We start from the raw sequence: 144,179 nt of genomic DNA, 5'->3' as shown, positions 1-144,179 counted from the left end.
AGGTTGTCGAAACAGAGGAACAAAAATGGTTGGAGGGAATTATTGTTATGGCTAAAAATACAATGGTATCAAGGGCAAAGTGGAGTTCTTCAATGAAAGGCCCCCACCCCCCATAAGTAATGGATAGGATCAGATATAATTCTCTAGCTTTAGAGAGCACTGTAACTGTGAAACTGAGACATCAGCTGAAATGTAGCGAGCGCTGCTAGAGCGCACCAAGCAAAACTATATTGTTAGGGCTCCAAAAGATGCTGAGTTGGGAATATGTTATTTAAGCACTTTTTATTTTTTTTTACAGACCAACTGCTAATGTGTGAGATTTGAGGAGACCGCCATTTTGCTTTCTTAGACAAACCTGGAGCCCAGCATTAAGGGCAATTATAGATAGATTTGGCATGAGCACTTATTTGCTGTCGCTTAGCTGAACAGCTGATACACCAGTATGTCTGAAACCTTGCTATGAGCCTGGGGGGGGGCCCGTTCAGAATTTAAAGGGCAAAAGAAAATCACTATTCTAAATTCTGATTGGTGTATAACATATCAGAAAATCAATTAAATCTTCTTTTTAGCATGCATATTGCTCTGACCAATGAAAAGTTAGTCTGACACCAGGGCTGGATTGCGTGTGTATATATGCATGTGTATATGCACCAAAGCCTGAAATTATTAGAAAGGCCAGAAGGAAAATATCACTGCTGAGCTGAACTTTCCTATTGCTGAATGTAAGCACTGGGACTTGCTAATTAAGCCAGAATCAGGATAACATAACGATGTATCAAACTTTAGAAAAGTGAAACCATCCTGAAAAAACTAGAATCCGTTCCCTATGCAGTTTAATAATATAGTGTATTATACTGTATCTTAGAGGAAGATTCCTTTAAAAGTGGGTTGCCCAATTGGACCAGGAATAGCTTATTCTTTGTAATCAGATTTTCCACTATAGTACATCCAATTGTACACAATACCATCATATAGTAATTCTGTAACAGAAGCTTGTAATTACAGCCCCACAGCACCATTATGTGATACCAGTCTAGCCCACTAACATGGTATATTGCATACTGGGTCAGCAAGCAAGATTCTGTGTGTGCGCTCCAACAACAACGTTAGTGGAACTTGCCATTTCAGTGGCCCTCTTTGAACTTTACCCTATATTTGTAAATCGGCTGTACTGTATGTATGTGACCTATTGACGCGCTTTGGGCTTTCCTGCAGCCGGGAAAATACAGAGCAAATATCTTGAGGCCAGCTGGCATTCAGCATGTTTTGTTTATGCAAATATATTTGCTCCTTTAGCAAACATTTGGCCAAACCGGCCCTGGGAGAGTAAATGTCTGGCTCTGAGAGTCCCAAAGCACAGCACAATAACAGTACTAAGAACATGTATAATGTTAATATTTTACCTTGTTAATTTTTATATAAAATGCTTCAGTGCTATCAATAATAAAATATAGAGATGGCCTTATCACAAACTAGCAAAGCGGGTTTTTGTTGCTCTGCTCCCTGCGGGGCCAGAGAAGCAACAGGATATATATTTTTAACATGGAAATGTATAGTAAATGGCAGAAACACCCGTGACTGCTGCTGGGAAGTTACTGTGGTGGCAGATTCTACACGCCTCACTGCATTGTGCTTTGCACCTAAGGCATATACACACATGGCTACAGGTTCAGCCGCTTGTGGGGGTCTCCTGGAAAGAATAAAAGATAACACTGAGCTGTCAAGGTAGTGAACTTTCCAAAAGAAATGTGAGACTTTATAGCAGGAAAGTCACAGATCAAAGGCTCTTTTATGTACCCTATAAAGATGTACATGGAATTTCCTTACCCACGTGAGATTATCCCTTTAAACTGGCCCACAGATGGGGCTTCCGCAGGATGGCTAGTTGCAGTTATTTCCACTTGCCTTACATTGGGCTATAGGTACTGAGGTGTTACTCGGTTCATTTTACATAATAACATAAACCCTGATGAGCAAGGACAAGCACGGCCATAACAGATCAATGCATGTATATGAATACAATATCCCCCCCCCCCTTTCCCTTTAAGTCTGCCTGTGGTGTAAGCACTCTGGGAGGGAGCATGCAGAATCTCTATTAGCCAAGGGCAAGAATGCAAGTTTCATACATATTTCCTGCTAATGACTAACGCAGTACAATACTTTGCTGTTACAGAAAGGAAGCCACTCACACAAGCCCATCTTGGATAATACAAAAACATACACACAAACAATAGCTAAGCCACATGCTGGGTCAGATTTATTCCACCCCCATTCTTGTTACGCCACGGAGCTGGTATACCGAGTCCCCAAATCCCTCCTTGGGCCATCTGTATAAAATATATGAAGTTAATTACTAATTCCCAAAACATCTGTCTGCTACTGTGGTAGCGAACCACAATCGAGCCTAAATTCTCTCTGAGTGTGTCAGACTGATGTCTCAATTCAGTTCTATCCAAAGAGAATGGCCTGTGAGCCAACAGCTTGATAAAAGTCTGACGGCGGCCTAAATCATCTCTTCCTGTGGTGTCTGTGCCAGTTGCTCCAATAAAGGCATTTTAAAGGGGAATTCTGGCTTCCAAACAAAAATTTATTAAAGAGCCCCACACACAGAAACCGCTAAAAGTATGAAAAAAATACATTTTATATGCATATTTTTTAATTGATGTATGTTGCAAAGTTGCTTGAAACTATGTTTACTTTTCAAAAAGCTGCTGGAGTTCCCCTTTAAGGTATGAAACGTGTTGGCGGTGCTGTATATATTTCTCTGACATTGGATGTGACAATAAATGGTCATTACAGTGTGTGCACCATTATTCCCTGTGATTTTGGCATATGCTAAGGCTGAACCATTGATGCCCACCAATCATTGATCTTAAACACTGAGAGCAATAGTCACACTGACAAATTTAGGTGAGCAAATATATCTAACCTAAGTGTGTATAACATAACCATCAGATGCACATTAAATCTATAGAGCTGAATAGGTTTAGTATAGACTGTATGGAGAGTGTAATTACTGTTTGAAAGCTCCGTTGCACCTTACTCTTAGCTAGAAATTAGGTGGCACAATTAATAGCACCTTCAAAATTGTGGGGGTAGGAAAATAGATTACTTGCGTTACTCTAAAGAAACGAGACCTGGGTATTTTTAGAGACCTGGCATTCATTGACATAGTGAGATGGCAAGCTTTGCCAGCAGAGCATGTTTAAGAATAGCCAAGTACCTCATTCATTGAGAGGTGCCAAACATAGAACCAACTACAGGGAAATGTGCCTTTAGCAAGTAGGATCTGCTCAGCTATCTCAGAGGGGAGGGGCATATTGGGACAGTGAATGTACTAAGGGAGCTATTTGCACGTCTGGGATAGGGGAATACAAGAAATTAAACTTTGGAAGAATTATAAGAGAGGATCTGGTTCTAAAAGTTATGCAGAACAGTCATAAATTAAAAAGCACCTATAGGTAAGCACTAATAAGCACCTATTAGTAAGGATAATAATATGCCATAAAATGATAAAAGCTATTAGTCACATTGAAATGTGGTGATCTTATATAGTTGGCTCCTGATTCCCATACAAATGCCAGTAGTGGGTACATTTTCTCTCTCACACACATTCTCCACTTTACGCTGATGCCACACGTGGCGTTTTTATGCTGCGTATTTTCTCAGCCTAAAAACGCCGCACAAGCCACACAGCCCCTGACTATGGCGTTTTTCAGCCTAGTACTGGTGACGTAGCAAATCCCGTTTCCATGGTGCTAGTAGTGCAAAATAGTAAGAAACGCTGCGTATTTCCGCCAGGTCTGGCAGCTGCCTTTGTGTATACATAGGAATAGCTTGCAAATAACGGCGTATTTCGGCAAACGCTTGAAAAATCCGTGGTAAGGCGTTTTCTAGCGTATTTACGCATTGTGTGGTTTGCTTCGAGTCTTTTCAAGTTATTTCCATGGATGATGATATTGTGCGTTTTTCAGCCGCAGAGAGAATTAGAAAATAATCTGCGTAAAAACGCCACGTGTGGCATCAGCCTTACTGCCCTGAAACATATTTCTTTATTTTATGTGTTTGTTGCCTTTTCTGTAGAGAAAACAATCCCAGCTTTGGCAGTGTTTCATAATATATTTATTGTTTCTTTCATTTTACCAGTTTAGTTGCAGTCCTAATTCCCAGGTCCGCTCCCTGCCTCGGGAAAAAGTGATGCAATGTGCGCGGGTGTGTGATGTACATGCGCTTATGTGTGTGGGGGCGTGCTGCCCATAGGAATGGGGTGCGAGACTGGGGCCCTTATGGTGGCAGTCCCAGTGGTCCCCGAACACCCCAGTCCGACCCTGCCTATTATTAGCTAGGTAATATAAAGGTGGCATGAGGTTCCTTCACCAAAAAGCTTACCTCATGCCACCTTTGTATTATCTAGCTCTTAAGCATTGATTTGTTTCATGCAGTACATTAGCACTGCTCAAAGCAAATTAGTCCCCAACATTTGAGTCCTCAAGAACAGGACTATCCCAAGGAAAATGGGAGCATTAGGAGGTATCCAAATGTAAACTAGCTTATACAGGAATGTAAATGTTTGTGTCTACAACTGGTCAAATACAGTCCAACTGTAGCCCCTCCAGGTGAAGTCAGTACCTTATTAGACATTACATGGGGCCAAATTGACAGCCTGACCAAAGATTAGCCAGATATCCATCCATCAGATGAGGAGCCAATTGGTCTCTCCCAATAGATCAATGTAGGCTCAGAGGCCAATCACATCAGCCCAGCTTAAAAGGGTTGTTTACCATGAAATAAAATTTTAGTATGATGTAGACAGTGATATTCTGAGACAATTTGAAATAGTTTTTTATTTTTTTTATAATGTTTCAGTTATTTAGTTTTTAGTTTAGCAGCTCTCCAGTTTGGAACATCAGCAGCTATCTGGTTGCTAGGGCCTTGTTTACCTTAGCTGCCAGGCAGGAATATGAATGGGAGAGGGAATAAAAAGAAAGATAAGGAATAAAAAGTAACAATACAAATAAAATTGTAGCTTCACAGAGCAATAGTTTGTTGGCTAGCAGGGATAGATGTAGATGACAAAGGCGAATAATTAAAAAACAGATAAATAATGAAGACCAATTGCAAAGTTGGAATAGTACCATTCTCTAACATACTAAAAGTTATCTTGAAGGTGAACCAGCCTTTTACATTACAGGTGGAAAATGCATGTTTGTGCCTCCTCTTGTCTGATATTTCCGCTCCAAGGTGTGTTTTATTATGTTGTAAACCCAATGACATACCTTTACTTGTACAGTCTGAATCAGTTATTTGCTGTTCTCAAGCACACAAAACAGCAAAACAATAACTTGTTAACTGAGGGACATGCAAGCAATGAGTGGGCACAGCAAAATATGGCAGGAATGAGTTACACACAGCAAGAGCTGAAAAGCAGCACTATAAACAAATGGCACGCAGGGGGCTGTACCTTTACTTAGCACATATTTGCTATCGGAACACTACTGGCCGCTCTTGTTCTTTATACTCACAGCAGTGTGAAACTGCCTTCATTTTAACTTTCACCGAACAGAATTTAACATTTTGTGTTGCCTTGTGTCAGGACTGTATTTTGAATAATGGCTTCACTTTTCCTTCACTCTATTGGCATCGATCTCAGCTCAGTTCCATACAGACATGGCTGCCTCCTAATTCTACCTGTGTGTGGGGAAGGAGATCCTGAAGTGTCAGAGTTCCTGCTCCCTAAGGAACTGACAAGAGAACATCTTACCTACTCCATATCATCATCATCATCACCATTATTTATTTATACAGAGACAGCAAATTACACAGGGCTTTACATTAATGTTACATTATTGCACCCATTTAGGCAGGGCAGGTGAGGCCTAGAGAGAACTAGTTTATATGTGTCTCCAGTGCAGACAGTTCAGGAAGGTATACACTGTTAGCCATTTACTAATCATAAATGTAGCTTTTAGCTTTTCACTCACTCTGGCTCTGGTCAATCCACTTTAACCAAATAGCCAATAATGCATTGACATCTACATGCCCTTGATCAATAGGTGCTTTTACTGAATAACCAATTGCTGCTCTTATGCCAAAACTATCCTGAATCCTAGGCTTTTAGTAAGGCTTTGTGGTCTCAGGAGTCATTTTCATCTTGGCCTGAGCTCATTGGACATGACCCCAAAACTGACTGCCAAGAAGACCCAATTAAGACCAATTTATTTCTACATTCGGCACTGTTGTCTGCTCCCATGATAACAAGTCTCTAAAGCAGAATAAATTAAATCACAAATGGGCTGTCATGCTATGGATTTCATAAAACTGCACTGAATAGTGAATGCAATAATAAACTTGTGTTCGTACAGAGCCATGAGCACAGGGCAAGGTAGACAGTGTGGCAAAGGACTGCTTGCACACATTCCGCCGCATCTATAAACATATGGATGACATTGTCATAATCGTATCTAGGAGAGCCCCCCTATAGTATACCTCCAGTGACATTATCACAGAAGAGAAGTGTATAATAGGAACACAGGGATGCCATTACCCTGGCACTAATGTTAGTTAGGGATTTGGTGGTAACCAGAGGTGCTTACTGAAACGTGCTGGTATTCCCTTGCATTGAGAGAAGGCAGGAAAATGCTCAGGCAACTCATGAACACGATCAGCTGGCAGCTCTAGTGCACATACCTGGTGGCAATATTCCCATAAACAGAAAGATACCTGATATGTGTCATTAAGTGCTTTGCTAGTTTTTTTGCACAATGATATGGAGGAAATTGGAATTGGAGGACTCGTTAAATAATTTGTATAATACTTATCATACTTATTACATGTATTAAGTTCCCATTGTTACCAGTGATCTTTGGAGCGGAATCATATTTTTCCTTGTACATTGGTCTTGGGACTGGTATAGCCACCTGCAGCCCCTCTTGTAAGTGTCCAGGTACTGAGACTGCCACTGGGCAGCCTGAATATTTAAAAGGAATGTGCCTTTCCTCAAGGACTGGGTGATACAGTGGACGCTACTACTTTAACCTGCAATATCTTACACACAGTGACATGTAGTTGCAGAACACCTAAACAAAGGTGAAGCTATTCACACAGGCATGAAACATGCGAGAGCCCCTATATGGACTGGCATCCTACAAAAGGCTCTGTTTGTCAGTACAGCTGGATTGTATGCAACCAAAACCTGCCCCTAAGCCAGGAATTCAAAACTAAACTATTTGTTTGTCCCTTTCTGCACTGCTTGTTCCCTAAACAAATATCTTATTGCACCAATGCCTTCTGCTACATTGTACCAGGAGAAAACCAGGAGTACAGAGAACAGAAAAAGATAAAGTGCTTTTATTTACATTAACTGCTACAATTACATTAAAAAATGTTTACTTTATACTAAAAGCTTACATTATTTTTAATTTCTATATTGACATATATATGGAGATTTTTAACCCTTGGAATTGCTTTGGGTTGCGCTGGCAAGAGGGACCTAGGAAGGAAATCTTTTGTGTGAGGGATCACCTGCGTGCTTTATCATTGTAGAACTTTGAGTAGTGGAACTTTTTGTCATGGGCCTTTTCTCAGAAGGGCAGAGCCCAGATGGCAGTTAGACTGCGGCAATGGAAGGGTGGGAGCTGGAATGCATGGTGATGAGAGAGGTGCCTATTGTGTAGGTTGGAGTCAGTATAGAGATGAGTATTTGTACAATGTTGGTAGCTGGTAGAAGTGAAGCCTAAGGAGTTAAGAGGACATGTACAAGACTAATGGGTGGCCACATTGCTTTATGTTTTGACGTTTTATGCTCATTGCAATTCAATATCCAATTCAAGACAAATCGATCTGTTCCGGTGCAGGTTTTCACATACAGTGGCCTAACCTGTGGCTCTCGTTCCTGTGCCATCTCTGCATGTCCTGTTCTTCTCCTCCCTGTGCCCCAAGCACCACAAGAAACCAGCTGAACCAGAAGAACAGTTACAGCCAAGTCAGATCATCAACAAATCCACATAAAAGATTAGACTTGTTACATTTAATTCATAGTTTCTTTTATTTTCAAATACTCTCACTCGTCCCTGAATAAAAATAATACATGCATATTAACACCTTCCACAGTCCATTATATATCAGTGTATTTTGGGGAGAGATCTGATTAAACACAAAGGCAGCAACACATACTAATCTGCAGGCAGACACCTGTCTCACAGTTTGTGGGGTACAATGTCGGATACAATTGAAGTTCAAAGGGAAAATATAAAAACAATATTAATTTTCCTTTATATTAAAGTCTGACTAAATGGAACTTTCTGTGGAAATATCTTCCAGCTATCTTTGGATTCCACATCATGTAAGACACTGGAGGCATACAAATGCTCGATACACAAGGATTTAAGATTCCCTGCAGCTTCCTGAAGGTTTAAAAAAGTGGAAAAGAAGAGCATTTCTACAGAGACATGGCACTGCATAGAGCCATAAGGATACCATGCCCTAAATGTAGGCTCTATGGTTCTAAAGGAAGCCAAACCCTAATGTCTGAGTGGGTGGTGCAACCCAATGTGTGAAGCGGCCTCACCGCCAGGTCTGGATTTGTAAAATGAATCATTACTGCTGCAATGTCTTCAATTCATATGTAGCTCTGTTACTAGAAATAGCAGCACAGTCAAGTAGTTAAAGAAGTATAATGTGTGTACAATAAATATTACATATCAACGCGCTAAAACCAATGCCATTAAAATCAGGCCTTATACAAGAGACTTTTTTTTTTTTTTTACAATTTTTCACACACAACCCAACTCTCAGTGCCACATAGTGATATTTAAATATGCTGAGTGTATGGACTGCATGTTGGCGAGGCACATACCCTTTATTTCTTCCCTACAAGTGGCGCCAACATCTGTGAGAATGTACATAAGAAGCCTGGGGGCTACTGCGTGAGTACACTAGCCCCACACACTATTGGGTGGGCCTTAAGAAAGGTGAAATATATAATGCTGTATGCTGAAGGCATAGTTCATTCTAAGCAGCTTTCCAATATCCATTAAGTACAAGTTTCCAATTATTTTTAGGGTAATTAGTGAATATAACTGCAATTGAAAGCAGTATCTTTCTACGCACTGCTAGTCCTGACTACACATATGCCTGAAATGATGACGCTGTAGCAGTAAGCTTTACATTGCTTACCATGCACTGCACATGTCTGACTTGGCTTCATACGTGCAAGGCATTGTGGGAGCAGGAACCTTGGCTGGAGAAAAGCAGACTACAGAAACACTGGTTTAATTGTATGTGTAGTTAGAAACAGTAGTGCAAAGAATTGCAAAGGACAGTTGTAAAGTTTTCAATAAGAATTAGATTTATCCATATCAATGAAAATGTGTTATTACTGTGGAATGTATAAATATTGGAAATCTGCTTAGAATTATTATTTACTTTCATCATGCAGTGTTGTATTGCAGTTTACTGCCTACCGTTAAAAGCATATAGTTATAGGATCTATTATCAGAAAAGCTTTGGACCTGGGTTGCTTGTATTGTGGAGCAACATACCTTAAAGCTTCCAAAAGAAATCATTTACATTGTAAAAAACATTGTTTTGTTACCATTATGGATTGATGCAGTTTAGTTGCCATAAATACAAGGCACTGTCTTATTACAGAAAAATAGCAAATGAGCTATAAATTAAGTGGACCCTATGGGAAATAGCAGTGCCATATCTGAGAGCTTTCTCTATGATTAGTTTCTAAATAATAGATCCCATACATAGAATTGCATTAAAGTAAAAATCTTATATTTGCCTAAGAATAATCTGTGCTGTTGAATAAAGGAGTATTTAAAATGGCGGTTTGATTGTATTGAGAGTTTATGTCAAATGTTTTGTCTCCTGGTCACGCAACTGCTTCCTTCCCATCAAAAATACAGCACCTGAGACACAAAAACCTAGAAAACCTTTAAAATAGATTAATTTGTGAAACCAGTATCTCATGCATGTGTATAAAATGAAAGGGGATTTATATATATAAATGTGGAAATCCCTTGGAGAATCCCTTGAGGAGTAACAGTAAATAGCTATCATCCCTACAACAGACCCTGCACTGAAGACCAAGAACACTGTTGATAAAAAGTCAATGGGTTTCACTATTGTAAATTTCCTTAGGCGCAAAGCAAGAGGCTTATCCCTTCCCAAGCAGAGGTAGTTATGATGCAAAGAAACAGTAAGGGGTTAAACCTTGCATACCAACTGATGCACATGGGAAAGTCTTTGGAAGAACAGTGTGCCCAGTATGCGCTAACTTACTGCAATCAGCACAGTCTATCAGGAAACAGATCTATGTTGGTTTTATAGCTGTTATCTCCCATAAAAAGCCAGTAAGAAGTAATAGTTGTGCAAATAATACATGTGTTCTGTTTGCTACAGGGCAAGCCATGGAGTCTGAGGTAACAAGGCAGGAGAGACCAGGACAGGTAAGAAGATGTTTTTAGGATTTGCTTTGACTGGACTGTGGTTAAAAATGCAAGGGGGTTTAGTTCCCCCTTAAATGACTATAATATGCTGGCCTAAACCATGCTGCCAAACTATTTTAAAGCAAAGCATCCTAAACCCAGTCAAGTTCTGAGGAATAGCAGCCTTGAGCAAATATGTGACAACTCTACCACCCAAATGGCCATTAACGTGTTGCATATTCGTCATACACCCACCTTATTTCCCAGAGCACCGACTGCTATAAAAATATGAATACTACTCAAAATAGCCAATACTGCTGGCAGGAAAACCTGTGTAACATACCTGTAACATAATACCTATTATATATGCAGTGATGCTGTATTTAGCTTGTAACTCTAGATTTTGTTAGCAAGGGGCAACAAAAAACCAAAACAGCAAGGAAGCACACAGCAGGAGTCTGAATAAAGGGAGCATTATAGCATAAAGTCAAGTCTAGACCACACTTTAAACCAAAGGGGTAGGCAACAGATACCATGTTATTCCAACCCTCGTGAGACTGGAAACCCCAGCATATTCCAGCCCCACCCCACAGCTTATCTAGCAGAGAGATGCTGGGAAAAGTCATGAAACAGCAGAAACACCAGAGAACATGTATGAATGAGCTGACTGTTACACAGCAATGCCACAGTATGTGCACAGCTAACAGAAATAACCCCTATGGCACAACAGGCATCCTGACTGCCACTGGTCTCTCAGGCATCAAAGGTCCCTGCCCCCTGCCTGCAGTGCTTCTAGCAGAAGGAAAGCTGCACAGACTGTTCCTATTTATTTGAATAGGAAGTGACTGCAGGCAAGGAGGGAATAGTAAGAGCCTTGATAGCACCTGAGAGCACAAGGACTGACAGAACGTGCCATATTTCTTACATTTCACTGTGGAATTAGCCTTATAGAGGAAAAAAATATGTGACAAGAATGCCATGAGCCATCATCTTGCTTTCACCATTTGTACACCATAAAAGTTATGGTCAGGGTTCAGCGGCTGTAATCTTCTGTCACCAGCCCATCCCTAGCTCTCAATCTTCTGTCCTAAGAAGCACCTCAGGTTCTGACAAGGAGCAGTAGAGAAAATAGCCCATCTCATCAATCTCCTCTGCAGTGAGTTCTGAAAATAGGTCCACCTTTGGGTCCATGGCAGAGGACAAAGCTCCTTTCTCTAGATGGCCCACGGTTTCTCTGAGAACCTGGAGAAATCGGTCAGCCAGAACCCCATGTGACCAGTCTGACTCCTTCTCACAGGTATGGAGGAGGATGTTTGTTAGGTGAGAGGCAGTGAGATGTGAGAGTGGCAGATTGTAGCGACAGATGGCTTTTAGGATCTTTAGACATAGGCACCGACACCCTGAATCCTGTTGATCCCGCCCCATCAAAGCAGCAGTTTCAGCTCCACGTTGGCTAAGCCTCCACATATTTCCATAATGTGGCAGTCTGTGCGCCTTGGCTACTGCTGCATGCTCCTCAAGTACTACCAAAGGCAAGAAGTCTATAAAAAGCCTCCGATCTTCCTCATACTGAACCTCCAGGATTAGGCTCTCTGATGGTACCACTGGTCGAATTACATACCCCAGTATACTACCAATGGCTGGCCAGTTTATTGATCCTGCTACTACTTTCTCAAATGTAGCTATGACAGACTTGGGACAAAGGTAACCGCCTACAACACAGCGGTCCCAGTAGCTAGTACCTCTAGGGAAGTACTCCACATTCTCCCGACGAACAAGGCAGAATCCAGGTAAGTTAAGGATGGTCTGCTCCCCTGGGACACATGACCACAAATTCTTTTCCATCAAGAGCGGCACCATTAGCTGAATGTGATCAGCTCTTACCACCTGCACAAAAAAATAAAATACTTCTTTAGAATCTTTACCATAAATAAACACTAGTGATTATTTGCTTACTCCTTCCCTCTGCCAATTAAAGCTGGCCACGTGCGCAATAAAGAAATCAGCAAAGCACTGTATTGCACATGAGCTCATACAGGGTGGCGCAAGGGATGCCTGGGATACCTGAACAATATGGCAGCGTGATGCTCAGAGGAAAAGTAGTCGTTTTTTATTGCTCTACCTTACTTAAACCTTATTTAAACATTCTCAAGTAAATTACAGGCTTCTCTGAGGGGAGAATGCTGGATTTATAAAAATACTTTGGTAAGGTAAAGCAATGAAAATTATTATATTTTAATATCTAACAATTGAAAATAAAAATCTTCTTAATAAAATAAAGATTTTACTTTACCACAAGCTATTTTTAATTACTTGGCACAAATGACAACAGTGTGATTTCCCTGTGTGTTTAAGTTACACAAACCTATTTTATTGCAAGTTCACACAAAACTTGAGGTGGCCATACACGCATCGATATTATCGTATGAAACTTTCGTATGATAATCGGTGTATGTATGGTGGGAGACAAAACAACCAATATCAGTAAAAACCTTGGATATCAGTCGTCTCGTCGATCGGGCGGGACTCAAAAATTTGATGATTATCTGATGATTTAATGTTGAATCATCAGATACGGATAAGAATCCAGAACCCAGAAATTGCCCCCTTGTGTAAATGGAAAGTAGTGCAGCAAGGCAACGCCTTCCTGGCAGTGATCACCAACCAGGAGCATGAACTCTGGGAGCAAGGACCAGGTTACCAATACAAATAGATAAAGGTACACACTGAAGGCAGCAACATGCTTTCTATTCAATGTAATATGGTAAAGTATCCAAAGGTTCTGCAGCTTTTAACACATTGAGCAGGAAATTAAACTTCTCTCTTCATGCTGGAGAATAGTAACTTTATAGATCCACACACTCACATGTAATATTCCTATAGAGAACACAAAATGCATTTGGCACTGGGAAGAAAGTTTCCATGTTACCTGCAGGTCATCGTAGAGACTCCCACTGAGGTGCATATCTCGCAACTGCATATCTGGGAACTTATTGTTGATAAAATTACGCAGTTCGGCACAGATGTCAACAGCAGCTTGCTTAGCACAACTTTGCTCCGTGGGTGGGATGGCCACATGTTTTCTATAATAAGCAAAAAGTTTCTCTTGAAGGGACAGCCGCAGACGAGCCTTCTTCAGGTCCATTTGTGACTTCCTAGTTGGTGGTTTAGGACAAACAGGGTCTACAGAAAATTGAAAATGGTTAATGTTAACTGTTAATGAGAACATGTAGGGGGTTTAACCAGTTTTGACTGCCAGCTGAATTTCAAACTTCATTTGCATTTACTGCCAGAAAATGTATAAACATTTTGTGCTCTTTGACTATAGAGGCATTAATGGGTGGGCGTTTTAGTTTACCTTAGAAAACCATAGATTGTTTTTTTTTTTTTGGTATTGTGAATAAAACTTTTTAGGGCAAAAAAAAAAGTGTATGTGTGTGTATATATGTGCACACTTGAATTGTTTATGGTGAGTGAGAAAAGCCTCTCCGCCCACCCAAAGTGTGTATCGGTGTACACACTTTGCAAATGAGAACACCACCACACATATGAAAATCACGTCTACTGCTGTCCTGGGACCTGGGCATGATCATTCCTAAGTGCTACTCGTTACCTAGGGGCTTTAAAGAGGACCTGTCACCCAGACATACAAAGCTGTATAATAAAAGTCCTTTTCAAATTAAACATGAAACCCAAATTGATTTTTATATTAACACATCCATACCCATCATAAAGGCATTTAAAAATTCTAGCTGTATATCATATATTGCTTGCCCAGCCTCTATGCCTTAGGCATAGAGGCGGGCAGACAATAACTTTAGCTTTCCATTCAGCACTACCTAGATGTCACTGCACATCACACTTTTCTCCTCCCTCCTCCTCATCTAATTGTGTAGCCAGTGCATGGGCAACTGGTCCCCCATTCTGGAACATAAAGTAGATTTTGGCATGATACGAAGCTTGCCTTATTAACAGTGCCCAAACAAAAGGCCAAAGTAGCAATAGAGCGGCTCGAGAACATAAATGTGAATGTCCTACCATGGCCCAGTCACCCTGATCTCAATCAAAAGTAGAATCTATTGCACTGTTTGAAAACTGAGGTGCACAAGCCTCATGAAACTAACCTAAGACAAATCTGCCTAGAAAAATGGAACAAAGCTGCTGTTGCTGCAAAAGTTGCCTCTACAAAATATTAAATGGGGATTGAACACTTATGAACAGAAACAATTTCAGTATTACCAAATAGTGCTGGACCTGCGATTGAGAAAAAGGAACTAAATACTTTGGGTTGAATGTGGATAACTAGGACTGAACTAGTCCAAGTATATTATCTTTCAATATGATTCTCATTACATCAATCTGTAAATTCATAAGGTAATGATGTACACAAATACAAACATATCCTGAGGGAATGCACAATGTACTGAACACTAACTGAATGCAATGTACTGAACATTTTATTTTCCCTTACAAATATCTCAATTTATGCAGTAACAGTCACCTGATTCAAATGCAGAGGAATCTGTAGGGAGTGTTTGCAGACTGCGGCTTACAGAGGTCTTCATGTCACTGTTCAGAAGTCGTGTAGATGAGCCTAACCAATTAGGCTCTTCCCAACTTCGTTTACCTGACTGGCTGGTCCGGGAGGGGCTGGCAGGGGCACTGATGGCCCTATCATACATCTAAAAATGCAGAAGCACAAGACATATAAAATATTGCACTTCTATAGGCTTAACATTTACACCATGTACTATGTAGACCAGTGCTGTCCAACTGGCGGCCTGCGGGCCGCATGCGGCCCGCGACCCCCCTCTGTGTGGCCCCCCACCTGTCTGGCTGCTTTGATGGCTTACTCTTGTGTAAGCTTTAAATGGTATCAGTACTGTGATTAACTGCCCCCCTGCATGGTTCTCACCTCAGATTCAGGCTGTAATCAGGCTGTATTGTTTAAACATGTAATCCCCTGTGTTGTTCACACCTTTTAATCTCTGCATTGTTCACCCCCTGCAGTGTTCACACCTCAGGCTCAGGCTCTAATCACCCACATTGTTCCCCTGTTCACACCTCAGGAGCAGTAGAAACCCACAAATAATCCCTGCACACTACAAAAAGAACATATACTGAGGTGGTACTGCAATTAAAAAGTTTTTTAATATATAGTTATTGTGCAGACTGTAGGAGCAGTGCCAGCATTGTGTCACTGTAGGCTGCCTGTGTGTGCCATACACACAGGCATCATAGGGCAAGCAGAGTATGCCACACACAGGCAGGGTAGGGCAGGCAGAGTATGGCACACACAGGCAGAGTATGGCACACACAGGCAGGGTAGGGAAGGCAGAGTATGGCACACACAGGCAGAGTATGGCACACACAGGCCAAGTATGGCACAAACCAGCCAAGAATGGCAAACACAGTGAAAGTATGGCACACGCAGGCAGGGTAGGGCAGGCAGAGTATGGCACACACAGGCCAAGTATGGCACAAACCAGTCAAGAATGGCACACACAGTGAAAGTATGGCACACAGGCAGGGTAGGGAAGGCAGAGTATGGCACACACAGGAAGGGTAGGGAAGGCAGAGTATGGCACACACAGGCAGGGTAGGGAAGGCAGAGTATGGCACACACAGGCAGGGTAGGGAAGGCAGAGTATGGCACACACAGGCAGGGTAGGGCAGGCAGAGTATGGCACACACAGGCAGGGTAGGGAAGGCAGAGTATGGCACACACAGGCAGGGTAGGGCAGGCAGAGTATGGCAGGTTTTTGCTGTACTACAACCATTAATATGGGTATGGTCATGTGATAACATGGGTGTGGTTTCAAGTGGGTGCGGTTTCAAAAAGGGGAGTGGTCAAAACTGGCTTCCATTATCGGCCCTCCACCACGTAGGTCGGAAAAATTCCGGCCCTCAGTACAACAGAAGTTGGACAGCACTGATGTAGACCATCCATATTCAGAGACACGGAACCACATAAAACTGCCTACTTTCCAACCAGCCCCTAAGGAGGTCCACATATTGGGACTATACAATATACAGTCATTTAAAGGAAAAATTATTATTATATGGAATGGACAAACACATAAACCATGATAGGAGCTGATGGTGATGGGAGACAGCAACCTAAAGTCCACTCCTGTTTATCTCAAAGTTACATTCATTACTGACTGAAAGCTGTATAAAAAAGGAGGTTTCCCCAGAGGGCAAAGGAGCTTAATCCCAATCAGCATTCCTGTGCCCCCAACAGTGTAAATGAGAAACAGTCTTCTCTTCCTCTCTTTATAACATCAACGTCACTCACCCGTTTCACTGCCAAAGTAGCTATTCCTAGCATGGCAGCTCCTCCCACGCCAAGTACCAATCGGGCATTAGAGAGCACAAAATCTATAGCAGTACCAATCCCATTGTCATCCTTCTTGCCTTTCTTTTCTCCAGCTCCTGCCATGATTTCTGTTGGTAGAAACACATGCAGGAAACATAACTCAGAATGCATTTTGTATATAAAAATTAAACTGCAGCCTAATGTTTTAAAAGTGAAAATGAGGTGTTCTTGAAGAATTGGTGTAAAGGGTGTGGTTCAACTTAACTTTTTGTATGTTATAGAATGCCCTATCCCAATTTTGCAATTGGTTTTAATTATTTATGTATTTATTTTTTTATAGTTTTTGAATTATTTGCCTTCCTCTTCTGCCTCTTTCCAGCTTTCAAATGGGGGTCACAGACCCCGGCAGCCAAAAACTATTGCTTTGTATGGATACAATTTTATTATTGTTATTTATCTTTCTATGCAGCACTGTACTATTCATATTCCCATCTCTTGTTTAAACCACTGCCTGGTTGCTATGGTAAATAAGACCCTAGTAACCAGATACCTGCTAAAATACCAAACTGAGAGCTTCTGAACAAAAAGCTAAATAACTTGTGAATTTTTCACTATGGTTTCTACATTCTTCTGTAATAAAAAAAAGTAAGTGGTATTAGGGGTCAGAAATTGACCTCTACAGCTGTCCTTCCTTATTCAAACTGTTTCTTGAGTGCACTCTGGGAGATAAAGCATTGGAGCAGCCTTTTAGGCTAATGCCACAGGAGGCGTAGGGCTGAAATTTTCGGCAAGCGGAAAAACGCTTGCCGAAAATTTCAGCCCTACGCCTCGTGTGGCATTAGCCTTACTGGGTATCCTTATGTGTTCCAGGAGATCAGGAAAATGAATAATTCCAGTTGACTAGTTCTAAATATTCTATTTCCTTATTCAGGGTGAATATCACTGTAGTTCCCCATTGCAGGACCACCCCCCCCACCCCCCAATTGAACCTCATATGGGAGAATCGATATGCCTGAAATAGGTAAGTGTCCGGTTTCGGTAGCAGCTGGGACAAGGAAGTTTCCTGAATTTCCTGTTCCTTCTAAATGATGTATGTGAATGCAGCTCATTTTGCTCTAGATTGTTCTATCAGCATGTACTTGCTCAATAACTAAGGCTAGTGCAACACCATGCCGAAAATCAGCCCCTAAAGTTTGGAATCTGCTTGGTGTGGCCATAGCCTACAGAATCCGGTGTGGACTCTATACTCCTGACAGTCTTAAAATATTATATATTAGCCTAAGCTAAATTATAGTTGCTGTGCCATTCATTGTTTTATCTCATATATAACATTATATAACTCTATACATCATTCACAATAATGATCTCTATAATGAGCTCCAGGATGCCAACCCTATATAATGAATATTAGAGGGGGAATTAAACAGGGTAACATTACAGTAGATATTAAATGCTTAGAGAACATGCCCAAAGATGTGACTACGGGCAGTCAACAGAGACAAATTAGCACATGTATGGAAAAGCCTTCTTTCTGTTGTTCCTTCTCATGTGTTGCCTCAGAGATTCACTATACAAGCCACTGCCTTATAATTATGTACCGCTCATAACTATATCTGTTCTGGGACATCCCCTAGCTTTAAGTAATGTATTCCATCTGCAGCCCCTCTCTCTTCCCTTCAAAAATCAGTACCAATTCACTGCACAGAAAAGAGCATGTGCTGTGTAGGGTCACACATGAACGAGCTTCCACTGTGTTAATTGCCCAAGACAACTGACACAATATGGACTTAGCCTTAATCCTTTCCGTGCTGAGGTTTGTAAAGAACAGCAAGATCGCATTCTGAATCAACTGAAATGGTTGTGTTTCTGTTTTACTAAAAGACTTTTTTAATGTTGTTTTTTTAATAAACATGAAGACAGCCATTTAATTATGCAACCAAAAACAAATTGCCATTATGGGAATACTAATCATTATTTTTAGCATAAACAAAACCTTTTTACAGTTACAGATAATTTGTTTTTTTTTAGCTTGCCCACTTATAGTTTCTACTTCTGAATATCTATTAGAATTGGCCAGTCCTACATAGGTTTTTGTATGTTTTGTTAGATATTAAAAGTTGTCCAGGAACAGGCCATTTCTACCTGCAAAGTGAAGTGCAGACTGACAAGAGATCAACTGTGTGTGATGTTAGACCAGTCCACCAAGCTTGGTCCTAAGGAAGAACTGTCCTTTCTCCAGCTGCTTCTCCTTGTCCTCCAGCCGTGTCAGATTCTGATGTTTCCTGAACTCCCGTCGCACACACGAAGTATAGAAATCACGGTCTGTAAACTGCAGCTGGCGCCCTTGGCGCAGAAGTGTGCGATAAAGGAGCAGAACTGCTTCACGGGACCAGCCTGCCATGGCAGGTGGGGGGAAAAAAGAGCTGGCCCGGCAAGTCTAAGCAGAGAATGTACATATATAATTATTTAGATATACTGGAAATGAATCTTGCAATACTTTAACATTTAGGCATTTTAGGCTAAGACTAGGGGCACACAGGTGACTATATACACAGTGTGGCCCACTCTCCTGTAGCACTCACTAAATAAATGTCTCAGTCAAGGCAAGCAATAGAACAGCTCTCGCTCACATATATAAATGAAATTAAATACAAAGCCCTTAGAGCTTATAACAATCTTCAAAAAGAGAATAAAGCAGCCCCTAGTCTCATAAACAATGTACTATTCATTAGAATGATAATAAAACCTACCATATTAGGCTAATGTCTAATTTATAGAAAAGACAACTAAAGCAGCTGGGTTGAGGCTTCATTGCACAATTCCATATTAAGATAAACAACAGGCTTAGGGATTGGAAAAAAAAATGTCCTCTTTTCAAAGCAGAGATCACTTACATGTATAAAGAAAATAAAGCAGAAAAGAACTTTTATGCACAAGGCTGAATATACGATCTCACGCCTAGAAAAAACAAAGCAATAAACCCTACTCACACTTACATTGTGCATAAAATGTTTTGCCACCTCTATTATATTGGCATTCTAAGAGCAGAGGTGATCAGGTCATCTATTATTTCCACTTATTATTCATGTGTGTATAATAAATGACCAGTGAATTACAGAATGGACAGAATACAGGTATAACAGCTACAGCACATGTATACACATACGCTAACAGATTTATGGAACCAGACGGATTTTAGCGTAAGTAAAGCTTAAAGGAAAACTAAACCCTGAGTAATAATTAGGCCCCCCTCCACAGACCATCTGCCCTAAACATAGCAGTTTGCTGTACCTCCTTGCCAGGAGAATGTACAGCTGAGAGAAGAGGACCTGAAGCAGCACAAGATGGTGTTTGCCAAGCCCTTTGCCCTACTCTGCTTTTCAGAACAAGGTACAGAAAACAGCCATGCCATGTTTAGGGGGGTCTGCAGTCATGTGGTTTCTGATGGAGGAACAGCAGGCTCTGGAGTGGGGCTCAGTTATTAAGCAGGCTTTACTTCTCCTTTTAAGTGCAGTTTATCTAATAATGATAGAATATGTAACTTTTAGCAATTTTTCAATATGCACTCATTACACATTGTCAGTGAAGTAAAGAAGAAATTACAGTACACCCCCCCAGATTAGAATTGCTTTCTAGTACCCCAGACAATGCTTTCTTTTGCTGACAACTGCACCAGCCCAGGGTACCTTTCAGCGAGCACCACGTGTGATGAACTTCTTCCTTCAATGCCTCTGGGCTGGCACATTGGCAGCAGAGTGAATAAGTTGGCTTGTTGCTTAAAATGTGGCTTTTTCCCCACACATGTGCTGCAATGGAAGAGAGTAAGAAGCACAAAATGATTGCTCCAAAAAAAAAGTACCCCGGGCTGGTGCAGGTTTCAGCACCAACAGCATTGCATTGGCCTGGATTATCAGGTAAGTGATTATAGTCACTGGGGGTGGGGGGTTAAAATTCAACACCTACCAGTGTTTTTCCTTTAAAGGGATACTGTGACATTTTTATGGTGTACTTTTTAGTTCTAAATTACACTGTTTACATAGCAAATAATTTACTCTGCCATTTAAAATGTTATTCTTGAACCAACAAATGTATTTTTTTAGCTGTAATATTGGTGTGTAGGTGCCATCTCAGTACATTGTGCCTGAGTCTGAGCTTTCAGAAGGAGCCAGCGCTACACATTAGAACTGCTTTCAGGTAACCTATTGTTTCTCCTACTCCCATGTAACTGGAGGAGTCCCAAGCCGGACTTGGATTTCTTACTATTGAGTGCTATTCTGATACCTACTGGGAGCTGCTATCTTGCTCCCTTCTTAAGCTGGCCATACACGCACCGATAATATTGTACAAAACCTCGTTTCATACGATATTCGGTGCGTGTATGGCATGCCGGCGAGTTGACCGATATCGCAGGAAGCTGCTGATATCGGACGACTCCCTGATCGGCCAGGTTAGAAAATTTTGATTGGGCGCCATAGAAGGCGCCTGACCAAAATCTGCCGTCAGGGCTGAATCGGCAGAAGGAGGTAGAAATCCTATTGTTTCTACCTCCTTATCTGCTGTTCCAGCCCTGAACGGTGTGTGGCGGATCTGACGATGTTTAGTGTTACCGATGGTTGCATGAAACATTGTCAGATCGCCACGTGTGTGGCCATTTTCATTGTTCTGCTGATCGGCTGCTGGGGGGGTGATATCACTCCAACTTGCAGCTCAGCAGTAAAGTGTGACTGAAGTTTATCAGAGCACAAATCACATGGTTGTGGCACGCTGGGAAATGAAGAATACGGCTAGCCCCGTGTGAATTGTTTAATTAAATACAAAACATGTTTTCCTATGACAGTATTCCTTAATAGAAACCCACAACTTTCAAACCCAATTCCATATACAACATTAGAGTCACTGCCAATAGTCAGACTGGAAAGTTGCTTAGCATCCCTTTACATGAAGCCTTTGGGAGGAGTTCCCTATGAGGCGTGGGCTGCCATAAAACACAGCGAATAACTGTTAGTTCCATACAGAAAAACCCGCATTGCGCTCCTAATGGGAACTTGCCACACGAAGCTTGGAATTGGTAAAAACAGCAAAGTACCGAAGTGAAATGGGCACAACATGGGAAGCGCAGTGCTCAAATAGTAGCTCTATAAATCACTTCATAAAGAGAGCAGCACAAACACACGTTTAACCACTCGGGAACCCCACTCACAAATCCCCCCAACGCGCAATCCTTCGCCGCCCTAATACTACAGCTTACTCTCAACTCCTCTCAGGGTCGCCGGCAACATGGAGGAGGTTCCGCCGCCAGGGAAATACCACTTCCGGTTAGAGCGTACCATAGAGGCGAGGGAGCAGGCAGGATGGGTACTTACAGCAGGAACGATACACTCGCAGTGCTTCCAAATTCCACACTGCAAACTTCATATTCGAATGGCAGTTTGGTTATATGTGGGGAATGCGATGTAGCTAGGAAACGGAAGGGTTACATTATATTCCCGTTTTCTGAGTTATTACTTCATTCATATAGGTCCGGACGTAAATGAATGACGTTTTAAAAAGGAGATTGAAAGGAATTGTGTGGGGATCTACACCCCAACATTGTTCAGTTCGTAATGAAAGAAGGTGTCATTTTAAGGAGCTTCCAGTAAACTCTGAATCTTAAAATGGACTAGCAAAAGTCAGTCACTTGTGCTTCGTATCTGCTAGTCAGCAGGCACCTGCTACATTGGCTCAGGAGTCAGAAGGGCAGAGAATGTGGTCAGACATATACTGGTTTCAGCAGCAGGGCAGGTACACTTACAAATATTGAACATATTTTATTCTTGTATATTAAAAAAAGTTGGCTATAAATGATATTTATTTGACTATACTGGTATAGGACCCGTTATCCAGAATGCTCGGGACCAAGGGTATTCCGTATAAGGGGTCTTTCTGTAATTTGGATCTCCATACCTTAAGTCTGCTAAAAAATCAATAAAACAGTAATTAAACCCAATAGGATTGTTTTGCATCAATTAAGGATTATTTATATCTTAGTTGGGATCAATTACAAGGTACTGTTTTATTATTACAGAGAAAAAGGAAATCAGTTTTAAAATTCTGAATTATTTGCTTATAATGGAGTCTATGGGAGACAGGCTTTCCGTAATTTGGAGCTTTCTGGATAACAGGTTTCCGGATAAGGGATCCCATACCTGTACAAAAACCCTAATAAGAGGCACATACAGAGATGTATATCAGATTATAGTTCTGGTCACAGATAATGCTAAGGGCCTGGTTTTGTATTGATAGTTACAAGTCTTGACATTCACTGTATGGTGATGCCTGGACAAGGAACTGCAGCGCCACATCAGTATAAATGTGTGGGCAGGAACCTTAGGTTATTTGTGTGTATACATTGCTTCTGTCATTGCCTATAACTGTACCAGCGAGGGCCGCCATTAGTAACCATGTCACTATACTACTACATTAGCAAGACCCCCATCCCAAGAGAGCTTCAGTTATGGGCCTGCAGGTCACCTGGGCCCCCTTGGTATTGGGCCCTGCCAACAAGTAGAATGGTGAACTGAAGTTGTAAAAAAACCCACACACACACAGTCAGGTCGGGTGAACCAATAAGGTTGTTTTGCCTCCAAAAAGGATTGATTATTTTTTAGTTGGGATCAAGTACAAGGTACTGTTTTATTATTACAGAGAAAAGGGAATCATTTAACCATTAAATAAACCCAATAGGGCTGTTCTGCCCCCAATAAGGGGTAATTATATCTTAGTTGGGATGAAGTACAAGGTACTGTTTTATTATTACAGAGAAAAGGGAATCATTTAACCATTAAATAAACCCAATAGGGCTGTTCTGCCCCCAATAAGGGGTAATTATATCTTAGTTGGGATCAAGTACAGGTACTGTTTTATTATCACAGAGAAAAAGGAAATCGTTTTTTAAAAATTAGAATTATTTGCTTATAATGGAGTTTATGAGAGATGGCCTTTCCGTAATTCAGAACGTTCTGGTTAACGGGTTTCCGGATAACGGATCCCATACCTGTACTGGGCTCACTGAATGCCCTATTCAATTATCCAGCAAGCTAAACACCCTTGCATAATAACTTCCATACCCAGTGGTGATGAAGAAAGTGTTTACTTACACAAATGGTGTGAAAACTAAATACAAATACATACAGAAAATAATAGTCAACATTTGAAAAAATGACAGCAGTATTATGAATATGGCTAGCTACTATAAGCTACATCTAACTAGCATCATACACTCAGTAATAGCATGACCATTTCCCAATCGCTTTTTTAACAAGGGTAAATAGAGGATCACTTACAGGGAATGAGGTTCAATGTTGATAAGTGCAAAGTTATGCACTTTGGTAGAAATAATATAAACGCAAACTATCTACTGAATGGTAGTGTGTTGGGGGTATCCTTAATGGAGAAGGATCTAGGGGTTTTTGTTGATAACAAGTTGTCTAATGCCAGGCAGTGTCATTCTGTGGCTACTAAAGCAAATAAAGTGCTGTCTTGTATAAAAAAGGGCATTGACTCAAGGGATGAGAACATAATTTTGCCCCTTTATAGGTCCCTGGTAAGGCCTCACCCTGAGTATGCAGTGCAGTTTTGGGCTCCAGTCCTTAAGAAGGATATTAATGAGCTGGAGAGAGTGCAGAGACTGCAACTAAACTGGTTAAGGGGATGGAAGATTTAAACTATGAGGTGAGACTGTCGAGGTTGGGGTTGTTTTCTCTGGAAAAGAGGCGCTTGCGAGGGGACATGATTACTCTGTACAAGTACATTAGAGGGGATTATAGGCAGATGGGGGATGTTCTTTTTTCCCATAAAAACAATCAGCGCACCAGAGGTCACCCCTTTAGATTAGAGGAAAGGAGTTTCCATTTGAAGCAGCGTAGGTGGTTTTTCACGGTGAGGGCAGTGAGGTTATGGAATGCCCTTCCTAGTGATGTGGTAATGGCAGATTCTGTTAATGCCTTTAAGAGGGGCCTGGATGAGTTCTTGATCAATCAGAATATCCAAGGCTATTGTGATACTAATATCTACAGTTAGTACTAGTGGTTGTATTTATAGTTTATGTATGTGAGTGTATAGATTGGTAGGTGTGGGTTAGGTGTGCTGGGTTTACTTGGATGGGTTGAACTTGATGGACACAGGTCTTTTTTCAACCCTATGTAACTATGAATGCTTTCAATGAGCTAATGTAGGAAATCTCAAGCCTTAAAGGAGACGTATCATATAAAAATTAAGAATGTACCAGTGAATTATACTCCTCTAAATATAGAAGGATTGTGCTTAAAAAAGTTGTGTTTCGGACTGATTTATTGAGAAATTCCACCAAAACCCCACTAGTCCCGCCCATCTGTTCCACTTCCTGCTGGCTGAATTCTCTGGATGTGCAGGGGAGCCGGCGGCTCTCAGTACACTGCACTGTAGGATAGGAACCAATCAGCAGCTAGGCTGACCTGATAGGGAACTGAAGCCCGTCTTTGCTTGTGTGACTGCAGGGCTGTGATTGGCTCTCCTACTGTGCTTCCAGTAGGGACTGTTAGGACACGCCCACCCTTCATTTGAAACAGGGACAGAACTGATAGGATCTATAGGGAGCTCCAATAAAGGGGTCATTTTTACAGACTGTATTCAATTTTAGACCAATGTACCAGCACCATATATTATTCATAATTGCCAACAAAATCAGGGTTTTTTCAATGTTTCCAATATCTCTCCTTTAACTGTTAATACTGGCTTTGCTCTCCTTCCTGTTTTACTGACTTTCTGTCTCATGCAACAGCTGGGCTAATAACAACAGGTTGGGAACAAATAGATTGACAAACTGGTAAATTAGAAGTGTCAGGGCCAGAACACTCCTGATGTGCACTCATGAACACTGACACTTGTCAATACAAGAGAGGCCTGTAGTTCATAGTTACATAGTTGTTTTGGTTGAAAAAACACCAAAGTCCATCATGTTCAACCCCTCCAATGAACCCCAGTGTGCATATACACACACTCATACCAACCTATCTATATACTTACATATATAAACTCTATATACAAATAGCTTTTAGTATCACAATAGCCTTGGATATTATGTTTAAAAAATCTTCCAAGCCATTTTAAAGGAGACATATAGCATAACTTAAAATCCCCAAACATTTTGTAGGTGATCACAGAGCTAAGCTTGTTTAGTAGCCTGGAATGAACACTATCCACTCCTGGACCTTTATTTACCTTTGTATGTGTTGGTCTTAAATTTCCTCCTGAGTCACCCATCGGTACTTATATTCAGGGGCGGGCCGAGCCGACCGGGCGCCCTAGGCAACCCGGTCGGCCACCTCGCCCCTGCACCTGCATCGAGCACCCCCGCCCCCCCCCCCCCCGTGTTGTTTGACGCGCATGCGCAGTACGAGCGGGGGGGGGTTTCGGCGATGATGTGCGATGGACAGTGACGCAAAGCTTATTGCAGACTAGGGGTAGGCAGGAGAGGATCCTGCCTGGCGCCCCTCAATCGTTGCACCCTAGGCAGCTGCCTCTTCTGCCTACCCCTAGTTCCGGCCCTGCTTATATTACTAGAATTGGGTCCAGGTCGGACTGGCAATCTGTGGGTTCAGGCAAATGCCAGAGGGGCTGCTGTAAGCTGCAATAGACAGTCACTATTTATTGGGCTGGTGGGGGGCTGTTTGGGACTATGTGTACTTGAAATGCCAGGGCCTATTTTGAATTCCAGTTCAGGCCTGATTGGATCTATTAATAAGAAAGCCTTCCGTAGTCAGGCTGCATCCTGGATCCCTTCTTACCTCTCTAACCGTTCATTCACTGTCTCCTATTCTAACAACACCTCATCTCCAGTTCCTCTTAATGTGGTGGTACCCCAAGGCTCTGTACTTAATGTGGGGGTACCCCAAGGCTCTGCACTTAATGTGGGGGTACCCCAAGGCTCTGTACTTAATGTGGGGGTACCCCAAGGCTCTGTACTTAATGTGGGGGTACCCCAAGGCTCTGCACTTAATGTGGGGGTACCCCAAGGCTCTGTACTTAATGTGGGGGTACCCCAAGGCTCTGTACTTAATGTGGGGGTACCCCAAGGCTCTGTACTTAATGTGGGGGTACCCCAAGGCTCTGTACTTAATGTGGGGGTACCCCAAGGTTCTGTACTTGGGCCGTTGTTGTTCTCCCTTTACACACTGTCTTTAGGAGATCTTATCAGTTCATTTGGCTTTAAATACCATCTGTATACTGATGATATCCAAATGTTTTTGTCGACCCCTTCGTTAACAGTCGAAACTGAGACTCAAATCTCTAACTGCCTCCTGGCTATCTCTTATTGGATGAACCAATGCCACCTCAAACTGAACCTAACAAAAACTGAGCTAATGATCTTTCCGACCTAAGCCTGGTCCTACCACACCCTTCTCTATCTCTATTGAAGGCACCCTCATCAACCCTGTTGATTCAGCGCGTTGTTTGGGGGTGACCTTTGACTCCTGTCTCTCCTTCTTAACACCACTTTCAAAACCTGTCACTTTTTCTTATGCAATATTGCCAAAATTCATCCCTTTCTTTCTACTGCAACAGCTAGGATGCTCATGCATGCTCTCATCCTATCCCGACTGGACTACTGTAACCTGCTACTAACCGGCCTCCCTAACTCCCATCTTTCCCCCCTACAGTCTATATTAAACACTGCTGCCAGAATTCTCCTCCTCTCATCCAGGAGAGTTCAGGCCCATCCCCTGCTAAAGTCCTTATCGTGGCTTCCTATCAAACAAAGAATTTCTTACAAACTTCTTCTCTTAACCTTCAAAGCCCTCCATTCCTCTGCTCCTCACTACATCTCGTCCCTTGTGTCTCCTTATGTTCCCGGCCGACTCCTTCGTTCCTCGCAGAGCAATCGTTTGGTTGCACCCCCCACTACTACTGCGGTTTCCCGCCTTAAACCCTTCTGCCTGGCTGCCCCCTACATTTGGAATGCCCTCCCTGATTTCCTCCGGAGAGAATCCTCCCCCAGTCTTTTTAAAACTAAGGTTAAAGACTACCTTTTGGAGCACTCGCCCAGCACCTAATCTGGGAACTGGCACTTATATTGCAGTGTCACCCACTGTGACCTACAGCACTTATATTTGCCTATTTGTGACCTCCTTCCTCTTGTGTCCTCGACTCTTAACTTATTGCTGCTGTATTTATCTGTATTTATTATTATACTTTGTATTTATCTATTATCTTATTAACACCCTGTTTGTATTAATGTATTCTACTGTACAGCGCTGCGTACATAAGTAGCGCTTTATAAATAAAGATATACATACATACATACATACATACATACATACATACAAGACGTGGAAGAGAAAAGGGGTAAATATATCTTATATTGAAAATAGAGTTCCTCCGAGTTCACTGTTCACATTGTTCACTGTATTCATTTGTACAAGAATTTTAGAGGCATATTTATCAATGGGTGAATTATAGAGTTTATGCTGGAATTCAGAGCATTGCTGCATGCTTGGAATACCTTTCCTCAGGCCAGAAATATGGATAGAGACAATTTAAGGCCAAGTGAAGAGAATCCTGTATAAATTAGACCCCTTCCTTTTAGGAATAAATATTGCAGTAATGAATGAAAGGTGCATATTGTTAGCGAAGAAAAGTGTTGGGTCCTACATAACCCTCAAACAAGCACGCGATAACATTCAGAGTACAGCATTTCTTCTCTGGGAATGTCACAGTGACATCTAGTGGCCAACGCTGTAGAACTCAGATCCCAGAGCAGCACAGGTTGGATGGTGCTGTAAGAATACTATATCATTATTATTATTACCCTAAGGTTTCATATACAGATTGTCAAAATACATGATTTCTGGATTTAGCCAAAAACTTTCCTACAATGATTACACCTACTTGAGTTTTTAAGTTTTAAATCTCTGTAATTATGCCAAGTCAAACAGGTAAGGAGTCATTATAAGAAGATCCTGGGTGCAAGCACTAGAGCACTATGGGGCGCAATAATATCCACCAAGTGCTCACCATATCGGCCTTTGCTGCACTATTTAAGTTGTACAGTGCAGCACTGGCAGACACAAAACAGCCCTGCTATTACTGCCTGTTGTGGTTGAAACCTGCAGGCCCCCCCACACCCTTCATGAATACAGTGCTGCTGAATGCAGGTAGGGCTGTATTCAGGGGATACACAGATGTGCTACATTTTTATGTTGCAAATTGCAGTGCTGCAATATATCCCTTTGAGGGGGAGTAGTGATGTGTCAGTTTACCTGAAACCTGCGGAACCCATGGGGCAGGCTGGTTCAGGTTGGAATTTGAGTGACCATTGCATGTTTAAAGAAGAACTAACCTCCCCCAGGTACAAAAGCCCCCTTAACTGCCCTGCATCGACCCCCCCACTTCTCACATAACTTTGAAAAGTGACTCTATAGAAAAAACCAAGCTAAAAAAAGCAGAGCCGTGCCTAGGTACGCTGCTGCTCTTTTCTGCTTTTTTAGCCCCAAAGATGTAAATATTGTGTGGACCTACCAGTAGAAATGTTGGGTTTGGGTGCCAGACCCCAAACCTACAGCCAACATTGACAGTAAGGTAAAAATAAAAAGTTTATCTTTATTGAAGTTCACATGTCCATAAAATATCCTTTGTGGGAGATCCCGTGTGAGCTTTCCTATAATTTAGAGCTTTCTGGATAAGGGGTTTTCAGATAATGGATCCCATACCTGTACTATACTTATCTTTAGACATGTTTTATATTTCACTTTTTTTCCAGGGCTTTAGGGTTTGTTTAGTGTCTCACGTCTGTCTATGGCCCAAGGAAGATTACAGTCTGAACCTTGAGCCTTGAAATTTATCAGTAGTCCAGTAAACTATTATTATGTTTTAATAATGCGGGTGGGAACTGGAGCATGTGGAGGAAACCTTTGCAAACACAAGGAAAACATACAAACTCCATGCAGATAGTTCTCAGGTAAGAACGGGCCCCAAGTGTTTCATGGCAACAATGCCAGTAAATTGGAAACTATGATATTCATATATTAATTTTAATTAAGTGTTTTCTGTTTGTGCCCCCAGTGTAATGATCAGTGGGTTTGGTTGGTGATTTGACATTCTAAGCATGACCTAGAGCAGTGATCCCCAGCCAGTGGCTCACAGGCAACAGGTTGCTCCCAGCAGCCTCAAAGCAGGGGCTTATTTTTAAATACCTGGCTTGGAGGCAACTTTTGGTTGCATAAATACCAGGTATACTGACAAACAGAGCCTCCTGTAGGCTGCCAGTCCACATAAGGGCAACCAGATAGCCCATTTTTTTCTGCTTGTGTTGCTCCCTAACTCTATTTACATTTAAATGTGACTCATGGGTAAAAAAGGTTGGGGATCCCCTGACCTAGAGCAACCTTTAGGTGTAATACTGTGTATTCTACGGGTGCTGACCTTGGTCACCTTTATAAGGTGACTAAGGTCCATATAAGCCCATATAAGGTTTAATAGCGAAGAAGATTTTTATCTGGCCCTTTTTGAGTTGATACCGTCCAGAATATCAGGATGGTTAATACAAGAATATGAGATAAAATAATCTGACCATATAATAGTGATAATCTATAAGGCAAGTTAAGAGCGATTCTATTTTAGTGACTGAGGAAGTGGGTACGGGTGGAGCTCTGGTTACAATAAGCACTACATCTATTTAGGAAGTTGTCAGCTTCCGATATATATATATTTATTATATATTTATTTTCTAATTTGACAAAAGCAGAGAGGGATGCGATTAACTCTTTATGTAACGATAAACAGCTGATAGTGCGCCCCGCTGATAAGGGTGGTGCAGTGGTGTTGTTGGATTTGATATATTACAGACAGGAGTTATTGCAACAGCTTTCTGATACTAATGTATATGACAGACTACCTGGGGATCCTACTAGCAAATCTAAGCAAAGACTTGATATGGAATTGGAATTGGCTTCATCAGCCGGTTGGATTAGCCAGGATTGCTGCAATTTTCATTACTAAATTCCCTAGGTGTCCTGTCATATACACCCTTCCCAAGATTCACAAAAACTTATCGGCTCCCCCGGGTCATCCCATTATATCGGCTAGAGGCTCTTTATTTTATTTCTTTATCTATCTTTTTATTTCTTTATGTTGCTATATTTTTGGATACTTTTTTGCAGCCACAATGTGCTCAAATGAAATCATATATAGCTGATACAGCATCCTTACTGGAGATTTTGAGAGACATTGGTCCTCTTCCAGAGAATACACTTTTTGTTACTCTGGATGTCTGCAATCTATACACTATTATACCCCTAGAAGAGGGGATTGCTGCCTGTAAAAAAGCACTTATAGAGGGCTACAAAGGGGTTCCTCCAATTGAGTTTTTGTGCTCTTTATTGCGACTTGTTCTAACGTGTAATTATTTTAGGTTTGAACGCACATTTTACCTACAGAAGACTGGCACGGCGATGGACTCCAAAGTTGCCCCCTCTTACGCCAATTTATATATGAATTCCTTTGAGCTTGAATTCATTTACCTTTATTACGTGGATCAGTTGTTGTTATACTGTAGATATATCGACGATATTTTGATTTTGTGGGTCGAATCGTTTGTTGCCAGTCTTAATGCCCTTTTCACTCCTGTTAAGTTTACTTTAAATTATGCCAGTGATACAATTGATTTTTTGGATGTTAGGATTTTTCGTACACCTATGGGGGTGGGTACCACCTTATACCGTAAGGAAACGGACCGTAATACATTACTCCATGCTCACAGCTTTCATCCTCCATCCATGATCAAATCCATCCCCTATATGCAATTTCTAAGAGTGTTTAGGATTAATACCAACTTTGCAACTGCATCACAACAAGCTCTTGAGATGTGTAACCGTTTTGTTGAAAGGGGATACGCAGCTGATTTTCTTCACAGTGAATTGGAAAGGGCAATCAGGAGGACACAGGATGGCCGATGTAAAGTTTTACCTAAAAAGACACAACCTGATCGGATGGTGTTTGTCACTGACTACACGCCGGTGAGTCAAGATGTTGACAATATAATTAAAAAACATTGGCCTATTCTACAGTTAGATTGTGGCCTACCATTTGCTCATATACCTGCTCCAATATGTGCGTATCGCCGGGGCCGTTCACTCAGAGACATTTTGATGGTGACTGATTTGAAGCATGAACCACTTGGGACATGGTTGAAACCTGGTAAACCAGGATGCTTTAAATGTGGTGGGTGTATTACCTGTGGTTGTGTCACGGTCGGCACCCTAAACCAGAACAGATGCCAAGTTCCCTTGTCTCGGCTCGGCTTCACCAGTGTTGTGACCGCCTTTGGCTTCGGGAGGAGCCCTCAGCTACTCAGATGCCACCTGGACTTAACGAGGGGAACGAGGCAGGAGTTCTGGCAAGCAAAGGGGCACGACTGTAGATAAAGTCAGTTAGGCCGAAGATCACGGTACAAATAGGGTTAAACAAGGTCGTCGTCAGGCAGGCTAGGTCGGGGCGGGCAGCAATCAAGGATAGTCAGACAGGCAAGGGTCAAACCGGAATAATCGATACAGCAGGATGAGACGAAAACGTAGTCGAAGTACAAGCCGAGGTCAGATATGGAAAATCAGGATAGTCAGGAGCAAGCCGGGTCAAAAACACAGGAAGGCAACAAGCAGGATACAGGAACAAAATACACAAGGCTCAAAAGGCACCAGGAATCAAATCCTATCACGGGCAATCAGTAACTAAAGAAAGGCCCTTTAAATATTTCAAATTTGGCGCCATTGCGCGCTGACGTCATGCGCCGTGCGTCATGACGTCATTCGTCAGCGCGCCTGCGCCTTTAAACATGCGGAAGTGCGCGCGCGCGCACACTATGGAGGAGCAGGCACAGAGGCAGAACGGCGCGGCGGGCGTCCCCGCCGATGGCAGCGCGGCGGGCGTCCCCGCCGTGCCGGTAAGGCACACTTCCTTACAGGTTGTTTAATCACAGGCAACATATTTGCTCATCCCCACACTGGGAAAAAGTTCATGATCCGACATAGACTGACTTGTATTTCGGATCACGTTATCTATTGCATTATGTGCCCGTGTGGCCTATACTATATAGGCAAATGTGTTACATCTTTTCGGATACGAATGAATAACCATAGATCAGTGATTCGTGCAGCTTTGGCCTCTGGTGAATCTGATATCCCTCTTGCGAGACATTTTGTACAACAGAAACATTCGTTGCCCATGTTAAGGGCTATTTTGATTGACCATATCCCCCCTCTTTCACGTGGTGGGGATCGGTCCAAATTATTTCTACAAAGGGAGGCCCAATGGATCCGAAGATTGGACACTGTTGCCCCCCGTGGACTTAATGAAATGTTCTCGCCTTCTATGAATTTGCTTGGATTACTATGGAAGCAGCGTAACTTATCATCCTCATTTATATAGCTCGTTGATGCCAACATTGATATACCTTATATTGATTCCTCCCACTTGAGATCTTTGATACTACTGTGTTTTTATTATCCTTGATAAGGTTGATGATTTTTAATGTTTTAAACAAGTCCCTATATATTTACGTGCACATCTTCACTTTATTTAATTGACCCTGTTAGATGGTCATATATTGTAATTAGTTTCACCAGGTGACATGACACTATGCTATACTCTCACTTCTTTTGGTGGATGGCTCTAGAATTTTTTACTACCAGGCTTTGTTCACCCTTGGCTAGCCTTGATATCTATATTGACATTGTTATAAATGCTGCTAAGGATTGTGATATTATGGTGTTATATACTAATTCACACTGGTGATTTATACATTTTATATTTTAAATGAACCTGATGTTCAAATATCCACTTATGATATTTGGGTCTCTCATATTTGGGGTTATGTGATCATGTTCCTTTTTTGGTGAATATTATCACATTTAAAATTGAAACTATATAAGTTCACATTATGGTTAAATATGAAAATTGCTTGTGAGCACCGATTGGTTAATTCTTGTATTTATACACGCACCTCACTTCCTCCCCCATCCTGATGACGATCCTGTGGGGATCGAAACGCGTAGATGCGGTGATTTAATAAACAGATTTTTTCCTATATTTGGATGCCGTGAGTGCTTTCTATCAATGTGCTTTCTATTTTTCTGGTCAGCACCCGGCGAGTGTTTTTGATGTGGTGAGTGCCGATTTTTGTGTATTATATATATATACACAGTATATATATATATATATATTGCAAAAAGACAGGCACTCACGTATAAGTAGGTCCAAGGGAGCCTGGGTGCAGTCCCAAAATAATAGATGGAGTAGCTGTAGAGAGAGTCCGTACTCACAGGTCTTAAGAAAATATAGAGGTTTTATTCAAATCAACATCTAACGTTTCGGCTGCATCCACAGCCTTTCTCAAAGACAATGTGAAACAAACAATGGTGCACTGAAAAAAACGAATTTGGCGCCAAACAATGACGTCATAGGTGTGAATACATTAGCATACAGTGTGAAAAACCGCTCTCAAAACACATTGAATCAACAAAAAATGTTAAGATAATATGGATTAGGCATAGAACACAAACAAAAGGACTGTCAGGGGAAAGGAAAAGTGGGTGTGTATTAAAAAAGCCCGCATATGTATCTAGTGCTGAACTGCAACTCACACATGTCGCAAAGACATCCCCAAGTTATAAGTTTATAAATGTACAAAATCGAACTGGCCCAAGGAATAAGAAATAATGAGGGACAGTAGGGCAAATATACATCAAGGAGTTGCTGAAAATGAGTAAGTAACATGTCTGTTCTGTGCAGCATGTATTGCCTGACATGACTGACATGACTGTCAAATAATGCATTATATGGTGTGCCTTATGGGGAATCGGTACGCTTATTTGTAGTAAAGCTAGGACAAAGGGAATAGAAGAGGCAGATGGGAAGAAAAGAGAAAGATGTAAAATAGTAACTGAGGAGAGACAAAGTAGAGAGGACAGAGTGAGGTAATGAGAAAGGAAAGATGTCGGTGCAATGGTATGGCCGTGGGAGGGGACTCTGCGCTCCATACAGAGCAAAAGCAACGGCACCGATTAGTGCTATATTTTAGTGCTATATTTTCTTAAGACCTGTGAGTGCGGACTCTCTCTACAGCTACTCTATATATATATATATACACAAAGGATGGCACACCTTTACATAACATACCTCGGGTGCTCGGTAAAGGGTTCCAATAGTATAAAAAACACTACGTGGCATATAAAGGGTCATTTACAAAGTGTGGAGCACTACCCTAAAAAACATTATGTAGGAGAAATGGAATGAATACCTTTCTTAATGCCATTATTTTGGATCTGTGGTTGACAGTTAAGAGGATTTGTACTGTGACGGATTTATTACAAACTGTTTGTAGAGAACTCCATGTTAAAGGCAGACACATCAAACCACAAATATTTTAACAAGTGTTCTCTGAGGTCAGGGCCTTAGGTTTCGCCGGAAATGCACTGCTGATGAGGAATTTCTCACAATCCTGTAACCTGAGGGATCAGTTATCGGAGAAAGGATCTCATTGGGATAGTTTAGGGCAGTGCTGTGCAGCGTCTGTGGTATTGAGGGCTGGAATTTTTCAGGCCTACATGGTGGAGGGCCGATAACAGAAGCCAGTTCCACTTTATTAAACAAACTGGGCTGCACAAAGGACCTCCAGTGGCTCAATTGGTAAATGCACCAGCAGTTTAGAGAACAGTGCAGGGATTAAATCCCAGCAAGTATTGACACAGTCTCGGCTAAGTTCTTCTCGGGATTGCTAAAGTATACTTGTTTGAGGGCAATGTGGCTTCTAAGTATCCATGAAGTGCCAGTGTAGCCTTCACTTATACATTTCCTTAGATGTTATCAGCTTTGAGGGATCATTTTTTCTTTTCTCCAGTTTTCCACGCTCTGTTTGAATAAGTGGGGGGCATTGTCTCTTGGTGCTGTCATTTGTTTTCTTTTCCCTCACTGTTTCATTATGCATGGTTTGGTATGTTCACTGTTCAGTGTAGTCAAGAGAGAATGACAGGTCTCTTTCCCTTTACATGATCCAGCCAAGATTGATGTTGGTGGTGCTATTGGTCTCACTGAGTGTTAGCTAGGCAAACCCATCACAATAGGTTTTTGTCTGTTGTGGAGGAGGGACTTTTCCTGGGATGTGTATGAACTTACACATTCATAGCTAGTTTGGATAGCGCAGACAGTTAGGATAGCTCTGGCAGCACAGGTGCCATTAGGTACATAGTAAGGATCTGCAGCAGTCACCTCTGTAATCCTCAGTCAGGCATGGTTCAGTAGGCAGAAGAGCCTTTATTCCTACGTTCAGGCAATCTGAGGAGTTTGACTAATGCCAGAGGGGCTGCTGTAAGATGCTATAGTCACTATTCACTATTTATTGGGCTGACGGGGGCTGTTTAGGCCTCTGTTCACCTTGTATGCCAAGAACTACTTTGAATCCCAGTCCAGACTGAATCCCAGTCCCACTTCAGGCTACAGTACCCATCGAGAATGCTGGTGGGAATATGGCAATACAATCAACATATACACCAAGGTGTACCTTACTACGTCTTTGGTAGAGAACACCCACTCATTCAAATCTTGACTAGTCCACATTATAAAGTGGTTCCTCATAAGCAGTTTTAGCTTGCATGAGACATATTGTTCTCAGACTTTCTGATTACACTTTCCTTGTGACCTTTCATATCCCTTCTCTTGTTCTACTCCCACAAGAAAGCAGATAATAAGACAGACATAAGGGTTGATTCACAAAAGTGCGATAAGTGTTATTGCATGCTTTTTTGCGTTAAAATTGACTCTAAAAAATTTGCTAAAGTATTATCGCATGCGTTAAGTCGCATATTGCGTGCATTAAATAGCGCGCAACTGAATGCGTTAATTTTAACTAGCTAAATATCGCATTAGTCTGTGCAAAAATGAACACCTACTTGGGGCAGGCGGTAATTATAGAAAAGTACAGTTCATGAGCTTTGGCAACACAATATGGACTTTGCAGTGGGATTTATTCAAGTCTGTGTTGGCCCTAGAGTGATGCAGCCTCCAGTTTGCAGGGAAATGGGCATTTTCAGAACAGTAGTTTTCTGAAAGTAATGGCGTGCATGGCTAATATGGCGTGCGTTTTTTCGCACACGGTGACAATTTGTGCGCGCTGCGTTAATTAGTGCGCGTTGCGTCAAATACCGCACGAAAATAGTCTTTGCGACTTAAATAATGCAAACAGCATCGCGTCTAAATTAACGCAAATATACTTTTAGTGAATCATGCGTTAAGACACGAAAAATAAGATGCAATAGGGCTGATTCACTAAAGTGCGATAAAATTTATAGCACGTTTTTTTGCGTTAAATAAGATGCGACAATTAACGCGTGATTCACTACAGCATTACTGCATGCGGTAAGTCGTGCATCGCATGCGCTAATTCACGCGCGTTAATTTGATCGCAATGCGGTAATTAGCGAATGAAAAGAATGTTTGTGAAAATGATTCACAAACAGTAAGGCGTGCTAAATATCGCATTAGTCTGTGCGAAAATTAACACCTACTTCAGGCAGGCGATAAATATAGAAAAGTACAGTTAATGAGCTTTTGGCAATAAAATATGGACTTACAGTGTTATTTATTCAAGTCTGTGTCTTTTTACTCAATTTTACTAAACTCTTGGCATGTATGGATTTTCACTACTATAGCAGTAAATATTTAGTCGCCATAATATGCAGTACTGTAGCGGTAAATATTTAGTCGCACAAATATATACTAGGTATATTTTGGCGATTTTTTTGTCGTGATTTTCTAATGTTTTCCAAGTAATGATTCACAAAAGTACCTAAAGCGCTAAATGCGTTAATTAGCGCAGGAATGTGTGCCTATTTTAGCACTTGATTGGGGGGAGGTGTTGGGCAGAGCACATTTTCCCATTTTTTAAGATGGAGTATGTTGTGGGATTTTTGGCTGATTTGAAGGAGGAGGAGGAGGCACAGCAACACCCCCAGCCTTCCCGTGTAATGCAGCCACGGCTGTTCCGGGAGAGGGCCACGTTGGAGGGCTTAGGCGAGGATGAAGTGGTCAGGCGGTACAGGCTCAATAAGGCAGCAATCACCAGCCTGTATGAGCTGCTTGAGCCTGCGCTTGAACCACGGACTCGCCGAAGCCGGACTGTCCCCTGGATGGTCAAGTTATTGTGGTCCCTGCACTTTTTTGCCTCTGTCAGCTTCCAGAGGGTGGGGTTTATGGGGGGGTGTCACAGCCCACCTTTTCACGGTGCCTTGGCCAGGTCCTGGACGTCATCCGCTCGGTGTTCAGGAATTTCATCTCGTTCCCACAACATCGTAACGAGTGGCGCACCGTGAAGAGGGATTTTTATGGGGTAAGTGGCATCCCCAATGTGTTGGGTGCAATCGATTGCACCCATGTGGCGCTTAACCCCCCCCAAGACAGGGAGCACATTTTCCGTAACAGGATGGGTTACCACAATTTGTGGTGGTATGTGACGGCCGTATGAACATCTTGAGCATCGTGTCTGGGTTCCCCGGCTCCTCTCACGATGCTTACATCCTAAAGGTGGCCATACACGAGGTGATTTCGCTCGTTGTGCGATGAACGATTATATCGACAAACGATCGTATGGCGATCGAGTTCCCATACGATATGCCATCCACGGGCAACGATAATTCGGGAAAGATTTAGTCGCATCATTATCGTAAAATACGTACGATCGTACATCTACGTACGATCGAATGTCGTTGACTTCCGCTGCTGGCAATCGTGACATGCGCAGAGAACAATCGTTGAAAAACAAATGTCTGACACTCACACCAACTGGCAGATTTTATCGTTAAACGACTAAAATTTTTAAACCTGGCCGATCAATTTTGGGGACGATAATGTCGGCTCGTTTAGTGGGCCGACGATCGTTCGTACACCACCAACTATACGATAACTTAACGATAGCATCGGATCGTTCGGGAATCGGTCGTTTGTATGTAAAAAATCGGTCCGTGTATGGCCACCTTTAGACAATCCGGGCTTTACCAATCGTTTGAGACAGGACAAATGCCTCACGGGTGGCTGTTAGGTAAGTATTTGTGTCACTTATCTAGCACAACTTGCCCACATTTGCTTTGTGTGTCCCATTGTAAAACCAGTCCCTGCCTGCCATAAGCTTGTAATGCAATGTGTAAAATGCCCTCTTTTGCCACTGGGAGTCAAAGCAGCTACTTGTAGTGCCAGTATCTATCAGTCTCACACTGTCACATCTGTTGCAAAAGGGCCGTGTTTTGACACAGGGAAACTGGAAACAGCTTATTTGTTTGCAGCATCTTATTCCATCTTATTTTATTTCAAGAGATGCTGGCTACCCGTGCGGTCGGTGGCTCATAACACCTATTCACAGGCCGCGCTCACGGGGATTGAGCGGATGTTTGGGGTCCTCAAAAGCCGGTTCCGCTGCCTCGATAAGTCAGGAGGCAGCCTAATGTACAGCCCCACCAAAGTTGCCAACATCATCGGTGCGTGTGCTGTACTGCACAATCTGGCGAATCGGCACGGCTTACCAGGTTTTAATTTTTCAAGTTTTCTTGTCATATACAAATAACAATGAAGCACAGGGCCGCCACTCTCTATAAGCAGAGTACTCAGTCTGCATAGGGCACCAACTCCCAGGGGGGCACCATCCCAGCTGCTCCAAAAAAAAAACATTTTTATATATTATAACATACCCCCCAACACTGTCCCGCCGGTTTTTATAGCGCATCCCGCTGTCCCGGATAGTTCAATCAATCTATGGGGGCTATTGGGGGCACTTAATATGGGGGCATTGTCTATGGGGCAATTTTTACTTCTGTAATATTTGGGGGAGGGGGCACAAAAGTAAATTTCTGCTTAGGGCACCCATTTGGCCAGCAGCGGCCCTGATGAAGCATCATTACTGTAATGATTTTTTTTGACCCGTGTTCCTCACAACTTTACAGGTGAGGTGGCCGATGACCTTGAGGACCCCATCCATCCACCAGATCCTGTCCAACGTGCGGATGCCCAAGGGAGTCAAGTCCGGGGACAAATTGTTACAAATTACTTTGCCTGTAAGTACCTAAAATCTTTAATCCCATACACAAGAAATACCAAACTTGTCCCAAAAAAATATAGGGAACACTTCCCCAATTGTTTTTTTGTATTTTTGTACAGGTTTAAAACCTGTCTAGAACAAAAAAGAAAGCAAAAACAAAACATAGGACAAAGAAAAGATAGGTTCCACCAAACACTAATAGCACCGTGCCCAATTCATTTGCACTTCCGAAGCTGCCTTGTTGAGCCTGCAGGAGGGGGAGCTGCGCTGGTAGAGCTTGTGCGCTCTGTTGGCTTTTGGCCCTGTTGCTTGAGGGCAGCAACTTGTTCTCTTAGTAGTGCGTTTTGTTCCGCCAACAGAGCCACTTTTTGCCTTTTCAGTTCTACCTTCTCCTCCTCCAGGCTCAACATGGCAGCCTCGTGTCTTCGCATTGCCAACTCATGTGCAGCCTGGCGTGCCTGACCGTCATTGTAGGCCTGAGTGGCCACACACAAGTCGGCATGGAAGACATTTAGTTTGCGCATCAAGATTTTGTGGTGCTTTATTAGTGTTTGGTGGAACCTATCTTTTTGGGCCTGGGCTTGGAGGCCTGGGGTTGGGGCCTGGGTTGGGAGCTGCTGCTGCTGGGGAACATTGGCCGTCTCCTCATCTGAGAAGAACGCCACGTCGCTGCCACCGACGTGGGACCCTCTTTTGCTTGCCTCCCTACTTAATCTCTCTCCTTCAATTTCAGGATGGCGCCGTGGGGAGTGAAGCCCAGACGAGGAACGTCCACCTTTTGAAAAAAAGAAGAGAAAAGTTTATTTAATTTTGTAATGTTCATGATCCAAAACAAACTTCATGGACATGTTCAAACATGACCAAGTTTATTTGTACCCAGACATTTGTGGACATTGATTCCAAATGAGGCAAAAAGGTTAAATCAAGTTGAAAAGATTGACTGTCCAAAAGTCAAAGATGAACTGACTGCACCTAATATTTTAAAAAGTTTTTTTTTTGTGTCAGTATAGCTTTTATCTTAAGCTTCTCTGCAAGAGTAAATACACTTGGATTACTGTCATTACACCTACCTTGGCCAACATTCCGGTCTGTATTGAAGGTGCCGGAGACACCTCGCACTCTCTCCCGGTGTAGAAATGGCAGCAGCAGCAGCAGCTCCTCATACCGGGTGTAATGGACCCGCTTGCTAGGCCCTCCTACAGTTCCTGATCTAAAGAAAATATACAAATGGTTTTATTGTGTTGTCTCCAATAAGCAAGCCATAACAACGCAGTCACTTTTTGTTACTCATTGTTGCCCCAATCAATTTCCTTTACTTTCAAGTGTAACAATACTAAGGCTCTGACACCAAAACAATACTAAAATGCTGCAAGTTGCTGCTAAGTGGCCTCACTAACTCCCAGGGCTCTCCCTTATACTCTCTCTGTGTTAACCAATGCTTAAACAATAATCCTCCTTGATAAAGGACAGTACAGGGCATTAAGGGGTCTGTTTACTAAAGTGCGTTTAAATTGGCTAAGAGTGGCAAAGTTTCTTTGGTCGCCATAATATTCGCCAATATAGAGGTGAATATTTAATCGCCATAATATTCGCCACTATAGCGGTGACTATTACAAAGTCGCGACAAATCGCACAAATACAATACTAATTATATTTTGGCAGCTTTTTTTGTCGTGACTTTGTAATCTCGTGTCACGCGCGACTTCCGGCCATTTTGTGGCGACTTTGTAATCTCGTGACATGTGCGACTTGTGGCCTTTTTGTGTCATTGAACCTGCCATTAGCAAGAATAGTGGCAAAGTTTCTTTGGTCGCCATAATATTCGCCAATATAGAGGTGAATATTTAATCACCATAATATTCGCCACTATAGGAGTGGCTATTACAAAGTTGCGACAAATCGCACAAATACAATACTAATTATATTTTGGCAACTTTTTTTGTGGCGACTTGGTAATCTCGTGTCACGCGCGACTTTCGGCCATTTTGTGGCGACTTTGTAATCTCGTGTCACGCGCGACTTGCGGCCATTTTGTGGCGACTTTGTAATCTCGTGACATGTGCGACTTGTGGCCATTTTGTGTCATTGAGCCTGCTGTCACCACACTGAGAGCATCATGCCTGGGGTTTCAGAGCTGCTAATGGGGGAGAGGCGCTATATTATTGAATGCTTCCTGCGCTCAGGGTATGACAGGCTGACGCTGGGGCCCATAGGGGTCCATGAAAGGAAGAGGGCTATCCTGCACGACCTAATAGACGGGTTGCGCAGGGGCTTCAACCTGGATATGGACCTCCGCCTGCTCCAGCGAATTTGGTCGGACCTGAAGCGCAGGAACTTTGATGAAATAGCAGAAATTGTTGAAGGTAATTATTGTACTTTAATATGGTTTTACACAATACGTTTCTTAAAAGATTTAGCAAGTAATTTGAACTAAAACTACAAATGTAAGAAATGTATATTCTCTCTCTCTATATATACAGTGGTGTGAAAAACTATTTGCCCCCTTCCTGATTTCTTATTCTTTTGCATGTTTGTCACACAAAATGTTTCTGATCATCAAACACATTTAACTATTAGTCAAAGATAACACAAGTAAACACAAAATGCAGTTTTTAAATGAGGGTTTTTATTATTTAGGGAGAAAAAAAATCCAAACCTACATGGCCCTGTGTGAAAAAGTAATTGCCCCCTGAACCTAATAACTGGTTGGGCCACCCTTAGCAGCAATAACTGCAATCAAGCGTTTGCGATAACTTGCAACGAGTCTTTTACAGCACTCTGGAGGAATTTTGGCCCACTCATCTTTGCAGAATTGTTGTAATTCAGCTTTATTTGAGGGTTTTCTAGCATGAACCGCCTTTTTAAGGTCATGCCACAACATCTCAATAGGATTCAGGTCAGGACTTTGACTAGGCCACTCCAAAGTCTTCATTTTGTTTTTCTTCAGCCATTCAGAGGTGGATTGCTGGTGTGTTTTGGGTCATTGTCCTGCTGCAGCACCCAAGATCGCTTCAGCTTGAGTTGACGAACAGATGGCCGGACATTCTCCTTCAGGATTTTTTGGTAGACAGTGGAATTCATGGTTCCATCTATCACAGCAAGCCTTCCAGGTCCTGAAGCAGCAAAACAACCCCAGACCATCACACTACCACCACCATATTTTACTGTTGGTATGATGTTCTTTTTCTGAAATGCTGTGTTACTTTTACGCCAGATGTAACAGGACACGCACCTTCCAAAAAGTTCAACTTTTGTCTCGTCGGTCCACAAGGTATTTTCCCAAAAGTCTTGGCAATCATTGAGATGTTTTTTAGCAAAATTGAGACGAGCCATAATGTTCTTTTTGCTTAAAAGTGGTTTGCGCCTTGGAAATCTGCCATGCAGGCCGTTTTTGCCCAGTCTCTTTCTTATGGTAGAGTCGTGAACACTGACCTTAATTGAGGCAAGTGAGGCCTGCAGTTCTTTAGATGTTGTCCTGGGGTCTTTTGTGGCCTCTCGGATGAGTTGTCTCTGCGCTCTTGGGGTAATTTTGGTCGGCCGGCCACTCCTGGGAAGGTTCACCACTGTTCCATGTTTTTGCCATTTGTGGATAATGGCTCTCACTGTGGTTCGCTGGAGTCCCAAAGCTTTAGAAATGGCTTTATAACCTTTACCAGACTGATAGATCTCAATTACTTTTGTTCTCATTTGTTCCTGAATTTCTTTGGATCTTGGCATGATGTCTAGCTTTTGAGGTGCTTTTGCTCTACTTCTCTGTGTCAGGTAGCTCCTATTTAAGTGATTTCTTGATTGAAACAGGTGTGGCAGTAATCAGGCCTGGGGGTGACTACAGAAATTGATATTGAAATTGAAAATTGAAATTGATAAACCACAGTTAAGTTATTTTTTAACAAGATTTGGAGTTTTTTTTCTCCCTTAATAACGTAAACCTTCATTTTAAAACTGCATTTTGTGTTCAATTATGTTATCTTTCACTAATAGTTAACGGTTTTTGATGAGCAGAAACATTTAAGTGTGACAAACATGCAAAAGAATAAGAAATCAGGAAGGGGGCAAATAGTTTTTCACACCACTGTATATATATATATATGTGTATATATGCATGTTTTTTCAAAAATACACAATAAAGTTCACAATAAAGAGGGAATTTTAAATATGTTGTGGCATTTTAAAAAACAAATACATATACACACACATATATATATATATACACACAGGTATAGGACCCGTTATCCAGAATGCTCGGGACCAAGGGTATTCCGGATAAGGGGTCTTTCCATTATTTGGATCTCCATACCTTAAGTCTAATAAAAAAATCAATAAAACATTAATTAAACACAATACGATGGTAATAATGATTATTTACATCTTAGTTGGGATCAATTGCAAGGTGCTGTTTAATTACTACAGAGAAAAAGGAAATCAGTTTTTAAATTATGAATTACTTGATTAAAATGGAGTCTATGGGAGACGGGCTTTCCGTAATTTGGAGCTTTCTGGATAATGGGTTTCCGGATAAGGGATCCCATACCTGTGTATATATATATATATATACACACACACATTTTCAAATACATATGCATAAATGAGTTTAAAGCAGGGGGGAAGCAGCAGGGAGCGGCCCATTTGGGGAAGGGCCACAAATGCTTTAGGGGGCTCTGGCTAACAATGTCTGTGTGTCCTTTGTATTGATGTGAGGGTTCACAGGGGGAGGGGCCAGTGGGGGCATGGGAGGAGGGGGGCCCAAAAATGTTGTTGGGAGGGGCCCCGTTATTTAGGATGGTGGCCCTCTGTGTATGAATGTATATATATATATATATATGTATAATAGATTGAAATAACATCTTGCAATACTGTCTCACAGAACTCCATATCTATGTGGCGCCTCTTCTCCCTCCAGAGGCACAACCCCAGGCACACCAGGCTCCAGAGGCCCCAGCACCCGGCCAGGCCCCAGCACCACCAGAGGCCGAAGAGGCCCCCGAGGCCCCGGACAGTCCCCCCCTTGATTCCTCCCCCAGTTTCCCCCCAGGCCCTTGAGTTCTTCCCCCAGGCCCCGGACTCCCCCCAGGCCAAGCGCTGGGCACCAGGTTCTCCTGCCGACGAGGGACCATCACGCCAGTCAATGCAGGAGGACCTGGATACCATCAAGGCTGAGTTGGCCCAGCTCCAGGGGGAAATGGCCCAGCTAAGGAGGGACATGGAAGAACTCAAGGGCAGCAAGCCCTAAGTTTTTTTTTTACTTTTTATACTATTTTAAAAGATTTTATTGTTAAAGTAAAAGTTTTTAGTTTTCTACTTTTGAACTGAGTAATGTCTAATTATTTTGCCTTCATTGATACGGTATTCTATACTTTCATGTAGTTTCCCCTACACTCTTACATTTATCAGTAACAGCATCAATATGCTATATGGGTTAAATTCTTGCAAATATTCTGCCAACAATTTTATCTTGAGCCCATTTTGCTGAATAGTAAAACTTGGGTTAATTAGTACGTAGCGTATTTTCTGGTTAGTGTGATAACTGCCAATCAAATGTTTTGTTGCCAGAATAATTGCAATATTATATTTGTCCCCGTTTAATAAAGTGCCCATAAAATATTTGCCATTTATTCTGTGTCTAAAATCTCTAACTTATTTAAGCCACTTTAGCAAACGGACCCCTAAGTATTTGCCTAAATATTCTTAAATGCCCCCTATTTACTGGCCTCATTTGATGTTGTACTACTACACAGCTTTGAGGACATAAGTTGCACACATAATAATAGGCATGCCATACATACATACATACATACATACATTACCCCTAAGTAGTTGGCTAAATTTTCTTAAATGCCTCCCCCACCCCCATTTACTGGCCTAATTTGATGCTGTACTCCACAGCTTTGAGGACATAAGTTACACACATAATAATAGGCATGCCATACATACATACATACATTACCCCTAAGTAGTTGGCTAAATTTTCTTAAATGCCTCCCCCACCCCCATTTACTGGCCTAATTTGATGCTGTACTCCACAGCTTTGAGGACATAAGTTACACACATAATAATAGGCATGCCATACATACAAGTAAAGTAAGTAGGAAAGAAGGCAAAAAGGAAGGAAAGACAGTAAGCCAAAAGGAAAAGCCAGTTGAGTAGAAAAGCAGATGAGCAAGTGTTAAACAGAAAGCTGAATGTAAGATATTTACCTGTATCTGGACTCCTCTGCCAGCTTTTTCTTCAGGACCCTCTTGATGTCCTGGTACCTTTTTTTGCAGTTTTGGACATTGCGGAGACACACACCCACGCTGTTAACGTGCTCTGCAATGTCCCTCCAGGCCTTGTTTTTATGGCAGTGGGTGTCTTGCTGGCATATTTGCCAATGACCCTGTGGTATACTGGCACCAGCCCCTCCACCAGCGCCTCATTCTCAAACTTACGGAGCCTGCCCTCCCTCTTTCTTTTGGCAGATGAGGTTGGGGGAAGCTCCTCACTTTCGCTGGCTTCCTCAGGGTGGTACTCCTTGTCAGTGGCCTCAGAAAGATCAGGGCTCCCCAAGTAAAGGGGCCCCTCTGCATCACTGTCAGAGTTAGATGAAATAGTTGGAGGAAGGTGTTGACACTTCCTTTTAGCAGCCTCCATGATTTTTGAAGAAAAAAAACCTCTCTCAAGCTCTCTGTCTCTTTCAACACTTCTGTGCTCTCCCAGTTCAAATGCAGCAAATGGCGCCAGTTTTATGCTGCCGCATGCGCATAGTCGCGACAATTAGCGCACACCTGCGTTAATTAGCGTGCACGCGAAAAGTAGCACACGTGCGTTAATTAGCGCGCGAAAAGTAGCGCATGCGAAAAGTAGCGCACGTACTGTATTCGCGTCTAAAATATTGCATGCTGTATCGCGCGTAAATTAGCGCAAGTGTGCTTATAGTGAATCATGCGATAAGTCGCGAAAATTTAGATGCGATAAAATTTTTAACGCACGCTATAAATAGCGCACGTTAAAACACACTTTAGTGAATTGTCCCTAATGTATTTTTTAACGCATGCTATAAATAGTGCTCGTTTTATTGCACTTTAGTGAATCAGCCCTATAGCCTATTAGCCAAGAGAATGTGGTCTGACCTCACAAGCGTCAGGGTCAGAAGATAAAAGCTGGAATTATACAGAAATAGGCACAACAGGAACAACCACCCCCAAGTTTGCTCAATGTGAGTAAAAAGATGCAATACATATACAGGTATGGGATCCATTATCGAGAAAGCTCCGAATTACAGAAAGCCTCTCTCCCATAGACTCCATTTTAATCAAATAATTCAGATTTTTTAAATCGATTTCCTGTTTCTCTGTAATAATAAAACAGTACTGTGTAATTGATCCCAAATAAGATATAATTAATCCTTATTGGATGCAAAACAATCCTTTTGGGTTTATTAATTGATTTTTTAGTAGACTGTATAATTTTTAGTAGATTTCTGTATAATACAGAAAGACCCCTTATCCGGAATACCCTTGATCCCAAGCATTCTGGATAATGGGTCCTGTACCAGTAAATATTGCCATTTTAAATCTTTTCCCTTGAGCCAACATTTTGTGATGGGCTGGGTGCTCCCTCAAAGATCAGCTGACAGGAAATAATGCAGCTCTGTAACAAGAAGAATTGTGGGAGTTAAAGAACTTTGCCCAATAATTGGCTGATGAGAACTGACATGTATGTGTGCCCTTGGTTTGTTTGTGTGCACTGTGAATCCTATAATCCCAGGGGGCAACACTTAAGGGTATATTTATCATGCTGTTTAAAAAGTGGAGTAAAACATCACCGGTGATGTTGTTTATAGCAGCCAATCAGATGCTTTGCTTTGATTTTCTAACTGTTGAAATCTAATTGCTGATTGGTTGCCCTGGGCAATATCACTGGTAATGTTTCACTCCACTTTTTACACAGCATGATAAATATACCCCTTAAGCTGGCCATACACGTGGCGATCTGACGATGTTTCGTGCGACCATCGGTCGCACGAAACATCGTCAGATCCGCCACACACAGTCAGGGCTGAAACAGCAGATAAGGAGGTAGAAACAATAGGATTTCTACCTCCTTCTGCCGATTCATCCCTGATGGCAGATTTTGGTCAGGCGTCTTCTATGGCGCCCGATCAAAATTTTCTAACCTGGCCGATCGGCGAGTCGTCCGATATCAGCAGCTTCCTGCGATATCGGTCGACTCGCCGACATGCCATACACGCACCGAATATCGTACGAAACGAGGTTTCGTACGATAGTATCGGTGCGTGTATGGCCAGCTTTAGGGGCGTGTTTACTAAGATATCACCGGTGATGTTGTCCATAGCAACCAATCAGCAATACGATTTAAAGGAGAAGGAAAGGCTAAGTCACTTGGGGGTGCCAAAATGTTAGGCACCCCCAAGTGACTTACATGACCTACCTTGTACCCCGGGCTGGTGCCCCCGTTAGGAGAAAACAGCACCAGGGCACCTGTAGACACCGCTTCCTCCTTCCTTTGCGCGCTGCTGCCGAAATCCGTGGGCCGGCGCATGCGCAGTAGAGTGAAAAGCCGACTTTAATGTTTAAGTTTGGCTTTTCACTCTACTGCGCATGCGCGCGCAAGCGAGGAGGAAGCAGGTAGCGCCGGCAGCTGCCCCGGGCTGGTGCTGTTCTCTCCGTACGGGGGCACCAGCCCGGGGTACAAGGTAGGCGTTCTAAGTCACTTGGGGGTGCCTAACATTTTGGCACCCCCAAGTGACTTAACCTTTCCTTCTCCTTTAAACAGTCACCTACAAGTTAGAAATCAAAGCAAATACCTAATTGGTTGCTACAGGCAACATCACTGTGATAGTTATCTCCATTCTAAGTAAACATACCCCTTAGTACTTTAAATGACAATTTCCTATTTAGAATTATCCAGTGGCACATTTAGAATTATCCAATGGCACATGCAAAAAGAATATTTTCATTAAAACTTTAAAACTGGAACACAAAAAGTATGGTTGATATCACCCAGAAAGACCTCTATACACTGGCGAATATAGAACTCGGAGGACATGACTGCTACATGCCCCGTGCCAAACAAAGATATTACTACATAATATATTTACCTTTACAGTTAAACCTTTTGTGCACAGACCCCAGGCAATATTGTAAATCTTCCCTTTAGAAAAATGTAGTTCCAGTTGATCTTTTATTCACAGCTATGAACAATTTGTAAAGAATTTTACACTGACTTACCTCAAAAAAAGCTTTATCAATGGATCTTGACATCATGCTGACAGCGTTTTTCAAGGAAATGTTTGTTCTGGTTCCTACCTCAGCTTTGTTTGCAGTCATCACCAATGAATTGGGAGGTCTGAGCTAATCCCTTGCTACCCCACCCCAAAAAAGAAAAAAGACAATTGTTTGCAATGCCTTTCTGTAAGCCTCCCTTTTCAACGAAGGCGTCACCATGGTGCTTAAATAGTAACAACCCCCCCAAAGAAGGACATGAACTAACTCACCTCTAGATGGTTAACACTGTCATTCTGTTTGAAGTTGGAAGTCAACTGTAATATATAAAACATTTCAACTAACCCTATAATGATAGTGATCCGCTGCAGGAAGCCTCATTTTATAAAACAGTTTGGTATGAAGGAATAAGGTTTAAAAAATGCATTGAGGTTGGTTGATGTCTCTGTAATAGAGACCACTAGCAGCAAATTATGGAAGGCAGCCTGAGTACAGGGTGCTTAGGAAGGCATGTTCCTAACTGAGCACTGCTGAGCCCCTACTGACGCAGAGAAACCCTGGAGCTACCGCCCCCCTCCAGACCAGACAGTAGCCCCAGAGTTCCCTCAGTGCCCTGCGTCAATCAGAGCAGCGCATTTGGTGCACACATCGCATACATGCTGAAAACCTGAAATGACACCAACCGAACTTCAAAAATATTTAGTGCAATTACGTCTAATTTACAATTTTTAAATGTTTAATTTTGCAGTTTTTACATTCCTGTGTGGCTGCAACAAACACTGCATTGTGGGCAAAAAAACATGGCGATTGCATCTGAAATTGCACTTTGCTCATTGCACTTGCAGACATAAATGAGCCCTCTAGTGTCTAAATGCCCAGCGCCAGCCTGTCATGCAGCAGCCTCAATTGACCTGGCAGTGCAGCCAATCACCATCATGTTAGCATTGGCATAATAGGGGCTCACTGCCTAACTGGAGCTGTCTATATCAGATGGGGGCACACTGAGAGATTTAGACAACTATATGGCCTTGGACTAAGGGGGCACACATTTACTAAAAGTAAAAAATATATATGCTGGAATAGAAAGGGATATATAAATGCTTAATTGTTACTTTGAGTACTATGCATTTAAAAATGTTTTTTTTTACAGAGGTGCACTCCCCCTTTAAATCTTATCCATACCCTGTATGCCTGTGAGTGGCACTGGGCATTGCTGCTGACACTGCAAAAAAGTAAATATAGATTGAAGGTATGTTCTAAACACATAAAGGACAAAGTAAGATCACCTCTGGGCAGATCCGAGCCGCAGATACATGGCTGCCTCTCCTGTTACACACCAGCTTGCCTGTATCCAGTATCACTGGCATGGATAACATTACGCTCATTAAAGCCTCCCATGCTCTCCATTAATGATAAGGTCATGTGATTGTGCATAAAGAGAAGGCTATAGGGTTGAACAGTTATCAAACCCATGGCATAGAAACCATTAGCAGTTCGGCCCCCTGACTTGCCTAAATGGCTGCTGTGAAGTGGGTCCTGGGACTTAACAATAAGAACTGGGGTTGCCAGTTGGCTGGTGTCACTGGCTTGGATGTAATAACAGGGTATAAGCAGGGAGGGGCTGCTATTAATCATGAATTATTATTAACATAATAATAATTATACATTCCCTCAGATCACTTCCCTGTTCCCAATACCTCCCTATGTGCCTGGTTATGCTTTCTAATCCCTGTCAGCTTCCCTTGATCTGTCAGGCCACACCAGCCCACAGGCCCGGACTGGCAATCTGTGGATTCTGGCAAATGTCAGAGGGGCTGCTGTAAGATAGACGTATAAGAGACAAGAACACACCTATAACAAGGCACACCAGCTTGAGACCATAAAATTCACTTTTGATATCCTGGGCTGCTGTAAGATGCCACAGACAGTCACTGTTTATTGGGCTGGAGGGGGGCTGTTTGGGCCTCCTTGAAATGCCAGGGCCTATTTTGAGTCCCTGTCTGGGCCTGCCAGCCCACCCTTCTGCATTACAGCTATTTTAGTTGTGAAAAGTGGCGACCCAAATAACATCACAGTTTGGACATGACTGAATTAGATACATTTCTACCCTTACATTGCACCCCAACATTTCTGCAGTGCTTAATAAGACAAATTGTAAACATGGAGCAGCCTTAAATGGATGACTTTCTAGGGCTCATTTACATCTGCAAGTGCTGTTGTGGTTGCTGCAATTTCCCCAGGGTCAGTTGCGAAAAAAATCCTCTTTCATTAAAGGTACTCGGGTCAAATTGCGCCCCTTGCACTTCCATATACAGTACTTACAGCTTAGCTTTTTTCTACCTGAATTCGGAACCACAAGCTGCTGCACACATTGGCGCAGGGGAAACCTTAAGCTACTGCCACCTCCTGACCAGACAGTAGCTCTGGGGTTCGCTTTGTGTCCAGCATCAATAGGCGCAGCTCCCCTAAAGAATTGAGCGCAGATGTCACTCTCACACTGAAAACCAGAAATGACACCATGAGGACCTCTGCACAATTGTGCAATTAGCAATGAACTGTGCACACAGTTGCATTAATTTTGGCAAATCAGAAACAATTACAATAGGTGCATCAGCTTTTATGAAAGATGTAACCTCACTTCCTGCTATTTTTGTATGACCTCTTGCAACCCCCTAAGCTTAGACTGAATAGCAGCCCAGAATACACTGAGCACGTGCAGTGCCACTGGCACACAAAAGATGGACATTCAAATCCAAAATGGTGAGCTCCTGTGCACAACTTGGATGCTGGATCATCCCTATCATGCTGTATATAAAAGTTATATAGAAAATACAGAATTTCTAGCCATAATCTGTTTTATGATTTAATTGTCCTTTATGGTTCTTTCTTTTTAAGGTCTGTTGGAATAATGTGGGTTTTATTAGAAGCAGAAGAAACGCTGGAACCCTGGGGTAGAGTTCTGCATTTTTTCTCCTGACCTAGCTGGCAGTGTCACGGTTGGTGTTGCGGTTCCTGCATCGAAAACAGTTAACCCTTTCCTGGTATTGGATTTGAGGAAGTGGCATAAAGCGTACCAGTAGTATTATAGGTTCTGCCCAGTGCTGGACTGTACCCTGCATTCTCCATCTACAGTGTTTTGAAAGTTACTTGCATCAAAGATACCTATGGCCCTGCAGCTGTTGTTAAACTATAACTCCCACTGATTACCTTTGAGCATTAAGGGATCCTGGGTGGCCCCAGTGGTGCTGAAGGGCCCACAGTTTAATGCCCTCTCTGCCACACACACAAGAAACCAGCTCTGGCAAAGGCATTCTGCATGTTATAGCGGCGAATCCCTTCTTCTCTGGTCTTCATTCCAGGAGACAAAAGGAGAATTATCCTAATAGCAGAGAGAAAGAAATAACACACAACACACTGCTTCATTTCTTTAAAACTTTTTTCATCTTGTATTCTTTTCATTTTATTAATAATATCTCTTTCTTAAACATCCCTTTAAGGGTGAAATTAAATAGAACCATTTACAAAGAAAATGATTTGCAAGTGTTCAGAGAACTGGATGATTATCTTTACACCAAGGTAATAGAACAGGAGAGGATAAAAAGAGCTTTGTGTTAAATCACAGGTTTAATCATATCAATTTGCTTGGCTAATTACAGAAATCACAATTTCCCTTTGTTTTAACCCCTGAAGTTGCTGAAGCACTAGGTGATTTGTTGCCAGTCTTATGTCTATTATAGCATTAGACAATTAGATAGATATGGAGCTTATTATATAGACTATCTATTCTGATTACACACTTGCCTACCTCCCCTCAGTCCTGCCGTCATTTCATGTCAAGAACAATTATACAACATCTAATAAATTAAATGGTTTTGCTCCTGACTGGATTGCAAAGAGAGTGGGGAGGCACCCAGAGCCCCCTATACAAATATATATTTATTTATTTAATCTAACTTGCAGCCTCCAGATATTGATCAACTACAACTCCCAGAATATTAAGGTTAGAGTGACTGGGAACTGTAGTTCATCCTCACCCTCAGCTGCAATATGGGTTATAAATACACAAGTTATTTTACCACCACAACAGGCAGCCCTGGTTACAGAAGTGTAAGAAAATAACTGATTGCTGCAACTGCAACTGTTTCTGCTACACATGGGCTTACAGCATGCTTTAACCCTTTAAATCTCAGCCAGAGAGACCACAACCCGCACAACACTTTGCCTAGAACATAACGAATCTATGGGCTGGAACGCTGTTGATTTCATTCCAGCACTCTAGATTCTACGGCCTACAATATTTGAAGGGTTATATCTTTGGTCACACCTGTCATTTTATAAGTTACCCCCCCCCCCCCATCTCCTTCAGGGGATTCTAGAAGTTGTAGTTCAACAAGAGATGGATAGCAGAGAGATAAAAGAGAATCCCCATTGTTATGCGCTATTGCATCAGGACTTCCAGATATGAAGCTCAGGGTTATATAGAATATATATATATATATATCCTTTTAAAATTTGGGGGGTGGCTTAGATATGTTTTGCCATGAAAAGGTGCCCAGGAGATGATGTTACAGAGCTTGGTACCTGCCATACTAGCAAAGCTTCCTCCATTCAGTGTCAGTTTATAATAAGCACTTGGTAACAAGCTCCTTGCCAGCCCCCCTGCATATCTAGCTATGATTTATCATCGTGGAGCAAGGATACAATTTAAAGGTAATATATCCTCTAGGGATGCACCGAGTCCATTATTATTAGGTTTGGCCGAACCCCAAATCCTTTGTGAACAATTTGGCTGAATATTGATCTGAATCCTAATTTGCGTATGGAAATTAAGTGACAGAAGGGTTAAATAGAAGCATGCGCTTAAAATTGATATCACTTTCGTGTTCATGTAACAGAAAGTCATGTGATTTTAAGGATTTGGAATCGGTTCAGCCAGATGGTTGGATTTGGCCGAATCTGAATCCTGCTGAAAAAAGCCAAATCTTCACCAAATACCAAACCAAATTCTGGGTTCAGTGCATCCCTAATATCCTCACTGAATGGGAAACAAGCAGCAGAGATGTCAACTAGCTATCAGGGGAAACAATGACCCAGCCCTGCCAATGGCAGCACATCCTGTCCCTATAAAGCCTCATCTGCTCATTAACAGGTATGTGTAGGGGTTGCCATACTGCACGCTCTGCTCAGTTATTCATCATCCAGAGACTCCATAAAGAAGCAACTCCAGCAGCTATACCATGATAACATGCTTTAATGAATGCCTTGCACTACTAAGCAAATCTGTAAGCGCCATTAGATTAACCCCTCCCTAAACTGCGGCACCTTTTGCTCAGTAAAACACCAGCCTAGCATAGATAAAAAAAACAAAACTAAGGCAGCATACAAAGGGTTAAACTGGCTGCGCACACAGATCTCTAGCGACTAAATGAGGGTTCTATGCCCCATAAGACCACCCAAGTGGTGAAGAAATGAAATTCATGGGAATGTTCAGGCCCTGGGAAACTGATAGGCCCAGATAAAGGGCCCAGGCAAAGCTGTTGGCTGCAGTTTGCGTCTACAGACCGATAATGTCCTTGCTTAATGGGATTTCCCTCCTGACCTGATTGATATCTGAAGAGGCCCTGATCAGGTATTGACTTGCTTTTATGGATGAATATCAAGCCTCTTTAATCCCAAATCCCCCTAAGGGCAGGAAGAGGTTAATGGAAATGTAAGGGGGTCAGAATATAAAGGAGAGGAGTTTCTGACTACAAAGAATGCTCCATTTTTGTTTACTTGTAGAAAATAAAATAAGGCTTTTGTTCTCAGCTGCCCCTTCTCTCCTTTCTTCTCTGTTCCACCCTGTTTCTCTGCCAAGTCCGACTTCAGCTACATTCGCTGCAAGAGACATTCACTACTTGGGAGTCTAAGGTCTATGTTGTGGGATGCAGGGGGCGCGTTATAAGCACCTTGGTGCCTGGCACAATGAACAGAAAGGGAGATGTAAGGCTGAAAGTGCACGTGCAGAACAATAACAATAATCCTGAGAAAGAAAAGTCCAATTTCTGTTGGTTCATCAGAACCAGAGCCACTGCCAAACAAAGGGACACGTGCATGACTCCTGTGTCCTCCAGCCTTTAGCCTTCCAGGTGTATTTTTGGATCACTAAAGGGTCTGTTATTGAGCAAACATTCCTAACCGGGTCAGAAGAGAGGGGCCCAGTTTAAGCAGAAAGGATGGGGCCCGTACTTAGTGGCAAATATTTCAAAGGGTAGTTTGTAACATGTAGGAGTGCTCAGTGTGGCTTAACATGGTTGGGAGCACAAACTGCGACTGCTCTGACTTTTAGGTGATATATGCAAGGTGCCAAGGGATTCTGAGGCTGGCACTTGTGCCTTATAGGAAGGGACCCATTAGAATGCCAGCCATTATAAGCACAATAATTTCCCTAAGCTCCCATCTGCCAGATATTTTATAGTTTAAATCAGGGCTGTCAAGGGATGCAGTTAAGGTCAAGTGGCCAAATGATGGGGTGGGGAGAGTGACGAATAGCAAGGCAAGAGAACTATAATAATAATACTTTATATCTGTGTTGCCGTTCAGCAGGTGATGACAGGTAGAAGGTGCTGGGAGTTGTAGCCCAACAGCTGAAGAGCCATAAATAACCCCTTTATATAAATAACGTAAGCAGTCCTACAATTAGTTATTAGCAATGGATGCCAATAAAAGGGCACCGCTGGCATGGCAGTTGCTAGGCTTAAACCCCTGGAGCACATACCCCTAACTTATGCACACTGGGTGTCTGTAACCCCCTTAAAGGAAAGCTCTTTTATCTGGAAGCTATTGTCTGGCAGTTATTACTGGGTGGGGGAAAAGTAGCCTTTCATTGAGGATCATACGCTACAGATAAGGAAGGGAGGGCGCCATCTGTTCTTTATTGTTTCTGTTAAGAGCAGGGGATCATTTTTCTTACCAAAATATGGAATGAAAATGAAATAGTAAGTTAAAACTAACTTCTTCTTTCTGAGCTCAGCTGGGTGCCAAGGGGGCTCCTGAAATAACCAGAGGACTTAGCACAAAGTCACATTGGGAAAGAGCAATAAATTCAGCAGAAAAAACACCAAAAAACGTTAGATGGAAACCTGAATGGGCTCACAGTTGTGCAAGTGATATGTTTCTCAATGCCCAGCATACTGTTTAACCTCCCAGGGCCAGTAATAACAGTTGGTAAATAGTATATACACATTAGAGATGTTGGAACTGGTCTTAAAGGATTAGGAAACTTTAAAAAAATAATGAAAAATTCCTCAGGGTGCTTTTATAAGCACTTTTGCAGATTACATAAATTATTTCTTTCAGTTTCAGAGCTATTTAAGTTTTTATTAATTGCCAATATAATGAATTTTTTTAACAACAGCACCACCTGCTGTTCAGTACCTGTAACGGTACAGTCAAAGAGAGGTATTTTCAGAAGGAAAGCAGAGAAGTATTCTGATGTTGCTCTGCTCAGGAAAGAGATCAGAAGCCCTGTCCCATCTCCATTTTTTAATGTTTATTTATCCTTTAAACTACAACTCCAAGAACCCAACAATGATGTACATACATACTAGGGCCCTAACCATTGCCTAGTGCTCCTTTCAACAACAAGGGGGGGTCAGCCCAAGCAAGGCCATCAGTAACTTGGCCCCTCTTTTTAAATCAGGGCTGCAATGAAAAATAGAAATGTATGTCCAAGACCTGCCTGGTGTTTTAGCTCTCACACTTTGATGCTTTTGTTTGATGGAGGGGCTGCAGCCTATTGCCAAGGAGGGCCTGTTTGTATTGAGATGATCATACACGGGCTGACAAAAGCTGCTGATACAGCCGCACCAGGCCAAGCAGATAGTTTTTTTTAAATGTGTATGGGCCCAACAGCCTGACACATGACCAATATCTGTCTGCAAAACTATCACACAGGATAGAAAACCCATATTGACCATATTGGGGGTTTGATGCACTCCTCTCCTGTAAGGTCTCTCCGTGACCCTGATTTGGCCCAACACCAAGCAACACTAGAGATTTATTGCTACCAGAGGTACCACACACCTTAAGATCCCCCCAACCACAGCTCTGGGACACCTAGGGGAGCCCAACACAAAGTTCCTAAAATAATGGCCGACAGTAGGAGTTCCATCCCTGCAGGTTTCCCCTGTAACAATCAAAACGCCTGCTAAGCCATTTTACGTCTAAACTGAGAAAAACATTTTGTTAAAAAAAAAAAAAATGATTAACTGCAAGTTTAGCTTTGAGCTCATGGGAACTAATTCTGTTTTGGGAAGACGCAGGGTTCTGCTGCAGCAGGATGTTCCCATAAGAAACAATTCTAGTGTTGCCCTATTGGGGAAAGCACGAGACAGATCTGGAGCAGACTGCGTGCAGCTAGGGGGGATTTTTATGACCCTGTGGGAACGTATGACAGTGTATGAGGCGGCACAAAGTAGGCATGTATAAGGCCATTCCTTCCACACAGGAACAAATAAAGAAAGCCCAGAAGATAATGGTAATGATGTTGAGTCACATTATGCGGGGAAACATCCAAAAAGGAACACATTTAGCAATTCCACAATATTTATCATTACACAGGGAAATATTACCCAATTATCTAAGATTGTTCAGTAAATAATTTCATGAGTAAATGCTGTAACTCTGGAAAACCCCTAAACTGTTGTGCTACCATGCCTTGCACCCAGGGGTCCGGCACTGACAGCCCTGTGCTCAATCTGGTGCTGGCGTTGGGGGAAGGGGACGCAGTTGCTATTTTCACACAGAGCTGAGTTTCTTTGGGGGTGGAAGCGGAGGGGGGAGGCACAACCTTTGCCTTTCTACAGGAAACAGACACAGAATGTCTCTCTTTTTTATACAGCAAAATGGGGAAAGGGTCAGAGCGAATTCATTGAAGAGCGCGGCACAACATAGGCTCATGTAAGGGGTGTAGGAAGCAGGCCCAGACGGGCAATCTGTGGGTTCCGGCAAATGCCAGAGGGGCTGCTGTAAGATGCCATAGACAGTCACTATTTGTTGGTTCTATGGGGGGCTGTTTGGGCCTCTGTGTCCTTGAAATGCCAGGGTCTATTTTGAATCTCAATCTGGACATTTGAATGTGAACCCCCCAAGTTTAGTGCAAGGGATTTGGCACATGGAGGGGAAAAGCCAATCGGAATGGCATAACAAGGCAGGCATGCCAGGAGCCGGATTTCTCTAACAGATCTAAAGCTGGCCACACACTGATATGTCCATTTGTTTGGCAAGATTGCCAAACTAGTGTATATTCCCAATGTGCCCACCTTGACGTGGACAATATCAGGCTAATATAACTGTTTGGCCCCAACAGGATTTTTAAACCTGTCTGATCATCATCTGGAGAACTTTCAAGGTCCTAGAATTAATAAATGATTATATGCCAGTCTTTGATTCATTATGGCATCAGAGAAAGGGATATTCACTACTCAAAAAAAAAAAAACCATTTCGTAGTCACCCTCATTTTTAGTATAGAAATGCTCCAATCACATAACGGCTATGAATCTAATAAAGATAGCCTGTCATTCAGTAGAAACTGGACTCTCAAACAGCATCTCAATACAAATACCAACCCTCATAGCCCAAAATTCAGCTTGGATTAGGGTTAGGTCCCCTGGTGCTTGTATTGAAGGTTAGCAGTGCAGTAAAAGCAGTGGGCAAGTCAATGCACAGGCATATGCAGCTGTGCATGATGGGAAAAAGAAGGGGCTGGTTAGCAGCGAGTGGTGGGCCTATGTGCATTTTAGTAGATTTAATTCATGCATCATGAATTCACAGGCACGCAATAGCCATAGAGCTGCTACAGCGCTAATTTCCACATCACCCTTAATATACAGAAATTATAGTTGACAACAACCGTAGAGCTGGCTGCTCGGGCAGCATGTCATTTTCAAATGTTTCAATTGCTTTAGGGCATGCAGTAAAGATATCGCCCCCATGCAGACTACACGTCCTGCCGCTCCATACCTTGCTCCTTCCCTGCCTGCTGCTTGGATCATGTGATGGCTAACGAAGTCAGCGCTGGCTGCCTGGCAAGTCTCTACGCTCACTATTTGAAAAGGAACAAAAAAAGCAAATGGCACTCAGGACTACAAACAAGGGTAAAACCCTTTTAAAAGTTTTATTGCGGAGGTGCAACGTGACCCCTTTATCAAGCATGCTTGTATTTGGAGGGTGCCGATCCCTCTAGCAGTGTGCACCGGACTAAAGAATTTTTTGGAGTGTTAGGGTGTGCGGATAAGGTCTCTGTGGTCCACTATTTGAAAAGGGCCAACTGCAACAAGCAAACTTTGCACACTTTATTCAAATTAGCAAATGAGGGTATTTAAAATACTTTTTAGCAAGACAAATTTACGGTTTGGTGCCACCCTAGGCGAACCTTGCAGCTATGTACTCCCTTATCCCCCTGCTCCGTCTCTGGAATTCCACAGGTGGATGAACGGAAAATTTATTATATAGGCAGGAGGGCCACTCGCCAAAAGCTGCCGCTTAAGGCACAGGCCCTCGGGTGCCTATATATAAATATGCCCCCGACAAATGTTTAATCTGGCCCTATGAATAAATCAGTGTTCCTTATTACGCTTGTTGCCAGTATACTTGCATTCTCTAACTGCCATCCAACACAAACATTCACCAACCCACAGGGATGTCACATTTTCCTCTGGGACCAACCTGCAGCCCTTAAACAAACTACACCTGAGGATTCTGGGAGCTGCCATACAGAAGAGCTGCACTCGGGAGCTGCAGAAAAGCAGCTGGCACTGAGGCAACTGAGCTGGAAACACACGGTACAGTGACATGTGGATGAACCTTTATACATCCTGGGAACTGGGCATATCTGTGCCAATATCTCCAATGACAGTATATTCAGTAGTCAAGAATTTAGTGAAATAAAAATGCCCATATTGTGCCCACTGGCCATGACACCACTGAAATAGAACCTAAATACACACTTTACCCTGCAAGGAAATACATGTGTAGATTTATTCAGTCCAGGTTTGTCACCATTGGTGACAGAGACCCGATCAAAACTACAACTTTCCGTTCCCCTTACAACCAAAGGACACTAAGATCAACACCAACTGCAATAAAAGATAGGTGACCCAACCACCAGGTTAAATGAACCACCACTGTGACTTCTAAAGGGACGTCTGGGCCAAAACGAAAAAAATGAATTTTCCTTTCATAAAGCCACAATATTTAGCAACCATTGGGCTTCCATGAACAGAGCAGATATGCACAGTGACAGGCTTTCACAGTTAAAGAAACAGAAACACCAAAAAATTAAAGTTGTGTAACGCTGGAAGAAGGAGAAAAAAACACAGGTTACACAGCAGATAACAGATAGGCTTTGTTGAATACAATCACGTTTTACAGAGCTTATCTGTTACACGCTATGTAACGTGCCTTTTGGCCCTATTTCGGTTGAAATAGCTACCCCCATGGCTACATAGCACCTCTGTTTATATAAACAACATTAGGGTTTCTGTAGCAAACACACAACTTTTACCAGTGCAGGGCAAACCTACATTATACTTGAATACATTTTCATTTGATACTATTTGTGATGTTACTGTTCCTTTCAAAACATGATTAAGTTATATTTGTGATTGAGATTTGAGAATCTGGGTATTTCCTCTGGTAGCAACCTCAGTTCCCTGTCTCTCCAAATAAATTCTTGTCACTAGGGAAATTTTCACTTGGGGAATTCCAAATAATAATATTTTCTTCCCTAGATAAATACACCTGCTAATGTTTTAATTACAGGCTGATGACCATAAATCAGACCATATCCTGTTTATAAAGACTGGAATTATATGCCCCTTTATTTACACACGAACAAAACGCAAAGAAAAACAGAAGTGTGGAACTACCAGCAGGCCACTGTTAGCCATAGGCTGTTCATCCCTACCCTAACAGCTCTGTCCTTTCCTTCCTGAGGGTTCCTGTTATTTCCACCTGATACAAAGGGATTAAAATGGATGAGAGTACAGTGTAGTTGTTCCCTTTATTGCTTTTGAAGCCCTAGATAAAGGAATAAAATAGAAGTGAAATCCCGTTGCTCCATGCCCTATAATCCAGGTTTGTTTTAACTCCAGATATCCGGTCTTTGGCATATGCTTCTCCTTCTCCATTCTTAGTGTGTTGTTTTCCTTTAATGCTCTGTGTATACAACTGAGATCAACAGTAGAAGATTTACTTTTATAATAACATATGTTCTTTTGTGTCTGTGTTGCTAATTTATGACAACCTACAGAAGAATTGGAGCTAAGTGCTAATCCTTATGGCCATCTGCTTCTGTCCTTGTACAGCAAATACAAACAGTTCTGGATTTCCATGGTATTTAATGTGTTACATCACAGCAATGCAGAAGCATGGGAGGTTTGTGCTTTTTTCGGGCGAGACACAAGCACATCGCCTTGCTGGTCCAGATCTGCACTACATGCATGCCAACGTACCACAGTAAAGAGGGAACCATAGAAAAGTACCCTGGGTGGGAGCTCTGTGCTGAAATCACAGCCTTGCCATACGGATGTTTCCCAAGCCTCCCTCTTTAGAGGTGTCTGTTGGCACCCACTGTTCACCATGCTGTAGTCTAGACAACTGCCAACACACTTGGAGTAGGTTTAAGAAACAAACAAGGATAAATGAATACAGTATTGGCTTACATGGAGATGGGGAACGTAACAGAAAGAGAAAGCTGCTTTTTAACATGCATTATGGATTGTACCATCACAACTCTGACAGGGATGCCTTCATTTTCCTGTCATTTTCCATTCATGAAAGAACACGGTGTAAAGCTGACAAATCTATCAGACTTCTGTACCTGATAGAGCTGTAGATATGATCATGAAATAATGCATTTGATTTGAAACCTCTGTACCTTTTGTACTCTCCACTATTGCCAGGAGGCTGCTGTGTGTTAAAGGGACACTAAACTTAGTCAGGGTGTTTCTACGCCACACAATTAAATGATCTCTCTTTTCCTGTTTTCTGGTCATGTTTATCTACTCTGGGATGTCCCCATTACCCCCATATGTAATAAGTTTGCCCAGTCACTATAACCCATAGCAACCAATAAGATGTTTGCCTTTAAACAGGGGACCAGTAAATTCTACCTTCTGATTGGTTGCTATTGGTTACTGCTCTTGATTAAACTTAATGCCTTTTAATACATAACCCCCTAAGACTGTAGTGAATTGTTGCTATTGGTTTATGAGACCAGCAAGGGAAGAATATTCCTCAAGGTCATGAAAGAATCAATACCATCTTTACATAGGCTAAGACAAGCCCTTCAACCTGGATATAATAGAATAACCCTCTTTTCAATAGTTTCAATAGACAGATACATACAAAAATGGTTTATTGTCCCTTTAAGACAGAGAAGTGAATGGTGCAATAGAGATCTCTATCCTCCACAATGAGAAAAAGAATACTTGCTTTATTCTAGATCTCCAGAATATTTACATATTTATTCTGTAAACATTATAACATGTTCTTTAAATCTTAAATATACTGAAGCCTTAGTCCCTGGCCTTCTGTGCAGAGCTATCTCAGGTCATACCTGCTTGCTGTCTCTTTGTATGTGGTTTACACGCCGGATGTTATGCACATATTGTATTACTTTCAGTTTTGGCATTCACAGCAAGTTTGAAATTTGTATATATATATATATATATATATATATATATATATATATATATACACATATAGGAGCAGCTGGCACTCACAAAACCTACACTTAGGGGCACATTTACTAACCCACGAACGGGTCGAAATGAGTCCGAAAAAAAAGAGGCAAGCTTGAGTGCAGATTATATATATATATATATATATATATATATATATATATATATATAGTGTACAAAACACAAAGTGCATTCTCCCTTCAAATCTCCCTTCAAACCCTCGGTGTGATTCAAGACATTGGCACTAATGGGATCAAAGAAACAGAGCAGAATACCCCCTATCTGAAGCACTCGTAATGTAGTACAATTTATGATATGGATTTCCAAGCTCAGGTGACACTGCAAAAACTGGATTACATTTGGAGAACCGGCCTATAGTTCATTGTAAAAAACAAAAGCATATAAAATAACTTGTTATTCTAGCATTGTGTTGGTATAATGATCTCAATGAACAGGAACTTGTAAATGCATATTCACACATAAGCTTGCTGCATAAGCATTAATCTTACTAGGGATGTCAGACTACTGACCCTCTAGCTGTTGGAGAACTACAAATCCTAAACTGTCTCAACCAGGAAAACTAGCATGGTGGGAGTTGTAGCTCTGCAAAAGTTGGGAGTGCAGGTTGTTGCCTATCCCTGATCTATCCAAGGCCAACAATATGTTTTCTGGTTCATCTTGCAGTCCAAGGGGTAAAAGGCAAGCTGAGTGAACATGCAATGGTGCTTGAACAATACAAGTGATATCACTAACAAGCTGCTATGCTGAAATACCTCTGTTTAGTGGGTATGTAAACCCACCTTCAGTCTCCTGAGTAACCAGTGCCCACAGCCACAACCTGACAGGCAGCAACCAGTAAGGACCAAGACCCTACTAGAGAACACAGAATGACCCAGTGTAACGCTTATCCCCTTCATCTCTGGTTAGTGGCAATTTCCTTTTCCAGTGGATCAATGAGGGAACATATGAAAAACATTTTTGAGAATACTCAACAGGTGTTGATATTTAACCGTAACCAGTATTATTACCCTGTGCAACCACCTCAGCTGCTGTAGGGGTTTTTGACCAAGTAGCTGAAGCGTTGGGTATTTTCCATGATATATTTTGGAGCATACATGTGCTCATGAGGATCTGCTGGTGGGTACTCTTGTTTCGTCCCATCAAACCAACCACCTGTTTTTATGAGCCAACGTATGTAATTGAGGTCTCTTTTGTCTTCATAGTCCCCCCATCTAGGGAAATCCCCATTTTGTGCCGAGATAAGTTTATAATAGATGCCCTCTGGTGGGAAGCACCAAGAGCAATGCCACCCTGCAAAGTGCAGTGGACTTCCCACAGACCACTGCACCAAGATGTGACCAGTTTTGTTCTCATACTGTCGAAAGTTGGGCATTGTGTAGTACTCCCGCCGTCGCAAACGGATGCCATCCATTCCATATACATAACGTAACATTCCCACAGTACAGGCAGAAATTACATCCAAGGTCCCTGGCTGCTTCCAGAAGAAGCCATATAGTGACTTGCGCATGTGGAAGGCAACAGGCTCGGTCCAGCCATCATACAGTTTAAGGAACAGTAACCCCTCCCTGCTAGGGATTTCATCTGCATCATCTATAATAAATAAGTCATCGTCTCTCAGGTTGCGAAGACGCCCTACCCCATTACGGGTTAGAAATGTTCTAAGGTAGTCATCTGCTATCCATCCATCTTGTTTACCACCCTCTGGAAAATGGTTCAAATAGACATATACCACTTTGGATTTGATGTAATCAAAAGTGCCATTAAGAAGCATCTGACGGAATAAAAGTGGCCTTGCCTCTCCGTAAGCTGTAAAGTTTGACTCACACACTAGGAAAACATCGACAACCCCATTTAGTTCATGGAAACGTGCCTCAAGCAGATCAAATTCATGATTTATGTTGATAGCATTAATAACACGCCTTGGTTTTGAACGAGGTGTCAAGCGGTCCTTGGTGGGAAGGTTAGAGTGTTGAACAACTGTAGGCACACCACAACTAGGCCCATACCAGCCTGGCAGACACACGCACTCCACCCACTTTCTGCGCTGTTGTGTCTGCTGTTGCCGAGGCGCACCGGGTGCTTGCCTACGGTGGGAACTACGTTCTGGTTTCTCAGAAGGTGTGCGATCTAGGGATTTCGTTCCTTGCTTATAGCATACACCACCTGACTTGGTATGAACAAAATATTCTGTGGTATCTTCCTGAAGGACAAAATCAACAAGATGCATATCCTCTGCTCTCAAGTGCTCACCCTGGATTGAAGATGGCGGTCTGGGTGGGTTGTTGTTAAGCTGAGGTGGATGGTAGTATTCCGGAGTGCGCAGGACCTGGGTACCAACTTCAGCCCTGTCCACGAATTGGGGAATCAAAGGTCGGGACTCCCACAAAAACCCAGAGATAAAATTAGGGCTTAAAGAGACCAACTCACGGGACAGCGAGACATAGGAGAGGGCCTTTAGAAAGTGAAGTACAGAGATCACACACAGGCCAGCCATGCAAAGCAGCAGGAACATCTTGTGCCACCTCATCTTCATCCTGTCCATGAAACACAGAGAAGAAAGACATTAATATTTCAATGTACAAGCAGAAATGATAAAATACATGCAAGGGTGGCACAGTTAGCTCTTCAAGTGTTAAAGTCTACACAAACATGTCACCCTTGTTGTCTTTCTTTTGGGTTATGCGCAAGAGAAAAACCTTACTTTAGGGATGTCTATTCATCCAGCTTTCATTCACTAAAACAAGTTGCCTCAAGCTAAATTGATGGATCAAATGCCAGCATACTTAGGCTCAAGGCATCTGGGAAATGCTGCACATTTTACCAGAGAAATGCTGTGTGATTGTCAGAGGTTGCTGACCTCTTTAACAAAAACAATAATAGCAAGGCTTACATTTTCTTGTTATTCTGTGTTTTAATTGCCTATGTTCCTTCCAGTCTCTCTCTTATTGATCTTCCATTCTAATTTTCAACTGCAGTTTGGTTGCTTGGGTAATTAGGCTCTAGAACCCAGATTCCAGTCTAAATTATAACCCTGACGGCGGCAGTTTACCAATAAAGTATGTTTTATGTATTTGATTACATCAAATAATGTCTGATTATTAGCCCTATCCTGTTTGATTGAAGTTTCCACATTTCTTTTGTGTCACGTGACAGTTTTGTGCTCTTTGAAGGAACTGTTAGTTTAACTAGAAAAACAACATTTTGGGTTTTTTTGGGACAACATCAGAGACGTGCTACCCACGGAGAACCAAAAAACAATACACTGCCTGCGCTGTGTATGTCATCAAAGCGCCTGAACATTAAGCAGACCCTAGAATCACATATTTTGTACATGACACATTCAAAATGGGTAAGGTCTTTCGACTACAAAACTGCAAATCTTTTCCAAATTTGTTTTTTTACTATATTTAGCAAAAATAAATAAATCTTGCATTTTATCTTCCACATGTTCTTAGAAAGACAAAACATCGAAGAGCCCCACTTGCATTCATATCTATAACAGTCTGATACTAATACAATACCAGAAATAGAAAAAAATTAAAGAAAAAACCCAGAAATTTTTGCATGAGCATAAAACATGATAATGCTCAGGTTATATGTAAGATAACCCAAGAATACCATATATTGGTATTTGATATGCTGTTGCACCATCCTTGTGAAAGGCCCTAATAAGGACCAAAACATTGGGCTTTTTTTGTGCAATGTGCTCACAATAAAGACATTAATATGGTGTGCCGGTCTTATAATAATTTTTGTTGGCTGTGCACCCCACTACATGTGAATTTTTGAATCAGAGTACAGACACTTGTACGTATTTGTATGTATTTTTCTTTTTACACAGATATACCTGATTCCACAGATTGAATGCAAGCCATGATAGTCTGTTTGTGGTGCATGGACAATTTCCCCTTCCCCAACAGAGTGATCCAACCTCTTCCATTGTGTAGTCCCATCACTTCACAATGAAACAAGGTGAGGAAGGGGTTGTATTACACTAAGGGATGATGGGTAATAGGTTTGTCAGAGTAACATAGTTTCCTTTCAGTCTGTGGATTCAGGTATGTCTGTGTAAATAAATGATTATATATATTATATTTATATATATATATCTCTGACAGATCAGACACTGTCTATGTATATTTTATATACAAGCCCAAGTGAATGAGATCATATAAATAAAGGGGTTTATTGCAGGCAGGGGCTCACCCTGAGGGTCAGTTAGGGTGAGATTTGGGGAGTATGCTCTTTTTGCTCTGAGTACAACTGCCAGCCCAGCACGTAGATCAATTATGATAAGATCTGGGGAGAAAACACATCTTCTGTCCTAAATATGATTGAAACTATAGCCAAATGATGGATAAACCAATGTTTTCGTATTTCCAACCTTATTATGAGCAAAGGGTATGTCCTTAACCAAATGGTGGTCCTCCAAGGGGGAGTTTAAACTGAAAATGTATAACTAGCACTGTTATAGGGTATTTCATAATAACTAGGGATGCACCGAATTCAGGAATTGGTTTGGGATTTGGCCTTTTTCAGCAGGATTCAGCCAAATCCATGTGCCTAGCAGAACCAAATCAGAATCCTTAAAATCACATTAGTTTTTGTCACATAAAAGTTGAATACTTTTCGCCACGTGCAAAGCGCTGTTCCCTTTATCCCTCCCATGGCCTTATTTGCATATTCAAATTAGCATTCAGCCGAATCTTTCATGAGGAATTCAGGGCTCAGCCGAATCTTAAAATAGTGGATTCAGTGCATCCCTAATAATAACAAAAAGCACTCTGAGGCAAAACTACTTGTTTCCCTGAATTCCTGCAGTCTAAACGGTGCTGTTAAATAAAATTGCTCGTTTTGAAAGCCACAGATATATAAACAATAAAAAGTTTCCATAACATATGATGTCGCTTGTGCAGATTTGTTTTACGACTTTGAGGGAAGGTTTTTATTTAGCATTCCATCTTTCTTGCTGTGTCCTTGGCAAAGGCACGCAAGTAGAATCTATGGCACGTAAAGGAAAATGGATCCTCATACCTTCTTGAAAAACATTCCGTTTAATATCTTGTTCTACTAGGGTGACACAGGTTCTTTCAGCTCTCCTCCCTGTCACATCAAGCAAGCAATGAACTAATATTCTGCTGTGTTAGATAAAAGACACAATCCAACTGAGCTACAGGACTAGGGAATGATGAAGAGATGTCTATGGCATTGCAGTGAATTGAGTCAAAAAAGCGCTCCTTGCACTTCTATATGGTCAGCGCTGATCAGGCCTTCCTGCCTTCCATTCCCAATCAGGCACTGCTGGGTCTATAGACGCAGCTATACTACAATAGCCCTGGAGTTACCACCACGTCCTGACCAGTAGCTCCAGGGTTCCCTCTGAGTCCTGCGTCAGTCACCGCAGCACATTTGCACCTAAAGAACGGGGCACGCGTCACTTAAATGGCAAGCAATGATACCAGGCAAACTTAGAAAATATTAGATGCAATAGCCCCCCATTTGCAATAAAGTGTGTGAGTGGTTGTGGGAATTTTTCTGAATTGGACTCAATTGCAGTAGGCACAACTGCTATGTAAAGGAAAACACCCATTTGCGTCCGTAATGATGATGGAATTTTGTAAAAAAAAAACTGGGTGCACTCTGAAAAAAAAACCACAGCGATTGCCCTCAAAATTGCACTTTGCTCACAGCACTTGCAGAATAAATGAGCATAAATGAGCTTTAGAGTGTGTAGAACCGCACATACATACACAATGTGTAACATGCAATGGCCCAGATTCAATCCCATGAGATAAACTTATTCTGTAACTGAATTCCTAATTGTCCAAAAGACTCCTATCGGGTTTTCATGAGATAAACCATGAGATAATTTTTTCTCATTGCACTGATTCTGGGCCAATACAGGTATGGGACCTTTTATCCAGAATGCTTTGGACCTAAGAAATTCTGGATAAGGGATTTTTCTGTGATTTCGATCTCCATACTTTAAGGGCCAGATTTATCAAAGTCCGAATTTCGGATCATTCTAAGTACGAGTGCAAAAAATTTGGATTAAATACGAAAATTTCTGATGTGCATTAATTGCGCGAAAAATCGTATCGTTGTTGCACGGAAATATTGTGGTACGACCTGAAAGTTACAAAATTTCCGAACGATCGTAAACAGTGCAAAAAACTTTCTGACTTTGATCCTTCAGTGCATGATTTCTAAAAGTTAGAAAAAATACAAACTTTCCCCATTCTGACCAATTCACACTTTGATGAATGTGCCCCAATGTCTACTAAAAATCATTTAAACACTACCAAGGTACTGTTTTATTATTATAGAGAAAGGGGAAATCATTTGCATTATTTGCTTAGAATGGACTCTAGACTCTCTCCAGATAAGAGATCCCATGTCTGTATCTGAAAAAGAGGAAAACTTGTGCTATTATTGTCTGCAGTGTTACTTAGGTTCCTGCCCATTTTTAAGTCAGCAAAAGTAATGGACCTTTTTTACATGAGCCCAAAAGAATGAGCTGTTGTCAGTTTTCAAAGTCACAAATCTATTGGAGTTTTCAGATATTCGTGCCTTTTTTCTCACAAATGTAGAGGACAAATTGAACTCCTCAGAAGCAAGGGGCTGTCTATTTCCTGACTGAACTCCACACAGAACCGGATAATTAGCTGGCACCATTTTTTTTGTTTTGGCTGAGCACCTTCCAAGGCTAACTGGCCATACTGATCACTTCCGGTGATGCACACAGGTTATATTAAAAAAGCTAAGCACTCTGCAACTGCTGCAATCGTCATACAGGTATGGGATCCATTATCTGGAAACCAGTTATCTCTTTAATAATAAAACAGTACCATGTACGTGTTCCCAACTAAGATATAATTAATCCTTATTGGATGCAAAACAATCTTATTGGGTTTAATTAATGTTTTATTGATTTTTTTGTAGATTTAAGGTATGGAGATCCAAATTACGGAAAGACCCCTTATCCGGAATATCCTTGGTCTCGAGCATTCTGGATAACAGGTCCTATAATTGTACTTATTAATAAATGCAATGTATTGTGGGATACACTTTATATGGATAATAGAAAAGTGAGCACAATATAACCCACACCCCCTACATATTGGAGTGGTACACTCTCAGCTTTCATCAAGTTTTTGGTGCCCTCAAGATTCATTTTGGGCAGTACAAAGTACATTAATTAGTAAGCTAACACATAATACTGGGGGAGGCTGAAAGGATCTCTTGACTTACAAACTAGCATGTCATGGCAAGGACACATCATTCACACAAGCCTGGGGAGCTCATACTGGGGAAGGAAACCAGTGGAATTGCTGTTTGCCCAATTGCTTGTAACACTGCCCATTAAAGATACAGGCTCGAGGAAACTGTACCGTGCTTCATTTTAGGCTTACATAAATGTCAAGATTTGTCTTTAAGGATGAGAATTATAAAAATGCATTGTGCAGGGCTGTATCATTAAAGGGGAGGGCTGGCGTGCTGCTTACATTAGGATATTTGCAGGTAACAAGAACCCTGGAACTGATCTACAGTAAACAGAAGCATATTGTACAGGTGACTAACTTTCAAGGCCTCAGCCTTAAGGGCACTCCTTCCAATCCTCCCCTTTAAAAATGGAGCCTAAGCTAATTGCCTCGTGCTGCCTATAGAGACTTCAGCACACTCCTGTTTAAAGGAAGACATCAACAGACAATGGGGAAAGAGATAATTAACACAACCCTTACCTTGCCGACTGCTTCTGGGAGTGCAATACCCAATGGAACAGGCGCCAATATAACTAATTTACAAGAGACTCGGCCCCATGGACTTTAAGGTACTTTGCAAACTCTTGTTAAACTCCTACTAGGGACAGGGCAGAAGGTATTTTCACATATGCCTAGTCACCATAGTGCAAACATGTAACAATTACACACAAACTCTGCCAGCTTGCCTTAGCACACAAACAATAAGTAGGCAACCCTGTAACAGCGTAAATAAAAAAATGCAGAAGCACTGGGATGGCGACACATCCAATTACACACAGTGGGGGAACCTACCAGATGAGAAGCTTATTGTGGCCCATACATTGTGGCATTTCTCTCTCCCCCATGCATACACCATAAAGAGAGGCAGCATCCCACAGTAACACAAAGCCATGCGGAATCAGCTAGTCAATGAATCAGATTAATTAGACAATCCAATCTACACCAGGGCTAAAAACAGGAAACCAAGGGAAGATATCTGCAGCCTATAGCATTCTGTTGCTTAACTACAACTCCCGGCATCTTCCATCATCTACAGAATGGTTCAGGGTTGTAAAGCCAGAGTCTATATAACTTGGCGTTGGGGTGTTCAGTAAACTGAAACTGAAGTAAGTAACATTATTTGTTATGTGGTGGGTCATTATTGAGGATATAATGTTGGTGACAATCAGCCACCTCCTGTGGGAGAAAACATCCACAGGAGTTATAACAAACCAACAGTTAGTACCTTATACTAAACAACTTAAGAATATTGATGACAAAATTCTTATTGGTTGCTATTTGTTACTTCCGAGGAGTATGAGATACATACTAATTATATGCAGTTTTAGTGTAGTGTGCCAGGCCCTGTGAAATCTTCTTCCGTAAGGGAGAACAGTTGCATTGTGAAGGTAATGAAAATTGTGTAATTTACACAATATAAAGTTACGTAACTTTGGGAAAGACTGCCTAGAAAACTACGTAACTTGCCTACAAACCAATTGTAACTTGCGTAACAAGCAGAATACAATGCAGAGAAGCTTTGCAGGGACAAACTCCAATGCATGAAAAAACTTAGCCCCTACTGCCCCAATGAGCTGACTGGACTTATTAGCAAATTAATGATTTATTTTAACAATTTGAACTGCTTATTATACAGTAACATCAGCTGTTTATATTGGGATCTATTTACTGAATTATTTTAGCGTCTCCTACATGAACTTTCCAGCAGGGGAATGACTGGTTATTTGGCCCCACAGCAACATTACTGGGCCCCTACGCTTACGCAATTTATGTAACTTATACAAACACATTACTTTCAAAGAAACTTATGAACCTTATGTATAAACTCCAACTGTCCCTTCAATTAAAATACTGACTTATTAACAACTTAATTGTTTTTGCTATTTTATGAACTACTACTGACTAGTTATTCGGCCCCACAGCAATATCATTGGGCTCCTAAACTTATGCAGTTTACATAACTTGTGCAAAAACTACATTTTTAAAGAAACTTACATAGCATACATCAGCTGTTTATGTTGTACACACAAGGGGTGTGGACAAAATTTTGGTACTGCGCACTTGTGTTCATTTGGGGCACCAAATAAATAACTTCCGAATGGGAACCTGGGGCTTTCTGCATAAACAAATCTTTCCATAATTTAGATCTCCATGATTTAAATCTACTAAAAATAATTTCAATATTAAATAAACCCAATAGGATTATTTTGCCTCCAATAATAATTAATAATATCTTAGTTGGGATCAAGTACATGTGCTTTTTTTTTATTACAGAAAAAAAGTAAATTTTAAAATTTGAATTATTTAATTAATTACTTTATGGGAGACTGCCTTCCCATACCTGTATAGATACACTATAGATTGGTTTCTTTTCATTGGAACATAGCAATACTTACACCTCTGTAGTTGGTCTTTTTTCAAAACTACCAGCAAAATTATCTAGAGGTCTGACAGAGAGGGCAGACCTATGTAGAGAATCAAGAGTGTAAATAAAGATGTGCATCAGACAGTAGCTATGGCACCCCAGAGGCAAGCGGAATGTCCCCAACATGGAAGACCAGCCCTATTTCCATCTGTGCTATTCATATGCCAGTGTATTGTATCTGCTGTGAATACATGACTGAAATATGTATGACTTGCTCATTTGACATTTTGTGTTTAACACTTTTTTTAGTCTACTTTCTGTGTGTGTATGCGCCGGTGTCTGAGAATAGACTTTTATTCCCAGCTGTAGGAAGGGAGTGTCTGCGTTTCCTATAGCTCTGTTATTATCTAGCTGAACTGTTTGTATAATGACGGTCATTCTGTTGTTTGCATAGAGTCCTCATGTTCCCATGTAAAGAACTAATAGCACTGTATTCTCTTATCTGCCCTGCAATGTGCACCCCACATCCCCATATGCTACACTCCATTGCTACAAAGACGCTTCATTATATAAATGGTGTGCAACTGCCACACTGAAGTACATTACCTTTAAATGCAAGACTTTTTTAATTTTTGGTGTAACTGGCCTCTTTATCTGCCATATAATGGGATAATGCAGCTACAATAAGACAGCAGAAGAGATGTGCTTGGACAAGCATAATAAAGTAGCAACAGGACCACTGCTCTGTACTAGACCCAATTTCAACAGAATTTAACTTAGAGGTTAGTGTCTGTTACTGAACCTTTATACTGTGGGTGGCATTTATAGATCTCTAGCGCTGTGTTTGCTCAAACTGGGTTGAACTGTTGATGCTGATATTCCCCCACACACATCTGTTCCATCTCCCTGAGTCTAATTCTAGCAGCATGAAAGACACATGCAACTTCATTTTCTTTCATTCAAGTCACATCTACAATTTCCTCTCAGCACAGCTGGATCTGGTTGTTGATTTGCTGGTGATTTTGGTAGATTTCAAGAAAGTTCTTTTTTTTTCATTTGTGACTCTTGCTCCTTAATCTGAAAGCAGAACCTGTGCATGACTAAGAACTGAGCCATCCTTTACTTTAATGGGGTGGTTCACAAGTTAATTTGTAGTATGTTATAGAGTAGCCAGTTCTAAGCAACTTTTCAACGGGTTTCCATTATTTATTTGTATCAGTTTTCTATTATGCTTACTTTTCAATACTATTCAAATACAGGTATAGGACCCGTTATCCAGAATGCTCTGGACCAAGGGTATTCTGGATAAGGGGTCTTTCCGTAATTTGGATCTCCATACCTTAAGTCTACCAAAGAATCAATAAAACTGCAATTAAACCCAATAGGCTTGTTTTGCATCCAATAAGGATTATTTGTATCTTAGTTGGGATCAATTACAAGATACTGTTTTATTACTACAGAGAAAAGGGAAATCAGTTTTAAAATTCTGAATTATTTGATTAAAATGGAGTCTATGGGAGACGGGCATTCCATAATTCGGAGCTTTCTGGATAACGGGTTTCCGGATAAGGGATCCCATACCTGTACCAGTCATATACCAGTTCAAACCTCTGGCTGCTAAGGTCATTTTTAGCCTTGGTAACCAGATAAAATACCAAACTGGAACATTTGGTATCCTCATACTACAGGTATAGGACCCCTTATCCAGAATGCTAGGGACGAAGGGTATTGTGGATAAGGGGTATTTCCGTAATTTGAATCTCCATACCTTAAAGCTGGCCATACACGTGGCGATCTGACTATGAATCGGCAGGTAAGGAGGTAGAAACAATAGGATTTCTACCTCTTTCTGCCGATTCAGCGCTGAAGGGAGATTTTGGTCAGGCGCCTTCTATGGCGGCCGATCAAAATTTTCAAACTGGTCCGATTGGCGAGTCGGCCGATATCAGCAGCTTCCTGCGATATCAGTCGACTCGCCGACATACCATACACGCACCAAATATCGTACTGTTTTATTATTACAGAGAAAAAGGAAACCAGTTTTAAAATTCTAAATTATTTGATTAAAATGGAGTCTATGGGAGACGGCTTTCCGTAATTCTGAGCTTTCTGGATAATGGGTTTCCGGATAAGGGATCCCATACCTGTATATGTTAACTCAAATGTGTTACCAGTGAAATGACGAGTGGGGGGGAGCATGTTGCAATACGCAAAGGAAGCAATGCGTTAAGGTTCATGATGGTTCACACATCGCCAAGCCAGTAGAGCAGGTTCAGAAAGCCAAATTATGGGTATTCAGAAAGATACATGCTCGGCACACATCTCTTTTGCAGTTCTGGCCCCACTGAGTATCAGTTTTGAAGTGAATACTACTTTTTTGCCATGGAAATTATAAGAACATCTTAGGTTTTAATTTTTAGGGGTTTTCTTGTCATGAGGTGAGGGAAGCCCAATAGTGCTCTCTACAATTGTATTCACCCACCCTCTTCTGCAGAACATGGGAGGCAGAATGGCCTAAATCGGCAGGTGCTGCTTGAACCCAGAAAGTCTGAGGTCTTGCTCCTAGTGCAGACATTATTGTGTTTTATTCAGTTCTGGAAGCAAGAAAAATAAATCTGACTAGTTGCAATTTTAGGCAATTCCCGTGCCCCTCCATAAAGACAAACAGATGCTACTGTATGGCACAAAAGTTACAATACAGAGTTAGTCTAACAGCTGACACGGCTGCATAGTTCAGTGTTTTCATGCCAAAAACCGCCCTGTGTGTGCGCTGATGGGCCAGTGTAGAATACATTGTGTGTGTATATGTCACTGGCCTAAAGGACATGCCTTGTCTTGGGCATTTACCATACTATATATACTAGGAACACAACTGGCTTGCCACTCCTCACCTGTAATCTAGAGAATTAATGAGTCATTTTCAGTGATCTGTAAAATAACCAGCAGTAAAATGAGATCTAAAGAATTTTTGGGGTGAGGTAGAAGAATGGCAGTCATTACAGCAGTCAGTAGAAAAGGATGTGTGTAAATAGAAGGCTATTATTTGCAACCCAAGAGAAAAACAGGATGTTTGATGTATGAGATCCACCTCACTGGCAGACATGTTACATAACGTCCTACTGGGCCAAGGCCTGGCATCAATCATGTCATTTCTTACAGACAGGCCTGCCAAGGTGGCCAAATGCAATCCTAAAAGCACATTCCTAATAACAGCACAACTCCATGTGAGAACTGCACAAACCAAAGGTAAAAACCAATGACTCCTAGGACCCCACTCCAGTTGCTGAGAGGGACTATTTGTATGGCTCATGCAGTAATTCATACAGAAACTGTAAATATATATACAGTATATTTACCTCTCCTTAAGGTGAGTCTATACAATAATCTATACAGAAACTGTAAATATATATACAGTATATTTACCTCTCCTTAAGGTTAGTCTATACAGTAATCCATACAGAAACTGTAAATATATATACAGTATATTTACCTCTCCTTAAGGTTAGTCTATACAGTAATCCATACAGAAACTGTAAATATATATACAGTATATTTACCTCTCCTTAAGGTGAGTCTATACAATAATCCATACAGAAACTGTAAATATATATACAGTATATTTACCTTCCTTAAGGCGAGTCTATGCCTTCAAAATTAATACTTAACCAACAGTCAAAATCATATAAGAATCTGGAATGTACATATCAGTAAATGTTGCCCTTTTACATCTTTTCCCTTGATCCACCATTTTGTGATGGGAATTCAGCTCTAACTGTAACAGGAAGTAAGACAGAACTTTGTCCATTCATTGGCTGATGTGACCTAATGTATGTGTGCCCTTGGCTTGTGTGCACTGTGAATTGCATGATCCCTGGGGATGACCCTTAGTCCTTAATATGGTAATTATCTATTTAGGATTACTCAATGGCACATTGCATTTTTATGAAAATGGTTTATTTAGGTAAAGCAGTTTTACATTTAAAGGGGTGGCTCACCTTTAAGTAAACTTTTTGTATATTATAAAATGGCAAATTCTAAGCAGCTTTTCAATTGGTCTCCATTATTTATTTTTTATAGTTTTTAAATTATTTGCCCTCTTCTACTAACTCTTTGCAGCTTTCAAATGGCAGCCAAAAAAACTATTGCTCTGTGAGATTACAGTTTAATTGTTATCGTTACTTTTTATAACTTTATAATTTTCTATTCATATACCAGCCTCTTATTCAAAAAAAACTCCCAGCTTGGTAAAGTAATTTGGACCCTAACAACCAGATAGCTGCTGAAACAAACTGAAGAGCTGCTGAACAATAAGTGAAATAATAACACAAATAATAAAAAATGAAGACCAATTGCAAATTGTCTCAGAATATCACTCTCTACATCATACTAACCGTTAACTCAAAGGTGAACAACCCCTTTAAGCTGTTTGATGCAATATATTTTTATAGACTCCTACATTATTCAGGTGTATAGTTTTTCTTTTAGGCAATATACACAAACACTTTAGGTACACAGCTATCATTGCTACAAACCACTGTTTATTTTATAGTAAGTACAGAAAGTATTTTTTCAGTGTTGCTGTATTTATTTCTTTTCCATAAAGGGTTGCCTTTTTCAGAACGTATGTGAACTATGGTTTTCATAATTATACATACCCGAAGAGTTTCATTGTACAATCACTATCTCTCCCAGAAGCGTCCGTCCAGTTCCGTCACACTTCTCCTCCTCATAAAGTCAACATCTTATTATTCCAAACTCCCAGATCCCCGTTTGCTGCTGATTCTCGGTTTTCAATGATATTTTGGGAGGTGAGTCTAGTTAACTGTGGGCACCGAAAGCTTTGCTTTACTTGGGAGTACTAAAGAATGGCAGGGCTATCTGATGGTAAGGTGTAAAGGTCTAGCACAGTCGGGTTGGGCAAGAGGGGTGTGCACTGCAATAAGCACACATCATATCCATAAACATGGCATTGCCAAGGACAGAGACAAGGGTTGCTTTTCTGAGTAAATACATTAGCTCTACTCAAATCGTAACCTTAGGAAGGTTGTATTTGTTCAGAAGTTCCTGCGGTCAGTCAGCCAATACATATACATTCATCTGCGCAACCAGAATTACAAGGTGACTGCTCAAAAATATTTCAGATTACACGGTGGCTCACTATCTCACCAGAGTTTATTGGCATCAGGGAGAGGGCAGACCAACCACTGACCTGAATGGGCACATGTACAGGCTACAGCCACATATGGTGGATTCTGTTATAACAATTGCTGGAGGCTTGAATGTTATGCATCCCTGATTTACAACATTTTCATCCTCCTCATCTTTAGCCCCATATCGTGCAATCTTCAGTGTGTGTATGGTGGTAAAAAAAAAAAAAAAGCCTTGTCGTCTCGCCGATTGGACAGGATGGAAACATGTTAGCAGGTTCCTTTGAAGGTGCCCAAACATCTGCAAAATGTTAATGCTGAATCATCAGATGGAGGTAAAATTGTTTTTTTTTTCTACCTGCATATCTGACAATTCAGAATAACAGGACAGCTGTCTCCGATAGACTCCATTTTAAACAAATAATTAAAAATATTTTAAAAAAATGTATTCCATTTCAATTTGTAATAGAAAAATTTGTAATAGAAAAATAGTAGCTTGTACTTGATCCCAACTAAGAATCCTTTTTGGACGCAAAACAATCCTACTGTGTATTTAGTTTTTATTTAGCAATGTGGATAACCGGTACCATACCTGTAAGGGCAAGGGCCCACGCGGATTGTCAGCCTGCGGATAAGCGCAGGAAATATTGGTAGTTGCAGTACAGCAACATCTGGGGTGCCAAGGTTAAGAAACGGCTGCACAGTATTTTGGTGAAATAATGGAAGGACAGGCCATGCTGCACCTTACAGGCATTTCCATGCCCTCTCCATAGCTCCTATAAGCAATATGCTAGGTAGGAAGGGTCACATGCCATAGGTAAGAAAGCTGGAACACCTGTCTGAGCCACTTACAGGGGAATAGGTGAGGCTTTTATAATCCTTGTGCTGCTGACTACAGCTTTTAACATGCCTTGAGTAGGGATTCTGGAAATGCAACTTCAGTCTGAAGAGCTGTAAGTTCTGTATTTTACATCCACAGTTATGTTGTCATACAAGAAATGTCAATCACAAAACAAGCTCCCACAATTTTGCGGAGGGTTGTGTTAAAGCAGAAAGAAAGGTACATGCACCCTGCAACCATTGATTACCCTTCTTCATGTCTCCATCGCCATAATGATTTTTTTTAAAAGTCAGTACTGTACTCAAATCCCAGTAGGCAGAAGATATTGCAACAGTGTCACTAATGCCCGCACCATGTTAACTCATTCAGACATCATTTCTCTCTTCCTTATTGGTGTCTGTGTATGTGCCATTTTTCTGCACCTGCGAAACCGTGCTGTCACCACTGAAAGAAGACCAGAAGGGGAACAGGGTGTGTGTGCCTGCCTGCACTGAGTTCTGCTGGGGGGCAGCAGGGAGAGAAAGGACCAGAAGTCAAGGTTAACTAGATAAGTTATTCTTATAAAGGGTACTTAATGATGTCATCAGATCTAATTAGTGCTTAGTGACGTCACTTGGGTCACTCTACCCCCTACTTTGATATACAGGTATGGCACACTATGCCTACTTAAACCCCAGCTCCACTTTTCTTTTCTAATTGATGTGCCTGCCTCCTCCCAGCTCGCCCCTTACTAACCTGTGTCAGTCTCTGGCACGGAACAATGTTCTTGTAGGCTAGGGGACAGTTTACATTTAAGAACATCGTCCTGCCCCCAAGCACACCCTCCTGCTGCCCAAGCACAAAAGAATAGTGGCGCTAGGGTTATGTAGGAATAGTGACACGTTCCTGTTAAAACCTGGAAAGCGTAACTTTCTCATTTAAAATATGTAATTATTAGTTAAAATGGAGTCTTATGGGAGATGGCCTTCCCGTAATTTGGATCTTTAACAATTTACCCTGGAGTTTCCTTACCTATATAAAAGCTCTTGCTGATGTGCCTGTGTTTGGTCATGCAACTACTCAGTTACTTCATATATCTCCTTATATTACAGCAGGGGCACATTATTTCCTATACATCAAAGCTGCAGCCGCCAGATGATGGGAAATTAGGAACTATAGGTCAATAACAGCCAGAAAATGGCAAATTGGATTATGAATACTGTGTGGATGATGGGCATTTTGCCTTGATGCCACTAAGTACAGTCCAGGCAACATAATAACATAATTGAATTCCCCTTTAAACCCCTACCCCTGTGCTCCCAGCAGCATTTGGCAGATCCTAAGGCCAGGCAGTCACACCTGCAATCCATCAGCGTGGTTAAGTTTTCCATCCCTACCATTAGCCATCATTCACCTTCATTCCCATTAAGCGCAGCCCTTGTTTTCTAACAAAGGTACTTAACGCCGGTGCTGCTAAACACAAACACCGCAGGAACATTATGACACAGCCTGTAAATACAGACCGTAATTGTAATTGCACAGGCAATAATTACAGAACAGCACAGGGTGTTTTGTCTGATCTCTAGAGATGTACAAGTCACGGCAATCAGATGCTAATAGTCCTCAGTTAAAGGGACATCAACATGGAAGGAAAACAGGCAGCCTTGCTTTTCTGTGCATGTCTGCTTTAAAAATAAAACTTTTTTTCTTTGTATAGGGCACGGGGGGATCTTATCCACACTCGTGAGTCAAAGTGATTAGAGAGCATGCACAAACTGCATCCCGACTAGCCATACAATTGCGCATCAATACGATCTTTCACTAACTTGGCTGCCCAGAACATACCTTAACACTGTGCCCTTTCCCCAGCTGCCATGTGTGAATTTTCTGCCAAATTTTCTGATCCACAGAAGCTGCACTGACATTGTTTCTATTAAGATCTTTCACAACTGCTACAAAGTACGTTACTCATCTGCTAGGAATTCAGCAAGCATGGCAAAGAACATTATACACTGGGCTTGAGAGCTAAGCATCAATACAAAGGTTAAAAAACACAAAGGAAACCAGCTCTGTCAAACAGGAAAGGTTCCTTCAAAAATCCAAGGCAGTAAGGTATCATTTACGAAGCCTGGGGCAAGGTGAAAAGTACAAAATGAGAGCGAAGAGGTGCACTTCAGTCTGAATTCAGCAGTGCCTACATTAAGGGTGAAGACAATACTGAGAATTGCCTCTGCTAAAACACACATAGAGACCATTATCAGTAAATGATCAGCATTGTCTATTTTAGTAGCCGTGACAAGTAGCTGCTACTAGCTCTGTGTGTCTTAACCCTAAGGGCTGTGGCACACGGGGAGATTAGTCGCCCGCGACAAATCTCCCGTGTCTCAGGCGACTAATCTCCCCGGACTGCCATCCCACTGGCGAAAATGTAAATCGCCGGTGGGATGGCATATGCGGCGGCGCGTATTCACTGGAATCGCGCAAGTTTCCTCTCGAGGCCCTAAAAGGTGCCCCAACCAGACTGGCTGATAGCCTGTGTCCCAGGCTTGTGCAAATGCAATTTTGTAGGACTTTCACCCTGGGGCCAGAGTAAATGAGGTCAAATTTTTACTATAGTTCTAGGAAAGTGCTTCTCCTGCAGGCAACAAAGCACCTGAAAATACTGAAATCTAGAAGAATGGTGACTGGTACATGAAAAACACTTTTTACATATGAAGTTCTGGCTTAATTGACAGATATCCATTCTTTTAAATGACAACATTTTTTTGGATGATTTGTCACTTATGGGAGAGATGATCCCCTGCAGGCAACAAAAAATGTTACCCTAGTGTAAACTGGCACCACATTCACACTACTTGCCTCATACTCAATAGGCATCGATACAGGCATCCTGTACCAATCAGTATGGATGCCCAACTGTCACGTTTCTGCTTACCCTACTACATTCTCTGTTCCTCTTTATTATGTGTCCAAAGCATGCTCTGTCTCCAAATTTGTTGATTCTACCTTGAACCGATAGTACTATTTTCTATGGAAACCGTTACAACTGAGGTAGGCATAATGTCATCTCTTAACCTCTCATATAAAAATTAACATTTTATAGTAGATGTACCGTGTAAACAAAAAAGGGAATAAAACCCAACTTTCTATCTAGGGAATGTAAATGGAATGAAGCCCAACTCATAAACGGTGAGTATTTCTGTAATAAACCATCACCCCACCCACCCTCTCCATCTTCTCTGCCAAGAAACATTTGCCCCTGGCATGTCAAACTCAAATAAAAACTAAGGGCAATCAAGTGGACAGAGTTTATGATTTACACAATGCAAAAGAAATGTAGTATACAAGGATTCAATATAAACTACATTGTAAGAGTCTATTTACAAACAAATCCCTGGTGTGCTTCTACAGAATTAGATCTAGCAAATGTTAGTTCCTGCTTTATACAGGAATGGGATTAAAAATGGCTTTATCCAAGCACCCCAAAAACTTCAATGCTTTAGTAGCTAAAGTTAGCAATACACAGGCTGATTCTGGCTACTAAGTTTCCTACTCTTGAATTGTTCATCAGCCTCTTGCCTATGTATGGGGCCCAAATAGCTGCCCTCTCACATGTATACATGATTGGAGCTCAGTAAGATATCAATCAAGTCCTGTTGGGCAAAGACCATATTGGGCTATGGGGTCTGCATTGGACCCCCATATGTTTGGATTGTTAGCTCAGGGCGAAACAGTAGGATCAGCCCAGTATTTAGCCAAATCACTAAATAAGGAAATCGTCCTGTGTATGGGATGATTTAAACATGACAAATGGACCAGTTTGGACCCCAAACACATGATTTGGCTATTCTAATTACACAGCAAATAACAGACAAAAAGGGGCAGATTGGGTTGACTTGAAAACTCATTCTCAAAAGTATACAGGTATAGGACCTGTTATCCAAAATGCTCAAGACCTGATGTTTTCCTGATATAGGATCTTTCTGTCATTTGGATCTTCATGCTTTAAATCTATCTTAGTTGGGATCAAGTATAAGGTACTGTTTTATTATTACAGAGAAAAAGGAAATCATTTTAAACATTTTGAATTTATCAATTAAAATATAGTGTATAGTGAAGACTGCCTTCATGTAATTTGGAGCTTTCTGGATAACGGATTTCAGGATAAGGGATCCTATATCTGGTACTGGGCCATCTGCCAACTAACTGGTCTAACTAGGGCAAACTACTCATCCGTGTGTCCCCTACTAGCTCCCCCTTGGGCCCACTGATCAGATATCCTGAAAGTCTACCTGTGTTTTTCCATCTTAAGAGAAAATAACAAATGAAAAATAAATCCTACCTGTACCGAAGGCCAATTCTCCTTTTAATTGTGAATGGCATGTCACTGTGAGAAGGGTGAGAACAGCATATGCACAGTAACTGCGAGGCAACTGGCATCAGGTGAAGGAGGACAGGGAAGCTATTATTCTGATTTACCTTTCAACACTCTTTATAGAGTGTAGCATTATGTTTCAGTACTGCCCAAGACAGAATAAGATATAATGTCTCCTGAAGCCTTACCTGTGGTTTCCATGTTATTTTTAACAAGATAAATATTAACCTTGATTGGCCTGGGTGTTCAAGAAGGGATTTTTAAACCATATTTTCATTTCATTTTGAGCAAATCCCTATACTGACATTGTCATTCAGGTGAAAGTCCTCTAGCGTTCTGTTAAGATGGTCACACACACGCCGTAATTATTGTGCAAAGCAAGGTTTTGCACGTATGGTGGATCGACAAGGCGATAGATACTGCAAAAGTATTGGATATCGGCCGTCTCGTCGATCAGACGGGACAAAAGGTTTTCAGCATCCCGAGCAAAAGCTGTGTTTAGAGCTGAATCGTCAGGTAGAATTCCTATTGTTTCTACCTCCATATCTGACAATTCAGCCCTGAACATCAATGGAGGGTAGGAACGATGGTCGCAGGAAAGATAATAATTGTAACGTGTATGGCCAGCTTAAGTCTCTCTTTATCCGTGGTTTTGTTTACCTCATCACCCGGGGAGATTTAAGGAGAAGGAAAGTCATTTTGGCATTTTACTGCCAATAGATTTGCCACATTAGTGCCACCTAGAACAATATATTTATTCTGCAGAAACCACTACCATACCTGAGTAAACAGCTTTAGAATCTTTCCCTGTTTGCTTAAGATAGCAGCTGCCATTTTAAGTAGCTTCCTGCCTGCAGTCTAGCCCTTATAGCTGAGATCACACATTCCTAAAGGAGTAGTTCTTAGCATTCCAGTGGGAGGGGGAGAGGAGAAAACTGTGCAGACTCTGGCCACGGGAATTAAGGATGCTTCTGAGAGAAGAATTCAGACATTGGAACATCATGTTTACAAAAAAGAGACAAGAAATCCTGTGTTTCTTTTGATGCAACATTACTGTAAGTGCTTATGGCTGTATTTACATAGACCTTTCTGATTACGCTTGCTTAGTTTTTACCTTTCCTTCTCCTTTAACTCTCCATCAGGATTACATTTTGCCATGCTGTAAGGCTCAAAGTAAGGGCTGAAGAGAAAAGCAGTGTTCCACTGATGAGTTGGGGCTTTATTGGTTAGTCAGTGGTTATAGGGTTTGGCACAAGTGAGACTTTGCTGAGGTCAGTTATTTATATGAAGTAAAGTTGTCTGAACACTTGTTTAACTGTTGTTAAACCAGCTTAGAGACTTTGACTAACCCAAGTCAGGATTAGAATTCAGAATATACCCTGGCATTTCAAGTGCAAAGAGGCCCAAACAGCCCCCATCAGCCCAATAGAAAGTATCCGTCTATGGCATCTTACAGCAGCCAGCAGCACAGTAATGATCTATGGCATTTTACAGCATTTGCCACAATTCACATTGCCAGTCCGGGCCTGGACTAACCCATGGTCCCTTTCTGCAGGCTACTACCCTCAGCACTACCAGAAAAGCAGCTGCTTTGGCTTCAAAGTAAAGATGTACATTTGCAGCAAGTGCCGGAGTGCAAGTAGGAATGAAAGACCCTTGAAGGGGAAACTGTTACCAATACTAGATGTGTCTAGGCTGAGCTACTAGATCTAGTGATAGGTTAAGCTCGATATTGTGGCATAAGTATGCCTGTAGTATGTTGCATTCATTTTCCCAAGTTCTATCCACATGCAACAAACCAAATCTACCAGCAATTTTAGCATTACTGTTTCCAACCTTCATTATGCCAGTCCCAAAAGTAATGGGGAGATGTTTTCAGACATTTGACATCTACACCCACCCACCCAAGTCCTTTAATCTGAAGAGCACCCCAGCCCTTACTTATGAAAATGTTACAGATATATTAATAGTCTTTACAGTCATCCTCCTATAGTCCCAGAGATACAGCAGACAGCAAAAAAGACTTCACCCCTAAATCTTAACTGGCCTTTTCTCATGTAATGCTTTGGGGCCCCAGAGGTCAGTCCAAAATTTTGGGTACCTCTATTGAAGGGCACGTGGATTAAAACATGCTCTGGGAGTGGATAAAAAGGATTCCAGTAACATCTTTAAGCAGGGTTTGACTATAATAACTATTATGTTAAAGTTTTGCTAGCAAATAAAAAATGCCTTAAATGCATTTATATGTAATGTTTATTGAATCAGCAGATCTATCAAATGTTGAGATGGTTTTCCTGAAGTTCTACCACCATCTTAGCAGTTCATGTTAACATTCATCAACAGTTGTTTATGTTCCCCAGACAATTTCACTGTCATGTAACATTTTCACAAATCAGCCTATGTATCATTTGGTATTAACAAGTAAATCTGTTGTGGCTAAACACTCTATCCTATTGGCCAAATAACGGAAAACTCAGTTGACTGATTCTAAAGCTGGACACACGCACCAATGTAGTTTTGTGCTATTTTTGGACCGTGGGGCTCCAATTTTTCATCCCGATGATTTTCATACTAGGTTAGAAAATTTAGTTTGGATTACGATAAAATGCACATGTATTGTGTATCTGATGATATCCTTGGAGCACCTACAATGCACTTCCAGGTGTCTGCCAACTATTTCATGTTCCGAACATACTCCGATTTGTTATTTTTAGGGCTTTCGTCTGATGGAGCGAGTTAGTCAAGCTTATGTATCGCTTTGGCTTTCAGAAGTCGTACGAAGTTGCCTGCAAGAGGAAACTTCACACTTCTTCAGAAAGCCGAAGCAATATGAACATGTATGGCCACCTTATAAGGATTAGAAATGGTCACAGTATGTTATAACTACACATTGCAGACACCAATGGATAATCCAGACCATTTATTCATTATTTACAGAACACTGGAAAACATTCTACTGACTCTTGTCTCTATCAAAAAATGTTTTTTTCTAAATCTGCCTGCTAATTCAACACAATTTCTCTAAAACATAATAGTTTTATTTGAGAATGCCTGTAGTAATGGTTTCATAAGGATTTTGTTGGTGTGTGTGTGGGGGGGGGGGAGCAGACCAGGTATTTAGACAGCAGATAAAACATGGCTAAAACAAGAGTTGATAGCAAACATGCTGAAATAAGGACTTATGATTCTAAGATCAAAATTTGTTTTCATTTTTTACTTGAAATACCATGTGACACACCGAAAGATTATATGGGTCTTCTATGGGAGCAGGCTACAAAATGCAAAACTGTGAGCACCAAAAGGTACAGACCTTTGTTCTTCCCCAACGAAGATAACACTTCAACTCCAACTTGCTGCTTCTACAGGATAGCCATAAACTGGATTAAAAATGGCCCAATACAATATTTTTGCTATTTTTCTTGGGGTATGTATATTCCAGAATAAATATACTTCAATAAAAGCTAGCATTCACTTTTGCTTGGGATACGCACAAGTATACAGTAAGATCTAGGCTGGTGCAGCATTGATGATACAAATATATTTAGTCTGGACCAGAGAATAAAGGTTTATCTAGGCTGGAGCAGAGTATACTGGTATATCTAGGCTGAAGCAGATAATACAGGTATATCTAGACTGGACAGAGTATACAGGTAAATCTAGGCTGGAGCACAGAATAAAAGTATATCTAGGTTGGAGCAGCATCGAGGATACAGGAATATCTAGGCTGGAGCAGAGAATACAGGTATATATAGGCAGGAGCAGAGAATAAAAATATATTTAGGCTGGAGCAGCATTGAGGATTCAGGAATATCTAGGCTGGAGCAGAGAATACAGGTATATCTAGGCTGGAGCAGCATTGAGGATGCAGCAATATCTAGGCTGGAGCAGAGAATTCAGGTATATATAGGCAGGAGCAGAGAATAAAAATATATCTAGGCTGGAGCAGCATTGAGGGTACAGGAATATCTAGGCTGGAGCAGAGAATACAGGTATATCTAGGCTGGAGCAGTGATACTGCACTAGGCCAGTGAAGAACAACTGATAAGGGCAGTTTTCAGCACTTTATATAATCAGCAATGAACGAACAATATGAATAAACAGAACGCTGCACTCAAGGAAACGTCTTAGAGCAGCGGCAATGGAATCAATTATGAGAGATCCGTCTCTATGCACCATTAAGTTCATTCCATTCTGAAACTGGAGTGTTTATTAACAAAACTTTACTACATTTGTATTCAAAGCTTTTCTGCTACAAGCCTCTGGCTTTAATAGAGCTAATCATGCTATCTTCCAATACAACCTTTGCTCCTTTTAGTTCAAACCGCCCAAGATGCCATGATAATCTATATTAATGCTGTGTGGGAATAATTTTTTTTTTTGCATGAATCTCAAAACCACATATTGTTCGTATGGGTTTATGAAAGAAAAGCAGAGTTGCACACCACTTATGTCAGAGGATAACTATACAAAAGATACTGTACCACACTGTCCTACTAATCCTTTTATCCCACACTTGTCCTACCTGCAACTACTACTCTTCTCCAGAACGGAAAAGTCACATTCACCATTGTGAGTTCATGCCCTTTCCAGTGAAAATAAAACTACATGTAGCCTATGCATCTCCCTTTATAACATCCACTTGTTTGGTAAGGTTGCTGCATGCAAACAAGCAGCTCTTTCCTCAATATGCCCACTGTAATTTTGGCCAGATATCTGTTAGGTAGGCCTGTTGGAGGGCACCATACTAGGGCCAATAAGCTTCCAACTCGGTCTGTTGGCAGCTGTTATTGGCCTGTGTATGGCCAGCTTTATTTAAAGCTAAGCAACTACGGTACAATAAAGGTGGAAAGTCTGTGTTGCTGTATGCTGATGTGATAGTAACAGTGTATTGTTCTTACTTGTAATAAACACAGAGCAAAGGCATAAGAGAAAAGCTCCAAAAACAAAGTATAGAATGAAGCTGTGGCTCCACGCCATACCACAGGAATTCAGAGGCCAAGATATTTGTGCAAAAACAAGTTCTTATCTGGTGTACTCTGACCCTTTCACCCATGATAGTTACAATAATTGGAACTAAACTTTAGTTTTTGCAAAAATATTTGGCACATATATTGTAGAATAAAGTATTCGTCTAACAGATGTAATGAAAAATAGGAACAATAAATTGTTTTCAAGTTGGCTCATATTTGATCCTATTTTCCTCGGTGTTCTTGTTCTTTAAGAGCTATGGCACACATCATTTCAAATGAAAAGAATGGAAAAGGAAGATGTCCCTAGGACAGGTTTATTTTACTAACCTTTTTGTGAGGGCACACAGATAAATTCCGGGATGAAGCTTCATGACTTCGGAATTGATTATGCACCCAACTGTAATTACTATCACCTATCGCTGGAATAAATGGTATAATAGGGATGCACGATAAACAGCCTGGCGACCCATCTTTGTGTCCTGACTGAGAATGACGACTTCAGGAGTTCCAATACTATCCTACCACTACACCTTGTGAACTATGTACATGACGGCTTATCATGACCCAACCCCACTAGGAGGCAGATCCATAGTATTACAGCTTTCAGTTTATAACACCAATAAAAGCAAGAAATACAATAAAAGTAAGACATATGGTATGGGTCCCAGAATGTTACATGACTGTTATCTTTCCCCTGTCTCTGGGGAGTGTGGTTTCAAGCCTGAATTCTCTGATGTCATCTCTGACATCACTATAGCAGGTGAGTGGGGTGTGGCTATGGGCATGAGTTGTGGGGTGTGGCTATAGGCATGAGTTGGGATGGGGAACTGCTAATATATAATTATTTACGTCACTAGAACCAAATGTGGTGTAGTTCAGGCCCCTTCCTGTTCATATACCAGTCTTTCATTTAAACCACTGCCTAGTTACTAAGGTAATTTTAACCCTAGCAACCAGATAGCTGCTGACATTTCAAACTGGACAAAAAGTGAAATAATAAAAAATAAAAACAATTGCAAATTGTCTCAGGATATTACTCTCTACCTTTTTACCCATGAGCCACATTTAATAGTGAACTTGCAGCCTAGAGGAGGCTCAGTTTGGCAGTACACATGGTTTTTATGCAACCGCAACTTGCCCGTGAGCCTAAAAATTCAAAAAAAGCACCGGCTTTGAGGCCACTGGAAGCATCTTCCAAGAGGTTGGTAAACAGCATGTTGCTTCTGAGACGCTGGTTGGTGACCACTGCTCTACATCATACTAAATTAAGGTGACAACCCTTTTAAGACACTGAAACAAGCTATACTAATAGGAAGACTTCCAGTATGATAGAATTGCTTAATAAATGTATGCTTTTGTAACTATGGGGGGAAAACTCTGGCTTCATACAGTTGTTGCTGATAACAAGACTACTGTACCATGACCAGCCTGTAATGATGATGAGCTGGTGCACCGGAGCCTGGAGAAATTCTCCCCCCACTGATGCATGACGCCGTCTGTTGAAGCAGGTTGTGTGCATGCCGGTATGTGTGCTTCTTATGGGGGGGAGGTCAATGTACAAAGCCCTCAGCCCTTAACACATTAAACATGTTTTGTTTTATAATCTACAAAAGGTCAGCACCGTGCCCCATAAGGAAAAATCTCCGAATTACGGAAAGACCATCTTCCATATATTCCATTATAAGCAAGTAATTCACGTTTTTAAAAATGTTTTCCTTTTTCTCTATAATAATAAAACAGTACCTTGTACTTGATCCCAGCTAAGATATACTCAGTCCTTATTGGGGGCAAAGCAATCCTATTGGGTTTATTTAATGGTTAAATTATTTGTTAGTAGCCTTAAAAGGATACTGTCATGGTTTTTATGGTATAATTTTTATTTCTAAATTACAAATGTATTATTTTTAGCTGTAATATTGGTGTGTAGGCGCCATCTCAGTGCATTGTGCCTGAGTCTGAGCTTTCAGAAGGAGCCAGCGCTACACATTAGAACTGCTTTCAGGTAACCTATTGTTTCTCCTACTCCCATGTAACTGGGGGAGTCCCAAGCCAGACTTGGATTTCTTACTATTGAGTGCTATTCTGATACCTACTGGGAGCTGCTATCTTGCTCCCTTCCCATTGTTCTGCTGATCAGTAAAGTGTGACTGAAGTTTATCAAAGCATGGATCACATGGCTGTGGCACCCTGAGAAATATGGCTAGCCCCATGTGAAATTTCAAAATTAATTATAAAAAAATCTGTTTGTGTTTTTGAAAAATGGATTTCAATGCAGGTTTCTGCTGTAGAAGCATTATTAGCTGATGCGTTTTAAAAAAACCATGTTTTCCAATGGCAGTATTCCTTTAAGATATGGAGATTCAAATTACGGTAAAGCCCCAGGTCCGATACCTGTAGTTTAATTGTAATGAAATAAAGAGCCTATATTTATTACTTCTGAATTGCAAGGCTACCACCAAAATGTCATCATTTATCTTGACAATTAAAATAAAATTCTTCAGAAATCTTCATGTTCCCTAACTGGGAACATGAAGGACACAGGGTACCACCTGAAACCCTGAAAAATCAGTCCCTGGTATTTCTCAGATGCTGCCTAGAGAGCAGGTAGGCAGGCCTGCTGAGTTGCTAATGGGAAATGTCAAAAACAAAACTAAAAAAAACTGTACAAAATGAAATAAATTTCCATTTGCAGTTTTTCTCAGTTATACTCTATTTTCATAAGGCGATTATAATATAATTGGGGGGGCTTCCACAATAAATGCGTACAAATATTTAGCCATGTAAAAAAATGATTATATCAGCAAAACAGTGTTTTCTTTAACTTCCCTTTTCATGGAAACCAATGTCATCTGAATTAATTTGCCTGTGTTTGTCTGGCATGGCACGCAAATCAGTGCCTCAAGCATATTCAGATCAGGAGGGCGCTCCAATGAGCAGCGAGGCTGTTGGACTGGGCTAGCTAACCTGTGCATTTTAGAAGAAGAGCCCTGGCAAAATGTGTGAGGTGGGGCACTGGACAAAGCACAAAGTTTGGGAGGGGGCATTATTTATTCATTCAAACTGCAGCTCTCCAGCTGTTACTGGAGGATAAATGATGAATGCAAATGTCTTGTTTCTATAGGTTACTGTGTGCACTTTGGGACCCACATTAGTGTAGAGTTTTTATTATAGCATCACATAAATGTGGACTGCTGTGGAGACAGGAATTAAAGATAAAATAACTGACAGAAGAAGAGAAGAAGAAATGCAACTGCCTGCTGGTATATGTAGGAATGTACCTGTATTTCTCTGTTTATATAGCACTAATGTATATAAAGTGCTGCACATTTTAGGAGGTCCCTGTCCCGCAGAGCTTACAGGGGAAGATGTTTATGATTGTTATGTTCGTGTAAAAGACTGTGTTTTCCTGGTGAATTTATATTGTGCATAAAGTAACCCCTATTGTAAAATAAAAGGATATTAGTAATACAGGTCATGGACCTAAGAGGTGACTTCTAATATCCTTACATTTTTCAACAGGGGGTAGTTTATTATAATACGCAAGTTTAGTTAAGTCATGCAACAGAAATGACATCACTAAGCACTGATTATAACTGATGACATCACTAAGCACCCTTTATAAGGATATCATTTACAGGATATTCATGTCTTTTGTGTATTATAAAGCGGTAATGGCATTGGTGTGGGAGAATTCGGAACAGTTTAATGGCCTACTTTGAGATGGGTGATCAGACTAATCTGATCCTCTGGCCCTGAGGCCAAACAATCAGATTACAGCGATGGGGTTACAGGCCCTTGGAGGGAGGACCGCATTAATAAGCCAATGTGGTCCATTGCTCTGATTGGATTTTTAAACCTGTCTGATCGATACAGCATTCCAGCCAACCATATGTTCTATCAAACAGGTCAAATCCTAATTAGCCTGCAGCTTAGGGTCCTACTTGAAGACTTTAATATTGGAGACCCTTTAAATACATCAGCCAGGTCATTTCACACAGATAATAGGTGCTGTGGGGTAAACTCACCAATAATAGCAGGTATACATAATTTTTTGCCTACATACTGTTTAGCTTTCTATGACTTGAATTATGATAACTTGTTAATTATTAACCCAATCAGAGGACTATAGTAACTATAGTACAGCTGAACTATGGACTAATTGCTAATGCAATGTATGTTTGCTGTAGGTATCTAGTTTCACAGAGCAGCTCCAAGTCATCTTTTAAAACTAATAGCTAATAATATCCATATGCAGCCGAGCTTATTAGGTATAGAAGTGAAGTAAGGAAACCATTACAGTCTGCATCAATGCTGAGTAATTAGTAATCAGCTCTGTATCAAGAGGGGTTTATTTGCGTCTGTCTATAAAGGGTTAAAGGTGAACCCACAATCGGTGATTTCTGCTGCTTTGTCTGGAAAATGACATTTAGATGAGTAAATAAGAAAAGTCCCGCTAGTGAGTGGTGGGGGGCAGAGCCATCAAACTTCATTCATGTAATGGGCAATTATATCCCAAGCGCAAGGGCCCGATTATCATAAAATGCTGGCATAATAAACAAATAAGTCAACTGATACCTGTGCAGACTGGGGGCCATAAAACTAAAGGGGTGACATCTGGCTAGCAGGCATCATTTGGTCGGCCATGAGCTAGGGGTTAATTGTTTTTTGCAGAGATATTTTACTTATTTTTAACAACTCACGTCATTCTCGCTGTTTTAGTTTTCTATATACTGAGGGGCAGGTTTGAAATTTTCAGCTGCGGATGCACCATGTTGACACCATGGCTCCTCTTCACTTTTGTTACTTTTTACTGTGCTGCACATTTTATGTCCCCTCGCACGGTATCCATTCGGCCAGGGAGCTGACTAGTCAGATACCATAGGACATTAGCCCATCAACGGCTGCCTTTACTGCTTTAATGAGAGATGGTGGATTGCAAAATAGGAGCGGGTTGGCACCCACTAACAGATCTAACAAAGCATGGCCATACACGGGCAGATTTCAGCTGCTGATTTGGGTCCAGCAGCTTATCTGCCTGTGTAAGGCCTACCCCCTGCTTGTATTAATGTATTCTACTGTACAGCGCTGCGTACATAAGAAGTGCTTTATAAATAAATTGGCCAGATCTTGATCAGGCAGGTTCGATTTTTCCTGTCAGATCGGGGATTGCATTGGCTCGTTGATGTGTTCCTCAGTCCAAAAGCTCCCATGCCCGCAATTTCAATTCTATCAAATTAGCCCTATATCGCCCACCTTAGGTGAGCATATAGAGAGAGAATCCACTCGTTTGGCAACCTTGCTAAGCAAGTGGTTTGCAATGTATATGGCCCCTTTACAGATACAGTAAGGGTAATGTCACACTGGACAACTTCCCAATGGTAATTTAATGTCATGCAAAATTGTGACTGTGGGTAGAAACTAAATGCCAAGGAGCCAGGAGAGATCCACTAGTAAATGGCCTTGCATAACCATCAGTGTGCATCTGGAGGCCCATGACTTCTTACCTACAGACCCTCCCATTCCTAGCTTCTAAATCATCAACAGCAACTGTCCCTTGAGGCCATGAACATACTAAAGGATTAGTAACAAAAATGAATAGAATTTATTTGCCTTTAAATACTAGACATTTCTCTTTGGTACTTTGTCAAACTACATTCTGAAGTTTCTTATGCTTGCTTGCGTATCTGCTCTCTAATATCTCATCCAATTGTATGTAACATTATTTTTAGTGTAGCCTTAGGCTCATGGCAAATGCCTTATATTCCTCACGCCAGAACCTGATAGAGTAGCATGTCATTTCTATTAAAGAAATCAGGTTTTAGGACTGAAAATGATGTAATGCGATTGGGCGCCTCTACACCAGCTAAAAATCTCCAGCAGAGAAGAATGAGTCTTTGCCATGAGTCTTAAATTGAAGGTAATAATGATTTGGCCTTAGATATTACATCATAAATCTGCAGAAAAACTGCAGTATAAGTATGTGGATAAATGTACAGCTTGAAATTTTGTGAACCTTTTAAAAAGGTCTTTATTTTTATATGAATTGTAAAACATCATCTGTATTTCAAAAAAGTACTAAAAATAGATGAAGATGTATAAATGTGTTTTTTGTTTATTTTTAAAAAAAAAGATCCAATCCCTTTGCTTCGCAAGAATTCCTATATACATTAGTACAAATGGCAATTCACTCCTACTTGATATCTGTGTATGGCAAAAATAAGCGAATCATGGTCTCAGTACCTGGCATGACCCCCTTGTGCAGCAATAACTGCAACTAAACGTTTGCGGTAACTGTCGATCAATCCTGCACATCAACTTTTAGCCCATTCCTCCATACAGAACAGCGTCAGCTCTTGGATGTTGCTGGGTTTCCTCACATGAACTGCTCGCTTTAGGTCTTTCTACAACATTTTAATTGGATTAAAGTAAGGACTTTGACTTGGACATTCCAGAACATTCACTTTATTCTTCTTCAACCATTCTTTGGTAGAACGACTTGTGTGTTTAGGATCGTTGTCTCTCTGCATGAACCAGTCTCTTGAGATTCAAGTTCACGGACAGATGTCTTGACATTTTCCTTTTAGAATTCTCTGGTAGAGTTCAGAATTCATTATTCCATCAATGATGGCAAGCTGTCCAGGTCCAGATACAGACCAAAACCAGAACACACCCGCAACCATGTTTCACCGACAGGATAACATTTTTATGCTAGAATGCAGTGTTTTTCTTTCTTAAAATGTAACATTCTTAATTTAAGCTAAAAAGTTCTATTTTGGCTTTATTTATCCTCAAATCATTGATGGTGGACTCAACATCAACATTTGCCAATGTGACGCAAACCTTCAGTTGCTTAGAAGTTATGCATGGTTCCTTTGTAACCTTTTGGACACCTTGCAGTTGGAGTTACCTTTGATGGTAGACCACTTCTGGGTAGGGTTGAATTTCCTCCATTGGTACACAATCTGTTGATTGGTGGAGTCTTGTAACCTTTTCCAGCTTTATGGGCATCAACAACTCTTTCTCTGAGGTTCTCGGACACCTCCTTTGTTAGGACCATGATACCAGACCCCGATTTCACCTTCAGATTATATGATAATCCTAAGGGCTCTGGCACATGGGGGAGATTAGTCGCCCGCGATTAACTCCCTGTTCGCGGGCGACTAATCTCCCCGAGTTGCCTACCCCTGCCATCCCACCGGCAAACATGTAAGTCGCCGGCGGGATGGCAGACGCGGCGGCGCGATTTCGCGCAAATCGCCGAAAAAGACTCGCGAGATTCACTTACTTTTGCAGATATGTTATGGGATAATTTTTGTTCAATAAATACATGACCAAATATAATAATTTTTGTTTCATTTGTTTAACTAGGTTTCTAGTTTTCATCTACTTAAAGTATTTGTTTGAAAATTAGATGATGTTTTAGGTCACATAGAAAATTTGAAAGCGTTCACAAGCTTTTTCACTGTATGTGTGTAAGTGTGCTCATGTACATATGTAAGTGTGCACAAGACAGTACCCATCTTGCAAAAACTTCCTCTTCCAATTCTAAGATAAACTTTGGCATGGGGGTCTAGCCAATCAGAGTTCTTATTTGAAGAGTGTTGCAAAGCACTTTGAAGTTCAACAGCTACTCGAGTATTGCATGTGAGTGAGAAAATTTATATTTTCAATTAAAAAAGAGAAGTTTGCATAATAACGACTTCCCAACTTTGTGCAGAACAACAACAATAAAAAAAATATTGGTATGACCTGGTTAGAACCTTCTATCATAATCACTGATTTTTGGTCTGTGCTTATATGTTTGGCATAAGACTTAAAGGACCAGTAACACCAAAAAAGTGTGTAAAAGTAATTAAAAAACATTGTACTGCTGGTACAGCTGGTCTGTTTGCCTCAGAAACACTACTATAGTTTATGTAAACAGAGCTGCTGTGTAGCAATGGGGGCAGCCATTCAAGCTGAAAAAAAAGGAGAAAAGGCACAGGTTACATAGCAGATAACAGATAACCTTTGTAGATACAATTGTGTTTTATCTGTTATCTGCTATGTGCCTTTTCTCCTTTGAACGGTTGCCCCCATGGCTACACAGCAGCTCTGTTTACATAAACTATAGTAGTGTTTCTGAGGCAAACAAACCAGTTGTACCATTGCAGGAATGGCTGCCCCCAGGACTACACAGCAGGGTATTTTTATAAACTATAGTACTGTTTTTGAGACAAACAAACCAGTTTCCCAGCAGTACAATGTTTTTTAATTACTTTTACACACTTTCATTTTTTGTTGTTACTGGTCCTTTAAGGCTTATGCCAAATGTATAAGCACAGACCAAAAATCAGTCCATCCACTGGCATAGGCTCAGTTGTACATCTGCAGACACATGGAGCAAATTTTGGTACCATAACGCATACTCACATATTTCAGTGTCAAAATCAGCGCTGTGTGCCTGCACCCAGGCCAGACAGTAGAGTTACTGTAGCAAACACACAACTTTGTGCAGGGCAACAGTACATTATATTTCATTAACTTTAAAAAACTTAAATTTTTTGGGTTACTGTTCCTTTAAGGGCAAAGACACGCAGGGCGATTTTTAAAAAACTCGGTTGTGGCGACTAATCACTTGTCATTTGCGGTGTGCCGATTAGTCGCAGCATGTGTCTTCACCCTAAAGGGGTGGTTCACCTTTATGTTAACTTTTAAGATGTTGTAAAATGCCCAATTCTACACATCTTTTCAATTGGTCTTCATTATTTATTTTTTATAGATTTTGATTATTTGCCCTTTTTGCAGCTTTTGAATACGGGCACTGTCTCCAGCAGCCAAAAAAACATTCCTCTTCGAGACTACATTATTGTTATTGTAACTTTTGATAACTTATTTTTCTACTCAAATTCTCAAGATTCTTGTTCAAAATGCTCCATAGTTGTAACTTGAACCGTAGCAACCAGATATCTACTGAAACACCAAATCTAAATAGTTTAAAAAAAAATAATTAAACTAATAATAGCAAATAAACAAATACAAAATGAAGACCTATTGCAAATTGTCTCATAATATTACTTTCTATATCATACTGAAAGTATGATATAACCTAGAAGCACTGAAAATGTTACAGTCTACCCTCCAGTGAAGCCCACCCCTGAAATTTTCTATTTCTATGGTCTTTTAGGATGGCTGGTAGCTTACTGTAGTTTTACTTCAACATGCATGTCTGGGCCCAGATTAAAGTAAAACTATGTTATCCAGCACTGGGCACATACCTTGAATGCAGAAATGATGGGTTTATATTTCTAAAAAAACGAAGGCTATCAAAAAATCTTGTACCAATCTTGTAACCCTCATTGAAACAGTGTTGATTGTGTGGTGCTTGGAGGGGTCCTGATCTACACTGGAATAAATTGTTTAATAATATAGTGAATAATATAACCTCTATTGTACAATATAAGGATACTAAGTCACAGAGGAGTTCAATGACCCTATAAATGTAAATGGCCTTTTATACAGGTCAAAAAACTCTGAGGTCTCTCACATAGCAAGTGCAGTAGGAAAAGATCACTTTGACCGATGTACTTCTCAGACAACCTCTCTTCATTATTTTTGCTTAGGTTGGAATGGAAGAGAGTCGCCAGTGGTTATTTGCATACACAATGTCTAAAAGGGATTAAGCCCCAGAAATGGCAGATCCCTCCTTTCAATCAGCTGGAAGAGCTCAACCACACATCTTTTAATGAAGAAGGCTATGCTACCCCTATAAACCTAGAGGATAAGCAGCTCAAGAAGCAATCAGTTAATGTGCCTGCAGTGCTTGAGCTCTGACTGGGCAAAGCAGTGCATGTACTACTCAAATCGAAATGATTCAGACTAAAGAGGTGTCTAAATGCCATTATGAATAATAAAGGAGCAAAAGATGCAGTCACTCCCAGAATCATCCCGCTTTGATTTTTCTTACATTTCATTCTATGTAATCTGAGAAACGCTATCAGAAATATCTGCTTGTAGTCAGAATTAGCAGTTAGGCGAAAAAAAAATGGCCCTGTGCTGTGCAAGTAACAACAAGCATTCTGATGATGAGTGATGGCTAAAGCCAAAGGCACTTGACCTAATACGATTCTGCTATTTAAAGGAGGCTATCATGAAAATAAAAAGTGCTTTGTTTATATCCACAAAAACACAATGAGAAAAAAAATTAGCAACAAATTTTAGGGAAAGTGCTTATCTACTTCCTTTCAGCCACAACATTCTAGAATAGCAGCCAGACATTAACATAACGGGCACCGATCTTACCTCGTTTTCTATTGTTTTACAGCACTATGGGGGTTAAGAAAAGGTAAAGAAATCCCCCAACCCTTCTTTTTAATGAATCTCTGTTATAGCACAAGAAAGCTGTTATAGGCCTCAGACTCCTTTTTGGTTAATGCTCAAAAAAATCACATGAATGGAGGAGAGAGGGGACTATTGGCATAGCTGCTGGCACCAGAAAAGAGGATGGCATGCAGAGAAGGCATAACAGGCTTCATTTCTGTCATCATATCAATGCAAGTTTATTTGAAATTGAAGCACCCGTTAAAACTTAAACGGTTGTTTGCCTTGTTGTTTAGTATGGTGTAGACATTGATATTCTGAGACAATCTGAAATTGGGTTTCATTTTTTTATTTTTTGTGTTTTTTAGTTATTTAGCTTTTTGTTTAGCAGCTCTTCAGTTTGGAATTTCGGCAGCTATCTGGTTGCTAGGGCCTTGTTTACCGTAGCAGCCAGGCAGTGGTTTGAATGAGAAACTGGAATATGAAGAGGAGAGACCTCAGTGACCCCCATTTAAAGTCAGACAAGGAAGGAAAATAATTAAAAACACCATACAAAAAAATAATGAAGACCAACTGAAAAGTTGCTAGAAATGGGACATTCTGTGATATAATTTAAAGTAAACTTAATGGTAAGCCACCCCTTTAACGAAATGAAACCAGTTTCTCATGATACTTTTAAACTAAAGGGGCTGTTTGCCTTTCAATTAACTTTTAGTATGATGTAGAGAGTTCTATTCTGAGACAATTAGCAATTTTAAGTATTTGCATTTTTTTAATTATTTAGTCTAATTTAACCTAGGAACCCAGCTGTGGTGTGAAAAAGATACAGGGATATGAATAGAGGAGGGCTCAAACATAAGTAATACAAATAACAATAACAATAAATGTGTAGCTTCACAGAGCAATAGTTTTTTGGGTGCTGGGTCGGTGTCCCCCATTTCAAAGGAGGAGGAGGAAGCCAAATAATTAAAAACTATAAAAAAATTAAAAATTGCTAAGAATAGGCCATCACAAGTTAATTTTCAGGTGAATTACCCTTTAAGCGAACACCTTCTATTTACTGAAACATGTACTTTTGATTTAGTGTGCATTTATATTGGCATTTTGTGGCTATTTGCGCCTAATGACAATCCCTTATCATGCTGCTGACTGTAGTACAAACAGAACATGATTTATGGGAGATGTCCCCTAAACTAGGACAAGAAAGCCCTGATCCATGTGGAAATATTACCTGACACATGGGGAACACTGATTATTTTCATGGACTTTTATAAAAAGAAATGTTTTTTCATGGGTCAGATCGGATGTAGAGTACTTCTAACAGGATAAAACGAGGGACCGGGGTATAATCTGCTCAACTGTTACAGCAACTAAGAATCACTTGGTTGCACTTGGCAGTACCGCTGAGCGAAACACAATTCTTTTCCATATGTGCAACACAACAGCACCACTGGCTCCTGTCTGAATAAAACACTCCATAGAAATGACAGAACCCCTTGTCTGAATCAAGTAGAAGAGCCCTTCTTTCTCTCATTTTTTACAAAAAGCCTGCACTAGAAAGAGGAAGAAGGTAAAATAGATAACAGATGGGGATTTCCTGTGCTCCAGGGCCTATATGTAACAAGGGGATGTAATTTCAAAAATATAATATATATAATTATTTAATTATACACTGCATACTGATTTATTGGCAAACTATATTAGTTGGTGATGAGAGGACTGTACAGGTGTGCCAGTTATTAAAACTTTAACCCTTCCTCTTTCTGACCCTTCTTCTGATATTTTAAATAGAATATTCTAATTTTCACAGTAAAGTTACAAGTTACAGTCAACTAAATGGATTGCTCTGAAACTTTAAGCTGACAGACATCAAACCATTTATTCATGGGGGTTGACATTGCATGTGGTATCAGAGCACTTTCCTATAGAGAAGGTGATGGCAGCACTTTTCAATATTTGGAAGCAGTGTATTAGATATGTCCCACCTGGTTACATTAAGCCTGGGGTCCCCAATCTTTCTTACTCGTGAGCCACAGTCAAATGTAAAAAGACTTGGAGAGCAACACAAGCACCATAAAAGTTCATGGAGGTGCCAAATAAGGGCTAAGATTGGCTATTAGGAGCCTCTATGCACACAATCGGCTTACAGGGGGCTTTATTTGGTAGTAAATCTTGCCACCAAGTAGGAATTCAACAATACCTGGTTTGGGGGCACTGAGAGCAACATCCAAGGGGTTGATGAGTAACATGTTGCTCACAAGCCACTGGTTGGGGATCACTGCATTATGCAATTAAAAAGGCATTGGCATCTTGCAGGGTTTAATTGCAGATTTGTGTGTCTCGTAGCAAAGAGACAAGGTTTAACCTCTAAGCCCCTAGCTAATCAGCAGGTAAACCTCAATACTTTATTTTAGCCCAACATTGATGTGAGACATTTTAGATACATATTAAGTGTCCATCTTCTTTTCTTCAGAGTAAGTCAATAACCTAAAAAGCAGCAAAACTAAAAGTTCCTGGTTCTCGCAGCAAAAGTCCCAAATTCTATCCGCTCCCTCTACCCCCAGCAGCCTGTGTTAATTATTGCAGCCCTGAAGTCAGCACAGCCTGAACATAAACACTGGGTTCCTACAAGAACTTCTACTGCTAGCTGATTCCTTTGGGTGCTCACCTAGAAAATATGCACCTGTGCAGGATTTGCCCTTCCCTAAAAATTCATGCTATAATCCCCAAAATAACTCCAACCCTAATTCAGCCACCTATATACCTGCGGGGCAAATCCTACGGGGAGAAAATGGAACAACTGCTTGAGGTTCTTCTTTAACCTTTATCTGGAGCTTTTTAGGATTATAAAAGAAGGTTTTGGGGAAATGTTTACCCAAGAATGTTTCTTTTTGCTGAGGACATGGGGTCACTGTCCCTGTTCCATTTTTTAAGACCCTCTGACTTACAGATCTCTACAGTAAACATAAAGGTGCCAGGTACAATTTACATCTGAAAATTATCCCTGGGTGTAAGCCTGGGCATTCTGCTGCAAATAAACCAACAGAAATGTATTTTTAACAGAAGTGAGGTCTGTGGTTAAATGATGACTAACAAAATCCACAAATATACACAGCGCACAACTTGCTCATTCTGTATATAGGTATCTGTCTAAAGCCAAGAGTTCAGCATCAGTATACGCACCCTTGTCAGTCCCAGAATGTCTTGGGGGGATGACGCTTTAAGCCTTGCATTTTCTAACATGTTTCAGCAGTTGAAGGAGCGGGGGCATTAATCCTGCAGGGGTTGTGTCCCACTGAAACAAGCGGGGTGCAGCCAGTGACAAGGTCAGGCAAGAGCAGCTCTGCTGTGGCCCATGAAAGGGAGGGGCAGCTTCTTCCTGCAGTAAGTTATTGCGCATGATAGACATATAGAAGATTACAGGCAAGACAGTGGCCACCAGGGACCCACACACACCAGCTCAGGGCAGGGGGATGTGGCCCAGCATTGCTCTGGCACACTGAGGGGCAGATAACAGATCCCAATATAAAACATCAATAAATGTCCTGATAACATGGAAACGGTGTATTCATGAAAAGGCTTCTTGAGGCTGTTAATAATGATGTACGTATGTTTATGATATCACCTGTGCAATGATATATCCAGGTACCTCAGAACACATACCCCAGCCTGCAGTGTAACAACATGACTATAGAGAGGGGCAGAGCAGCAATAGCAGCAGCAGCCTGACACACTGCCACATACAGTCCTATAGGGCGAATGATAGGGAGACATGATGTTGATAGAGAGTGGGGGGCGCAGCATATCTGCCCATCCCCCTTCGCATTATTCCCCACATGTTCTTATAAATGCCCCTCTCAGGCAGCCCCTCTACTCACCCATTGCAGAGTGTGAGTCCCAGGCGGCGGATCCTCAATCTGCTTGGGGGACAGTCGCTCCCGTAGCCCCTAGCAGCCTGCACAGCCCGGGCTCGTCTCCAGCAGTCCCCACCTCAGCCCGGGGATACCCCCAGCCTCTGATCCCATATTTAGTAGGACGAAGGGTCGCACAGCCAGGGGCCGGGCCAATTCTCTGCCAAGACCCAGTTGTAGTGCCTTCTTCTTTGGCCAGCTTCACCCCAGCTCTGTGCCTTAGACTAGTCCAGCAATGCTGCGGCAAATAAACAAAGGAGCCCTCTCTATCGGCCTCAGTGTCCTGCTGCGGGGAGGGGGCTGTTGGTGCCGGCCGGGCGCTCTCTCCGCGCTGACAGTGTAGGTTGCGGGCTGAACCGCTCGGCGGCTCCTCAGTAGCAGCAGCAGGCAGACTCCCTTGTGTGTCCCTCCCCAGGCTGCCTGTGCAGCTATTCTGTTTGCTAGGGATCTCCTGTCCGCTGTGCCAGCCCCCTCACTGATAATAATACCTTTATTTCTGCCTCTTCCCCGCCCGGGATGCTTCTGTGCTACTGCTGCACCCTCTGCTTGTTTATTCAGTCATTCTACTCAGGGCTTTATCCATGCTCTCCTTTGCCTCCCTTCTCTGTAGCATCCTTTCCCCTGACTGAGCAGCAGTCTCCTCAGTGTGGGTATATGTATCCCAGCCTCCTCCTGTGTGTATCTGTAGGCTTGCCTCCTGTGTGTATCTGTATGTTTGCCTTCTCCTGTGTGGGTATATGTATCCCAGCCTCCTCCTATGTGTATCTGTATGTTTGCCTTCTCCTCTGTGGGTATCTGTATGCCTTCTCCTGTGTGTGTATCTCTATCCCAGCCTCCTCCTGTGTGTATCTGTATACTTGTCCCCTGTGTGGGTATATGTATCCCAGCCTTCTCCTGTGTGGGTATATGTATCCCAGCCTCCTCCTGTGTGTATCTGTATGTTTGCCTTCTCCTGTGTGGGTATATGTATCCCAGCCTCCTCCTATGTGTATCTGTAGGCTTGCCTCCTGTGTGTATCTGTATGTTTGCCTTCTCCTCTGTGGGTATATGTATCCCAGCCTTCTCCTGTGTGGGTATATGTATCCCAGCCTCCTCCTGTGTGTATCTGTATGCTTGCCTCCTGTGTGGGTATATGTATCCCAGCCTCCTCCTGTGTGTATCTGTATGCTTGCCTCCTGTGTGGGTATATGTATCCCAGCCTCCTCCTGTGTGTATCTGTATGCTTGCCTCCTGTGTGGGTATATGTATCCCGGCCTCCCCCTGTGTGTATCTGTATGTTTGCCTTCTCCTGTGTGGGTATATGTATCCCAGCCTCCTCCTGTGTGTATCTGTATGCTTGCCTCCTGTGTGGGTATATGTATCCCGGCCTCCCCCTGTGTGTATCTGTATGTTTGCCTTCTCCTGTGTGGGTATATGTATCCCAGCCTCCTCCTGTGTGTATCTGTATGCTTGCCTCCTGTGTGGGTATATGTATCCCAGCCTCCTCCTGTGTGTATCTGTATGCTTGCCTCCTGTGTGGGTATATGTATCCCAGCCTCCTCCTGTGTGTATCTGTATGCTTGCCTCCTGTGTGGGTATATGTATCCCAGCCTCCTCCTGTGTGGGTATATGTATCCCAGCCTCCTCCTGTGTGTATCTGTATGCTTGCCTCCTGTGTGGGTATATGTATCCCAGCCTCCTCCTGTGTGGGTATATGTATCCCAGCCTCCTCCTGTGTGTATCTGTATGCTTGCCTCCTGTGTGGGTATATGTATCCCAGCCTCCCCCTGTGTGTATCTGTATACTTGACCCCTGTGTGGGTATATGTATCCCAGCCTCCTGTGTATCCTATGTGTCTATGTAAGTATTCTAGTCTGTCAGCCTGTATCCCAGGCTTCTCCTGTATGTTTATCTGTATCCCAGGCTTCTCCTGTATGTTTATCTGTATCCCAGGCTTCTCCTGTATGTTTATCTGTATCCCAGGCTTCTCCTGTGTGTGTTTCCCTATCCCAGGCTTCTCCTGTGTGCATATATCTATGACCCAGGCTTTTCCTGTGTGTGTATCTGGATCCTAGGATTCTGTTTGTCAAGTGCTGCTGCAAGCTCTGCACCTCTCTGTCTGGCTTCTTCCTGCTGTCTCAGTACCTCGCAGCTCTTTTCTCTTCCCCCTCTCTCTGACCCCCATCTCCCTCTCCCTCCCTCCCTCACTCCTTGTGTTTGCTTCCAGCCTATCTGCAGAGTGTCTCTTCTCCCTGTTACAGTCCAGTCTCCAACTCCTCCTCTCATGATAAGGAAAATCAAATTCAGTAAAAGACAACCTGCGCCACTTGCTAAAGGGTTAATATCCTCATAGAATTGGCTTTTCTATCCTATTAATCTGTTTTCTGTACACTTTTGTGTGACTTAAGTGTTGGAGAGATACAGTTATGTAAAATCTAGAATGGCTTGGGCTCTTCTGCCAGTCCCCTGTCCCCCATCGGTCACCATAACTCTAGACCAGAAAAACTGAATTTTTACACTTGTGGCTGCCTGCAAATTGAATGCTTGAATATTTTGCAAGTGATCTGGCAATCTTAAAATGATGTCCCAACCCATGTACAAATTCAGATTGGGGGGCACCCTGGTTTTGCTTTTCGAAACACACTTGGATTTAAAGGGGAAAAATACAACTATTTTTGACACAGACATGTGCAGATTCTCTGGAATGTCAAAGTCCTAGAATCCATGACTTCAGTAGGGAGAATGGTGAGGGAAAGGTTGAATAACTCCTTAGGGGTGAATGGTCCCTGTGAGTCAGAAGCAAACTATCATGGTTTCCTCTCAATCTGTGGAATTGTGTATGTCTGTGTAAAAAAAAACAAATAAATATTATAATAATTATTTTTGCCAACTCTGATTGTGTTTATGCAGTTTTTTTAAATCACCCAAATTTAAAGAGTTCAAGTCAAAAGGGTGTAGGTTTCACTTTCATATTCAGCTAGCTCAGATGTTTGTGAGGTAGGCTCTAGAAACAGCTAAATGTCATACACATTTATCAGAAACTACTGGTTTGTACGCCAAATGGCTAATTTTCTCAACTGCACTATATATAGTAATATATATATTTTAATCTAATAGCACATTAGAGGTTTGGAAATGGATTCATATATGTATGTAATTTATAAATGTAACTTGAAAATTAAATGGTTTTGCTTTTTCCAAAGCTGCTCCTTATTATAATCCTTATTATAATTTAAGCACAATAAACCAAATACAAACTATTCAACAAGCTAAGAAAAGCAAGACAAGAGGGGTCATTTACATCCTTAAGCGCTCATTCTAAAAGCTCTCGCATCTGTGGTCTAGATTCCCACTATAAGGCAGGTGGGACACATATGTGCCTCTCCCTGCGTGACCCTTATGAATACAGCAGTCCCACTTGCAGGCAGAACTGTACTCATGGGGGAAGCAGGTTATTGCACTTTCTTTGGGATCGCAGAGACCTATAGCAGCTTTTTCAAAATTAAGAACTAAATGTGAGGTTCAGTTCAGGTTATTTCAGTACCTTAGAGAGTGCAATTTCAATGTAGGGTTCAGTAAAACTGGGAAGGGGTTAAATATGTTTGCAAGACACAGTATATACACTCCCACACAACTATACATGTAGACACGCACACATACATATGCATATATATACATTCACGGATATTCCTTGTCAATTAAATAGGCTCCTAACACAATTCATTTTATTGTTCATGTTGTTTGGCCACTCTGGTAAGCTAAATATCCTAAATGGAATCTATTATTTTGCACACTGTATTATCATCAGCAAATGCACTTCTAAAACTGTCAACCTCAAGATTACTTATGAATAAATTAAAAAGCAATGGACATGGGACAGACCCCTGAGGTACTCCACTAAACACAATGATCTCTCCAGAAAACATTCCCAAACTCTTTGGAATCTATCTCTGTTAAGTTTTGTATCCACATACAAAATGTATGTTTGAGGCCAGTATTCCTTATAATTAATCAGTAATCTTCCATGCCACACTTTATCAGATGCAATACAAAAATATAAATCACATACACGTCAACCCTAAAATATACATTGCTGCATACCTCCTCATATGAGGCAATTCAATTTGCCTGGCATTATTACACATAACTTATAATACTTATAATGTTGTGATTGAATGTTATACCTCCCAACATTTTTCTTGTATAGATGTCAAACTAACAGGCCAGTAGTTACTTAGCTGACTTAGCTAAGGGAACAGGATCCCTTTTTATATTAGCATCACAGTAGCATTTCTCCAACAATATCAGGCATCACAAATTACTGTAAATAAGAAAAGTACTTTGGTTACTCCTTTAGTAACCTGAAGTATATGCTATCAGGTACTGCCTCTTTGTTCAGCTTCAAATGATGTAGTCAATTTAAATATGCTCCTGGTGCAACCACTCGAAAGTGCATAAACTTATTGATTAATTCTGTTACAACTGAATACTTCATTCCATGGTTCTTATAGGTGTGCACAGAAGAAGTGGTTTGAAACCTCAGCTGTCTTCCTATTTCCATCAAGAAACTTCCCTGGTAAGTCAGGGACCCACAAGCTCCTGCTTTTTTTTACTATTAACTATTTTGGGATTTGTTTTACTCTTCAGTCATGCCCTTCTCATTGTGTATCACAATAGTAACAGTTAACTCAAAGCTCAGGGAACAGGCTCAGTAGGGCTGGAGCTGCCACAAAAAAAAATGCATCAACATATATATCAAATTTCAACAGTGTAAACAGCGTATGATAGCCCCCAACCCCCCTTTTACTAGGCTGGTCTTTGGAACATGAGAGGGTAGAAAATTAAACGTTACATTTAAATCTTGTACAAAACTTTCAAAAATAAAACATTAAAAGCAACTGGAAAAAAGTAATTATTTCTGGGGCACAATACAAAAGCAATTGAATATAACTCAGTGTACCAAACACAGAAACCCTTGATAATACATTTTCAAAACATGCTATCAGCAAGTTTGTTACTAGTATCGCCTTCCTGCTTTTTATTTTTGCATGTTCAGATTTTTGGCTTCTGATTAATAGATATTTTTTCCTGTGTTGATAAAAATATGCTGATATTCAACAGCAAAGTAACAGTTCACGTTCCAAAACCTTATATTGCTGAAGAGTATCCCAAAATATATACATCTTAAACTTAAAACATTAAACATTTTAGCCCCAGAGCAATAGATGTTTGAATTCAGGGGACAGTGACCCCCATTTGAAAGCTGGAAAGAGTAAAAAAAAAAAAAAAGGCAAATAATAAAAAGCCTATAAAAATAAATAATAGAGACCCATTGAAAAGTTGCTTAGAATTGGCCATTCTATAACTTAGTTAACTTAAGTTAAAAACTTAAGTAACGTAAGTTAAAATGTCACAGCAGGTCATTGCCTTTATTTTCTAACAATATATTTCTCACTATATAAGGATGTTTAAATTGTTCTCCATTGGAAGCAATTCAAAAACATTTTCATTACTTTTAAGGTGGGAACTGTTTAAGTACGTTGTTTAAATAATAAGTGTTGCACTACACAATAATAAGTGATATACTTTGGGAAGAAGGGCGCCATGCTCATGTCATGGTGTAATTAATTGCAGAGACCTATGTTTAATTTGGCTATAAGGTCCTCAGGGCATTTAGAGTGTTAGCACTATGGGCTATAACTAACTTAGCCAGACAATTCCACTTTGTGAGATGTGTAAAATCAGCACTACTGAATATAAATAATAGCTCAGATGACCAAAATGCCAACAGAACTTGCCATCTGCATTTTCAGTCATCAGGGAAAACATTCTACACAATTCAATGCCCTGTGGATCATAAACAAAGACAGTAAGCTGTAATGAACTGTAAGTAATAAGCAGCATCAAATTAACAATATGGTTTCCCTTGACTGGATAAACTATACCTAAACATACAAATATTTCTTATGAAATTGTTAGTGGAATACCAATTTATACTTATTTATTAATATATATGCAAGCTTTAGGTAATAACGCATTTGAGGAAGGTCCACAAGCACCTCACGCTAACTTACGGCACCCTTGAAGTTGAGAACAGGGGCCAGTAAAGTAAAGAGAGGCTGTTGTGACAGGGTCAAGATCAGACTGATGAAGGAACCTTAAAATATAATATTAGTTATTGACTACATAGACTTATTAACAGTATGTATCAATTGCAGGACTCTAAATTAATGTAGTTAAAGAACACAATCCAATATAGAAATACTCATGGTATTGAAAATTCAACACTTGATATGTCTCTATATAAAAGATCAGTTGTTTATGTGTATATCTCAGCAGGAACTCATTTAAAGTCCACTTTATAGGTTATAGGAAGAAGTGTAAGTAAAGGGCAGGGCCATTATTTTTATGTATATATTAGATGTTTTCTTAGTATTTTCTAAAGATTTATTGAAGCACTTTAAAAGCTGCCAAACAGCAATTGAAATGCAAATCAATGGGCAGAACTGGTAAAACAATAGGGAGACTGACACAAAAACAACTAAATTTATTTCAAACAATAAAAATTTCTTTCCTCCAACAAATTCTAAACAGCATAGCTTGAACTGTGATTTTACTATATTTAAACTGTTGGCAGATTTACCATCTGTAGCAAATTGGGTTACCATGGATGTCAACATTCTATATGCTCTAATTCCCCATGGTTAGGGCATTGGGCGCATAAGATGAATGTTATAGCTTTATATATACAAGTCACTGGCACTTGGATTGTATTGTACTTTCATACAGACAATATAGGTTTCTTCAATCTCAGAATTTTAGAGATGTTAAGAGATTAAAAAAAAAAATACTCTGAAAAGACACTGATAGGTATACTCTTTTGCATGACCATTGTTGGCACCACTTTAACCTGCACATTGGAATTGTTTGCCAGCATGGGTGATACTGTATGGGCAAAACACCTACCTTATTCCAGTAATGAATGACTAGCTACAACTGCTTTTGAATAGTGCATCCACTGAATTTAATATAATCCATGCTTATTGATTATGTTGACCTTTAGGTCAGAGGTGATGACATTAAAATAGAAATTCTTCACAAAAAGAGTGTAGATAGATGTATGCCCTTAATACTTTGGCTCCAAATGGCCCTAATGAGATGAACATCTTGAGATGAGATGTAACACCTAACAGTTATATATGTTTAGAGAGTGACCACTACTTACCTGGGATTTTTGGCTGAACATGTAATGGTTGGTTGCACCCATGTAGAACTATGTAGAACTACCCCCATATAATGGCTATATCGCCTGGGATATTTCTGCAGAAAAAATCTTTTAAAAACTACTATATAAAATTGTATTATTTCTAACATGATTTGCTCTGATCAGAACTGGCTCAGAACTACATATACCGTACATTTCTTTGTACTTTATATTTTTTTGAAATTGTACTATAGCTCATGTATTCACCAGCACATAACATTTAAGGCTGATGCCACATGGGGCTGACTCTGTGGCTGCAGGAAAACCGAGAGAGGGAGAATCAGCCCCTACGCTATCATCAGCCTTCTCTTTTGCCTGCACCCGGAAACACTGAATTGGCTCGGGTGCAGGCACATGTGGCGGATATTGGCTCTGAAAAGCAAACTCTTCTCTGATATCTGCCATGTATGCCCACACCCAGGCCAACAGAATAGTTCTGATTGCAGGCAAAAGATGAAGGCTGATGATGGCGCAGATGCTGATTCTCTGCCTCTGTTTATCAGCAGGTCAAGAACCAGATCTGTGTGGCTTCAGCCCAAGATATGCAGAATACAAAGGATTTGTTCTTAGATTATAGAATGATAACCTCTCTTGCAAAAAAGAGGCTCTTGTTTCCAATAAAAAGTGTATATATAGGTGCTAGATGAACAAATCACACCTTTACACTTTCCAGCTTTACTGGTCATTTATTGTCAAAATAGAATTGTTTAGCAGTCTGTTCTGCTCATAAATGTCTGTGACAGATAAAGGGATAAACCCAAAACAGGATATTTTAATCTCCAGCTAAACCTGATATAGATTTTACAAGAGGACAATGATTCAGAAACGCCCCAGCAAATACACAACATCTTGGCTCAAAAATTAATTATGGAGACTTTTGGAATTTAAATCCAGCGGAAATAATGTGGTAGTGCTTGAATCAGCTTGAACATGTAAATTATATTGTCCTCAAACTACACACAGTTGAAGATGTGAGCCATAATTCTATTTCACTACAAAGCTGACCATTGTTCCCTATTATTGATTTTATGGAACCTTCTGGGAAGAAATTAATTAAAGGCTGTAGGTTCTCAATAATTCAGTTATTCCACAAAATTAAAAAAAAACAATTGTCTAAGTGACAGGCCAGCCTACAGGTCACAATTAAAATTACAAATAAATATATAAAATAAATATAAGCAGCAGTTCATCACTATTCACAGGTTATAAAGAAATATAAAGTCCATAAAGGTGAAAAATGGATAATGGGAAGAAAATTTGATCTGCTGATGCCTCTTTTCATTGCATGTTTGAGGTATAAGTAAGCTATAAGTGAATAAACAGATTAGTGGTATTTGGCCATATGGATGTCAATGTTAGACATTATGCCCTCCAGGCAACAGATAGTTAGATATCTTGACAGTCTGTATGGAGCTGCGTTTAGAGACTAATGTTATACAAGGGTATAGTAAATGTTTGCTTGATATTTCTACCAAAGGGGGCAACAACTACTAAATAAGGTCTGCAATGTTCATGATGGCAGACAGGGAGGTTTGTTGCCAGCGGTCAAATCTGCACTACCACGGGTGACAAATCTCTCACTGGCAATAATGTAAATCGCTGAGTGGAAAACATATGTGGTGCTTCGTTTTCCAGAGTCACCTGAAGTCCTCGTGACAAATCTCTGCAACTGCTATAAGCCTAAGGCACAACCACTTACCACAAAAACAAAATAATCCAATGTAAAGGTGGCCACACACATGGCGATTTTCAATCTTTTGTGCAACCATCAGCCGCACGAAAGATCGTTCCCACCCTCCACAGATGTTCAGGGCTGAATCGTCAGATATGGAGGTAGAAACAATAGGATTTCTACCTCCTTCCGCTGATTCAGCCCTGAAGGTAGATTTTGCTCAGGCGTCTTCAATGGCGCCTGATAAAAATCTTTTAACCTGCTCGATCGGCGAGTCGACCGATATCAGCAGTCTTCTGCGATATCAGTTGCCTCACGGACTTGACATACACGCACCGAATATCGTACCAAACGAGGTTTCATATGATATCATCAGTGTGTGTATGGCCAGCTTAACTGAAGGTTTTCATTTTGCAATAAAACAATGGGAAAATCATATCAGAGGTAAGGAGGCTTAAGGAGAAAAAGAGGAAAAAGTAAAAATATACCAGAGTAAGCTCAATTATAATGCAATGGCATGGCAACAGGAAGTCATGCAAGAGAAAAGCTGTGGAGAATGATTGCTTACTGATGGTTCCTTTGTTGTGAAAGTTCTTAATTGCACATATATGTAGTTTATGTGTTTTACACAGAATGTTTGGGATATATATCTGTAAGTATACCCTATAATAAAATATTAGAAGGTATGAGGCTGCAGGCTGAGTACTTTTGTATGAAGAGGTACATTTGTTCTAATACACAAAACTGAATGTATTAAATGAATATACGGTTTTAATGGACATTATTGTGTCACATTGCGCTACTGACATGGTCGTACAGTATACCCAATGAGACGTTTGAGGACCACATAAAGGCACAATGCAAGATATTTAAACTGTTCAAGGGACATGTGCAGATGAATTGTAAAGATAATTTTTTACATGTGAGTCATGTAACAAGCTGACATTACTAAAAACACAATATAACTGAAGACATCACTAAATACTATTTATAAGAATTTGTTTAAATGGGTTATTCAAGGCTTTTGTGTTTCAGCCATATAAAAAACTTTTTAATTTGCACGCTCTTAAATTGGGGCCTTCTAATCCTCCGGTTTCACCTCTGTTCATTTATTGTAAGCCCTGTATTTGTTATAATATTATTGTAAAGCGCAGAGTAATTTATTGGTGCTCTGTAAACAAATGATGCTGATGCTAAAACAAACAGCACTCTCCTTGAGTCCAGACATCAGACAAGTATATTAAATCATTATTGCACAAGTACAGTGATTCATAAACATTTTGGTCATTCCAGTCCAGCTCTTATACCTGGCACCTACCCAAAAAATTCCTTGTGTGCCTACATTTTATCAACCAAAGAACTGTTGTTGTTCCCTAATGTATATATCGGATTCATGTTAATACTATAATGGGTGGGTGTAAGAGCAATGTCACCCTTCCACAGCTCCAACTGACTTCAATGGAAGACCATCTGGAAGGGCTGGTATGAGTGCTTTTGTACCAAAAATGTGCTGGTAGAAAAGCACATATGCCTGCAAGTCTGCAGGGCTACCAAGGAACGAGAGGTAGCCATGGTAAGCTGTCATGGCCTTCGCCAGCATATATGGGACATTAGCTTAAGGGCGGCCATACACAGGACAAACTATAATGTATGGAACTAATTACCAAATGGCCTGTGTTCAATAAAAGAAAAAAGAAGAGAGTGGTAATGATCAAACATATAAACTTGTGACCTTTTGATTGGTAAGATGTATCCAAAACAATCCTAAATTACCTTTTCATAGAGAGGCTATTATAGAATTTTGGTTTTAATGACATAGCTATAGGTTCTCAGGGGTTGTATATGTTATAGGTTGCCTTGGAAGGTTTGGACACGAAAGTGCCTGTTCTGGACAAGTGGGTTGTCTCAGAGTATTTCTGCCCTGTACCAAGTGGTGTGCTAAAAAACAAGTATTGTTAAGTGTTTGATTGGTTGAGGAAGGGAAGTTATGTAAGTGAGCCATGTGTAAAGGAATTTTTAGGTATGTTTTTCTTTATTGGTCAAGGTTTCTATCCAGTCTAGATGTAAAATGTGATGACGTTTTTGTTGTACTAAGGTTACTGGTGGAGGTGTATGTGAGAGCCATTGGTGTAGAATTGCTTTCCTGGCTGCTGCAGCTAGTCATTCAGCTAAAACTAGCCATACACGCACCAATATTATCATACAAAACCTTTTTTCACACGAGATGACCGATTTCGCAAAGACTGTGGATATCGGTCGTCTCACCGTTTGGGCCGGTTAAAAGATATTGATGGAGCTTGAGCAAAATCTACATTTAGGGCTGAACCGGCAGGTGGAGGTAGAATCCCTATTGTTTCTACCTCCATATCTTATAATTCTACCCTGAACGTCAATGGGGGAAATGAACAATCTTTCCTGCGACCAATGGTTGTAATTGCTACGTGTATGAACACCTTAAGGCTTTTTCTGATGGCATGATTCGTATGCTAGGAAGATATTTACTGAAGATTGCCCAGGTGGCAGTAACTTTTTTTAAAGGTTTTTTATGACAGATTTTTCCAATAATTGGTGCCTTCCCACCAAAATTGTTGTATTTTCAGGCAGTACCAAAAACAATGTATGAGGTCTGCTCTGGGGTTACCATATTTCAAACATTTGTCTCACGAGGCCGTGCCTATGTGATATCTTTTGAATGGTGTAATACAGTATATGAGTGGTGTAGGATTTGTAGGGACATTTCTTGGTACTTACTGGATGGTAGACCTTTCATGATATGGTATAATATTGAAGAATATTGTGCATGTCCGTTTGTGGAATCAATGCAATCCATCATGTAAGATTAGTGCTAAGGTTGTCAGTATTTCTGGTAGTTCTGATATAGCTATAAATTTGGGAGCTGGGTTTCATAGTTTTGTGTCGTGTCCAAAGTTGGTCTAGGGGATTGTTTTTGTCTGTGTCTGTTAGTTGGGAAATTGTCAGGCAAAGTGTATTAATTGCAATAATGGGAAATGCTGGTTATGTGAAAAAGGATATTTTTGTATTAATAATGTATTTGTAATAATGTGTGGGTGTCTGTGGTAACGACTTTTTGTGGAGTGAATGCCAAACTTTATAGGTATGAATAAAGAGGGCGTTGTTCTGAATTGCTTGATGTTTCGGAGAGGGGTGTGTGCAAAAGATAGTTCATAGAGGCACCCTCAGTTAGAATCTTGTCTGTTGTTATCGTAGTGTAAATGTGATGTAACCATTCGCCTGCTTATCGCAGAAGAGCTGACTCATTGTATTCAGTTAAGTTTGGGAGGTTAATGTCTCCATGTATTTTTGTTTGCTGAAGATGGAAGATTTTTTTTATTTCAAATGAAGGCTCTCATTATGTTTGTTAGGCATTTACAGTCTTTAGGTGAAATTCAGTAGGGTAATATTTGAATTTTGTATAGTATTTTAGGAAAAAGTACTATTTTTATCACATGAATTCTACCTAAAAAAGATAGATTGGTATGGAGCCATTTTTGTGTTTCTTGTTCTATTCGATCAATAGAGTGTTGTTTGCTATATTATGTCCAAATGGTATTGTTCCAACAACCCTAAAGGAGCAGACCTGACAGGAAGTGACCAGGATCTGTAGCTCCATCTACTGATGCATCACACTCACCTGATACTGTGCATCTGCACATGAAACGTTCAGTTACAACACAAAAACTACAATTTAATCATTTTCCCACATGGTCTGTCAAATCCTCTTTACCATTTCCTCCTGCTAGAGTTAACAAGCACACACAGTTGGCTGGGCAGTATGACCAAAATCAACTACTTGGCATTTGACCATGACTTGACCAAATCTGGGTATCCATTTTTGTATGGCCAGCTTAACTGGCTGGCTTATATATCCCAGAATTCTATCTTTGATACCAATAAGAATATACGCATAACTCTCTGTGTATTATGCTTTACAACAGCAATATAATTTTGTTTCCTAGTCTTACAATCCTACGCTCAGCTTTAAGACACGGCAGAGGGTTTTTTTTAAACTACTGAAACATACGTCATTATTTTCATTGATACTGTTTTTTTCTAATGCATCTTGCTCTGGGTTGTTGTTCCCACTCTATATCCCACTCAACGCCCCCTCCCTGTAGCCTCTTTACAAATAGTGACTCAGGTCTTTCTGTGCTTTCTCCTACCAGCTCTGAGACCACAAAGGAGAGCATTGTGAATATGTGGGGTATAAAGGGGGGTCGGATAGACAAGGAATCTTGTGGGCTCAGGGAACATCTGCAAATAGCTAACCATCAAGTCAAGTGCTAGCAGGAAAATAATGGATTGGTTTGTGCTGTGCGGTACTTGTGCCAGTTTTAGAAATACTTTGTGTTACATTGTTTTTGTTGCATTATCAAATTAAACTTGTCACTGACTGCAACTTTCAAGAATAAGCAATAGATTATGGGGTGCGGGTAGGTGAGACAATATTTTCTGTAAAGCCGACTAGGTAAACAACTGATGAAAGTAAGGCATGCATTTATTATTATTATTATTATTATTATTAACATTTGTTTATAAAGCGCCAACATATTCCGCAGCGCTGTACAATAAGTGGGTTTTATACATTGGACATACAGAGTAACATATCAAGCAATCAATAACCGATACAAGAGGTGAAGAGGGCCCTGCCCAAAAGAGCTTACAATCTACAAACGCAGCTTTTTGTGCAGTGTGATAAATACAATTAAAAGTTTGGTAGAATTGCATCTAGGGGGAATAGAAGCCACATTTTTATCTGCAAGAATAGTAGTTGGGGCAAGTAGCATTGCATGGGCTGTCTTTGAAAAAACTAGCAATATCCCAGCTGCACTCAGAAACCTCATTGATCAATGTCCTTTTCATAACTTAGAGGTTGTTATTGGTGTAGGGGGCCAGTCCATATAACTATTCTGGGGAAACATGCCCTGTATGCCACAGAATATTTAGAACCCAAAGTCAGTCCTCTGCAATCCTTCCATAATTGAGCCCCATGGACTTGGTGGTATGGGAGTAAAATAGATAAAGAAGGATGGGGGTAGGGATTTTGAGGGCTAAACACCTGAGATTGGCACGGATATAGGAAATTGGGTTCAAAGTAAAAGAGCCCAAAATAAGAAATGCATCAATGGCTCAAGAAATAATGGCAGACAACACAGTGGAAGAGTGAGGAACAGTGTTCTTTCTAAGATACTGAAAGGCCAGTTTAAAAAATAAGAGAGTCAAAGCTTATTTGACTTCCTAGATAGTTTTGGCTACTATGGCTGATTACCTAGCATTTAGGAGGTTGCTATATGCAGTTTCAGTCTCCAGTTATTTCTCATTGTTCATCCCTATATGGCCCCCAACTTCCAGCGAAAGGGAGTGACCAGGTAGCCAACCAAAAGCAGGTAATACTCCACTACTAATAAATCAAAAAGTGATTTATTAGCTCACTCTGACATACAGATTAAATTTTTGACCATTAGCCATGTAATACAGACACCTCTACTTTTTCATTGGTTACACTTAAATCCAATTACCCTTATTTGCAGGTAAACATATATGCAATTCACTGTCTGGGGCATGACCAGAGGCCTATATGTCAGGGAGGCCCCTGATTGTATATCTACCAATCGCCACCAGAATTAAGCACTGATCCCTTTATACTGGATTTTTTCCACTTCATGCAATGTATGTATGCTATCACTATGCAACCACTTGTTTCCAACCTTTGTGACTACAATAACCAGGTTTATAGGGTCCTATTCACCAGTCCTGCAAATATTTTCTCAGGAGTTTATTAAAGGGATATTAACATCAGTAAAGGAAAATGCCCTAAATACAATGACAATTCCGGTATTTCAACATAACAGGGCTAACACCAAACAGACTGCAATATGACCTTGACACTTTTACTTGTAGAGAATAAAAATAGCTGTTATATCAAATGAATAAGCTGATTGTTGTCCAGTGCAACATTTATGCACACACCCTGTTGAGCTTGTATGTAAGATCAATCAAGCTGCTGCCTGCCAGCCAATAAGAGCTACAAATGCAGACTTGCACTTTATTTATTTTGAATCAGTAGGGTCTTTCTATACATGTTATGTAATGGGGCCTATTTATTATGCTGTGTAAAAAACGGCAACAAAATTTGCCACACATCGGCAGAACTTACATTAAATAACAACGCAAAATCTGGTGTTTGGAAGGTGACATTTGCCATTTATTCTACACAGCTTTTTGCACCGTTATTTTGGGCAAATTTCGTTTTACGCAGCATAATATATAGGCCCCTATGAGACCATCTAACAGCAAAAGTAAGAAAGACAATAGTGGGAGGAGTGTGATAGAAAGTCCAATTACAACTAAAAAGAAAGAAAAGGGGGAGGGAGCCAGGGATGGGAGGGAAATAAGGAATAAGTCTGTCTGGGGTATATATTCCAAACACTGGGCAGTTTGTGTGTTTTGAATAAAAAAACTATTTCAACTCAGTTTGCTATAATAAGGATCACTGGATTTCTAAGAAAAACACACTACATTTTTGGTAAGCATACTACTTTGCATTTGGAAACTGCCCTGTTTTCATAAACGAGCATTTCAAACTCTGTAGCATAAAACCGCATCTCTAAACTTGGCACATACCTTTTATAAAATGCCAGAAATGTTTTTGCAATAGCACTGCTATCTACATTCCACTTGATAATCCCCATAAATTATATACACAAGAACTACAAGATTTGCAAGTCAAAAGGACAAAAAAAATTCTATTATTGCAATGAAGGAGAACCCAGGGCCAGGCATTTTGGGTAAATAGCTACAGTGGCCACCAATTGACATTTTGTGTACAGTATAGGCAGTGTACAAAGTACAGTGGCCCCTTTATCTACTGCCTCTTTGTGAGCAGCACACAGTAGCTTTCAGTGCATATTCAGATATTGGCACTGCTCCCCATTATGTGACTACACAGATTGAACACCCTGAAGACCAGCTATAAGTGAACCTGTACATTTTCCAGAGAGGGGATTTGAAATACAAGCTTGGATACAAGTAGCTGAGTATAGCTTATCCACCAAGGTGCATACTACAGTGCTATATTTAACATATCTGGGCAAGGTGTAAAGTAAAGTATCATTTTATTGAAATGTACAGAATGCAGCTTGCACCTACCAGTGCTACAGGGATAATTGATCCCTCTGAGGCCCATAGCATAGGACAGTGAGCTCTTGTGGGTCATGCTGCAGGACAGATATATAGTTGCACATTAGGACAATGAAGGTATTTGTTATTTTTACTGCTGCATATTTAAATAGTCTCAAACTCAATTTCTCACTATATTCTATGGAAATTGTCTCAAAGTACTCATGTAATCAATTATCTAAAAACAATTTCAGAGGTTTTGGTGCTGCCTTCTGTTCTATTTAAATCATTGGCAGCAAAATAGCTTGGAGTCATTGTCAATATTAAGGAAATGGTTACTGTTACTCTATAGTTCAACTGAGCCTAAATTAGGGTTTCATAAACATTTTGTCAAGGGATCCAGATTGAAGGTGTCCATTCACTTGTAGATCTGCTCATTTGGTGAGTTTGCCATATGAGCTTAATTGGACCCAATCTGGCCACCCATGTGCAGGCATCAGCTGGCCCTGGGGCCGATAATGGCAGGTTGCATATCACTGATGTCCAGGGTAAAAAGCCTTTTCTGCTTCACCCTAAAACCAACCCTGCTTGCTGGTCATGCAGCTACTATTAAGACAACATAATAAATATCTACCTTCGGCAGTCTTTTGCTGTGAGTTTAAGCGTGAAGACACATGGAGCTACTAGTAGCAGCTACTTGTTGCGGATACTAAAATAGAAAATGCTGATCATTTACTGATAATTGTCTTTACATGTGTTAGCAGAGGTATTTCTCAGTATTGTTTATGGCCGGGTATTTTCTGCAGTTTAGCAGCCATGAAAAAATAGCTGTTACTAGTAGCTCAGTGTGTCTTTTCTAAATGCTCTTTTCTGGATGCCATGCACAGATTACCCACACCCTACATAGTGCTGCACAATACCTACAATGGCAGAAAAGAATGTAAGTGCCCTAGAGGCTCCTGGCAGTGAGGGAGATACATGGGCACTTTATATGGCTGTATGCTTTGGAGTCTGTTTTCCCTTACTCTGTGCCAGATCAGGTTCATCACCTGGGCTAATGTGTCAGTGATCAGGTTAAAATAAGCTGCTCCAGTAAAAAAATGCAGGACCAGAGAGGACAAAGGGCGGATTTATCCTGCTTCAGTGAACACAGAATGCACTCTGTGTGTTTGTTCTTTCTGGCCCTCAGCCCCTCTCTATCTTCAGCCTTGAGTTACCAAACAGTGTAATCTTATATCATGTGCAGAAAATCTCTCTCACTGCTATTTATACAGGGGGTGGAGGGATCCAAAGGACTGTGAGGACTTTTATACAGGGGGTGGTGGGATCCAAAGGACTGTGGGGACTTTTATACAGGGGGTGGAGGGATCCAAAGGACTGTGGGGACTTGAACTTTTCTTGGTTCCTTAACTACTTCTATAGTATCTCTGTTTCACCTTTTAAGTTTTGATGGTCACACATACAGTAAGAGATTAATAGAAGGCGCAATTTCCTTTCCCACAAGTAAATATCTTTGGCCCATTCAATGCCCTTTACTCTTTTTCTACCAGTAAATAAGTCTAGCTCCAGATTGATTATGTGCTTAGATATAGCATCAAAAGATTCTGAACCATTTCCTGCCTGTTAATGACCCATAGTATGGTTCCTGGTTAGACTTTATCTGTGCTGGCATTTGGATGCAATAGTTGGGGTGATCTGAGGAATTATTGATGTTGCTACCTGTGTGGAGCAGTTTACTGAGTGTTTTTTCACCCATCAGTAACAATTTATTGAACCAGAATGAGGACATTACGTGTACTGTGTTCAGCTTTTCCCACTTGGGTCCCTAACTTCTGCATATAACTGGGTTACTAACCCCACTCAGGACTGGATTGACCTGCCAGTCTATAAAATAATCTCCTGGTGGAACATTAAGGGAACTAAAGCCTAAATAATATGACTAGAAATGCTGTGTTTTATATACTGAACTACCAGCCCAGAGGTTCAGTAGCCCTGTAACCATAATAAACCATGTATTTAAAGGACAAGGAAACGCAAAATATAATTTTTTGCCTTATAAAAGAAACCAAAGTTCTAAGCAGCTTTGCAATATACATTTATTACAAGTTTGTAATGGTTTTTGAGTTATTTGTATTTATAATTGCTATTAGAAGCAGTGCTTGCCTGTGCTTTCTATTCCCTGCCCTGGTGGCTCTGACTGTTGAAACATTGTAACACAAGGCAACAGCCTGACAGACCTGACTCGCTGGAGAAGCAAGACCATTGCAACATTGTTTAAAATGTAACAGCCAGGAGTTCAGCAAATGCTGCTTTCAATAGCAATTACATTTGCAAATAACGTTTAAAGCACTACAAATTTTTATTTATTTCATATTGGAAAGTTGCTTAGAATTTTGGTTTTCTTTCTATATGCAAAAAAATATTTTTGGGGTTGACATGCCCTTTAAAGTTGTCCACAGTAGCCCTCCATCTTGTTAAGTCATCATTTGAGTGGCATTGGCACTGCACATGTACAAACTGCCCTGGACTGCTGAGAAGCTAAGCTATGGGACATCAGAAATGATAAAAACATTAGCAGAAAGTGAGTTTGCATCTGTCATAACATCTGATATGCTGCCATGTAATGTGGAAACTTATAAATTACTAATCAGCCTTGTATTGTGATATTTATATTCTATATATAGAGTATATTGTGCGTCGGTCCCTAAGCTCAGGTAGCTGACAGAGCAGAGCATGTGCAGTGAATCAGCAGAAAAGAAGATGGTTAAGCCAAACTCACATCCTGTTCCCCATGCAAAGCAATAGCCGTTGGAGCTTCTATACAGATCCTCTCTGAAGCAGCAATTTTCTCTTTCAGTGCACTGAAATGGCTTTAGACTCAGGATTTCTAAACATTAGAATTAAATTATTTTGGTTATGGTTTGTTTCCTGTGTACACAATGCAAATATTCACACAGCAGTAATATTTCAGCAGGTTCCTGTGAATGGTGTCATTATCAGCACATGAATGCATGAAATGCCAGAAACTGTGTTAGCATGAGATGGGTGCAAGTCAGTTGTATGTTTGGAGTAGGCAAATGTGCAAAGAGAACTCATAAATTGGGCCCAGGGTAAGTCTTTGTGCTCCATAATGCAAGAGCACTGTACTCATGATGGGCAGGTTGGAGGTGGTATATGGATGCTCCCTAGCTTGCATATCATTCCCTCTTACAAGCTAGGATGTACCACCACTTCCAAAGTTCTGTAGTTTCCACCAGTGCAATTCCCCCAGGAGCATCAGTGTAAGTGATTATCAGATTTCATAATGGACTCCTGCTAACAAAACAGTCATAACAAAGGGGGAAGGGATGGATTTGTACGCTGGTAATCTGATTACCTGCTTTGAATGGACCAAATATTGAGGAGCTTCAGTTTTCATATTCTACTCAAAAAACAATGAAAACCATAGTTTTTTTTGTAATAAACAATAGGCAAAATGTATGTTCAGCACCTATTCATTGCATTCATATTGAATAAAGGGATGTTACTCCTTTAAAATGGCCCATTAACATCAGCAGTGATTTTAGTACTTTCCTGTGGCACCTACTTTGTTAGTAACCTCTGTAAATGGTGACCCTGACTTCATAAAGGCTTCATTTGTAGCTAAAAATAAGCCACTATTGATTCTTTTTAGCTTATGGGGAGAATTAAACAACGGGACATTTAAAAAGTGATCCGGGTTGTAGGATCTAAGGATGGTAGTCTTCCAGAGAGAGATGTATAGCAACAGTCTCTGTAACTGATCATGCTGATAATATAATCCTGCAGTCATAAGCAGGAAGTAGAGAGATTTATTGCCCAGGAGTTTTGGTACAATCCATGGCTTTATCCCTCACTATGATTCCGCATTTGCTTTACTTAAATAAGAAACGTTCTAAATATAATCAATACAAAAATCTGTCCTGTTTCTGAAATAATCAAGCTATTGTTCAGTATCCCTCTCTCAGCAATCTGTCTTTTCTTCATGTATGGGTCGGAGTCACCTACCTACACTCACCAGTTTACAGATTGCTGGAACCTGTTTTTCTGGGAAACCCGGCCATTGTAAAATATTTGCATGAGGATTTGCATTTTAACAAAATGTGTTCCGTGATGTGTCAGGGTCAGGCTGTTTTTTGGCTTGGCATATCCTCCTGCACCCATCCCCAGGTACCTACATACCAGCCTCGGAACAGGAATTCTCTCTTACTCTAGAGAGAGTCCATCAGACAGGGCAGCTGCTTCCCTGGAGATTTCAGTACATGCAAATGTACAGTGTATATACAGAAATTAAGCCCAACATGTAAGTGTTCATGTAAGGGTTCTTACAGTGCAGTACTGCACCTGAGGAAGGGGTCACCCCCGAAAGCTTGTGCTGTTTGTCCATTTCTGCAAATAAATGATTTAAAGGCATTGCTGACAGACTGGAGTGCTTCTTCCCCTTTGCAAAGATACATGGAAAAAAGGCTTGGGAGCGGCTGTGGAAGTTAAGCACCCTCTGAGAACATGTATGTAAGTGGTGTGCTGAAGATTTTTGTTTAATGCTAGGTAATGCACAGCACTAGGTATGGCCTTGGGTACACATGCCTTGTTACAGTTTATCACTTACATACACAGCTTTTATTTTAAAAAAGGTAGTTGAACTCATGCTCTTGTCCCTGTCTGGTAGACCCTGGGCCACTGTACTTCTGCCCATTAATTAAAGCTTGTGAGCAGGGCCGCCATCAGGGGGGACTGTTGTCCCGGGCCCGGACACTTCTGGCTTTAAAAATTACGGGCCCTATCATTGGTACATTGGTCGTGCCCCGTGTGTACGTGTGATGCCAGTACGCACGGGGCGCAACCTTATAAAAGTGAGGATACAGTAGTGGGTGAGCCGGAGAATGGGGCGGGGTCTGGAGGCTGAGGGACGCAAGTCAGGATGCAGAGGAAAGACAGAGCCGGAGCGAGGGAGCAGGGGGGAGAGCAGGATGAAGCAGGTGGATGCATTTGGACGTGGGGGGGGGGAGCAGGTGGATGCAGTTGGACGCGGGGGGGGAGTTGGTGGATGCAGGTGGACGCGGGGGGGTGTAGTTGGTGGATGCAGGTGGACGCGGTGGGGTGTAGTTGGTGGATGCAGTTGGACGCGGGGGGGTGTAGTTGGTGGATGCAGGTGGACGCGGGGTGGGGGAGTTGGTGGATGCAGTTGGACGCGGGGGGGGAGTTGGTGGATGCAGTTGGATGCGGGGTGGTGCGGAGGGAGTTGGTGGATGCAGTTGGACGCGGGGGGGAATTGGTGGATGCAGTTGGACGTGGGGGGGTGGGAGTTGGTGGATGCAGTTGGACGCAGGGGGGGTGGGAGTTGGTGGATGCGGAGTCAGAACACGCTGGGGGGGAGTCGGAGAAAGCAGCTGGATGATGGGGGGGGGGCGGATCAGGAGAAGCAAGTGGACAGGCTGGGGGGTGTGGAAATCAGAGCACGCCGGAGGGGAGACGGAGGAAGCAGGAGGATAATGGGGGGGGATCATGAGAAAGTAGGTGGGTGCTGGGGGGGGGAGCCGGAGAAAGCAGGTGGACCATGGGGGGGAATTAGGAGAAAGTATTTAGATGCTGGGGGGTTGGAAATCAGAGCACGCTGGGGGGGGGGAGCCGGAGGAAGCAGGTGGATAATGGGGGGGTCAGGAGAAAGTAGGTGGATGCTGGGGGGGGGGTTAGAGCACGCTGGGGGGGGAGCTGGAGAAAGCAGGTGGACCATGGGGGGGAATCAGGTAAGCATTTCCTCTAAGTGCCTGTACTGTATTAATAATAATAGTAATAAATGTGATTTAACAAATATAAAACTCATTTGTGTTCTGTGTAGTGTGTGCCATTTGTTGAGACATTTTATTGCATAGGCTGCTTGGAAACTGATGGGAGGGGTCACTGGGGGAGGGGCCATTGTGAGGGGCCCCGTGATTTCTGATGGCGGCCCTGCTTGTGAGAGTCAATGAACATGCTACAACCCCTAATAAACGATAACCGCAAGGTCTCCCTAAGGCTCTGGAACATCATTTGCTTGCCTGTGCACAAATGCAACAGACAAAAGGCCAATATGCCCTTTATTGAAACTGGGCTGTGGCCCAGACTGGCAATCTGTGGATTCTGGCAAATGCCACAGGGGCTGCTATAAAATGCCCTATATAGTCTTTATTTAGTGGGCTGGTGGGGGGCTTTTGGGCCTCTTTGTACTAGAAATGCCAAGGCCTATTTTGAATCCCAGCCTAGTCCTGCCGGGCTGAACAGGTCACAACTGAACAGGTGGCAACCCTTCGTGTCTGCTAAAAGGCTGATGCTATGACTCTGCTATTCATATTCACTTTGCATGAAGTGCAGGGTATTGGCTCCTGTTTGCATCCTACCAAAGACATCTCTGCATGCAGTATGGGGGCTTTGTTTATTGTGTATGCAAAACATTCCTTTTCTGCTCATTAGAATGTGTACATATGTGTAATAGCAGCCATATTGCGCACTCCTGCTCAGATATTAATAAATCTTAACAAACATCTTCAAATAATGTGGATCACGCTTTCCTAGGTTTCAATTTAAGCAACTGGTAACATGTAAACCCTAATCCATAAAAGCTTTAATCAATTAGACCAAGAATCCAAATTGAGAACAGGAAGATCATGTCTGCATTCCAGCAAATTAACACGTGAGAAATAATGAGCTAGATGACATAAAGCAAGAGCCGTTAGAGTCTTTACAGCTGCCACATACAGAATCTACAGATTTATATGCCAGTCCCTGGCATCCAGCTGTCTATATGTAAACTATATTTATAGCTCTTTAGTTGTCTCTGTAATTTAACATCTATGTTATATTTAGCCTTCTATACTTAGACACATCTTACACAGGCCATTCTGCATCTGTTGCCTGTTGCTGTGTCTATTTGAATTACTTAAGGATGTTGTGAGTTAGACACAGAATTATTATTGGGTTTGGACATCCAGGTAGATACACGTCAAGGTAATGGCCAGATCGTAAAGACAGTACAGGCCGCAGCAGCACTTCTATCCGTAAGGAAAGAAAGTCACCGTAACAAAACTGAAGTAAATCACTTTTTATTCAGAGTGACTCTATTATACTTAAATGACAGATTGCTTTCAGGCGCAAAGAAAATACAGACTTTGTATTATGAGAGAAAAATAACCCTATAAAGTAAGCTAACTGGTAGTTTCCATGGCAATAGCAAGGGCTATGCACACTATGATTTGAGATCACGGCGATGAAATATTGGTGATGAAAATGCCGAGGGTCTATCAGCAACTGGGCAAAAGTGCTATGCGTAGCGCCTAGGGCCCTTGGGTTTTGGCGGCAGGTTGACCCGTGTGCGCACTTGGGCGACAGTCCATGATAGCAAGGTTATTGAAAACGCTAACTGCAAAAAATACCTACATATGGATCAGTTCTAAATGGGTTGCCTAGTTACAGGGGATTGGTACTGCCAGTCCACCCTGATCTGTAGAATCTATAAGGATTTTATTATTTAATAGCAGTAAATTATTCCCTGTAGAAATGATACTGTTGGACACTGTTGGGGGCCCTATATTGTAGGCATTCTCTGTAGATGAAGGCCTAGCACAGATAAATAACACTGACATCTGGCCTACAATTGGCAAGATCTCGATCGGACAGGTTTGATTTTTCCATCAGATGCTTAGGGCCAAATGATCGAATTAGCCCGATATCGCCCACCCGTAGGTAGAAATATTGGGAGAAGATCTGCTTGCTTGGCGACCTCGCCAAACGAGCAGATCATACAGTGTATGCCCACCTTTAGATCGATAAAGAAAAATGGCAATCCTCCTGTGAGTGCGTCTTTGTATGTTTACTCCTCCCAGAGATCAACTGACAAATGACTTTCGTCATAGCCATTAACCTGAGATATACGTTCAGTTGTATACTGTATACAAGGCATTCCCCAGGATTTCTGAATGGACTTATACAGTCTGCTTTATGCTTTTACCAGCACTACACGCTCCTAGCCTGTCGGTATCTGCTGCTGCGTCGCATTGACAATAGGGTCCCCCAACATCGGACTCCTGGTCATGCACGCAGCTAGCCGCAGGCACCTCAACAAACCGCTAATGAGCACTGTCTCACAGCGCCAATTATGACACTCATGTCAGTACACTCCGCTATATGCCGAGGTATAAGTATACTTAGACGCTCTGAGGAGCGCTATGTGAACTACATGGTTCCCTTTCTTGATACATTGCCACCCTCTGCAGCACAATATTGTGCTTACGGTGCTCTTATCGCTTCCTTGTGCCCCAAGCCGCCAGCCTGTATTACTTAACAGTATGGACAAACATATACAAATTACCACAGCGTCCTTCGAATCAGAGCGGGTACTGGGAGTTGCAGTTCAGCCACACAGTGATTCAAGCGCCCTTTCTTTGCACACTTGTTGCATTTTATTTATTTCACTGGGATTTCCCGCTCCTTTTACACAGGGTGATTCACTTCTCTTGCACTTTCTACTCATTTTTGGTTTCCTTTGTAATTGTTTTATTCAAATTGTGTCTGTACAGTGTCTGGTGTTTAGACACACCCACTCTATGATGTCATCAAGGCTTGCCACTGCTGGGTTTATCAGGGGGGTTTGATTGCCACATCTGCACTTTGAGAAAGGCTGCTTGTGTGGCCGAAACGTCAGTCCTTGATCCAAATAAAAAATTTTTTTTTGTTTTTTGCATCTAAGACCTGAGTGTGCGGCATATTCTTTCTAATTTTGTCTACAGTTGTATACTGAAATATGGATGCCATATATCAGTGCTGTCCAACTGGCGGCCCGCGGGCCGCATGCGGCCCGCGGCCCCCCTCTGTGTGGCCCTCCACCTGTCTGGCTGCTTTGATGGCTTACTCTTGTGTAAGCTTTAAATGGTATCAGTACTGTGATTAACTGCCCCCCCCTGCATGGTTCTCACCTCAGATTCAGGCTGTAATCCCCCTGTATTGTTTAAACATGTAATCCCCTGTGTTTTTCACACTTTTTAATCTCTGCATTGTTCTACCCCTGCAGTGTTCACACCTCAGGCTCAGGCTGTAATCACCCCCATTGTTCCCCTGTTCACACCTCAGGAGCAGTAGAAACCCACAAATAATCTCTGCACACTACAAAAAGAACATATACTGAGGGGGTACTTCAATTAAAAAGTTTTTTAATATATAGTTATTGTGCAGACTGTAGGAGCAGTGCCAGCATTGTGTCACTGTATGCTGCCTGAGAGAGTATGGCAGAGTATGGCACACACAGGCAGGGTAGGGAAGGCAGAGTATGGCACACACAGGCAGGGTAGGGAAGGCAGAGTATGGCACACACAGGCAGAGTATGGCACACACAGGCCAAGTATGGCACAAACCAGCCAAGAATAGCAAACACAGTGAAAGTATGGCACACGCAGGCAGGGTAGGGCAGGCAGAGTATGGCACACGCAGGCAGGGTAGGGAAGGCAGAGTATGGCACACACAGGCAGGGTAGGGCAGGCAGAGTATGGCACACACAGGCCAAGTATGGCACAAACCAGCCAAGAATGGCACACAGGCAGGGTAGGGAAGGCAGAGTATGGCACACACAGGCAGGGTAGGGAAGGCAGAGTATGGCACACACAGGCAGGGTAGGGAAGGCAGAGTATGGCAGGGTTTTGCTGTACTTCAACAATTAATATGGCTATGGTCATGTGATAACATGGGTGTGGTTTCAAGTGGGTGCGATTTCAAAAAGGGGAGTGGTCAAAACTGGCTTCCATTATCGGCCCTCCACCACGTAGGTCGGAAAAATTCCGGCCCTCGGTACAACAGAAGTTGGACAGCACTGCCATATATTACAATTTGTTAGAAAATGAATCCCAATTGATCTGGGATGTCACATGGTTTTGGAAAGAATGTTGATTTGTGAAATTGTGAAATTATTGTGAAATGTGAGAGGTACCTATCAGGATCTTTGCACAACTTGTTGCTTCTCTTCCAACACTGATCCCAAGGTTGCCCACCAGTGCTCAAAGCTCAGTGGGCATACATGCATTCATAATCTTGTTATTAGTTGGATGTCATTTACTTTTTTATAAAGTGACTATAAAATAGACTGCTTCAGTGTTGTTAGTACCTTTTTATAATATGTGTTATTTACTATTAATAAGGGGGGAGGGGGGTGGGTCTGATGGAAGTTGTGGTTAAACAGTATCCAAAGTTAGAGCTGCTGACTGGAACTGAACTCATTTTACTGTGCTGGAAAATTACACATAACCTTCATGCTTGTTAGCGTGTTCTTCTTATTATCTTTAATGTTAGATAAGGAAATATAAAAAGAGAAAATAAGCACTGGCCGTGAGTTACAGTGGTCGTTGCTCAGGTGTGTTGTGTATTGGGCAGAAAAGAACAAAATAGAGATCATGTAATCTTTGAAAATTTTGTACCAGTCTGGTTATCATATTATATGCTTTATTTACAGGGTCTACACTTTAGCCTCCCCCTTGGCCTGCTTGGGATCATCCCCATCTTCCATCCATGCAGGTACGTGCAAGTCTCTGTATCCAAATATAAGAAGAACTGAGAGGGAAGGATAAGTATCATTTGTAGAAGGCACAAATGGTAATAAATTCTTGGGCAGAAAAGCTACAGTTTTATGAGGCTAGACATAGCAGGAATATAATAGTGCAGTTCTTCATTAGTCTGGCCTGTTTTTATTTGCAATCCATTGTACTTGAGGATCCCTCCACCCCCACCCCCAATGTAACAGACTTGGCAATCATTAAAATGTAGGTCAAGTTGGCCATACACATACCAAAAATATCATACAAAAGACAAAGGTGGTTTCTGGAATGAAGCAGGTTTTGCAAATGCACCATGTCAGACTGTTTGTGGTGGTTTGGCAGATGAGGAAGTGAAAAGGAGTCACAGCTGCTCTAACTGTTCAGATCATTCGGGTTGTTTGTTTGAACTATTAGAATAAAAAAAAAGAAGGCGGGCATAGCATGTATGGCTCTTATATACCTTCTGGCCAATAGATAATGGATAAAAGAGGAAATGGCAGCCCATTCTACTTATGAAATGTTAGAAATGTATCTAAAATTTACACTGAGATCTCAAACCATTATTTTCAGACTGGTCTGGTCAAGATCTTTTTATACTTGTGTGTTTGGAGACTGCGGAGAGAGCAGCATGGATGTGGTTGGTATTTGCTTTGGGACATTTTTATCATACTTTACACAGAGAATATTGTCATGCTCCTGTAAATATGTTATGAGATTAGCAGCCTGTATTATATAGGGAATGGAGGGAAGCTGCAAAGAGATATTTGGTGATAGAACAGTTGACTTCCATGGGGCCTACATGAATGGAAAATTCTGCACTCTATGTCAGTAGCTGTCAGAGCTGGTGTCAGGACCTGCCTGTACCAGAACTCTGGACTCTATGTTAGGCAGGTTCAGCATTACCTCACTGAGCCACTGGAGACCTTGGGCATCCAGCCTTGAACATTCTGTTAACCCCTCTTCTTTGCTTCTGTGTCTATGTCCACCTTCTCCTCCCTTAATTAGCCCGGGTGGTTCCAATCAGACAATTGACGGGCTTTATAAGCCTGTTACAAGCAACCCCTGGTTGCTTGATCATTGAGCCCTTTTGCAATCCTGTGACCTTACCTGCTTGTTCCAGCCCCTGTTCCTGCCTGACTCCTGCCCGCATACCTGCCTGATTCCGTTTACCTTACCCTGTCTACAACTCCTGTTCCTGACCTCTGTTTGATCTCCCGGTTTTGACCTCGGCCTGATTTTTGGACTTTCCTTGTCTTCTGCCTGCCTTTGACCTCTGCCTGTTATTCCGGACCCTTCTTGTTTGCTGCCAGTCCAGACCCTCTGCCTGCTTTCCGGATTTGTTTCGTCTTCTGCCTGCCTCTGACCACTGGCCTGTTGTAAGGACTTCCATATTTCTTATTGCTCATTTTCCATTTAATAAATCATGTTTCAGCAACATAACGTGTTTCCTGCCTATCAACAAGTGAAGTACCCCCTGTACCCATATTACACGGCATATAAGCTCCTACCTGCCAGCCACCCACCTGTGGCTGCTCCTGACAGCTGGTCTATGGGCAGTGTTTGGCGCATGTGCATTCATTCACGCACCTGCAGGTACGGCGTTAATTCTCACGCACTTAGGCATCCTTGCGCGCACATTTCAACACAAGCACCTGTTCAATCATGTGCATTCTGACGCATGCACATCTAGCGTAAATAGATGCTGGGGCCTACGCTCCAGGTGCGAGGTGATCGTCTCTGGCTGACACTGAGCATTTTTCTGAAAATCATCTGCCCATTGGATTCCTGACTTCCGCTTGTTTCCTGACATGTGCTCTTCACATCTTGTGACCTTTCCCTTGTGTGCTATCAATTGCTCAAAGACTCTCATAGACTTATACTCTGGCACGTCTGGATTTCTTGGCACTCCTGCTGTTCTTCAGCCTGTTACTGTCCTCATCCCCAGTGTTCAGGTTCAGGGGAGACGTATCACCTTCTGACTCACCCTGGTACTTGACAGTAGCTATGCAGTTAGAAGGTTAATATCACCTAAATAAACTATGCTGTGCAGGAAATAACGAGTAAAGATGGACAAACTAGATATGTGTTGCTCAATGGGATAAGCTTCATTTACTTTTACTTTGTGGGTGGAGTTTGTCTGATTATTGACTGTATCAACTTACTGAGAAATGACATGACTCAAGAATACCATATTTAACTAACTGTTTTGTTTGTTTATAGAGGTGCGACATCAAGAGATATTATCAAAATCCAAAGATGTCAACCTTTTTGGATCTGAAGCTTGGTGATTTCTGGCCACTCCCCATTACCTCAACCCCACCACCTCTGGCAGGATAAATATGGGTGATCTCTTAATATTTTGGGAGGGTTGACAGGTGTGAAAATCAATTGGGAGATGTCACTTACAATTTAAGTCAACAAACTGATTTAAAAATGCAATACTGTATATCATATAATGTTCTGTTGGTAAAAAGGTGTGTGTTAGCTACAGAAAGACTACTATAGATTATTTAAATAAGCTGCTGTGTAACCATTGGGGTAGCTTTTTACATTAAAGAATTGGTGTTGGTACTGGGGTTGATATGCCCCACCCCCCCAGAATTTTCCCCCCATAGTTCTAAAAGTTGTGGTCAAACAGCTGCAGACTCACCGCTGCTTTCATCTTTAGTTGCCTGAAGAAATGCTGCTACATAACAGAAATGGAAGCAGCGGTGGGCGGGCTCCTAGGGCAGGGAACAGGTGGCTCAGGCGGGGGAGTGAGCAGCTCAGGTGTGTGGGATTCAGGCAGGTGGGTGGGGGGCCAGCAGCTCATATGCAGGTACCAAAGAGATATGAGAGGTATAAAAGAGTAAACATATGAGAAAGGAAAAGTAAAAATAAATGGCTAAAAGAAAGGAAATGTAGGAAGAGAGGATACTACAAGGTGAGGAAGAAAAAAAGTGATGTGGGCTGGGGGATGTAGCTGTGCTGAAGGCCAGAAATGGGAAGGTTGAGGGGAGACGTATCAGCTTCTGACTCACCCCGGTACGTGACAGTAGCTATGCAGTTAGAAGGTTAATATCACCTAAATAAACTACTGTATGCTGTGCAGGAAATAACAAGTAAAAACGGCTAAACTAGATATGTGTTGCTCAATAGGATAAGCTTCATTTACTTTTTCGTTATTAAACAATACCCTTACTTTTACTTTGTGGGTGGAGTTTGTCTGATTATTGACTCTATCAACTTACTGGGAAATGTCATGACTCAAGAATACCATATTTAACTCACTGTTTTGTTTGTTTATAGAGGTGCGGCATCAAGAGGTATTATCAAAATCCAAAGATGTCAACCTTTTTGGATCTGAAGCTTGGTGATTTCTGGCCACTCTCCATTACCTCGGCCCCACCACCTCTGGCAGGATAAATATGTCTGGCTGGCTTTAGATGGGGGTTTCTCCTTACTCTGGATCAACTAGCAGTTGGGTCAGTTTCACTTAGGCAAAAAGGTTGGATGCATATAGACTGTATAATATATTAATATATAATTATGGATCTTTAATGCTGATCCATTGGGATTGGAGAGATTGTACAACTTTAGAATGTAGCATTATAAGAAAAGGGATTCATGCAGTGAGAGATATTTGAACTTTTAGCAATATCAATGCAGTGACTGTATTGTCTTCCCTCCTAGAGGTTACACAGTGCCCCAGGCCTTCAGCTCCTTATACCTTTTTATAGGGGAAGAGAGTCAGGGATTGCTTGGGGAGATACAAGATTCTCAAACTTTATCATATGCTTGGAGTACCTGTGCTCACTTCTTAATTTATCATATATTTTTGGTGCCAATACCCACTTTGTTTTTTTTTTATATATTCTTTATTTATTCTTTTTTTTTTTCCAAATAATAACACATATAGGGTAACACATTGGGGAAGGGGGAACAAAGGTATCCATTGTTTGTCACAGTTATCATAGTTGCGGTAAATATAACATTACATATTATTTGTACATTAACTGGTTTGCTTACATAAAAATGGGGAAGGGGGTGAGGGGTTTAGACCGGGCAGCGCGGTACAGCGGTAGTTAATTCCTTTAGGTTTGTTTCAAAAGTATGTTCTGGTATTTTTACATGCATTTTATTGTTTCATTACTCGGTCACGGTACACACTGTTTGTATGATTGCCTTATTTTCCAGCAGTTCAGTTCAGGGTCTGGATTGGGTTACTGGTTGCTAAAAATTGGTTGTATACTGGAAATTCTTTGTATAGAATCCATGCTGTCCATACTTTAATAAAATTTTCTCGTTGTTTAGTTGTATGAGCCAGTATCTCTTCCATTCTCATTATATGATTGAGCTCAATCACCCAGTCTCCAATAGTTGGGGGTCTTCTGTTTTTCCAGAGTCTGGGTATAACTGTTCTGGCTGCCGTTAATGAGAATGCTAGGAATCCCTTTTGTTTGATAGAGATTTGCATGTTAGTAGGGGGTATGGACAGTAATGCAAGGGCTGGATTTGGTTGGAGGTCAAGACATAACACTTTAGAGATAGTTTGAAATACCAGGGCCCAGAATGGTTGTAGATTGGGGCACTCCCACCATATGTGTTTCATATCGCCCCTTTGGGTATTGCATCGCCAGCATTTATCTGACACATTAGGGAACATGGTGTGTAAAGCAGCTGGACACTTATACCATCTGGATAGAATTTTGTAGTTTGTTTCCTGTGCTTTACAGGCTGTTATCATTGTGTGTGTTACAGCATAGCAATTTTCCCATTCTTTTTCTGGGAAGGCTTGGTTAAAGTCTCTTTCCCAGTATTGTTTGAAGTGGGGTGGTTGTTTATATTTTAGGTCTAATAGGATGGAATAAGTTTGGGAGATTGTATGTGACGGAGCATCCTTGGCTAGACATAGGTCGTCAAAGGGGGTTGTGTCCCCGAGCAGCTTTTCTTTCTCCGGATGGGTTTGCAACCAATGTGTTAATTGGTGGTGTGCAAATTTTTGTGAAAAGCTATGTGTTTGTATAATTTTTCCTAATGGGAGTAGTCCTGTGGGGGTTCGTACTTGTATCAGGGGTAGATTTTCCGTCTTTCTTTTAGATAGGAAGCCTTTGCTAAGAAGTCCTGGGGGAAAGGCAGGGTTTCCTATTAAAGGTGTCATAGGTCCGTGTCTATGGGAGAGTGGGTAGTGTTTGATTAAGTTATCCCAGGTCTGGAGTGTGTGTTTTGTTATTATTGGTAGAGTGTTAATATGCTGTCTCTCTCGTGGATTTATCCATGGTATGGCTGGAAGGGGTGACCTAATTGAGTGCTGTTCTATCTGAATCCAATCTTTTTGGTGTGTATGGTGGAAGGTGTCTATCACTCGATTGCATACAGCGGATTGCCAATATGTTTGTAAATCAGGTAGGCCAGTACCCCCTTTATTTTTCCGTTTATATAGTATTTGTTTTCTTAAACGGGGGTGTTTGTTTCCCCATACAAATTGAGTGAGTAGTTGATTTAATTTTTGGTAGTTAATTTGGGAGGCTGAGAGGACATCTTTCGGAATGAGAATTCCTAAGTATTTGAGTATGTTTGGTTGCCATATAAAGGGGAAATTGTCCTTTATTCTCTGGGCTTCTGCGTCTGTTAGTGTGACATCTAGTGCTTCCGATTTAGTGGTGTTAATTTTGAAATTACTATGGCTTCCAAATCTCTCAAGTTCTCTCAGAAGTGGTGGGGTGGAAAAGAAGGGGGATTTTACATATAATAACAGGTCATCTGCGAAAGCTGCTGCCTTAATTTCGCGTTCTCCTATCTTGACCCCATGAATTAAGTCCTTGGCGAGTGCCATTTGATAGCTTAAATGGGTCGGATAAGGTTCCATTGATGCGGACTCTAGCGGTTGGAGAGCTATATAATGCCATTATTTTGGTTATTATATTTTCTCCGAGGTTTAACTGGAGGAGTGTTTCTCTCAGAAATTCCCAGTTTACTCGGTCAAAGCTTTTTCCGCATCAATGGAAAGAAGCAAAATTGGTATTTTTGTTTTCTTTACGTGGTGTAAGATTGTAAATGTTTTGAGTGTGTTATCTCTGGCTTCCCTCCCTGGGACAAAGCCAACTTGGTCTGTATGTATAATTGTAGATAGTAAGGGTTTTAGTCTGTTGGCTATTATCTTGGCGTATAATTTGGTATCGATATTTAATAATGAGATTGGCCTGTAGCTGGCGCAATTTGTTGGGTCTTTTCCAGGTTTCAATATTACTGTTATAGTGGCTTCTAAAAAGGATCGGGATGGTGGGTTTTCTGTTGAGAGAGAATTGAATGCTGTCAGCATCTCTGTTAAAAGGTCTTCTCCTAGTGTTTTATATAACCCAATGGAGTACCTGTCTGGGCCTGGGCACTTGCCAGTTGGGGTGGTTTTTATTGCCTGTGTGAGTTCCTCTGATGAGAAGGGTTGGTTTAGGGCTTGTTTGGTTAGGGGGTTTGTGATCCTGGGCAGCGGGGTATCTTGGATGTAGTCTCGCATGGATTCTTGCGAATTTTGTATGTTATTTGGTTTAAGGTTGTAGAGGTTATAGTAATACTGTTTGAAGGTATCTGCAATTTTGTTGGTTAAGTGGGCAATACCCACTTTGTTTTATTGTATATTGTGCTTGGCCTGCCTCAATTTACTGCCTCTTACTTCTTGTGGTGCCGTTTCTATTGGGCCCTGTGTATACACTTGTGCCACTGCCCTTTGCCTACTATATACTATTCTGTGTAGTGCTTGGGGTGCCAGAAATTCTCTATTTTATTTCCTTAGGGGATCAGTACCCACTGCTTCTCTCTGTATATAATGCCCTTGGGGTTCCCGACAGCCTCTGCATATAATGTACTTTTGGTGCCAGAATTAATTTCCTCTCGTAGTATAATGTATCTGTAGTGCCAGCATTCGCAAATCTCAGTGTAAATTGTACTTGTGGTGCCAATACAGGGGGCAGGGGGCCAGCGCCTCTCACTATATAATGTGCTTATGGTGCCATTTTCTGCTGCCTTCTGCTGACTTCTCTAACCGTATATACAGTATGATGATATGCTGATGCTATTAACCATTTCTCTGTTGGTATAATGTGTTGGAGAGGACATTGTCAGTGTTTTCATAGCATTGAATGCTGCTACAACATGTACAAATCAGAACAGTGTCCTAATACCTATATATTTTGTGTGAAAAAATTTTCTTGAAAAATTATTCTCACAAATTCTCTCATATAATTGCCATATTAAATTGTGTGTGCTGCTAATCCTCCATTTCCTGCCCCCCCCCCCCCCCCAACCATAAACATATTCTGCTGCCTATGAATTGAAATAGAACTACATGACACAGGTTACTTAGCAAATCACAGATAAACTTTGTATAACACCATTTTATTCTACTGAGTTTAACTGTTATGTAACCGGGTCCTTTTCTTTTTTTTTCCAGCTGGAATGGCTGCCCCCATGGTTACACAGCAGCTTATTTATATAAACTATAGTACTCTTCAAAAATCACTCTTGTTTGTCCTCTTTGCTCAGACCTCCAATGGGGAGGACAAATACGTATGGGATAGGTGCCCTTTGAAGGGAAACTGTCAGGGTGTGGTTTTCAATACTACATTACACTGCTTGGACTGTGTACAAATAATTTATTCTACCATTTAAAATGCTATTTTCAATCAATTTTTTCCCTTTTATCTTAAACTCTTATGCGCCACAGAACTACATTGTGTGGATAAAAGGCTCTAAATGCCATCCAAGTGACATTTTAGATTCTACATTCTGCTCACTTCTGGTCGGCCCCTAGGCAACACCTAATGTACACAAAGAATGTATCTGCTGTTGCCTTTACATCATGGGCCCTCCAGTGTCGCCCACCCCCCTGCCATCCTCATTATTATGGTGGCCCTCCTTTGGATCCAATGATCCTGCCTGCCTGCCTGCTACAACACTAACACACACTTATGTATTTATACACACATACTTTTTAATTTGTTTAATTTATAATTTTTCTACTTTACCAAAGACTGATACAATAACATGTACAATAAAGAAAGGAAAGAGAAAAGAAGAGTAAAAAGGCGAAATATATAGTTAATATGGTTATTAAACTTATCTAGTAGAAACGGCAAGCTGTTTAACTTGAAATAAAGAGTTTATTTTATGCCTTTCTAGATTAAGAAGTCATCCAAATTTTCCAGGTTTTGTAGGTTTTTGGAGACCAACTTTTCATATGATCCATCAATAACATCCTTATTGTTGGGAAGATGTTGTTGTTTCCAATATCTTGCCAGTAATGTTTTACTTGCTAGAAGAATATGCATAAGGATAGTTTTTGTCCCGGAGGCATATATTGGAGTAAAAGTCCAAGTAACGCTAGTTCAGGCATATTGGGGTTTTCAGGATATCTTTAATTAGTTAAAGAGTATAGCGTAGTAGTCGATAATTGAACTGTGTAATTACATTTGTATTTAATGTAAGTGCTTATATTGCATTTTTAGTCATTTTATTGTCTTTTTAGTCCTGTATATAAATTTCTTGTTTGTACTCTTGCAAACTTTAAGGGCTCTGGCACACGGGGAGATTAGTCTCCCGCGACAAATCTCACTGTTTGCGAGCGACTAATCTCCCCCGAATTGCCATCCCACCGGCGGGCATATGTGGCGGCGCGATTTCAGTGAAATGGCCGCCGCGCATTCCATCCCACCGGCAATTTACATTTTCGCCGGTGGGATGGCAATTCAGGGAGATTTGTCGCGGGCGACTAATCTCCCCGTGTGCCAGAGCCCTAATAGCACAGCAAAAATGTTGAAACTTTTTGACCACCGATCTCAATCTCTAATTGGATGCTAGTGTTTTTATTGCATTCTGCACTGTTCAAGATTACTTTTGGTACTAGTTTGGTAAATATATGCATGTTGGCCATCAAACATATTATATAGATGAGGTGTCACAACTCACTGTATGTAATGCATATGTGGTGTTAGTACCCTCTGCCTCTCACTGTGTAATGTATTTAGGATGTGGGGATATTGTCCTGGAATCATTATGGTACCATTATTTACAAGTATACATATGGCCTGCTCTGTGCAAACTGATCCAGAGAATCTGAGATACTGACCTCTGTTTTCCTGACTACTAAATTGTTACCTTTTTTTTTGAGCAGGGCCCCCTTTACCTCTTGTATTGGCTGTAGTTCTTTTGTATGTAGTCCATATGTTCGATATATACACCCATTATTGTATAGTGCTGCAGAATATGCTGCCTCTTTATAAATACATGTTAATAATAATAATGACCACATTTTATCAAAGCCCAATTAAAAAATTTGTGAAATGCATTTAAGTCAATAGATGCTTTTTTGCATCAACTTTTTATATACTGTGTAACTTAATTTACCACGCAACTCTACAGCCATTGGAGTTAATGGCGTTCTTTTGCATTGAAACCTAATGAAAAATTTCGCTCATAACTGCTGGGAAATAACTACAGTGGCTTGTCTGATGTCCCTATTTTCTATTTATTATAAAAAAAAACAGATTTGCTCTTTTAAAAATACCAACAGGGTATTGTGTATCATCCATTTCCTGCTGCCAATAGAACTATATCTATTTGTAACATGATGTATCAACATATGTTTCCATTTATAGAAATGGGTTTGATCTTACCGGCGGCCATATTCTGCTGGACTCAGCACAAATATGGAGATCATACAGCAGGGAAGGGCATTTGATCAATGTGCTGTAAAGACAGAAGGAATGGTAAATTAAAACATTTTAGAATTAGGCAAATAATGTCTAATTTACTAATCCATGATATCTGCAGATTAGACAGCATTCTTAACCGTTCCCTTTCTTTCCTGGTTTAAAACCGCACATTCAGGGGACCCGAAGCTTAGTTGGCTTCTACTTTGTTTGACCTCCATGATAAGGGCAAATATCGGCCAGAAACGTGAGCTTTATGTTAGAAATAAAATATTCCCACATTGTTTAGACTCACCTATGTAGGCTGGCAGGGACATGTAATCAAGAGTTTTGTAATCAACAAATTTTAAATTACATGTATATTACTTTTTTTTTAGGGAAACACTTGCCAGTGCAGGATCTAAAGTAATCACTTTTTACATACCTTAATCTCATTGTACACACCCCAAAAATGATAAGGTGCCCATTTTTAGAATCCCCAGAATAACACATGGTGTTTTTCTTAAGTTACCACACAGACCCTGCAACCACAAGGGAGGGGGAGGCAGGTCGTGGGTGATCCTTAACATGCTTGGAATTACCAAGCATAACCACTCAACACAGACTACTTTTTTATAGAGCACTCTTCTTATGGACACCTCTTATAGACCACTCTTCTTATGGACACCTCTTATAGATCGCTCTTCTTATAGACCACTCTTTTTATGGACTACACTTATAAACTCTCTTCTTCTTATGAGAGGCTCTTATAGACCACTCTTCTTATGGGCAATTCTTATAGAAGAGAAGAAGCAAGTGAGTGGCAACTGACAAGGCGAAACAGTAGTTGCTGAGTGGGGATGAGGGGGCAGTTTTGGGGAGTGAGGCTGGTGGCCTTGCCATGGGAGCCCTGCTATGTTGGTCCAGCCCTGCCAGTGTAGTAAAGTGTGCTACCCACTAAGACTAGTGTGTTATTATTATTACTATTATCACATATTTATAAAGCACTGTGCTGCCCCTGAAGGTCAGTTGAGAAGCCATTCATTCCTTTCATGTCTCCCAGTTCCACAGAAATGTCCCAATGTTTTGTTTACTCTTCTATTACAGCACCGACCCTGAAGCACATCCAGTTCCAAACACATAAAATACTTTATCTCAGGGATAATATAAATTCAATAAAGATCTCATTGAAGTGCATTAATTTTGGTGTTTTATTAGCACCATCTGTTTCTAACCCCTAGTTTTGTTCTATTTGCATCCAGGGAGAATGCTTCTGCCAAAGCAATTAATATGGTACAGTAGCTCACATATAAACGCAAACATGAGGAAAAGCAATGTTCCATGCACACAATTAACTATGTCCTGGGTCTATTTAAAGGAAAAGTAATTCCTAAAAAACTACAAAGTGGATATATTTTCATTTTAAATGTAATACTGAGCAGACATCAATGTTCTACACGTGTCCCATACGCTTCCTCCTGTTGAGTGAATCTAGATCTTCTCACCCATCTGTAAGACAATGTTTCTCATAATCACCTTGGGCTTGTCTTGTCTGCTAAAAACTGGATTTAGATCCCTGTATTACAGCTGCCTAAAATGTGCCAGGCTGCTTCATCAGATACCCGGCCACCCATACCCTTCTATAATCTAAATGGTTCTGCAGCTGCTGTCACATAGTTAATCAAACTGCAGAGCCACGCATGTAGCTAAGTCTGCACGTATCTATACTCACATTAGTAAATGCTTAGCAGAGTAACTGGCCCACAGGCCAATCCATTCAATAATGCATGTAATAATGTAGGGCAAATGTCAAGAGTTCTAAGCATAGCTCCCCTTTCAGTTTGAAGATCCTGATATCTCTGGAATGTACAACAGTATTAAGGTGGCCATACACAGGCAGATTTAAACTTCTGATTCAGGCCCTTTAGACCAATTTGGTAACTTATCTGCCTGTGTATGGGACCCACTGGCAGGCCAAACTGACTGATATCTGGCCAGATGTCTATTAGGCAGGTTTAAGCTTCCCATAAGATCGAGGACCACAATGGCTCATTATTGTCATTGATCAATAATGAAAGAAAATCAGCTCAAGGCCAAGCCTACAGTATTCTATGTACAACTAGGCAACAGCACTCAGCAGTCAGTCTCAACTCCCTGTAATTTAGCTGTTGGCATTTATTCTGAGCATGCTGTATGTTCTTTTATAAGATATTTAAAGAAATCCATTTTGGGTACCACCTATATTTTTAAAGGAATTCTATACCCCCCAAACAGTATAAAAATATACTGCATAAAACAGCTCATATGTAAAGCCCTGTTTCATTTAAATAATCTATTTTCATTAAAATATTCTTCTTTAGTAGTATGTGCCATTGGGTACTCCTAAATCGAAAATTGCCATTTTAAACACTAAAGGCCGCCCCCTGGGATCACATGATTCACAGTGCACACAAACAATCTAGAGCTGCATTATTTCCTGTCAGGTGATCTCCGATGATCTCTGAGGGAGCACACAGACCATCACAAAATGGCGGCTCATGGGAAAAGATGTAAAAGGGCTATATTTACCGATAAGTATTCCAGTTTTTCTAGATTCTTTAATAGGTCACTTAACATAATATAATCTGTTGGTTAAGTATTCATTCTGGGGGTATAGTTTTTCTGATCTTGCATAATCTTCACAGCAATATGCAAGTGTGGACAGAAACACTTCTATTAAGTTGTGTACAGTGGCCAATTTGGGAAAAATTGATTGTACTTTTAAACATGGTGCATTGCAGGGCCAGAACTAAGGGTAAAGTGAATAGACAGTTGCCTTGGGCGCAAAGAAATGATGATATAGTACGCTCCACTCCCGCCTGCCCTGGCTTGCTCTAAATTCTGGAAAGGGCAAATGCGTGCAGTACGTGGGAGTGGGGGTGATCAAAATGAACAGGCGGTCAAAGAGTGAGTGGACCCGGGCCAAGAGGTACTTGCCTTGGGCACCAGTACCTCTTCACCCAGCACTACTGTCAGTTTGAACCACAGCAAGGACCATTAATAAAAGAGAGTCAGAATACTCATATAAGAAGAATAAAACATTTTTCACTGTTAATCTTCATTTTGGTTTGAGGTTCACTGACCCTAGCAATAAGATACTATTTTTCAAATTAGGCTGGAAATGGGCAATACAGAAAGGCCAGTGATTAAAAACAAACAGAGGAAGAGACCATTTGCAGTTGCTGGGATGATGTCTCTCTACAGGACACTAAAACAGTACAGCACGTGGTCATAGAATACCAACTTTATGTCCTTACAGTAGATCTTGCGCTAATGAGCAGTTGAGCCAAGAACTTAAGATTTCCACAGCATGAGCTTCCCCATACAGCGATGTATGTTTATACTTTGTGTCTCACTCATTCCCTGTCCCTTTTGGTTCCAAACCCTTGTGGATAGGGCCCACATTACCTACTGTATTGTTATATTTGTATGTCAATTGTTATGTTCCCTTATGTACAGCGCTGCTGAATATATAAATGATGCAATATTTCACAACTAGCATAACTTAGTAAGCATGCTGCCAATTCAGACCTCATCAGCCTCAACACTGCTTAAAACATAGCACAAAGGTGGCATTATATCGGTATGGGATCCCTTATCTGGAAAACCCATCATCCAGAAAGCCCCCAATTACGTGATGGCCTCAGAGTTTCCTTAAGGACTCCCTTTTTCTTTGTAACAATATAATAGTATCTTGTACTTGATGGTAACTAAACTGCGTGAATCCATATTGGTGGCAAAACAATCCTATTGGGTTTATTTTATGTTTAAATGATTTTAACAGACTTAAGAGATATTTCTGTAATTTGGAGCACCATATCTTATCTGAAAAACCTCAGAGCATTCTGGATAATAGATCCTATGCCAGTACTGAAAAGTGTACCTTTAACCTTATTTATAAGGAAGACAAGGAAAGTGCAATTCAGCAAGGGTTCCAATTAGTTTGTTGTCACTCCACAGTTCCCAATTATTGGATGTGCTGAATTCTAGAGTTACTGTACTGCGTATGCCAGCGCTCCTAGAAAGCAGAGCAATTCCTTGAAAATGGCAGCATCAAGTAAATGCACCAGATCCAAAATTGGCTAGTATACCAAATAGCCCCCCCCCCTACTCCCGAGTCCTTTAATAATGTAGCCCTGGCACATCCTATAGACCAGGGATCCCCAACCTTTTATACCCGTGAGCCGCATTTAAATGGGAAAAGTGTTGGAGAGCAACACAAGCATGAAAAGTTCCTGGGGGTGCCAATAAAAGCTATAAATGACTACTTAATAGCCCCTATGTGGACTGGCAGCCTACAGAAGGCTCTGTTTGGCATTATACCTGGTTTTTATACAACCAAAACTTGCCTTCAAGGCAGAAATTCAAAAATAAGCACCTGCTTTGAGGCCAGTGGGAGCAACATCCAAAGGGTTGGGGAGCAATATGTTGCTCACGAGTCACTGGTTGGGGATCACTGCTATAGACACGTGTGCAATAAACAATAAGAATTCATGTGTCACACCTGTATGATGCCAGTGTGTCTGCAGACAAAGATTTTTGATTTTGCTGTAAGCTTGGGTGCTTGCGGTAATTGGGTGCAAAGTGGGCTACTCTGATGTGGCCAAGAGGCACAGCATGAGCTCTCAGGGTTACAGCACCATATACAGGGTTGGAATGGGGCCATCGTGGCCACAAGGATGGATCATGGTACGCATGGGGTGGGGTGAAGGGGTTGACATTAAGTGTAGCAGTTTCCAGCTGGGGTGGGGGTTCCTCAGGCAGCAGCCTCACTCGGCCCCAGGCACCCCATTCTGACAGTGACCATTTAAAGATGGCGATTCACAGGTAGATTTAAGCTGCTGATTTGGGCCCTTCAGACTGATATCTTCCCGTATATGGGATCCCCCAGTGGGCTCACCCAACTGATATCTGCCTGAATCTTGGTCCAAGGAAAAAAAAAAAAGTGAAGACAAGTGTGCAGTTAGTGATGTGAGCCAGAACAATAGCCCAAACTGCAGTTTCCTGTGATGGAGAACAGTCACCCTGCCTGCTATTGGATCCATGCTCTTTGGCTCACCATGAATGTATCAGACATGAAACTGCTTCAAAACCCTGCTCAACTAGTACTGATGGCCCTGATGCAAATAATCCGGTTATTAACAGAGAATCTGTCTTTCGTTCCTACACAGCTGTTCAAGCACTGTGCAAAATGTGTATCAGCCATGTGCTCACTAGCACCGGATTTCCTTCCCCAGCAGCTCTGTGCAATGTAGTGAAACCTGTGAGTGCACTGTAGCTTCCTGCACGGAAGGATAGGTTTCTGGTGACTCTGCAGTCACTGCTGTTGCCTCGCCTGGCAATGCTGAGATCTTGTATTTGGTTCTGACCTGCAAACTCCCTGTGCCTGTGTGCTTCATCCAGCAACCCTAATGCAGCTTAACTGACTCCTCATAACATTTTAGGGAAATCAAAGCTCACAGCACACAAATTCCACCACTCTCTATTCATTTCTAAGGGATTTTTAGAGGCATATTTATTAAATGGTGAACTGTAACTTTCACCCTTTAGTTAATACGCCTCTAAAAATCCCATAGAAATAATAGAAAAAGACACTTAGCAAATGGTAGTTTTGTGTTTCTCTCATTTTAACACTGTCAAGTCTGGGATTTAGTGGTTAGAATGGAGAGGGAAATAGGAGAAAATTAAACAAACTTAATACTAGTCTCTGGCTGCACATGTTAATAACCCTAGTAACCAGCTAGCAGCTAAAATGCCAGGGTGGAGAGGGAGTTATTTAAATTATTTTTAGCAGACTTAAGTTATGGACCTCCAAATTACAGAAAAACCTCAGGTCCCGAGCATTCTGGATAACACAGCCCAGCCCATGTCATCTGATCATTGGTGGACAACTGATTG

The 144,179-nt window shown here is 41.2% G+C and overlaps 2 protein-coding genes across 6 annotated transcripts; both read right to left on the bottom strand.

Moving 5' to 3' along the window:
* Positions 1-8,020: 8,020 nt before the first annotated feature.
* On the bottom strand, positions 8,021-22,012 carry mief1 (mitochondrial elongation factor 1). Its single transcript, NM_001030527.1, is given in 6 exon segments — positions 8,021-12,320; positions 13,363-13,616; positions 14,935-15,115; positions 16,732-16,880; positions 18,895-19,189; positions 22,001-22,012. Coding segments are annotated over 4 exon segments (1,392 nt in total). The 5' UTR covers positions 16,876-16,880; positions 18,895-19,189; positions 22,001-22,012; the 3' UTR covers positions 8,021-11,507.
* Positions 22,013-62,445: 40,433 nt separating this feature from the next.
* On the bottom strand, positions 62,446-104,102 carry mgat3 (mannosyl (beta-1,4-)-glycoprotein beta-1,4-N-acetylglucosaminyltransferase). Of its 5 annotated transcripts, none has more exons than XM_012962512.3 (2): positions 101,925-104,102; positions 62,446-65,342 (listed from the first exon to the last, which is right to left on the bottom strand). In XM_012962512.3, the coding sequence occupies exon 2, from the start codon at positions 65,339-65,341 to the stop codon at positions 63,830-63,832; it is 1,512 nt and encodes a 503-aa protein (XP_012817966.1). In that variant the 5' UTR covers position 65,342; positions 101,925-104,102; the 3' UTR covers positions 62,446-63,829. The 5 variants fall into 5 exon arrangements, with proteins under 5 accessions (XP_012817966.1, XP_031756938.1, XP_004913813.1 ...); XM_031901078.1 differs by lacking the exon at positions 101,925-104,102 and adding an exon at positions 101,230-101,669; XM_004913756.4 differs by lacking the exon at positions 101,925-104,102 and adding an exon at positions 77,091-77,652.
* Between the last annotated feature and the right edge of the window lie 40,077 nt (positions 104,103-144,179).

Source organism: Xenopus tropicalis, chromosome 4, assembly GCF_000004195.4.
Source record: "Xenopus tropicalis strain Nigerian chromosome 4, UCB_Xtro_10.0, whole genome shotgun sequence".
NCBI lineage: Eukaryota > Metazoa > Chordata > Amphibia > Anura > Pipidae > Xenopus > Xenopus tropicalis.
The sequence above is the reverse complement of the archived record's forward strand: the minus strand, read 5'-3'. Positions and strand labels throughout refer to the sequence as shown.

Excerpts from the sequence above, each read along its gene's own strand:
- mgat3 (XM_004913755.4), bottom strand. The coding sequence starts at position 70,915 with ATGGGGGAGAGAGAAATGCCACAATGTATGGGCCACAATAAGCTTCTC. Across the intron at positions 65,343-70,862 it reads CACAATAAGCTTCTCATCTG|GATGAAGATGAGGTGGCACA; the intron begins GTAGGTTCCCCC and ends TTTCATGGACAG.